Source organism: Lepidochelys olivacea (assembly GCF_965140295.1).
Source record: "Lepidochelys olivacea isolate rLepOli2 genome assembly, chromosome: 1".
NCBI lineage: Eukaryota > Metazoa > Chordata > Testudines > Cheloniidae > Lepidochelys > Lepidochelys olivacea.
In genome coordinates this window covers 262,714,029-262,831,993 of record NC_140411.1, presented here as the reverse complement: position 1 = coordinate 262,831,993, position 117,965 = coordinate 262,714,029, and the positions used below count along the sequence as shown (strand labels likewise).

The following is a 117,965-nucleotide window of genomic DNA, read 5'->3' as shown; positions in this document are numbered from 1 at the left end:
CTGTAACCTAAGGTTTGGGCCAGCTTTCTCATAGTAGCTGTGCAGGTGAGTGCAGATTTTACTTATCCTTTGATGGTTTCTTATCTTGGGTTCAATAATTTGCCAATAAAATCTATTTTTAGTTGTAAGTAGTGTAAGTGGGTCCTGAATACTATTCCGCGGGGATAATCACCTCCGAGAGACTCTGACTTCTGACTAACAGGGAGGTAGGGACACAAACCCTAAAAGCCGGAGTTCAAGGTCTCAGGCACAGTGGCTATTGGGTTCCCCAACTGCCTGAGCAGCTGGCGTGGTCCCACATGGTACAGGGAGAACCAAATCAGCCAAAGGATGGTAAATCTAGTTATAATAGCAAGTTAGATGTAGTCCCCACACTCTAGCAAGATATTACTGTGACCCTTGACGTTGAAAGCTTGGATGCCCTGACCAATCTGTAAGGTGTCTGAAGTGACTCCACTTCTGAATGACAGCAGCCACCCGAAGGCTTAGTACACATTAACGAACACACTTTCACTTCATACCTTTAGTTAATTTATAGACTCATGGATTTTAAAGCCAGAAGAGATCATTGTGATTATCTAGGCTGACCTCCTGCACATCGCAGGCCACAGAACCTCACCCACCCACTCCTGTGATACACCCCTAACCTCTGGCTGAGTTAGTGAAGTCCTCAAATCATGATTTAAAGATTTCAAGTTATATAGAGACTCCATCATTTACTCCAGTTTAAACCTGCAAGTGACCATGCCCCATGCTGCAGAGGAAGGCAGAAAAAACCCAGGGTCCATAGGCGTCGACTCCGTGGGTGCTCCGGGGTTTGAGCAAGCATGGAGGGAAAATGGTGGGTGCTCAGCACCTACCAGCAGCCCCCCTATCAGCTCCTGCCCAGCGCCTCCTGCCCACTGGCAGCCCCGCGGATCAGCGCCTCCCGCCCATCACGAACAGCTGTTTTGCCGCGTGCAGGGAGGCTGGGAGGGAGGGGGAAGGAGCAGGGATGTGGTGTGCTCTGGGGAGGGAGTGGAACTGGGCAGGAACTTAAGAGGCGGGGCGGGAAGAGGCAAGTCAGGAGTGAGGTGGGGTGGGAGCAGGCAGGGGTGGGGCCTTAGGGTAAGGGGTGGAGTGGGGGCAGAGCCAGGGGTTGAGCACCCCCAGGCAGTTTGAAAAGTCGGTGCCTGTGCCAGGGTCTCTGCCAATCTGACCCGGGGGGAAATTCCTTCCTGACTCCAAATATGGTGATCAGACACTGAGAATGTGGGTGAGACCAGCCAGCCAGACATATGGAAAAGAATTCTCTGTAGTAACTCAGAGGCCTCCCCGTCTAGTGGCCCATCTCTGGCTGTAGAGGACATTTGCCGTTGTAGACCATCACATCATACCATCCCCTCCATAAAAAGCTGTTCAGTACAGCCCTCCTGCTAGTTAGGGGCTCTGCAGAGACCTCAGGTCACTCCTTCCAGGCCAATGACACAAGAACTGCTTATAATGGCGTGGGAAAAGGATTCTCCGACTGTCCTAAAATTCAGAAGGCAGTCCTCAATCTATGGCTCTGCCCCAGGCACCTGTGCACCTAGCTTTCATGACAGTTCCAGATTTCCAATTGTATGTAGGCAGAGGTTAAATTCAATCCCCCTCTGTCACCCAGAATTCCAGTTCTGTGAGCAGATCCGATTCATCTCCACCAGTTCCCTGCCTGGGAGGACCCTGGCTTGTGCAGGTTTAGGCCAGACCTTGAATTGAGAAGAAGCTTGGAGGGGATCTTCTAGAAGGGCTGATTCCGTCTAGCCTTCCTACGTCAAGCTCTGGTCTTCATGACATCACCAGATTTCAGAAAAGCGTCCAAACACTGATGGGAGTTGAGAGAAGAGCAACCCCAATCATTAAAGAGGCTGGCATGTTGACTTGTGAAGAAAGAGAAAGAGAAATATTTAGTGTTGCTAAATGACAACTGAGAGACTGTTGGAAGCGTGTAAACACCAAGCAGTGAGAAGAATAGTTCAGGATGTTTTAGGGGAGTATACGTAGGAATAATAGGGGTTACCACTTTAATATATGACACAGCCTCTAGTTGGAAACTCTCCTGCATGAGCAAATTATCTAATAGGTCTTCTCTGTCTCTGAGTGCTATAATTTAAAGGAAGCAAAGGAATATCCCAGCCAAATATCAAGGAACTTTGCCTGGTCTATTAGACAATGAAATGTTCTCCCAAGAGAAGTGGGGGAAGTCTCATCACTGGAGTGATTAAAATCAGATTGGACAAAGTCCAGGATAATATACAAAATATAGGGAATCAGTCAGCACTGGACGGGGGACTGGGAGGCAGCAAGCAAGATGTGATCTAACCACTCTTTTCCAGATCTTATTTTTTATTATTCCGGTTACCTGGACAGGCCCCTGCCTGTAGGTGCAGGATTGAGCTACACAAGGATAGTTCCAGACAGATATTGCATGGGATTGGGGCAACTCTAACTGTAGGGGGGAGGGCAAAAGTGTAAAAAAAAAAAACAAATAAGAAACAAGACAGGCACTTGTTCAAATGGCGACATTTTGTTTAATCATACAACACAGATAGAAAGTTAAGTCTAGCGACATTTACACCACAAGTTTGTGTGATTTCGTTCTTGCTCGATCAGCACTGGACTGATACAAGAAGACTCCATCGTGATACTGTCAGGGGACGGGTGTGCCAGGAACCCGGTTTCATTTGCTTGTTCATGCTTCCATTTCTTGCTCTTCCATCTCTCAAGTAAAATTAACTGTCTGCCACTGCACTTGCTTCCAAAAGAAAGAAGTGGGGTCTAGATTTCTGAAAACCTGTGGGTGCGTCTTGAATGGCTGATGGTGGCACAGTACTTCCAGAACCAAGGCAGGAGTCAGCATTTATTTCTTTTCACTCTCTGCCCTGTAAGCCTTGGTGCCCTGGAGCTGCCATCCAGATTCATAAGTAACGTCAAAGGGGAGAAGGGGAGTAGATGTCCCCTGATTGTTAAGGGACTTTTTTCGTTCTTCTTTGTAGAGTTCTGTAATAAGGTACATCAGATTTTGGGATGCACCAAATGATTTTCAGGTTGGCAGTGGGGAGAAAGGAAAACTCGGGGTGCTTTGTCACCCACTATTAGTTGAAATACGTTGTGCGGGAACTTCCAGCTTTAATAGTGGAGTCACCTGTTTTGTTGCTGGGCATCACCAATCCATCCACTGCATTGCACTGGCATTTGCTCTGAAATCAGTAGCCCTATATCTTTCTTAAGCTCAGGGGTACTGCATGGGAAGGTGCTGCATAAAGGATATGGGGGCTGGAAAGGGGAGAGAGGGTGGGCAAGACAGCCAACATCAGAGGGGCATGCTCAGAGGTTGGCCCATGTTTTGGGGGAAGAAATAACCCGTTCAGAAGTCACCCTGGGTTCCTTATTGTTTGTTCAAACAACAAGTGGTTTGTTCAAGGATGTTCCCCACCCTTGGTTTTTAAAAGCACATGGTGATGGGGGAGGCAGCATAGCTGTGGTTCTCAGGAGGCGTGAATTCTATTCACAGCTGTGCCCCTGATTTGCTGGGTGATTTTAGGCAAGTTGTGTAACCTCTTTGCCTCAGTTTACATCTGTAAAATGGGAGTAATTGTTACCCACTTTTGTAAAGTGCTTTGAGATCTCTGGATAAAAAGCACTACAAACTTACAAAGTGTGGTTATTGTAATTATTAGAAATAATTATTCATTAAATAATGTGTTTTCTCCGGGGAAGAACTTACTGCAACTGATCTGCATCAGCCTCTGATGTTTCCAGTGAGGTTCAAAATTTTCACAGTTGTATTTACTGATAGACAATGTTAAGTGTCGTTGGGGGGAAATTTTTACATTTTACAAAAAAAACCCAACACGCTGTCATTGACACTCTCTCTTACCAAGACATGGCCAGTTCAGTCCTTGAGCACTTCACTTATATGTTTACCTCTTTCCAGGTGCCTTCTTAGGCCTTGTCTATACTGGGAATGAAAGCATCCTGTTAGAGAATGTGTTAACTAACACAGTGTTGCTGCTATTCATTATTATTATTTATTTATTTATTATAGCATGTAGGTGCCATAGGCATAGAATAGGACCTCACTGTGTTACATAGCTTTGTCCTTAGTGTGAACAAGGACAGGTATGTTTAAAAACATGAGCTGGTCAGGGTTAGTTCCCCATAGGATTAACCATGATGAATTAACACATTTTTTAATGCAACTGTCCTGGTCCACACCAAGGATAAAGCCATGTTTAACATCATGTTAGTTAAGACATGTTAGTTAACATGCTAACATGACACTTTTCCCTCAGTACAGTAATAATAAGAATACCTATTTCTGATATAGCACTTTTCATCAGGAGATCTCAAAGTACTTCACAATCTGTAATGTATTTCTCCTCTTGTGAGGCAGGGATGCATTATTATCCCCATTATGCAGATGGGAAACTGAGGCACAGAGAGACTGAATGACTTGCCCAAGGTCACCTAGCATGTCTGGGAAGAGCAGGGGATTGAAAGGAGATCTTCCACATCCTAAGCCAGTGCCCTAATCACTGGACCATCCTTTCCCATATGGGCTAGGTTGTGCAACCCATATTTATCTTGGTGAATACCTGGTAATTGGAGGAGTCAGAGAGACTTTGAAGTCACTAGGGCTGCTTGCGTGAGCAAACATTTGCCTGCTTGAGAAAAGGTTGGACAATCGATCCCTATGTGTTAGGAAAATGCTCAGCACATTGTGTGGGTGCCAGTAAAATAACGTCTGCTAAGGAAGATCATCTTACACAGGGGGTCCTTGAGTGGCACAAGAGAACTGGAATCCCTGCTTGGACGATCAGGCCCAAGTTCCTCCACAGAAGACCATATCTACTACCCTCCTTCCACATACGCAAGCCCCATTGACACAGATCACAGAGCATGGCCCTAGTACTTATAATCCAAGTGACAGACAAAGGAAAAGCGGTCACCTTTGTGCATGTGGCCTGGAGCTGGCCATCCCTCAGTTAGCCAGGGAGGTATCCGCACTCTGCAATGACCATTCTTCAGGCCCCAAAGACGCAGAAATGGCCTTACCACTGCACAAAGAAACTCGGATGTTACTGGAGTTGATAATACCCCGGTATGTTCATCATGAACGGGTGCGGTTAGTGGGGAAGCCAGCTTGAGTGTCTTAGGGTACATCTACACTGATAAAAAACCTGTGACAGCAAGTGTCAGAGCCCTGGGCAGCAAACTCAGGCTCACAGGGCTTGGGCTACAGGGTTGTTTAATTGCACTGTAGACATTTGGGCTTAGGCTGGAGCTTGGCCTCTGAGACCCTCCCCCTCGTGAGGTTTCAGAGCTCGGGCTCCAGCCAAGCACCTACACTGCAATTTTATAGCCCTGCAGCCTGAGCCCAAGTCAGCTGACCCAGACCAGCCACAGCGGTGCGGCAGATATTTTATCTCAGTGTAGACATAGCCTTAGTTTCTCCAGCATGGCAGGGCTTAGGCTCCATCCTTCAGCCTAATGGCTAGGAGAAGCACTGATGGAATCTTTGCCCTGCTGGATGGGCAGGGGCAGCCTTCCCCCAGCAGCTGGCTGAGAACAGCTGAGATGAAGCCTTATGGGCAGCTGCAACACTGAAGAGACCTTCACTCCACAGCAAGGCTGGGGACAGCTGATATGTTTGGCTGCTCAGGAGCAGAGGTCCCGGGTGGGTTGAGGACAGCTGAGACGCATTGATGGACAGAAGCAGCACTGAAGAGGCTTTTGCCCTTCAGTGGGGTTTAAAACAGCTGAGCTCGATGGACAGACAGGAGTAGTTCTGTGGTGGTTTTTGCCCTGGATTAGTCTGTGAATGGCTAGTTAAAGAGAAGCACTACAGAAGATGTTTTCACCTTCCATTAGGGCTGGGAACAGCTGATATGGATGGAGGCAGCACTGAAGAGGCTTTTGCCCTACACTAGATCTGAGAATGCCTGGCCCAAATGGAAGGACAGGAGCAGCAATGAAGGCCCTCTCTGTGCAATGGAGCTGGGAGGAGTTGATACGGATGGATGGACAGAGCAGGGCTGATGGGGCCTTTACACTTAGTAACGTTGAGAACGGCCGATCTGTATGGACAGACGAGAGATGCTGAAGAGCCCTTTGGCCTGCAGTGATAGCACTAGCTAACACCACAGACCCAGCGCAGGCTTCTCTGACGCAGCTCTGCTAATGCATGTCACTTCTAGGGCGCTCCCTGCTCTTCCAGTCCTGGGCTTCATGCGGTTCTGCCAGCATACCTCAATCTCAACCGCAACGCTCCCTGCTGCTACAGCTCTTCCAGAACACCTCAGTCCTGACCTGCAGCCCTTTCTGCTGGTTGCCGTGCTGGATGACTCAGCTCTGCAAACCCATCTCAGATGTGACCTACTGCTCTTCTACTACTAAGGGGTGACCACTAATCACGGGACGTGCATCCTCTTGGGATCAAAGATCACCAAACTCATTGCAATTGTCGTCAGGCTGGACTGATTCCAGCAGCTGTCTGCCATCTTTGTCAGTCTCGCTGCATTCTAAACGGCTGAGCTAGATAGAGAAATGCTTGGGCTTCAGTGTTAAAGACTCCACTCCAAGGCAGGAAGAGTTAGCCAAAGACTCAAAAAGTAATAGCAAATATTTTTTTAAGTACATCTGAAGCAGGAAGCCTGCTAAACAACCAGTGGGGCTACTGGACGATTGAGGTGCTAAAGGAGCACTCAAGGACGATAAGGCCATTGCGGAGAAACGAAATTAATTCTTTGCATCGGTCTTCACAGCTGAGGATGTGAGGGAGATTCCCAAACCTGAGCCATTCTTTTTAGGTGACAGATCTGAGGAACTGTCCCAGATTGAGGTATCATTAGAGGAGGTTTTGGAACAAACTGATAAATTAAACAGCAATAAGTCACCAGGACCAGATGGTATTCACCCAAGAGTTCTGAAGGAACTCAAATGTGAAATTGCAGAACTACTAACTGTAGTCTGTAACCTATATTTAAAACAGCCTCTGTACCAGATGACTGGAGGATAGCTAATGTGATGCCAATTTTTTAAAAGGGCTCCAGAGGTGAGCCCAGCAATTACAGGCCTGTAAGCCTGACTTCAGTACCGGGCAAACTGGTTGAAACTATAATAAAGAACAATATTGTCAGACATATAGAAGAACATAATTTGTTGAGGAAGAGCCAACGTGGTTTTAGTAAAGGGAAATCATGCCTCACCAATCTACTAGAATTCTTTGAGGGGGTCAACAAGCGTGTGGACCAAGGGGATCCAGTGGATATAGTGTACTTAGACTTTCGGAAAGCCTTTGACAAGGTCCCTTACGCAAAGTAAGTTGCCATGGGATAAGAGGGAAGGTCCTCTCATTGATTGGTAACTGGTTAAAAGATAGGAAATAATGGGTAGGTATAAATGGTCAGTTTTCAGAATGGAGAGAGGTAAATAATGGTGTCCCCCAGGGGTCTGTTCTGGGACCAGTCCTATTCGACATATTCATAAATGATCTGGAAAAAGGGGTGAACAATGAGGTGGCAAAATTTGCAGATGATACAAAATTACTCAAGACAGTTAAGACCCAGGCAGACTGCAAAGAGCTACAAAAGGATCTCTCAAAACTGGGTGACTGGGCAACAAAATGGCAGATGAAATTTAATGTTGATAAATGCAATGTAATGCACATTGGAAAGCATAATCCTAACTATACATGTAAAATGATGGGGTCTAAATTAGCTGTTACCACTCAAGAAAGAGATCTTGGAGTCATTGTGGATAGTTCTCTGAAAACATCCATTCAATGTGCAGTGGCAGTTCAAAAAGCAAACAGAATGTTGGGAATAATTAAGAAAGGGATAGATAATAGGACAGAAAATAACATGTTGCCGCTATATAAATCCATAGTATGCCCACATCTTGAATGGCGTGCAGATGTGGTTGCCCTGTTTCAAAAAAGCTATACTAGAATTGGAAAAGGTTCAGAAAAGGGCAACAAAAATTATTAGGGTTATGGAACGGCTTCCATCTGAGGAGAGATTAATAAGACTGGGACTTTTCAGCTTGGAAAACAGACGACTAAGGGGAGATATGATTGAGGTCTATAAAATCATGACTGGTGTAGAGAAAGTAGATAAGGAAGCATTGTTTACTACTTCTCATAAGACAAGAACTAGGGGTCACCAAATGAAATTAATAGGCAGCAGGTTTAAAACAAATAAAATAAAGTATTTCTTCACATAACACACAGTCAACCTGTGGAACTCCTTACCAGAGGATGTTGTGATGTCCAAGACCATAACAGGGTTCAAAAAAGAACTAGATAAATTCATGGAGGATAGGTCCATCAATGGCTATTAGCCAGGATGGGCAGGAATGGTATCCCTCTCTCTTTGCCAGAAGCTGGGAATGAGCGACAGGGGATGGATCACTTGATAATCACCTGTTCTGTTCGTTCCCTCTGGGGCACCTGACAGTGGCCACTGTCGGAAGACAGGATATTGAGCTAGATGGACCTTTGGTCTGACCCAGTAGGGCGATTCTTATTTTCTTATGTAATGCTGTTTCTCCACAGGTAAAATACAAAGTAGAGGCCTTAGTGTTAAGAAAACTGATATAACCATTCAGTGACTACATCTACGCCTAATCTAGGGCTCAGTGCTGAGAGAGAGACAAGTCCCTTAATCAAATACCAGGCTGTCTCTTGGAAGATCAGAGGGGGAAACTGATAAAGCAGTCGCTATTCACGTGGAAGCTGTGCAGAAACTGACCACGTTTGTTTGAGAGATGGAGAATGATATAGCTGTTACTGGGAAGGGGAAAGGGATCCCTAGAGCAAGAAATCCAGGGGATTAAAAAGCATTTCTTCATAAAGCAATTGAATAGGATATTAACTTTACATCTCTATAATGCCCACATTTCATCCCAAAGAATCCAAAAGCACAGCAGAGGCTCTGGGCCCGGAGGTAAGCCTGTGGAAAGGTTCCCAGTGTGGACAATCTGCAAAGAACCTCACAAGGTATCCATAGTTCTCACTTGCTCAAGGACTGGTATCCAGCACTACGTCAAAAGTGGGTGGTCCTGGCTGAGGGGGCGGGGGGCAAGGGTCATGTGTATTTTTCTCTCGTCCTTCCCTAAAAGCAGAATCCTATACAGCAGATAAAGGGACCCCATGATGTTTCCCAACAGAATTAGGAGCTGTTCTTGTGTGGAAACTCACTCCAGTCCTGGAAATGATGATTTCCTCTGCTGCTAATGTCCCTTTTCCCTTCTCATTCACCCTCCCTTAGTGCATATTTCTCCCCCTCTATACATCCTCTGATGTCCTCAATAACTAACTAGTGAGAGTGTGCCGAGGACTGGTGGGTGTAGAGGGGATCACTTGACCCAAGACCAGCAGGCCAGCCAAAATTCTGCCCAGTTTGTCCACGAGTTAGTTCCAGTGAAGCCAGCTCTTTGTGCTAAGGAAAGAAGGGATGGCCTCATGTTCACACTAGTACGTGTGATTCACACTTACTGGTGTTGGCATAGTTTCAAGCATTTAACTCTAGGACACGTTCCAAGGCCCTCATTCATTTTTTTACTTAGGCACATCTTCCATGGCTTCAGGGGCAATTTTGTCCAAGTAAATACTGGGTAAAAACCGTGTGAGGACTCAGCTTGGCCCATTTGCTTCGTTGGGAGTTCTGTCTGAGTAAACTCCTGGGGGCCAGATTTTGGGTGGCCCTTGCATGGGTGACTACGCAGGCAGCCTACCCTGTGTGTCATTTGCAAGGGGCATTCGCAATTGCAGGGGAGTGCAGGGCCTGCCCCTCTGCTGTGTCCCAGCAGGTGTATGTTGCCCCACAGGAAGGGAAGCAATAGAGCTATGCCCAGGCCTGTTCTCCTCACCCTTTGCATTGGCTTGCAAAGTGGGCCGAGCACACTGGGGGCAGCAAGCTGAAGTATCCTAAAAGATGGGGCAGCCTACCCGGACCCCCTGCCTGCTGGGGCAGGGAGACACCCTACCAATTCCAGGGCAGTGGCTAAATGCCACTATTTGGCCCTGAGTGAAGACCTCAGGATTTGTCCCTCAATTAGTGTTCCTGGTTTTTCGTAGTCTCTCTCCTCCCAGACACCTGTGATAGGAAGGTAAAACAACAGCTGCTAGATCTTACAATGAAACCCTAAGGTCCAAGATCTAATTTGTGCTCACTTCCCACCACCACCACGCATCTCCCAGTAAGAACATGGACTGGAAAATATGATAATATGCTCTCCTCCCAGCCACAAATTACCACTAACTCCCCCCCCTTCCCTTTTTTAACAGGCCTCAGTGAGAAAAGAGATATGCCGTAGTCACCTATCACTCCCCCTAATCAACCGCCTACCTTCCCCACCCACACCAGGGAACTCCACTCACATGCAGGAAGAGGTTCTCCAATGCCACCACCATTCGGAAGGCACTGTGCTCATTGATCAATCTGTCTGTCCTTGGAGTCTTTCTATGCTTTTCCAATGTGCAAACACAGAACCAAGACATCCTCCCCAAACCCCCCAAACCCCAGAAATCAAATCTCCCGGCATTCCCTCCGCTACTTCCCACAACCAAGACACGCAACGGAACCACAGAACACGAGAGAGGGGGAAGACAACAAACAGCCTGTGCAAGAAACCGCGAATGACGACATTCTGGGAAGGAGAAAGGAAAGCCCCTGCTCCTTCTCCCATAAACGCACACACAGAGGATGTGCCACATGCTTTGAAGACAGGCCTACAGTAAACTCAAAGGTAGCTGGGACGGGTTGTAATATCCAGACAGTGGGAGGAGTGATTCACAGATTACTTTCGTGGTTCTCCTCTGTCTCGGCGGTCACTGGGGGGAGCCCCCCATTGTCATTCAGCCGCTTGGCCCTGTAGGTCTCATAGTGGATGTTGTGCGTCACTTCTTTTAGGTCTTGCAGGTGGGTCCTGCAGGAGGCAGAGGGAGACAGAAGGAGGGTAAGAAAAAAAATCGGCTGCGTCAATGTTATTCTTTCTGGGTCTATTTTATTTCCAAGATAAATGGGACAGTTTCTCCAGTCTGGCTTGCCAATGAACAGGACATTCATTTTCTATGGAGGCCATAATACATTAGCCAACTGAAACTGCATCAGTCAGCAAAATAAAATAGGCACACAGGATATGTCAAGCTGGCTCAAATCATTGGCCGTGCCAGTGCAATATGCTATCTCCTGCTACACCAGATCAGGCCAATCAATGGTCCATTGAGTCAGCTATTCTGCATCCTGCTATATCAGTTAAGACTTCTGGTTCATCAATCTTCCAGCAGCAGCCAATACATGAGGCTTCAAAGAATGTAAAACTTCCCCATGATGCATCTGGTCAGTTGTGCAGTGGAGCCCACAGTAGCTGTGCTGTTCGCACCAGTCCCACTGGAAGAGTCCCCACAGCCACAGCTCCTTCCAACCAGTCACTAACTGCCAGAAAACTCCTGGGCTTTGACCACCATTGTTTAATGACCACCTTTTATTGAAAGATTTGGGAAAAGCCCAACAGTGACAGCTAGGTGGTACCAGCATTAGGAATTTGTTGTGAGGGACAAACAATGCAATATTGTGATGTCACCATGACATCACTGTGTCACAATCTGAGATTTCATCTCTCCCAGATGCCAAAACACCATGACAACAGAAAGCATACAGGGGAATGGTTTTTAACTTTGACGTATATTTACATTTGGGCTTCTGAAAAAAACCTACCTTATTAGTTTATAGGGCATAGAAATTACCTTCAAACAGGGGTGCTGGAATAATTTTTATAGTGGGGGGGTGCTGAGAACTATTGAACCAAACTGTAAACCCTGGATATGATGGAAACTTCTTCAAACCAGAGGGTGCGGCAGCACCCCCAGCACCCGTAGTTCTAGCACCTATGCCTTCAAACTATGGGACTTCCCACAGAATTTCAGACAGATGTCAGTTCTCCTGAAAGGGCTTCACTCCATGCATGAACTTGAGAGAAGGGGGACTGGAGACTGGGGATATGGAGCTTTTTATCTCTTGGTCAATTCTAGTTCATCCCCAGATCAGAAGGACTACATGGTCTGGGGATTGGGAATGGACTGAAGAGTCTTTCCTTCTTTGTCATTGATTCCAACACAGCCCTAAGTCAGGAGCAACTAAAAAGTGTTCCCATCTATTGTGTGTTTGTATAATGGGGCATGGGGGAGGGTGTCACTCCCGTTCGTTGTCACACAGGCCATCTACATCACCCGAGCACCATCACAACTAGCCCCCTTGTTGGCATAGCAAGCATAGAAATTAAAGATCAGCTAGGTTGCCCTGTCCATTAGTTAATTTAAGATTGTTCCCTCTAGTAGTCAGCCCAGCTTGAATTGTCTGAAGAAATATGACTTTCATCCGGTTGGAGACTGTTCCATTATCATGGCTTTCGTCACTAGGAAATTCTATCTGAAAGTCGGTTAAGTAAGTACTGTAGCCCTTCTCATCAGGAATATACAGTTGCATAACTGCTGGCCTCACCTGATGACAAAGTCTCGAAGTAGGGCAAATTCACAGTGATTGAGGTTTTCCACTGTAAACAGAGAAAATTGGGGAGTGGGGTGTTAAAAAAACCCTTCATTAGTACAGCGCATGGGGTGGTTGTCAAGGCAGTGGGCAGACGGGCACAAATCTTATATTTCAAACAGGGCATATAGTTCTATTTGTGCATCACATGCAGTCTATTGGGCTTGTCAGTTCTTAAAACCATGAGGGAGGGGTCACTTGAAAAGGGAAGTGACCTCATGGGCCCCAGTGTGGCACCTCTTCTACTCTAGAGTGGCCGCAATACCCTGCCAGTTGGTGATAGTTCCAATTGTCCACAGTGGTAGTTCCAATTCCCCTCAGCAGCGGTGTTTGAAAATATCTTTTTTTAATTTTGATTAAAAAATATGTTTAACTATGGGTGCAAGGGGTAGTACCTGGAGCTTTGCGTGCCTGAGCCTACGTAGATACATCCATCTCAAAAGGATGGACCTATTTACCTTCAATGACGCCCCAGGGAGTTTTCCTGCCCAGGATTCTTTTGCCATTTACTTGGTATTCCTTGTCGCTGCCCACCACTGCAAACGGCATGCTTTCCTGCTGGAGATACACAGGTAGACAGGCCTAGTCAAGCTGTTCCTCTGCGCACTAGACAACAATGAGATATACTAATCTCTCTCCACCCTTCCCCCTGTTACCCTTCTCCCTCCAGCATGCGGTCTTCTGCAGGGCAACAGGCACTCACTGCCAATGACCGGCCACTGCTGAATATGATAATAGCCCTAGCATTTCAACAGTTGTTTACAGCTGTTGCCATAGCTGAGCCTGCAGAGTTTCCCAGTGATTCCATGGGTTCTGCAGATGGGTGCAGTATTGTTCTAGGTGAGTCGGCAGATGTGACCAGCATTTTTGAATCAAAGAAGTGATGAATATGGAGCTCTCTGAAATCATTTATTAATACTATATGCTGGCCTGACTTTGGCCTGGTGTTTGCTGCACTCATATTTTGGTGTAACTATTTCTCCCAAGAGGTCTCTCTGGGGTGGTTTCCAGAAGGAAAGAGGAGATGGCTCAAGATGGTCACCTATGAGTCCTAAAGGGACAATGCCAGAACTATTCACTCTGACAACTCTAGCTCACTCTGCTGCCAGGGTATGAAACTTTCTGACCCAGAGGGCAAAAGCCACCAACACTTGACTAAGTCTCCTGCAAGACAAAGAGTGTGTGCGTGTGTGTGCATAGGCCTACCTAGGTATTGGGCCTACCAGTATGGGACAATAGGATCCTAGGTAGGAGAGACGTACTGTTAGTTGTTCTACAATCCTATTTTTTCTCTAGTGCTCCATTCAATGAAGAGGGGAGGGATAGCTCAGTGGTTTGAGCATTGGCCTGCTAAATCAAGGGTTGTGAGCTCAATCCTTGAGGGGGCCATTTAGGGATCTGGGGCAAAAATTGGGGATTGGTCCTGCTTTGAGCTGAGGGTTGGACTATATGACCTCCTGAGGTCCCTTCCAATCCTGATATTTTATGATTCTATGTTGTTTTAAGGAGGCTGCAGGTTACTGTATCACTTAGTGATAAGAGGTTGCTATACATGGAGTATTTTACCCAGGTCCCTGGCTCAGAGTGGAAGAATCACATGATTCCAACCCCAAGATAGGCCTTTTGCCTGTACCTATCACCTGAGGAGATGCACTCAGGGAGTATGTCTTCACTGCAGAGTTAACTTGGCCTTTTACTCAGGTGTTGCCCCTAACTTTCCTCCCTTCCACACATAAAAATCTGTCACCCAAGTTTAGCGGTGCTTTCAACCCCAGCTAGCTGTCCTGTCCTGGGGTATAGGCTAACGGCTGAGTGAGGCTGGTAACCCGCTCATTTTGCAGTGAGGACACAGACTAAATCATTCCAATACTGAGAGTCCTCCAATACCTTCCCACAATTCTTCCCATCTGGCCAAAAGGACAGACAACTTCTCCCACAATTCATTGGGAAAGAATCATAGAGTGGCTCATCTCACTGCAGCACAAAGAACCATGGGAGATTCCTCCGCCAACCCCCACCCCCATAAGTCCTAGCAACACACATGCACAGGGGACTGCAGCATCAATGAGGACACAATAACTTTGGAGGGACCATTCACACCTAGGGTAGGCTAACCCAGGTGCCAATCCTCCAAGTTTACTCTGCCGTGAAGAAATACCAAGAGGGGGGAGAGGTGCAGCTAGTTCTATAAATGTGACAGTCCCCAGAGGTACCCGACACTTCCATATGTTGGGTAGAAATCCCTTGCTTCCATAAGTCAGTCTGCAGATCCCCCAATATTTCCATAGGTTTTCGCAGGTCTCCACAATGTTCCATAAGTTTATGGCTTCTGATTTTCAGTATTAACTGATAAACACCAGTAAAACACCCCAATTAAAAAATGAAATCAGTGTTCATCCAATAAACACGGGGGAAACATTGGAAATGGCTACTTGTATCTAAGGGTTTGTCTACACGGGGTATGATTTCTAGAGCACGCAAATGTGTTGCACATGAATTGGTCTGTGTAGACCCTGCTGGTGCGCACTAAAGGTTCCCAAGTGCACTTTAAAGTAATGCTGCTTGAAACAGTGCTACATTAAAGTGCAGTAGGGAACATTACAAAGAGATTGCTTATTACAGTATATACGACTGTAATGAGTAATGCCTATAATATATACAGTATATATAGGCTTGGAAGAATTAGATTTTTATTGGTAAAAAAAAGTAGGTAAACATCAATTTAAGGGACACCCAAACTGATGAAAAATATTTCCACAGATAATAATTGAAATTTACAGATAGACAAAGTAAGAAAAATGCTGTTTGAGAACTTATTAGGGTTTGATTTTAAGGATATTTACTTTTTATATTTTGACGTGATATTGACAATTTGTGTTTGAATGGTTATAAAGCTTTAACTTTTTGAATCTCAACATCCACGATCATTCAATAATTATTGTCCTATCTTCCCTATCATCTGACCAGCACCCCAATTTTACCCACTGTGAAAATTTTAATTGAAAAAACTGCTTAAAAATAAACTTTGATATTACCCATCAAAATTATGAAAAAAATAAAAATTGAATTCTGCAAAGCCTAGTGTATACATAGAGAAACCCCCAAACCCACCAATTTTGGATATCTACACAAAACTCAAAAATTGCTAAAAGTACCCCCCCAAAATGAAATTCATAAACCCCCAAAAGGAAATGTCTTCTACAGATGTCCCCAGATTCCTAGAGGTTGGTCTGCAGATATCCCCATCATTTCTACAGGAGAATACTGCAATGATGGTTGATGTGAAGGGAAATATGATCAAATTTTTACTTGGGAGACCCCCAAAAATAAGAATTTGAGGGGTCAAGCTGAGAAGAAGTTGGGGCTTAAATAGCAACAGCTCACATGGGAAGCTAAACCCAGCCCAAACCCAGTGACCAGCAAGATGAAGTGAAACAAATAGTCCTCTTAAATTCAGCAGTCACTGCACTCTATGGTGATAATGAACGGAGCCAATGCAAATTAAATTAGAAAGGATAAAAGAACCCATCCTCCCTACCGGATATAAACAATAATAATAATAATACTTTGCGTTATAGCATCTTTCATCCAAGGATCTCAAAGCACTTTGAAAACTAGAGTGATTTGTCTCCATTCTGCACTCAGTGAAATCTAACCACTCCTCAATACTCTCTCATTATATGGTGTGTCCTACCCTGATTTTGTCATTCTCTGTTTTATCCTCCAGGTCCTCATCAAACTCTTTCTGGGGGTAAAACTCGATCCCATTCACCTCCAGTTCTTTGCGCACCTGGGCAGGGAAACATTGGAAAGTAAAAAGCAGTGCAAGCATTGAATTATGGCAGACAGCAGGGTGCAGTGGTATTACATTCCTGCTGCAACATTCTCAAAGGGAAGGCGCCTGCAGGAAATACTCCTGAAGGAGTGTGTGATACAGTTGTGACACACAGCAGTGCTGGCAAGAGATTGGACTTTATTCGCTGGCCCCATGGGTCAGGGTTATGAAGGATTAATAACCCAGTCACAGAACAGGGATCAGCAGAAAGACATCTTGGCAGGTCACAACACAGGTGTGAAACCCTTGCCATCACGGTGACAGATGCCCTTTGAGAGACTTCAGCATAGAAACAGCTGCTCTTCCACGATAGATGCAGCCCACCAGGTAGTTTTTGCCCCAAATGATCTCTAGTAGATTTCAGTTCACCAGAAGATCCACTCATTTTAAATTCTCCATTGTGGTGCCCCTAGCAGACCATTCATCATTATTCTTTGTGGTCTTAGTTGATCATTTCCTTAGGATCATTTGGACGAGCTGTAGCTCAAGAAAGCTTATGCTCAAATAAATTTGTTAGTCTCTAAGGTGCCACAAGTCCTCCTTTTCTTTTTGCGGATACAGACTAACACGGCTGCTACTCTGAAACCATTCTCCTGTTGATTAATCTGAGCTCAGAGGTGGGGTTCACTAGCACAGATACATGTTAATGTCAGCTAGGGTGACCAGACAGCAAGTGTGAAAAATCAGGACGGGGGTGGGAGGTAATAGGAGCCAAGACCCAAAAATTGGGACTGTCCCTATAAAATCGGAAGATCCGGTCACCCTAATGTCAGCTCTGACCCACTGTGGGCACATGTTTTTCAAAGGTTCATTTAAAGGGCAAGCATGTTCTTGGGTAAGGCCTGTTAAGGTACCCCCCCACTCTGAACTCCGGGGTACAGATGTGGGGACCCGCATGAAAGACCCCCTAAGCTTGTATTCTATCAGCTTAGGTTAAAAACTCTCCAAGGCACAAATTCCTTTCCTTGTCCTTGGACAGTATATTGCTGCCACCACCAAGTGATTTACACAAAAATTCAGGGAAGGGTCACTTGGAATCATCCCCCCAACCAATATATCCCCCCAAGCCCCTTCACCCCCTTTCCTAGGAAGGCTTGAGACTAAAATACCAACCAGTTGCCTTAGCAACATGAGCTCAACCAGACCCCTTTTCTTTAGGACACTGAAATCAATCAGGTTCTTAAAAAAGAATTTTTATTATAAAGAAAAAAGTAAAAGAATCACACCTGCAAAATCAGGATGGAAGGTAACTTTACAGGGTAATAAAAAGATTTTAAACACAGAGGATTCCCTTCTGTGCTCAGCTTCACAGTTATAAAAACAGGAATGAAACTACCTCTGTAACATAGGGAAATTCATAAGCTAAAACAAGAGATAACCTAATGCATTTCCTTGCCCTACTCACAGTTTCTGTGGTTTTAGATGGATTATTCCAGGTATATGTTTCAGGAGCTATTGTACCTGCTTGGCTTCTCGGTCCGGAGAGGGAACACCACAGAGAACAACAAACAAATCCTTCCCCCCCAGATTTGAAAGTATCTTCTTTCCTCATTGATCCTTCTGGTCAGGTGCCAACTAGATTATTTGAACTGCTTAACCCTTTACAGATAAGGCAATCCAGTCCAGCTATCAAGGAGGGATTTTATGCTACCCTTCCCCCTATATTAATGACAAGGCCATATTGTCAGGAATGTACAGCGACTTGGGAAAGAGCTGAATTGCTGTGATATCGTAACAGCTGGAAAAGTGGCCTTCCCCATATTAATCTGAATGATTTAGGCAATCTTCTACCATATGAGCACACCCAGATCATCGCACACACCCCACATTGACACAGAACCAGGTCCTGTTTTAAGGTTACACGATAGCTGGACTCTGTCAGTGGAGAAGAGTCCAATATTGTATCCCATGGCAGCAGCTGAATGCTGTTCCGAACCATGGAGGGAAACACCAGGATGTCTGAGTGGTCAAGACAATATAATCCCAGTCTGAAGGATACAACCACCTTTCCCACCTTCCTGCCAGGACGGGTGAGACTGGGAAAGACTCACTCCACACAGGCATGGTGGTACTCACCCTTTGTTTGAACTCAGTCTTTTCTTCCAGAGTCATGGTGTCTGCCTTGGCGATAACAGGGATGATGTTTACTACTTTGCTGAGATGTTTCATGAACTCTAGGTCCAGGGGTCGCAAGCTGCAGCCCAGGAAAAAGGAATAAGTGAGAGTCATTTTACCACATCACCCTTAACGCTGGCTCCGCTCTTCCCCCTCCCAGAGTCCAGACGAGAGGGAGAAGGGAGAGCTCTCCTGCATATCCCCCAAGAGATGCTCCCATTAGATCGCTTCTCCTTCCTCCTCACTCAATGCCTAGAAGAAGAAAAAACTATGGGGAGAGCTGGCCTGGCTATCCCAGTCTAATGCTTTTCTGTACAGCCCTCCCAGTGTTGACCCCAGTAGGGAAAAGTTAAACAACAGTGGGATTCCTACGCATGACCCATGGGGGAGATGAAAGACGCAGAGTGGGATGTATATAGGAGTGATGCATGGGATAGGAGAGACTTGTGGAGGACATTACATAGAGAGGGAGTGGTGAGATACATGTGACTGGTCCATAGGGGGAGCTAAAGTAGAGGCACAGTAAGATACGGATGAGACAGGAGACATATAAGTGAGGAGTGGGAGAGAGGAAGCCGTCAGCAGCAGGATACCTACGAGTGACCCGTGGGGGAGATGAAGTAGAGACAGCAGTGGACTCGTGTGTCTGGGATTCGTTTCTTCCTTGCAATATTCACTTCCTCTTTCAGGAATTTTTCATATTGCTCACTGATGTATTTCTCGATGGGCTCCCAGCTGTGAAAATCAGAGAGAGGGGCGGGGGGCACATTCCTTCCTCATCCTTCATACATACAGTGCTGCTGGCACTTACAGGAACTAAGAGGGTTTCCAGGGTGGGAGGGTATCATCTGTTCGCCTGATCAGATCCTGCCAGGGTTCTTGATCAGCAGAGGTGCTCAAGCTGAAGCCCCAGTGGCATACGTGGAAAGGGGCTGCTGGCAGGGCGTTCGCTGTGCGGGCCCCCCGTGACTTTGGCATTTGCCTTACTCTGATCCAAAATAGGCAGAATCTGCTGAATTTTGGGGGCTGGGGGGGTGGGGGAGCAGAGCAGGGGATTGCAAGCGGGGTGGGGGGAACTGTTGGACTGGGAGGGGGACTTGAGAAGGATGCGCTGCCTGGTTTGCTGGTAGTGGGTTATACTGACTGCACTGCCTCACCAAACTTACACTTGGGGGGTGAATTTTGTAGAGTTTTAAGTTATGCCAAGGGTCCTAGAGCACAGCAATAGTCACTCTTTTATAGCATGTGTACACCTAAGTAAAATAAATGAAATGATCATTATAAGGATTTTACATTTCCTGAGCCTCTGTCATCTAGCGACAGAGTAGCAGCCGTGTTAGCCTGTATTCGCAAAAAGAACAGGAGGACTTGTGGCACCTTAGAGATTAACCGATTTATTTAAGCGTAAGGGTTCGTGAGCTACAGCTCACTTCTTCGGATGCATCGATGAAGTGAGCTGTAGCTCACGAAAGCTCATGCTCAAATAAATTGGTTAATCTCTAAGGAGCCACAAGTACTCCTGTTCTTTTTGTCATCTAGTAGGCTCCCAAACACTTTATAAGCTGTGCTCATTTCCCCGGCCGCTGAAGCACAGCCACCTCTAGAGCGGAACGTGTTGGCAGTTTAACAGTTCACAGCAGCACATAGGCCTGACCCAAAGCCCACTGAAGGCAACAGGACTATTTCCATTGAGGTCAATGGGCTTTGGCTCAGGCCTTAAGCGAGGAAGAGAAGAACAATATCCCATCCATTTGGAACCCCCGGGTGACATTTGGGGAGGCAGAATACCATTATCCAGCTTGGACTTTGGCAGGATGCTGCTACTGACACCTTTATTCTTCTCAGATGTGCTATGGGATCTGTAATGAACACATCTTGTATGAAAGACAACAACCGGCGCCACAGAGTCCCCCCGCTCCCATGCTGGGGACTGCTTCAGAACTGAATCGGAAGGAACACCAACATCCCACCCTGCAGCGCTGACTCCGCCTGGGGCTGAGCTCAGGCTGACCTGTTCGCTGTGTTCCAGGGCGCGGTCCATCTTAGAGCATGGACCACGCTGGGTGCTGACTCTTCTGTATGCCCAGCCCTGTGGGGAAGTCAGCCACCCAAGAGGCACACAGAGAGGGGGAGGATAGATGGGGCGGTCAGAAGCTCACCAGTTCTCATTGTTGATCTGGTCACCAAATCCCGGGGTGTCAATTACCGTCAGTTTCATCTTGACACCACCTTCTTCAATGACTGGGGAAGAAAGCAGAAAAGACCTCATGATCCCCCTCCCTCAAGATCAGCTTCTTTGTGTAGGCGTCTATGACACATGTTGTGGGAATGATGATGGTCTGCCCTTTCCACGACCACAGAAGCAAGGGAGAGACTGTTTGCCTCTTTCAAAGCAGGGACTTTGAACCTGGGTCTCCCACTTCCCAGATGAGTGCCCTAACCACCAGGCTGCTGGCTAGTCTAATGGGTCAGGGTCTCTCTCTCCCTCTCTCAAAAATTTGGAAAGGTCTGTTTCATCTCAATGTGGAACTAAATCTTGAATTCTGGCTTTCCAGCCAGCCCTCGTAAAAGGTTCTTGACAGGACTGTTCTAAGACACCAGCACCCTGTACACTCTTTCAGCCAGTACTGCTGGTCCTCAGGATACTTCTCCTGGTTCTTACCATGCCCAATGGCCTTGATCTCCACTGTCTTAGGGATCTTCTCCTCACGGTTCCAGCCTGAAGACTTGCGGCTAACTTGGGATTTGAAGAGGGTGTTCACCAGTGTTGATTTCCCCAGCCCACTTTGACCTGATAAATGTAAAGGGGAAGAGTGTAGCATTTACCACAGCTGTGCTCTGACAATAGGCTGAAGAACTTAAACCCATGGAAGTTGCCAAGTTGGGTGTGAGGGATCTTCTTGCCCTTCATAAGTACCTTAACAGAAAATCACAAGGACAGGGACTAGGGATCTACTGGAACTAGGCTTGGACTGATCTGTCCTTCACCCATACTCCCAGTGATCCCCTATACCCTTATAACCTCTTGTACCTGTGCCTATGAGAGTGAAGTCAAAGCTCGGCAAAGCTTCTCTCTATGCCCCCCAAAAGCTCCATAGGCCTTGATGACCCCTCCTACCTACAACCATGATGTTGAAGTCAAAGCCCGTCTTCATGGTCTTCTTGCGCATCTGCTCAATGATGGTGTCGATCCCAATATAGCCCAGCAGGTTGGAGTTAATGCCAACAGGTTTCATTGGCACTGCTGGTTTTTGCCGGGGCTCCGGCACCAACTCAGACATAGTTGTCTCAATCTTGTTGTCTGCTGACCCTGCCCGGGAGAAAGAGGGGAGAACTGTTATTCAGGTGGCACCACTAGTAATCTCCCTCTGCCCCTCTCTGCTGCTGGGGAGTGGGTCTCGGATGTGTGTTTCACTGGCTGCTTGCTGGGCATGAATTAGGTTACAGATTTGAGCTTTACGGCCCCTACTGGAAAGTTAACTTTCTGAGGCTCTGGCTCCATGTTATGCATCATTGAATCCTGGGAGCTCCAAGAGACGGGGCCCCTAGAACATGGCATGTGTAGGGGGGACAGGAAGGAAAACATCTGTCTCTTTGCCTATGTGGCCCCAGGGCTGTGGCATGCCCTCCCCTTTGATCTCGAAATGTCCCCAGAATCAGCCCCTTCAACAGCAGGTTGAAAACTGGCTTTCAGCAATGCACATTCACTCTGACTATGTTTCCCACTGCTAGATGGTCTTGTGGGTTTAACCGTATGGTTTTTAATATGTAGGTCTACATTTTCAAGTGGTCCCTAATTGTGGGTACTCGACAATGAAGGCACCGAAAATCCGGGAGCACTTTTGAAAAGGAGGTCCTACCTAAATATAGCACCCTATTTCTGCTATCATAGCCCTCCTTAACTGTCACTTAGCCAATGCAGTTCTCTTTCTTTTAAGGAGAGATTGAGTGTGGGCTAATTATTAGAGCAGGAGCGTGGGAAGCCAGAGATCCAGCTTCTATTTCTTACTCATCCATAGACTCACCACATGTCTCTGGGCAAGTCACTTAACCTCTCTGTGCCTGTTCTTCCATCTATACAGGGTTGCACACTTTGTAGCTAGTGTAGGCAGAGCTCATTGCACCCCAGTGGCTCCTTGTATCCATCCATTCCCCGCACAGACTCCCTGTGCCACTCTCCAATCCCCCTCTATTTCAGGGACTCTCCCTACCAGCCACGTTCAGTTTCTTTGAACGTGGCTGGTAGGGAGAGTCCCTACACTGCACGTGTACAAAGCAGTTGTTATCACCATCACAACATATAGCAGTGAGACATGGCAACTTACCAAGAAAGATATGCAAAAGCTGGATGCATTTCAACACTAATGTCTGAGAAGAATATTGGGAATAACATATAGAGATAGGAAGATGAATGAAGAAGTCAGAAAAATGACTGGACAAGGCACCCTCTCACAAATAATCCTCAAAAGAAGACATCCGTGGCTGGGACACGTGCTGAGAATGGGAAAAGAACGCTGACCAAATGCTGCCCTTGAATGGACGCCAGAAAATGCAAGAAGAAAGAGAGGAAGACCGCAAATGACATGGAAACGAACAGCTCTGAATGACATTTAGCACCTCGACATGAAATGGGAAGATTTGGAGAGAAGGGCAGTTGACAGGCAAGGATGGCAAATGTGGGTAGCCTAATGTGCAGCAAAGCACGGGATGGACTAAGGTCTAAGGTCCCTACCAGCCATGTCTACACTAGAGATCATACAGTGGCGCAGCCGTACCAATGCAGCTGCGCCTCTGTGAGATCTCTCGAGTAGCCGCTCTGTGCCGGTGGGAGAGAGCTCTCCCATTGACATAATGACTCCACCCACAGCAAGCGGCGGTAGCTATGTCAGTGGGAGAAGCTCTCCTGCCGACATAGCACTGTCCACACCTGGGCTTATGTCACTCAGGGGCATGTTTTTTCCACACCCCTAAACGACATAAGTTAGTCCAATATAAGTGGCAGTGTAGACATTATTCTCCTTCTTTCTTTCTTTTTCTTTCAGGGTGTCAGCATTTTTACACAGGATTGGGGTGATGGGCAGAGCTGAGAGGAGGGGTATTGTTGTGCTGGAAGGGGTTAATAGCTGCCATCAGCTAACACAGAAGTTAGTCCCTTGCACTGAGGCAGGACCAAGTAAACCTAGACCATCCCATATCAGGTGTTTGTCTAACCTGTTCTTAACCTCCAGTGATGGGATTTCCACATCTGGAAACTTATTCCAGAGTTTAACTACTCTTATAGTTAGAGTTTTTCCTAATATCTAACCTAAATCTCCCTTGCTCCAGGGATGCTAACCAGATGCCAGGGGCTCTGTGCCTCCTCCATTGCTTTTGGTAACCTGGGATGGATCATGGGGCGGAGAGGGGGAGTGCACAGGGCCTGGGCTGGGGGCGGGGCAGAGTCACATGGGGAGGTCATGTGCCTCCCTCCATTAGCTGGTGCAGCGTACGGGTAAGAAATGAATTCTCCTTGCACCACTGCCTCAGCACCACCTCTTGGAACGTCTGCCCCCTCACATACATCTCTGTGCTTTCTTCCATGCCACCCTCTCCACAAGCCACGGACGCCCACTCTGAGCTGGTCCAGAAGGCCACTATCTTCTCATTGATAGTACTCTTGGAGACCTACTACTTCTGCAGGGCCTACAAAGACAGAAGCTAGCTGGCTCAATCTCTCTCTCCCGCATCTTCCATGTAAAAGAGAGAGACAATAGCGAAGTCCTTACTGGGTTTCATGGAGTCTCTGGCTCTTTTCCTTTATTGGGTTAGAGAAAGCTCTGCTTAGGATAGTAAATCATCTGCTTCTCTAAATCACTGATTTTATCTCATTAACGAACTGCTCACAGACATGGAGGGAAGGGGGCTGAATGGCGGGAAGGATTGCTGGGCGGGAGGAGTGTACGCACACGAACTAGCACTGGGGGGGACGCATAAGGGTTGAATTTGGAAGGGAAGCTAAAGGGGGGGAATGTAGTTTGTTTATTTTAAAAAACAAAAACAGTCGTGATCCTCGTAAGCTGTTGTCCTATCACCACTCCGCTCACTTTGCTCGTATGTTTTTAGATTGCCAGCTTTCCAGGGCCAGGGTAGTGTCTTCTTTTGTCTGGACTTTGCAAAGGGCCCAGCACATTGTAGGCACTACTCCAATCTCAATAATAAATAATAAATGATAGATTATCCCCTTTAGTCAATCCCTCCGAGCTCTTGTTTCCTCTGCTCTCCCCTGCCACAACCACACCTCAGGAAGTTGGCAATCCAAAATGGCAGGTGAGCAGTTTTGTGGCATGGCTACCATTTGGCATGTTGCAGCCACTGCTTTGGAGGAAGAGACATCTGGGGCCCACACACCCTGTCATTGGGCCAGAGGCACCAATGACCAACATCATGGGCTGCAGCAAAAATAAGTGTACAGGGTAAGAAAGAGTCATGGATAGGAAGAATTTCAAGGAGTATTTCAAGACAGAGATGGTTTGGGAGGAAGAGCCGGTCTGAGTGACTGAGGAACTGCTTAACATTTCCTCGTTCAAAGCACTGTACGAACATTAAGGGCTTCTCAACACAGGGAAATTTACCTGCATAACTATACCAGTATACATTTATAATTAAGGCTAAGATTTTGTCATGGTTATTTTTAGTCAAAGGCATGAACAGGTCACAGGCAATAAACAAAAATTCACAGAAGATGTCACCTATCTGTGACTTTTGCTGCTGCGACTCCATGGTTTCCCCCACCACCGTGGTGGCTGGGAGCTGTGGGGTTCCCTTTTCACCTATGGCAGCTGGGAGCTGCAGGGTGACCATATTTCCCAAAGAGAAAATGGGACACCCCAGCTGCTTGCCTGAAGCATCCCCCTTCCCCCGCCGCGCGAGGCTGTCACCCATCACTGGAGCCCTGATGAGGGCCCCTGCAGGAGTCTGTCACCTGTCGCTGGAACTTTGCAGGGGGCCCCTGTCACTTGTCACTGCTGTCCCCGGTACCCTGCCAGAGCCCCACTAGCTGTCAGCTCCAGAGTCCTGCAGCCCCTGGGGCTGAAGCAGAGAATGTCACGGAGGTCTCTGGAAGTCACAGATTCCATGACTTCCGTGACCTTCATGACATAAATGTAGCCTTAGTTATAACTATAGGCACATAATTATACCACCACAGCCACTCTGGTAAATTTCCCTGTGCAGACAAGTCCTAAGGCCAAAAGTGGCAGTGATTTAGGGGGTGTGTCTCAATGTTTGGGTGTCCTACCTTAGACTCTTTAAAGGAGCGTAGTTTCCAGAGGGTGAGCACGCACGGAAGACAATGCTCCCTCTAAGGATAGAAATTGTACCTATGCCATGCATATGCTTATAGCATCATAGAAATGTAGGGCTGGAAGGGACCTCAAGAAGCCATCAATTCCAGCCCCCTGCACTGTGGTAAGACTCACTAAACCTAGACCATCCCTGACAGGTCTTTATCCAATCTGTTTTTAAACACCTCCAATGATGGTGCTATCACAATCTCCCTTGGAAGCCTGTTCCAGATCTTAACTACCTTTATAGTTAGAAAGGTTTTCCTAATATCTAACCTAAATCTCCCTTGCTGCGGATGAAGCCCGTTACTTCTTGTCCTCCCTTCAGTGAACATGGGTCACTGTCCTCTTTATAACAGCCCATAACATATTTGAAGACTGTTAACGCGACCCCCCATAGTCTTCTTTTCTCAAGACTAAACATGCCCAGTTTTTTTAAACTTTCATCATAGGTCAGGTTTTTTAAACCCTTTATCAGTTCTGTTGCTCTCCACTGGACTCTCTCCAATTTGTCCACATCTTTCCAAAAGTACGGTGCCCAGAACTGGACACAGTATTCCAGCTGAGGCCTCACCAGTGCCAAAAAAAGTGGGACAATTACCTCCCAGGTCTTACATATAACAATCCTTTTAATAAACCCCATAATATTAGCCTTTTTCACAGCTGCATCACATTACTGACTCATATTCAATTTGTGATCCACTATAACTCTCAGATCCTTTTCAACAGTGCTACCACCTAGCCAGTTATTCCTCAGTTTGTAGTTGTGCATTTGATTTTTCCTTCCTTAGTGATGTACTTTGCACTCATCTTTATTGAATTTCATCCTGTTGAATTAAGATCAATTCTCCAATTGGTCAAATTCATTTTGAAATCTAATCCTGTCCTCTAAAGTGCTTGAAATCGCTCCTACCTTGAGGTCATCTGCAAATTTTTTAAGCGTACTCTCCGTCCATGATCAAAATCTTTAATAAAAATATTGACCCAAACCTAAGACTGACCCCCATGGGTCCCCACTACCTATGCCCTCCTAGTATGACAGCGAACCAATGATAACTACTCTTTGAATATGGTCTTTCAACCAGTTGTGCACCCACCTTATAATAATTTCATCTAGATCACATTTTCCCAGTTTGCTTATGAGAATGTCATGCAGGACTGTGTAAAAAGCCTTAATAAAATCAAGATATATCACATCTACTGCTTTCGCCCATCCTCTAAGCCAGTAACCCTGTCAAAGAAGGAAATTAGGTTGGTTTGCCATGATTTGTTCTTGACAAATCCATGCTTACTATTCCTTATAACCCTATCATCCTCTAGGTGCTTACAACTTATTGTTTAATAATTTGTTCCAGTATCTTGCCAGGTATCGAAGTTAGGATGACTGGTCTATAATTCCCTGGTACTCTTTGTTTCCCTTTTTAAAGATCAGTACTATGTTTGCCCTTCTCTAGTCTTTTGGGATCTCACCTGTCCTCCAGGAGTTAAAAATAATTCCTACTGATACCAAGATTGCTTCAGTTAGCTCCTTAAGGACCCTAGGATGCATTTCATCAGGCTCTGCTGAGTTGAATACGTCTAACTCATCTTTAACCTGTTCTTTCCCTAATTTGGCTTGGATTCCTTTCCCCTTGTTGTTTATATTAATTGTGTTGAGGATCTGGTCACCAATAACCTTTTTAAACAGCTCAGCTTTCTTGATGCCATTAGTTATTAGCTCTCCTTCCTCACTAAGTAGAGGATCTACACTTTCCTTCGTCCGTCTCTTTATGTATTTGAAGAATCTCTTCTTATTGCTTTTTATGTCCTTTGCTAGGTGTAACTCATTTTGTGTCTTAGCCTTTCTGATTTTGTTCCTGCATGCTTATGCTATTATTTTGTGCTCCTCCTTAGCAATTTGTCCATATTTCCACATTGTGTAGGATTTCTTTTTGATTTTCATGTCATGAAAGAGCTCCTGATGGAGCCATATTGGCTTCTTGCTGTTCTTCCTATCTTTCCTTTGCATCGGGATAGTTTGCAATTTTGCCTTTAATATTGTCTCCTTGAGAAATTGCCAGCTCTCTTGAACTCCTTTTCCCCTTGGATTTTTTTTTCCATGGGACCTTACCTACCAATTCTCTGAGTTTGTTAAAGTCTTCTTTTTTGAAGTCCATTGTCTTTATTCTGCTGCTCTCACTCGTTCCTTTCCTTAGAATCATGAAATCTCTCATTTCATGATCACTGTCACCCAAATTGCCTTCCACGTTCAGATTCACTACCAATTCCTCCTTGTTGGTCAGAATCAAGTCTAACATGTTAGCCCTCTATTTTCTCTATTTTCTAGGACAAAAAGTTGTCCCTGGTACATTCCAAGAACTTACTAGAAATGTGTTTTGTTGTATTACTTTTCCAGCAGATGTCTGGGTAGTTCAAGTCCCTCATTAATACCAGGGCTTATGTTCTGGGTATTTCTGTTATTCATTCTAGAAATGCCTCATCCACCTCCTCTTCCTGATTTGGTGGTTTATAGTAGGTAGCTGTATGTGATGCAAAGAAGGCATTCATAGCCATAGTAGCTAGATACCCAGGACACTGCCACAACCCATGTGTCCTGCCATTGTCCCCTATAGCACTTACCCCATTTATAGCCTGAGCCCACAGAGATGGGGAAAGGGGGTGGCAGAGAGGGCTCAGGGGCATTTTTGCCTACTTCCTCCTGCCCCCCATGTCCCTTTCTCTCTGTCATTTACCTGGTCACCTGCCCCAGATGCTGTGAGTTTTGTCTCTCCGCAACTGCATCTGAAAATAGCCTGCTTTTACACTGCTCACGTCTAGGTGACTCAGCTTCACTAGAATATGTAAACTAGTGATTTCCACATGCCAATATAAATCTAGTGGGTATTTCTGAACTCCCAGGAAATTCACAGTCACCTTTGAAAATCCTGCCAGGCACTCTGTGCCCCAGGTCTTCAAAGGTATTTAGAAGCCCAACTTCCAATGGGAGTTAAGCTCCTAAATACCTTTCAAGGTCTGGTCTTGTATCCTTAGGCATCTTGGGGCAACCAAACACCCCTCTGAAAGCCCCCTGAGCTCCCAATCAAAGCTAGTTGGAAAATTTCCATCAAAACCATTTTCTGACAGGAAAGGCCATTTGTGTCAAAAATCAAAACATATAAAAAAAGTGTCGATTCCAATGAAAATTCTTGCAGAAAAAATATTTTGAAGTGAAAATATTTTCATTGTGGAAAAATTTTGTTTATGAATTTGTAATTTTTGTTTCTTTATTTTGACATTTTGTTTCTTTTTTTCCCCATTTGTATTTTATGTTTATGTCTACATTATTTCATGACAAGCCGGTGGGAACAATGCATAATATAATAATTTGCACTACTGCTGACAAAGTCAGACCTGGCAGCTGTAAGAGTGGTCCTATTGGGTTCCAGGAAGTGGTGGGTGCAAGCCCGCCCATTGCTAAGGGACCCTCCCCCAGATTTAGGGGAGAATCCACAGGATCCAGGAACTCAAATAATTACAAGAGACAACCAAAAATGTAACAGGGACAGGTGTAAAGATCAAAGGGTCAAACAAAGGGAACCTGACGGGACACCAAGCAGAGAACCCTGGACAGCGCCCACTGCTCCTTGAAGATGTCAAGGGAGCCAGTGGATGCCGCCCAGAGGAACTCCGCCAGGATGCCTGAATGGAGGGAGGACTGGAAATAGGCCCCACAGTCGCAAAGAACCTCCTCAGTCAACCTCCTCTCCCTGGTGTTGTAGATGGTCACTTCGGCCATCACCAGGAGGAAGTTGATGAGGACGTCCCGTGACTTTGTGGGGCCACGGATAGGGTGTGTGTATATGAAAAGGTGAGAGGAAAAGTGCTGCCAGAAACGTAAAAGGATGTTCAGGAGGAGCCAGAACAGGGACTGCAACCTGGCACACTACAGGTATACGTGCGCCAGGTATCCCTCACACCACAAAAGGGGCAGGCCTCAGGGACGGGGGTAAACCGCTCCCGTGCTCATGGCTCCATAGAGGAGCCGCCAACTAATATCACTTGCGGGCATTGGGACTCGGGTGGAATATAGGCTGGCCCACTGGGGTTCCTCACTCTCAACAAGTGGCAATAGGTCCTGCCACTTCATATTCGGGCGGGACATGAGCGTGAGGAAATGAAGGATGTGAAGCATGAGCGTGTACAGCTGTTTCCTTGGCACGGTCCGGAAGCGAACCGGCTGCAAATCGTGCAGCTGGCTCGCGGTGTATGGGTGGGATAGCCGGGGAGACTCACTGGGCAGGGGCCTGATGGAAAGGTCCGGAGGGCCCGGGGTGCAGGGTGGGTGAGGAGTGCCCTCCTGCAGGACCTGCTCGAGGTAAACCCGAGCAGCGGGCAGTAAGGCTGCCCTCACCTCCTGAAGTACGTGCTGGGGAGTACGAAGGATGGAGAGCCCTGTGTGCTGAGCAAGTATCACGGGATCCACCCAGTCTCCCCGGTCATAGTCCAGGAGGTCTCCAACTTTGGTAACTTCTGCCAGGACCAACCTCTGGCACACCTAGGGGGACTCCGCCACCTGCACTCGGATCTGGGGCTTGTGTAGCAGGGGCTCCGCGAGGAGATCTGCTCCCATGGTGGCCGCCCTGGACCTGGTGGTTGAAAGCAGTTTCCCGGTCCAGAGGAGGTCCTGGTAGAAGACCTCTCGGATGGAGATAAAGGAGCTGCCGGTCGTATCGGAGCCCTCGGAAGCGGCGCAGGAAGGCGTGCGCCAGTATGCTCCACGCCGGACTACCTGCACCATAAAGGAGCCTCTGCAGGGCCTGGAGGCGGAAGACATGGACCTGGGTGTGTAAACACTTCAGGCCCTGCCCTCCCTCCTCCAAGGGTAGATGGAGAACCCCTGCAGAGACCCAGTGCAGTCCTGGCCAAAAGAACTCCAGAACTAGCTTCTGGATATCAGCCAGGACACCCTGGGGCTGGGGTCAGGGTGTTGAGCCGGTGCCAGAGCATGGACAGGACTATCTGGTTGAGCACCAGTGCCCTCCCTCGCAGGCAGAGGCACCGGAGTGGCCCCATCCACCTCCACACCCACTCAGACACCCTGTCCTCCAGCCCCGCTGTAAGAGTGGTCTTATTGGGATCCAGGACGTGGGCGGGCGGAGCTCGTCCACTACAAAGGAGCCCCCCCCAGCCTAAGGGGGAGATCCACAGGGCCTGGAGAGCCAATTAATTACGGGGGACAACTAATGAAAAACAGGGACGGGAGTGCGGTCAAAGGGTCAAACGAAGAGAACCGGACGGGGACACCGAGCAGAGAACTCTGGCCAGCGCCCACCGCTCCTCAAAGGCGTCAAGGAAGTCGGTGGACGCCGCCCAGAGGAACTCCGCTCGGAGGCGTGAATGGACAGAGGAGCGGAAATAGGCCCCGCAGTCGCAGGAGACTCCATCGGCCAACCTCCTCACCCTGGTTTTATAGATGGCCGCTTTAGCCAGGGCCAGGAGGAGGTTGACCAGGAGGTCCCGCGACTTAGTGGGGCCACGGACAGGGAGTGCGTAGATAAGGAGGTGAGGAGAAAAGTGCAACCAAAACCGTAACAAAAGATTGGTGAGGAGCCGGAATAGGGGCTGCAACCTGGCGCACTCCAGATAGACGTGCGCCAGGGTTTCCCTCTCGCCGCAAAAGGGGCAGGTGTCCGGAACTGAGGTGAACCGCGCCAAATACACGCCCGTGCTCACGGGCCCATGAAGGAGCCGCCAACTGATATCCCCAGCGGGCCTCGGCACTAAGGTGGAATAGAGGCTGGCCCACCGGGGCTCCTCACCCTCTAGAGGTGGCAGGAGGTCGCGCCACTTTGTGTCAGGGCGGGACGCGAGGGTGAGGACATGAAGGGTGTGGAGCACGAGCGTGTAGAGATGTCATTTTGGCGCGGTCTGGAACCGGACCGGCTGCAGCTCACGCAGCCGGCTCACGGTGAAGGGGCGGGGGGGTCGGTCGGGTCCACGGGGCAGGGGCCCGATTAAAAGGTCCGGAGGGCCTGGGGTAGAGGGTGGGCGGGGCGCGCCCTCTCGCAGGACCCGGTCGAGGTAAACCCGAGCAGCGGGCGGCAGGGCGGCCCTCACCTCCTGAAGTACGCGCAGGGCAGTACAAGGTCTGGAGAGCCCCATGCGCTGAGCGAGCGTCAGGGGATCCAGCCAGTCTCCCTGGTCGTAGTCCAGGAGGTCTCCGACTCTGGTGACTTCCGCCAGGACCAACCTCTGGCGCACCGAGGGGGACTCCGCCGCCTGCACACGGAGCTGGGGGTTGTGTAGCAGGGGCTCCGCGAGGAGGTCTTCCCCCAGGGAGGCCGCCACGGACCTGGTCGCTGCGAACAGTTTCCAGGCCCGGAGGAGGTCCCGGTAGAAGACCGGCAGCCCGGAGAGGTCTCGCGGAAGACCCCTTGGGTGGAGATAAAGGAGCTGCCGGTCATATCGGAGCCCTCGGAGGCGGCGCAGGAAGGCGTGCGCCAGTATGCTCCACGCCGGACTACCTGCACCATAAAGGAGCCTCTGCAGGGCCTGGAGGCGGAAGACATGGACCTGGGTGTGTAAACACTTCAGGCCCTGCCCTCCCTCCTCCAAGGGTAGATGGAGAACCCCTGCAGAGACCCAGTGCAGTCCTGGCCAAAAGAACTCCAGAACTAGCTTCTGGATATCAGCCAGGACACCCTGGGGCTGGGGTCAGGGTGTTGAGCCGGTGCCAGAGCATGGACAGGACTATCTGGTTGAGCACCAGTGCCCTCCCTCGCAGGCAGAGGCACCGGAGTGGCCCCATCCACCTCCACACCCACTCAGACACCCCGTCCTCCAGCCCCGCTGTAAGAGTGGTCCTATTGGGAATCCAGGACGTGGGCGGGCAGAGCTCGTCCACTACAAAAGGATCCCCCCCCAGCCTAAGGGGGAGATCCACAGGGCCTGGAGAACCAACTAATTACGGGGGACAACTAATGAAAAACAGGGACGGGAGTGCGGTCAAAGGGTCAAACGAAGGGAACCGGACGGGGACACCGAGCAGAGAACCCCGGACAGCGCCCACCGCTCCGCAAAGGCGTCAAGGGAGTTGGTGGACGCCGCCCAGAGGAACTCCGCTCGGAGGCGTGAACGGACAGAGGAGCGGAAATAGGCCCCGCAGTCGCAGGAGACTCCATCGGCCAACCTCCTCACCCTGGTTTTATAGATGGCCGCTTTAGCCAGGGCCAGGAGGAGGTTGACCAGGAGGTCCCGCGACTTAGTGGGGCCACGGACAGGGAGTGCGTAGATGAGAAGGTGAGGAGAAAAGTGCAACCAAAACCGTAACAAAAGATTGGTGAGGAGCCGGAATAGGGGCTGCAACCTGGCGCACTCCAGATAGACGTGCGCCAGGGTTTCCCTCACGCCGCAAAAGGGGCAGGTGTCCGGGATCGGGGTGAACCGCGCCAAATACACGCCCGTGCTCACGGCCCCGTGAAGGAGCCGCCAACTGATATCCCCGGCGGGCCTCGGCACTAAGGTGGAATAGAGGCTGGCCCACCGGGGCTCCTCACCCTCTAGAGGTGGCAGAAGGTCCCGCCACTTTGTGTCAGGGCGGGACGCGAGGGTGAGGACATGAAGGGTGTGGAGCACGAGCGTGTAGAGATGTCGTTTTGGCGCGGTCTGGAACCGGACCGGCTGCAGCTCGCGGAGCCGGCTCACGGTGAAGGGGCGGGGGGGGCGGTCGGGTCCACGGGGCAGGGGCCCGATGAGAAGGTCCGGAGGGCCTGGGGTGGAGGGTGGGCGGGGCGCGCCCTCTCGCAGGACCCGGTCGAGGTAAACCCGAGCAGCGGGCGGTAAAGCGGCCCTCACCTCCTGAAGTACGCGCAGGGCAGTACGCGGTCTGGAGAGCCCCATGCGCTGAGCGAGCGTCAGGGGATCCAGCCAGTCTCCCTGGTCGTAGTCCAGGAGGTCTCCGACTCTGGTGACTTCCGCCAGGACCAACCTCTGGCGCACCGAGGGGGACTCCGCCGCCTGCACACGGAGCTGGGGGTTGTGTAGCAGGGGCTCCGCGAGGAGGTCTTCCCCCAGGGAGGCCGCCACGGACCTGGTCGCTGCGAACAGTTTCCAGGCCCGGAGGAGGTCCCGGTAGAAGACCGGCAGCCCGGAGAGGTCTCGCGGAAGACCCCTTGGGTGGAGATAAAGGAGCTGCCGGTCATATCGGAGCCCTCGGAGGCGGCGCAGGAAGGCGTGCGCCAGTATGCTCCACGCCGGACTACCTGCACCATAAAGGAGCCTCTGCAGGGCCTGGAGGCGGAAGACATGGACCTGGGTGTGTAAACACTTCAGGCCCTGCCCTCCCTCCTCCAAGGGTAGATGGAGAACCCCTGCAGAGACCCAGTGCAGTCCTGGCCAAAAGAACTCCAGAACTAGCTTCTGGATATCAGCCAGGACACCCTGGGGCTGGGGTCAGGGTGTTGAGCCGGTGCCAGAGCATGGACAGGACTATCTGGTTGAGCACCAGTGCCCTCCCTCGCAGGCAGAGGCACCGGAGTGGCCCCATCCACCTCCACACCCACTCAGACACCCCGTCCTCCAGCCCCGCTGTAAGAGTGGTGGATGGCAGATATATCTGCCCTAGGGTGGTGAAGTTCTTAGGAACTGAAAAAAGGTTATCTCAGGTTAGTTAGAGACACCTGAGTCTAATTAGGAGCCACTGGTGACCTTTAAACATCCCCTGTCCAGTGAAATGGGGAAGAGAGAGAGAAGAAACAAACAGCAGCAGGGAGAAAAGGCGGACAACTGTTCTCCTCCCTGTAGGGGAAACACTGAGTTTACTTTTGTTTTGGGAAGTGCTGGCCACCAGAAGCCAGCATAACAAAGCAGTGCTCAGGTGGAGGCAAGGAGATTTATTTCTTATGTGTTGTGGGGTTTTTTGCTTAAGAGAACTACTAGGGCCAGCCTTCAGGCCCACCTTGTAAATACTGTGAATAAACCAAAGTTAAGAATTAAAAACCTCCAGAGTAGGACTGATCTACTCTAGCTCCCCCCTCCCATCCCTCTGCCAGAGGGAGAAACACTGAGGCGGACATGGTGAAAGAGGTGTCTGGATACGTGTCATGGTATGACATCATAGAATAGTTGAAATATTCTATTTTTATTTTTACACTCATTAAGGGCAGCTGCTACTTGGAACCTCTGCTCTTTGTGTTGCAATAAAACAGTGCGACACTTTGAAAGTTTCAGCTACAAGGTCATATTATAACATGCCTGTAGCACTGCATATTACTACCAATGTGGCATGACTGCATGCATAAATAATAAAGCTATAACAATGAAAAAAACCCTATAAATAAAATAAAATAAAAATAAAAAGGAAATTTGGAAACAAAATTCATATTTCCCAAAACTGACATTTTTCAGATTTTCTGACTGCTGGGAAATTTCAGAAATATTTGGTTTTGATTCCAGATCAGAATGAAAAGACATTTCAAAACGTCAACATTTCCTGCAAACAAGAAATTCCAACTTTTGATCAGCTCTTTGCCTAGTCCCAAACTGGGAGCCTAGTGAGGGCCCTGATTGGCTAGGATTGCTGATGTCATTGTGCTGTCACAGCAGGCCATGGGCGCCTCATGAGAGAATTGCAGAAATGTCTTGAGTGAACCTTTGAGCTGGGGGTGTGGGGGGAAGGAGGCAAGGACATTCCAAGCTAGGAATAACAGCTGTTCCTGGAGACCTGAGCATCATATCATAGTGTGGGTTCGATAACCCCAGCATGGCTGAGCACGAGGCTGAACCTGAGCACCCAATGTAGTTTGGGCACCCAGTACCAAGAGCAGATTTTCAAGGAACTGGCACTGCCCACACTCTGCTTTGAAAACACCCCTTTTGTCTGAGGGCCCAAGTCTTCTCCAGGGCACACATAGGAGCCCTTTGAAAAGTCCCTCACACATGACTTGCCAAGGCCACCCAGGGAGTCAGTGGCAAAGGCGGGATCAGAACTCGTGGATTCCTGATGCTTAGTCCTGTGCTCCAGCCCACACAGCCTCCCACAGCTTTGGTGGGGGAGAGAAACCCAAACATATGGTGGATCCGAGATCCATTTAGCCTTCATCCAGTCCTTGCCTGCAAGGGAAAGGGCTGTCAGGAAGCAGTCACCCTTTCCTGCTTTTCTAAATTGAGGAGGTGCATTAGAAGTTGTTTGTTCCTTCCTCTGGAGCCTGCAACAATAGTCCGGTGTGTGGGTGGACAAGAGACTGGATGGACCATTGGTCTGATGCAGCCTAGCAAGTCTCATCTCCTTAAACGAAAAGAAGGCTGCAGTAGCCCCCAAGTTGAGGCAATAGCCCCTGAGCTGAGCTGCTTTCAGCTGGAAGTCACTCCCATGCACATCACAAACAGTTTGTGATTTTTATGCTGACAAAGCCTCCCTCAAGGCTGCTGTTGTCTTTTTCCAGCTTTCTCAAAGCCACTTTCCTTCTGAATGAGAGAATCCCCACAGGAGCTAAATGCACTTGAACGAATATGCTTTAACTTCACACCTTATGTTAGTTCACCTTAGCTTTCCTGACTGTCCCTGTGTAGACAAGCCCTGAGGCGCAAGCTGGGACCAGCCTGGCTTTCAAGAGTTCCTTGGCTTCCCAACAAAATGGAAGTTGGCTCTGTTCTTTTCTGGAACTCAAGGGGGAAAGCTTCTTTCATTCAAATGGTAGCGAAGTAGAGGTGTAGATGAGACTATGCTGACTCTTTGTTTTACATCCTTTTCTCTAATGCTTTGTTCCATGTGCTAATAAACAGAGAAAGACAAGGTGGGTAAGACTTCTGTTGGTGAGAGAGACCTAATAAACATAGTTGTTATAAGAAGGTTGTTGATCACTATAGCACTGATTCCCCAAGGGAAGAGATGCAGGTGTCCAGTCAGACCTGCACGGTGACGGGGCGTTGTACCCAGATCCCTGTCCAAGAGTGGGAGAATTGCAAGATGCCACTCAAGGATAGGTTTCAGAGTAGCAGCCTTGTTAGTCTGTATCTGCAAAAAGAAAAGGAGGACTTGTGGCACCTAAAAGACTAACCAATTTATTTGAGCATAAGCTTTCGTGAGCTACAGCTCACTTCATCGATGAAGTGAGCTGTAGCTCACGAACGCTTATGCTCAAATAAATTGGTTAGTCTCTAAGGTGCCACAAGTCCTCCTACTCAAGGATAGGTAAGGCAGAAGGCTGAACACTGGGGGGGGTGCACTCAAAGACACCGGAAAGGGGACTGAGGTGCAGCTAGCCCTGTGACCGTGACACTTAAAGCTCATTGAGATCTATGAATGAAAAGCACTATGTAAGTGCTAATAATGAATAATAATAATAGTGACTGCTACTAATTCAGCATCATTAATATTCATTCATCTAGCATGTCCATCACTGTTCTATTTACAACAGCCACTCAACGCTGGATGGAGCCCCACAAACTCATTACACATAGGCTGCTGAACAGAGATCAGATGGTAAGGACTTTCAGTCATCACTGCCCCAGGGGAAGATTAGAACCAGTAACCTAGATATGAAAGGCTCCTTATCCCCTCCCCCGGCCTTCCTGTTCTTTGTCTGAATGGCATCAGGAGTGAGGGGTGGAAACATTCAAACCACAAAGAATCCAGCCTCTAGAAACAAACTGCTATTTACTACTCAGACAATACATCTATAGCCTTATTCTGTGTCTCCTTCTACTCAAGAAGGGCCTGATCCTGACACTGAAGCCAAGGGCAATGCTCTCAATAGTCCAGATTCCCATTTACACTACAGCACCCTTACACTGCCCTGGCCAGGTAATTATACCTACACACACTTTAAGGCCCCTTTTACACTGCCAGGGTGGAATAAAGGGGTCTTAGTGTACAAATCACAATCTGGCCCTCCACACATTAGTGTATGCCCCTGAGAAAGCAAGTGGCTATTGTTTAAGCCAAGTCTCCATGTGGTTTGCAGACATTAACATTCGTTAATTCAGACCTAGAGAAATGTTACAATTAATCATTTTTTCTTGCTTGTCTAAGCTTTAGAAGGGATGCCTTTCATTTTTATCTAGGTCCCAGAGTTACCAAGGGGCCATTTATTCCAGCATGTACATCCGTACAATACAAACAATTTATAGTGCAGGACAATCCGATCTAAATCATTAGCCTAGGAGGCCACAAGGTCAGTTCATCCCCCTCCCCGCCCCCCACTAAGGACAAGGGTATTTCAAGTGGGACAGAGAGACTTATTCCAGCTCTTTGGGGCTGCTACATCCTCCCCAAAGCCAGCCTTCCTTAATATGCCTTTAATAACCACCTGGTGTACCGGGGTAGACCGTAGCCCATCTCTCTCCAATCTGCAGTGAAATCTAGCACACTGAAGCCTCACTGAAAAATACAGAAACTAGAAAGGAGGAATAACTATTAGGCCATCTCCTCCTCTCCACCTCAGCTGCAATAAGGGGGTTCTCGATTCTGTAGGTTGAAACAGCTCAGGCGACAGGGTTCCCTTGGAAAGCTGATCCAGGCTCTGGTAAGTCTGACCTGAAGAAGAGCTTTGTGTAAATGCCAACGTTTGTCTCTCTCACCAACTGAAGTTGGTCCAATACAAGATATTACCTCACCCACCTTGTGTCTCCAAGATCTTACCATTGGGGCATTCCCCCGGAGCATGTCCTACCCCTGAGCCAGTCCTCAGGAGGAAGCTATGCTCTCCCATGCTTGCCCCTCAGCCCCACATCAGCACACACCTCTCTTCGCTATGCTGCCAATCTCCCCAGAGCCCTCAAGCTCTTGGCTGCACTCTGTCTCCCACCCTCATGTCCCAAAGGGTTTGTTGCACAGCTGTGCCACGAGGCAGCCTGGAAGAGTGCTCTGACCTGGGGCCCAGGAGTATGGGTTTCCAATCCCATATCAGCCTAAGGGCCCCTCATCCGTGTCTGGGTTTCCTTGCCTGCCCACTGAGTCCCACTTGGATGCTTGGGGATTAGAACAGGACATTCCTATTGCCCAGAGCGCAACCATCTGCAATCGACAAGGGCCAAGCCAGCTACAAAGCAGCTTGTGGTTTCTCCCACCCCTGGACCAGCTGCTGGGGTTATTTCCCTCCTTCAGATCAGCCTTGGTGACTGCTATTCACCGTCACCAGCACAACTGCTCCGCTCTCTCCTTGGCACCAGAATTTTGCCACTGAGCGAAAAAGGCATGAAGAAAACGTTCTCTCTCATCTCTGCAGCACTGGCAAGTCCCCATTCTGTGCGTGTGCATGTGTAGGGAGCAATATGCCGGCAACATCAGGGGATCCCTCCGACATCCCTGAGCCCTGACAAAACCACACGACTGTGCAAGCATCAGCATGGACCACCTACCTTTGAACATGAATCTTTCTTTGTCTCTGAATATGCTCCTGAGTGGTGGCTTCCCCTGCACACACGCTTTTCTCTCCTGACACCGGTGCAGTGTGGCTGCCTCGGAGGTTCTGCTTTTCTCTCTCTCTTTCTCCTGCTCTCCCTTTTTTTCTCTCCTCCACTAGATGTTTCAGATAAGCAGGGATGCTGCTGCTGCTGCTGCCATGGTCATATCATGTGACCTGAATATTAAACATCCCTGCAAAATCTCCCCCACTCTCTCCCTCCCTCCCCTCCTAAGATCCAAAGCTTCATCCCAGCTGCTGCAAGACCCCGGCTGGATTGGTGGGCACGAGAGGGTGTGTTTGCTGCTGGGGATGGGAGGTGCTGTGATGAATGGATTAGCTGTGCCCTGAATATGTTCCCCCCCACCATACACAAACCCGTTCCTTTCCTCCTCTCCTTCCCTATTCCCAGGTGGTTTTCACATGCTTCTGTCTGTGGAGCATCTCTAGCCACAGCCACTTGTTTATGCAGAGAGATTTAACCCTGCGGCGGGCTGCTGAAGGGGTTTCACAAAGAGAGGACTGAGAACAGGTTGGGAGATTTTAAGCATTTGGGGAGTGTCAGTCCCAAGGCCTGACTCCTATCTCACCTACACCAGGGATGATCAGAAGTCACTCTGTTGAAGCCAATCAGGCCTCCAGCTGGGGGGCTTTCAAAGCCTTTTGCCTGGAAAGTGGATGTCTGGTTGTTGGCCAGAGGCAGAGAGTGGGCCATCCTCTGTGGGGCGGGAGGGGCGAGAGAAGCAGTATCTGTAGGCCAATGCCTGTGTGTCAGTGAGGGCAAGGAGATGCATGTCTTTGTGTCACTGTGCATACACTGTCTCTCTCCAGGTGCCTATAGGCACCTGTGTCTGTCTGGGTCTTTGTGCACATGTCACTGTGAATATATGCATGTGGTTGAAGATGGGTATTTGCGTGGATGTGACTAGCGTGTATCTCTGTGAGGGATGCTGGGTCTGGCTCTCTGCTGTCTTCCTCCTGGTGTAATCCTGTGAAAAACTGGCCTGATTCTCTACTCTGCTGTGGTCGGTATGCTGCTCCAGTGATACACAAGGCCATACAGTGGCCAAAAACTGATACCCACTGCCCCCCGTTGGATGGGGTGTGAGCTGTTTGGCATACAGCTGGCAGAACAATTCTATGCCACCCTTTCTTGCAGCTTCTGATTCAAGGAAATGCCAGGGGCAGAGATGAAGTGGGAGGGAGCCTGAGAATACTGCTTGCCACTTACTCACAGCTGCAGGGCCATTGGCAGTCCAAATATGAGTTAGAATAGCCCCAAGTCCTCTCTAGTTTACACCGGGGGCTACACAGGTGCTTGGACAGAGTCATAGGGTGTGCCTGCACACTAGCACCCCCTCGGGGCCAAGCATAGTGCTGTAGGCACACCCATGCCTCAGTTTCCCCTCATCCAGTTTTTCTGTTTCTCCCCGGGATTCACATGGTTCTGCCCTTGGGCGGTGCCATTCTCAGAGTTCAGTCCCTTTCTGGGGAAACAAAAATCCAAACAAAAGTCCCAAATAAACAAAAGGGTCTTCCATCCTCTTTGGCTCCTCTTCACCCCACCGTCTGGCTCAGCTCCCCGTCCCTTCTGAGCTACCTTTAAGTCTCGCTGGCTCTGGGATACAGCCCTGACTCCCAGCCTCCTTCCCTAGAGTCTTCTTCTCAATCTCAGCCCCTTTGAGCAATTTTTCACTCTTCCCTGCTCTGTACCTGGGCACTGACTCCAAGGCCAGGCTACTACAGACCTTATAGACCCTGCCACAGGAACCCAACTTACTCCCTATGATTCCTCCAGAGGGAATTTTCTCTGCAATTTTTTTAAGCCTAGGTGTTTAAAGCAGTCACCCAACCCCAATTAGTCCAGCCCCCTTAGGCTGGTAGGCAGATAGTTAATGCACAGGTGGGGCTCTTTGAACAGGCCTGGCTGGCCCAGGCTTCTTGTCCCTTAAAGGAGCAGCCCACCTGTCACAAAGAGTATCAGGAAATTCAAAGGTGGCTTTGCTCTGTACTGTGGCCCTGTGACCAGCACAGGGATGGAGGAGCATAGCCCCAGGCCAGGGAGTGCAAAGTGGATTTAAAACACTATCAGATCAGAAGGGCAGCACTGTACACTGACTGTGCCCAGCAGCAAACAGCTGCACAAGAATCAGGCCTCTAGTGTCTGCCAAATAGTGGCCCAAGAGAGGGAATTTAGAGGCCACTGCAAATCCAATCTCTAAATTCCACTTTCGGGATATGATGCCTGTCTGTCTATTTTTGATGCACCTGGCAACACAGTATCTAGGCACCACAGACAAGATTAAGAAAACCAGTGTCCATCTGGCAGGGCCGTACTCTCCGTTCCTCCCATGATCTGTGCCACTTTCTTACGCGGGATTATCCTGCTGTTTATCTGCCAGGGAAACACTGCCAAGCTGCTCTGCCATCACCATGCCTGGGGAGGATAGTCTGCTCAAAGAGAGGTGTTTGAAATCTGGCCATGAAGGCTCATCCTGATCTCCAGTGGCACAGAATTCCACAGCGGAGGGCGTTCCACTGAGAATGCCCCAGACCTCACCTGGGGCTCCATTAGGTACAATGTCTCCATCAGGCGCAGCTGTCTCGATGTGGTGAGACAGGAATCTGAGATAGTAAGGGCCTAAAACCCCGTGAGGACTACAGAGCATTCTCCTGTTTGGCTAAAGGGGGCATTCAGCACTTTGCCACCTAAAAAGAATCAACTGTATCTTCACTCCACGTCCCACCCCCCACACAGTCACAATGGCTGAGATCCTGTGCTGTTGCAACTTCCCAGTCTGTGCGATCTGGGGGGAGGGCAGGGCTGGCCCATGGGGATGCCAGTCAGGGCTGGCAGGGTTAGTTCTTTTGTGAGGTTTTTGAAAACCTCCTTTTTAAAAAATGTAAAAAGAAAAAAGAAAATTAGATGCCACTTTCTATTAAGGGAACATTCAGACGTTGCTTAAAAACAATTGCTTGCAAGATTAGATAACCATCTAGAATAACTTCTTCTGATGTGTTATTAACCATCTAGTACACACAGTACAGATGTGTCTGCACCATGCTCACAACATCTATTAATCGTCTAGTAACCCTTTATATACTTTTATAAATGATGAACTCTTAAGATTATGAAGTGTGACTGAAAATGCGAAGGAGGAAAATTGCCACCCCCACCCCCGGTTGATGGAATGCTCCACCAGGTCTATCTGGTAGCTGGGACTTCACCACATGAAACAGAATGATAGGAGAATGGGACCCCATGCAAGATGAAACCTCAGGGCTAAACCCTGATGCATGCATCAGCGTGTTTCAGGACAAGACCCCAAACTCAACCCAGTCCAGCTGCCCTCTTTGGACTTACATGCTGGCCCAGCTGTGTCCATCACAGGAGACATCATGGTATCTGCTGCAGAGAGTTGGCCCCCCAGAGCTAGCCCCTCAGCACACAGCTCAGGAATGGGACTTGGCATATTCCCACACCCAAGTGGCCCTTGGAGAATTCCCATGCCAAGTGCGTCACTGTATCTCTTGGTAGCCATGTGGTCCTCTTGACCAGTTGCTATCATGGATAAGTTCATGGGATGTTTCCGCTTGACTTGGGGATGTGGCAGAGGAGAAGCATGGGTAGCATGGGCCAAGACGCTGTGGAAATCTGGACCTGAGGGAAGCAATGCGGTGGGCATCTCTGACCCTGGATATGCAGCACTGATTTGCTCATCATGCCAGGTATTTGTTTGCTCTTCCATGCAGCCAAGAGGCACTCTTGTGGGCAAGGCTTGTACTCCAGGTAACGGCTGCAGATTCGACAAGGGCAGTTCCCCTCCTGGTGCTTCCTTCCCCAGTGGACAGTGGAGCTCTCTCCTTGCAGAGGCTGGTGGGAGCAGTTGCCGATCAGGTGGAGGTGCACAGCCGCTCCGGCGGAGGGTAAATGAGATGGAGCTCAGCTTCCGTGGTGCCAAACCATTGGCAGTAGTCCACGGAAGGGACCTGGATGAATGGGGAAGAGGGCACAGGATGGGCAGCCCGGGCCTACGCAGCTCCCTTGGGCCTTCAAGCTTAGAGTTAGGCCTGGCACTCACTCTCCCCTTTGCAAGTGGAATCTGCCTTGCGGAGTCCTGGCTGAAGGAGTCAGGGTGGGTTTCCATTCTCAGCTTGGGGCTGAGAGGCGCCGGCCCCCCATCTCCCACCGGCCGGGCCGATAAACCTGGGATGCGACTAGGGCTGGAGCAGGCTCCCAGGGTTGGAATACATCTGCGGAACCTGTGAGGGGAAGGAGTGAAGTCCTTGTCCATCCTAAACTCTTGGCACCTTTATGCTTCCTAAAGAAACAAATTCAAAGGGAGCATCAGTCTTCATCTACAAGGCTTAGTGCTGGCAGAAGGGCTTGGACTGGCTGGGCAGTGACATTACAGGTTTCCCCATGTGCTGTCCTCTGCCAGTGGTCCTCAGCTCTGGCAGATAGCAAGTATAAGAGCTGTCAAGCAGCCTCAAGCCACATGTTTCTGGGCATACACTAATCCCCAGCTGGGCCCAGGAAGAATTTCCCCCACACCCTCCATAACTGTACCATCGGGAGGAAGTGCTACCTTGCCTTTCTCTGCAGTGTCCTGCATCCTGGATACTGATCAGGTGCAGCAGTTCTTAGGTCAAGTCAAAATCAGCTCAAGGAAGGCTCAGATTTACCCAGCCCTTTGTCCTCCTCATCTGATTCTCAGAGAAGAGTCAGATAATGAGAGGGAAATTTAAGAGCTTACCTGGATCTTGGAGCGCAGCAACTGAGGGTAGACTGTCAGCTGGGACCAAGCAGCTGATGTCCCAGATCCCTCAGCTGGTGAAAGGAATATTCCACATTTCTGAGAGGGGGCAGCTGTGACCAAATCTCCCACAGACTGTGTTGGATCCGGCTGAGAAGTTTTAACCACATCAGTGCTTAGCAGGAGCGTTGATCAAAAGATGTTCAGATCTCCTGGCTTCTGTCCTGGCTGATGAAGCCACAGAAAATGCATCAGAGCCCTTCCTCCTGCCATCCATCCTTTCTGATCTCTCTCTCTCCATTGTAGGAAGTTTTTCCCGGCTTTGTTAAAAGTAAGTGGGAGAGAAAGAGACTTGGAGAGCTCGGGGTGGAACACAGCTGGTCCCAACAGCAAGAGGGAGTGGGCAGAGAGTGAATGAGAGCACTCATAAAAAGCCATGCTAGAAACTGAAAAACAAGGACAAGGGAATCAAAAGAGCCTTGAGGCACATGGGAATATTCATGGCTGACATTTCGACATAGCATCTTTCATCTCTAGGATTGCAAAGCACTGTCCAGCCTAGATACACAGGTTTTGTTCACCTACTCACTTCTACGGTGCAGCCACTTCTGGGGAGCAGCAGTTAGAGTAGATTGAAACAGGAAGGGGAGCTCCAGTCAAGAAGGAGAGGGAGTAGTCAGGGGCTGTTGCTCCACCAAGACAAGGAGAGAAGGGGGAGCTGTGTTTTGCCCTATATCTCTCCCACCCAACATTCTCTCTTACCTTAACCTCTGCTGGGGAGGAATGTTGCAGACATTCTGAGCCAGCAACTCTGCATGACAATTTGAGGATAACCATGTTCACCTGACACCAAAGGAAGATTTTTTTAGACCAGCAGAATGCACTGATCAAAGTTAGAATATACCTGGGAGGTTAGGGTTAACACCTCAATCTTGCAAATTTTGCCATAGGATCTTTAAAGAGAATGACTGCTTCAGTGCCTCGGTTTTATATCTCATCTGAAAAACAGCACCTCCTTCAGCACAGCATCCCCTAGCAACACACTGGGACATTGCAAATATACTACCTAAGATTGAACTATGTCACCTGCTGAGGTCCTGGCATTTCCTGCGGTCCCTGGGTTTTCCTTGGGGATTTTCTCACCAATTTAGCACCGCCCAGCCCCAGCCCTGCTTAATCTATGAACTATTACACAATCTTAAGCCAAGGTGCCATGGTTCTCTTCCCTGATTCAAGCCAAGGTCTAGCAAGGACACTGAGACTCTTAATCTTGGTTCTGGATCTCCCAATGCCCTTTTTGGCTGTGGGTTTCTCAATCTTCATTCTGGTTGTGGAGATTAACATAAAGGTGTGTGAATCTGAGAAAGATGTTTGGAAGGGAACATGCAAGTGTCTGGATTCCCCTCCATTCTCTACCATCCTGCTTTTGTACTGAATGGTGAGACCTTTGCTTCCATCTGGTTTGTCAGCATTCCTGAAAACTCCCACCAATTTCCTCCAAAGTCAGGGCCTGTGCGAGGGACTGGCAAAGCATGAGGCAGGGTAGGTCAGGACAGAGGTGCACTGGCAGAGCTGCGTGAACTGGGGGTCCCCAGGACTGGAGTAACATGAGATGAAGCAGGACCATGAGAAGGGCCAGAACTGGGTGTTTACAAAGAGATGCATCGCCAGGGCTGTGAGTGCCGGGCACTGGATTGATAAGAAGGGGAGCTGTCGGATTTGCATGTATTGTTGGGGGATCCTGAGACTGGAATAGCAGTGAGTGCAGCTGGTTGGGTTACAAGTGCCCTAGCAGCCCTGTACAGAGGGTGCTTTTAAATATATTCCCTATCAATGTGTATAAGCCTCTTCCTGTTATATTTTGCCCTTGTTTGGTTTTCTGGGTCCCTTTGGCTTGGCTTCTCTCTTCAAGCAGTGTGCCTTGCCTGAGTCTAGCTTCAAAGCCTCGGCTGAGCATCCTGGACCACCTCCAGCCTCTGACCTACTTACAGTAACTGGGAGTAACCCCCATCACCATCATCATCCCCTCCCCTACCCACATCCAGCATCGACAGGACACAAGAGCAGCAGGGGGTGGAACAATGAACTGTTTGTGGAGGGCCTGAAAGGCTTGAAATCTTAGCATTACAGCCATTCCTGCCCTGTGACCCTAGCACATTCTTGCATCCCTAACGCTGCATTTCTGGCCAAGGCTGAGTCCATCCACATGGCATAATCAGAGGTTTGGATTCCACAGAGACAGGTGAAATTATCAAAACATGCTGCACTTCTATGTATCGATACAATAACCTCTATACTCCATGTATTACTGAGATGGCACACTATGATCATTTTTATTAAAGGAACAATTTTGTGAACATTTTCAGTTGTTTCTGTTGCACTCAGGTCAAAACAGAACAAAATGCAGTCTTTTTATTTCATCTTTTGTGTTCCATAAAGTCAATCCACAAAGCAAGATACATAGAAAAACAGAATCAAAAAAGGAAAGAAAATAAGGAGGCAAAAGTATGCCATGGCAACCCAGTCGTATAGTCAGACTGACCCTTCTGAATAGATAGACCAACAATCTAAAGCTATGGTGATTCGGAGTTCCTGCAGGCTGTTTTCATGACAAATACTCCAACACAAGAGAAGTTTTAGATTCCTGGACCAGGATTCAGCACATGGAAAATAAGGAGAGAAATGTACTCCTTGTAGTGTAACCAATTACCAACTATAATGGTGATAACTGGATTGTTAGTTATTGAATGCCTGGATTTACATTAAACCAGCACCTGCAGAGGTAGGGGCAGAGAGAAAATATTACCGAGCACTGGTTTTCTAAGTGAATATTATGTTGATTAATTTCTATGGTCCTATGAGAAAAAATTTGAGATGGAAATAGAAGTATTAGATAATCTAGTCCAGTGGTTTTCAAACCGTGGGTCATAACCCAATACTGGGTCCCAGCAGCTCTGGTCAGTACCGCCGACTAGGCGGTTAAAAGTCCTGTTGGTAGTGCTGCCCTGCTAAGGCAGGCTAGGTCCTACCTATTCTGACACTGCGCTGCACCCCAGAAGTGGCAAGCCGCAAGTCTGGCTCCTAGGCTGCCCCCGCCCCAAGCACTGGCTCCACACTCCCATTGGCCCGTTCCCGGCCAATGGGAGCTGGGGGGGGGGCAGTGTCTGCGGGTGAGAGCCGCAGGGAGCTGCTTGCATGCCTCCACCTAGGAGCCGGACCTGCTGCAGGCCGCTTCCAGGGCGCAGCGCAGTCCGCGGTGCCAGGACAGGCAGGAAGACTGCCTTAGCACCCACCCTGCACCGCTGACCGGGAGCTAGTCAAGGTAAGGTCCTGCCCCAATCCCGAGCCTCATTCCCCTGCCCCAGCCCTGAGCCCCCCCCAACCTGGAGCCCCTTCCTGTACCCCAAACCCCTCATCCCCGGCCCAACTCCATAGCTTGCACTCCCAGCCCAGAACCCTGCCCTCCTCCTGCACCCCAACCCCAGCCCTGAGCCCCCCCAAACCTGGAGCCCCCTCCTGCACCCGAAACCCCTCATTCCCGACCCCACCCCAGAGCCTGCACCCCCAGCCCAGAGCCCTGACCCCCTCCCGCACCCCAACCTCCTGCCCCAGCCTAGAGCCCCCTTCCACACCCTAAAATCCTCATTCCTGGCCCCATTCCACAGACCTCACCCCCGCACCCCAATCCTGTGCCCCAGCCCTGAGCCCCTCCCACAACCCAAACCCCTCTGCCCCAGCTCCATTGGGTTGCGGGCATCAACAATTTTATTCAACTGGATCGCCAGAAAAAGTTTGAAAATCACTGATCTAGTCCACTCCTCTCTTGTGGCCAGCGCAGCATTATTTCCAGTCCTATCATTTCTTTCTCTAGTGCTTTTTCCAGTTTAGTTATAAATGTTCCAAGCACTGAGGCTATCCCCCTTCCCTTGAGAGGAACATCCACAGTTGGCTCTCTCTCACTGGGAGGAAATATTTCCTGACAGCCAGCAATTTTCCTTCTGCTTAATTACTCCAAGATATACTCAGACCATCCACCAAGATATACTCAGACCATCCAATACTGAAACGATTGAGATAAAGAATTGGCCTGCATTAACTACAAACATCCTTACCTGACGTCTTGAGCGGGCTGTGACTGCCTGATGTTAGAGGAGAGATTACAGCTTCCTTTTCTTTCTCCCTCAGGAATATTGTTCAAATATTGTTGCCGCCTGTCAATTACTACTGGAGACACCTGTTCTAGGAGCTAGCACATTAAGAATGGCCACAATATTGTGACATCAAGACCACAGGTCAACTCTGAGATGCAATTGCACAGTCGAGAAAATTACCTTTCCAATGACATATGGCACAGCCATCAACTAATCCTACCAGCCTAGAGGATGAAAATGAGATGTTAAGTGACTTGTCCAAGGCCACACAGGAAGTCAGAGGTAGGAATCTCCCAATTCCCTGTCCCATACTTTAGCCTCTTATATCTATGCCTCTCATACCTGCTTAGTTAACTGGGATGCTCAGTTATATGGGTTCTCTGCTCCTGCCTCAGGCAAATATCTTCACCATTAGCATCATTGGGAGATGTGCAAATGGTGACAGCGGCAAAGATGAAGGTCTGAATTCTACCACTTCCCACATCTGAAGTCATGGGAGAATGATAATGAGGGATTCAAAACACCTACTCTGAGTGATCCCTGCTCTGAGCTCGATGGATGAGTCTCCCTTGTGCAAGGGGCCAGTACAAAGCCTATGCACCACTTAAGTCCCTCTTAAGGCCCATAGGGGCTTAAGTGGTGCATAGGCCTTGTACTGAAGGTCAAAAAATATCACGAAGATCCCTGCTAACAGACCTCTAAGGCAGAGGGTAGGGAAACATTCCCCCTGCACTCCAATTCCTTCATATTTGGTAACCTGTTTAATCCCAGAGAGAATAAAAAGCACCCCAAAATATGATGATAAAAATAAACCTCAAGGACAATAAAGCACCAGAAAACTCATGTCTCTATACATATTTTATTACATACCCTTATTATATAGACTTTTGACTCGAATGAGAATAAAGTACAAAGTAACAGTGGAAAACACCTGACTGTTAATGCTAATTTCATCAGGACCAGACAGTGCAAAACACACACTGCAAAACAACATCAAACAGACATTTGGCGCTTCTGTTTATTTTAGCTCTTAGGCTAAAGGTGGGGTGTTCACAGTACTGGTGTATCAGACAGATGAACAGAGAGAGGTATCATACAAGTTAAAGATGCAGATACTTGCTAGATCACACGTAGGCCATCCCCCTGCCCATGAAGGATTGTTCCCTAGAGTCTCCAAGGCCTTGTCCAGTCCAGCTTTAACAAGTCCCAAATGACAGGGCTTCTACCAATTCCCTTGGAAGACTATTCCAAGACCTAATGGATCTCACTGTTGGGAAATGTTTTCTCTTCAATTTCAGACAATTAATTTTCTTTCTGGTCAATTTCATCCAGTTAATCCAGGGCCTGGGAGAGGTGGGATTAAAACACTTGAGACTACACACAGAAAATGGCACAGAACAGGAAAGAGGCCCAGAGGATACAGAGAGAGAAATGACGGGCCAATTGGTCCAGCCCCTACTCCAGCAGGACTGTTTCCTAGAGAGTGGGGTCTACGGGGATTCCTTTGCGAGCCAGAATAGGCACACACAGATAGGGCTTCCCCCGCACACTGAAGGTGGGGGCTGTTCCAGACAGTCATTCTGCCTGCCACATCCCATGGAGCATTGGCACGAGACTCAATCACTCATTTCCCTTTTATTTTTTTTTTCTTTTGACTTAGTTTATGAAGGTGAGTGTTCTGCTGGTGAAATACAAGAGCGATTGTGGAGTTCATGCTGGTAACATTCCTGGAGACCGGAGTCCCTCCCACCTACACACAGACACAGAGTTGGAGCACAGTACAAACTCCCCATCACTTCCTGACAACGTACATCCAACCAGGGCTGGAGGGATCGCCCGTGGTGGAGAGGAGAGGTCAGTCTCTATGGTTCGGTCCTTCCTGACCCTTTCCGTAGGAACAGTTAGACCCATGACTGTAAGTGGGTGGTTGAACTGGCTCCCAGACATCTCTGGAGGGCAGACTCCACCTGTGGGATGACTGCCATACACACAGTAATATGGATTCTTTCATAGAGAGAGAAACTGGGAACACCAGAGAGAGAGAGAGAGAGAGATTGAGATTTCCTTATCTTGAGTCTTTTCAAAACATGGAACCTCGGTCTTACGGGGATATTTTAATCTGTCCCTGACATCTCTGAGCTCCTGACCTCTAGTACAAAGGTTTTTATTGCTACCCCATTGCTCAACCTGGGGTCCATTTGCATTGGTGGCCTAGCCACCACGTTACAACAGTCAAGGCCCAAGAAGCAGGTCTCTAAGTTGAACTCAGAGACTATGGCTTTATTATTTTGAGTGACCTTTGGGCAATAGATATTGTCAATGTAATTGAGGGCTGCCATTTATCTGTAGTCATACTGAGGAACAAAATCATTACCGGATGATACGGTGATGTTGCACTGTGACATTTGCACCTTCACAGCCTTGATTCAGCAAGGTACTGAAGCATGTAGGACAGGGGTTCTCAAACTGGAGGTCGTGACCCCTCAGGGGGTGGTGAGGCTATTACATGGGGGGTCGCGAGCTGTCAGCCTCTACCCCAAATCCCGCTTTGCCTCCAATATTTATAATGGTGTTAAATATATTTAAAAGGTATTAATTTATTAGAGGGGGGTCGCACTCAGAGGTTTGCTATGTGAAAGGGGTCACCAGTACAAAAGTTTGCGAACCACTGATGTAGGATAACTAGTGTGCGTACATTTAGGCACATGCTTCAGTACCTTACTGAATCAGGGCCCATGTTATGATATCTGCATCAAGATCACCATGTTCCAGTCTGAATGTAGGGACTCAACTGTCTCACATTGACAGACCCAAGAAGGTCCCACCAGTTGGGACCTTGGTGTTGGTGATGATGCCTCATCTGACCAGGGCAGATGAAATGGCCAATAAAGGCCAACGACATTTGCCAGGCGCTGAGGAGAGTTTCCATTTGTACTACAGCCATCACTGCTAACATAAACGTTATTCCCCAAGCAACCCGCAATGACAAGTCACCCACTTAAATCGACATAATATGTTCTCCATCCTTCATTCAGTAATGGATGAAAAAGCTCTGTCATCAGTTTCCAGTGAAAATTATCACTGGCTCCAAAACTCTCATCCTAGGGACTATATATGCTGTGAGCTGATCCAAGAGCCATGATGGGGGAGGAGCCTGTCTGCACCCCTGCGTCTAATGGCTCTTGCTGCACACTGGAGCCATCACGGAGCGCGGCACTGAACCAGCACCAAGAGCAGTCTGATGGTATGGAATGTACTGAAGTATGTACAAAACAGCAGCACTTTGTGTATGGTATGGAATGTACAGACATGTGCACAATAGGGCAGCAGGGACTGTGTTACAATGGTACAGAATGTACAGAAGGGTGGCCGATAGGGCAACAACGGCAAATATGCAGCAGGATATATCAAAAGGTGGCCATGGCTGGGCTGCACTGGTATGGAATGCACTGACAGTGGTACTGTATGGAATGCAGATAACTGGGCATGATTGGTCAAGACTGGAGTTTTATAATATATTACGTATAGAAATGAGGACAACGGGGTATTAGGGACATGTTAGCATAGAAAGTGAGAAACAGCCAGGGTCACGATGGATCAGCAGAGATACAAAGCACCGTGGAACAGGAGCCAGTGTCTTACTAGAGTTCTAAGCAGGTGTGGCACAGTAGTACCTGCTGGGGAATGCCTCGTGTCCTAGGCTCGGAGTTGGGCCAGTGTTATCAGCTACGATTTGCACGCTATTCGCAATGAAGAAAAAGGTGCTGGATTCCCACTCTCCCATGGAGTCACATTTTCTTACAGTACTTTGTTAGCAAATCAGCCCTAGGAAAGCATGGAGGAAAGTGCAAAAACAGTGTACATATACACATTATATGCTACACAGGTGGGATCTAGAAAGCACAGTCATTAGTAGTGCCCCATCTCCACCCGGCTCAGCATCCCTTACCGGAGATTCACAGTGAAGGGTTCTCCAAGGAGCATTTCACAGTTTTCAGTGTGGATGACAGTCAAGAGGGTGCAGCACCAGAACTGATGCACTAAGGGATCCATTTCAAAAAATGCTGTAGGACAGAGGACTGTACGAGTGCAAGTCTACTCATAATAAAGGACCCTCGATCCCTGGGTCATGGACAGGTGAAGAAGATCCAACGTCTAGTAATGATAAATCCAGAGCCCTGAGTCAAGGAGAGGTGCAAGACATTTCCTGGCAGGATCCACACAGACCTCCTTAACTGAAAATTGCGTGCAAGAATTTAGTGCTCATGAAATTTGATCCTGCTTTGAGCAGGAGGTTGGACTAGATGACCTCCTGAGGTCTCTTCCAACCCTAATCTTCTATGATTCTGTAAAAGTACCAGATTGACAGCCCTGGAGACTGAAGTCCTCTATCCCCCAAACAGGTACAACATGAGCACCAATAAAGCAATCTTTACTCCCATTGCCCGTCCTGTGTGTCTCACTCCTGAGCTAGGAAAATCACCTCTAGGGGTGAGTAGGGAATTCACTCTCCATGGCTCATTCAATCCATGGCATCTCTAATGAGACTCCCAGCACAGATGGCAATTCAGTGGCATTGGTGATTTCTGTGATGTGCACAGTTGTCCATGAAGAACTGGACTGAGAGCCTCCAAATTCATTTTACGTAAGTCACCAAAGAGGTATTTGATGATAACACCTTTCAGATCCTAGCAAATTGGGCTAGATTTAAACCAGTGACCTAGCAGTAAAAGGATCTATGTCCCATATCAAGTCTATTTGTTATCATCTGGTGCCCATAAGAATTTTTTTTAAAAGGTAATGTATAGGTGCAGGTATCCTCTAATGGATAATGAATGACAGAGACCTTTACCTTTGGTGGATCTAAAAATCCAGGCCATGGAGTGGTGCAGGAGATCCTTTGCTGAGTAATGAGTATCTTGTCTAGGGTAGACCTGAAAGCCTTGAGTTAACAGAGGAGCACAAACCTTGCTTCAGAAATGGAGAAGAAGAAGGAAAAAAAGAGGTAACTCTGGTGATTAACAGAGACCTGTGTCAGCAAAGAGTGAAACTACCCTTCTTCAGTCACCAGACAGTAGATTCTCTCCTGAGTGAGGAGAAACATGCATCCAGACCAAACCTTGTTAGCCAGGGCCCACCCAGAAAAGGCTCTGTTTGGGTGTTTTTCTAGAAACACCCTACACACAGAATACTAGACCTCAGGCACCCCAAAGGCAAGGTTATCCCGTATCATCAGTGTTTTCCGAAGATCTCGTTCCATGATCGGCCTTTGCGTCCGCCACTTGTGGGCCTCCTGTAGGCCCGGCTCAAAGTAGTATATGCAAGCTCCGAAGCCCACCAAGATGAGAATGGAGATCATCAGATACACTGGCACAAACCAATCCAAGAAGTGGGGCATGGCTGCTGGAGAAGGGGGAGGGAAACAGATGTAGATGGATTAAGGTGAGTGACAACATGAAACTGATCAGACATAAGGAGACGTGTAGAGATTACCTAACTAAAAGGACCCAGGCCACTCCATCCTCATTTACAGCCCTCCTGCATCCAGTTTAGAACATAGCTTTGCCCTATTTTAATGCCTAGTCCTGCCCTTTAGTACCCTGCTTTGCCCCAGTTTGGCAATCTACTTTGTAAGGTTCAGCACCAATTATGCCCCACTCTGCCCTGGTCAAGCACCATCTTTGCCCCCAGATTGCACTGGGATGTTCTCTAGTCTCCCAGTGTGTACAAACAAAGGCATTCAGACTGCACTGGTTGGGGGGGACTGGATTTTTTTTTAAAATTCTCATTAACATATTCATGTTTTTAACTTCTGCTTTTCATTTGACTTGGTCTCTGACTTCAGATCATTTGCTGGCTGCAATGCATCTAAACTGATGTGAAGTGTTCATAGAATGGGCCTAAAAAGTGAGCCTAAAAGTGACTTACCTTGAACAGCTGATTTTTCTTATCCGAATTCACTCTTGGGTTGCTTGTGATGTTCCCTTTTCAAACCAATATACCCCTAAGAAAGGCAAAACAAGAAGCACTCAACTTACCCAGACACAAAACCCATCACCACTGGCATTAACTATCTGCCTTGTTAGTCTCAACAGAGAGGCCAAGAGCTGAATGGGTTATAGAGACCAAAATCTCCCAGAGTTGCTACATTCACATCAGAGTTGAGGCACTTGGCAAAAGAGGGTGGGGAAGTTTGCATGGCTGCTGCTTGTACTATGTCTGATCTGTAAGGCTGTGATTTAGTCACGGAGTCCGTGACTTCCAAAGACCTCTGTGACTTCAGCCAGCACCGGCTGGGAACTGCAGGGTCCTCTGCCGCCTGTGGATGCTGGGAATCGTGGGGTAACCCGGCTGCCCCAAGCCGGTTGGCACCGCCCACCACTCCCAGCTGCCGTGGTAGCAGGGGGGACCCCCACCATTCCTGGACACCGTTCCCGGCTGTGGGAGGCGGCAAGGGAGATCCCTGCCGCTCCCAGCCGCCGCGGGCGGCAGGAGACCATCACTGCTCCTGGCCGCCGCTGGTGGCAAGAGGACTCCCGCTTCTCCCGGCTGCCACATGTGGCGGGGTACTCCTGGAACTCTCTGCTTCCGTGGGTGACAGGGGGGGGACACATGGAGTTCCCAGCCACCACAAGCAGCAGAGGGGAACCCCCAGAGCTCCCTGTGGCCACGGGAAGCCAGGTGGACCCCCACAGCTCCCAGCCGGAGTGGGAGGGAGGGAGGAGCCCCGCAGCTTGGAGCCACAAGCGGAGGGGGACCCTGGAGCTCCAAGCCTCCTGGAGTTCCCAGCTCACTCCCCAGGGACAGGTCATGGGCTTCCTTTAATTTTGCATTATTGTCCGTGACTTTTACTAAAAATATCCATGACAAAAATCTTAACCTTACTGACCCATTCTCCAGCACTATAATTCCTGCAACTGTCACCATTCATAGCACAAAGTATTTTACAAACAGTAACAAATCCATTCCCAGGGGCCCCCTGCAAGGCAAGAAAGTATTAGTCTCCCTATTTAAAGCAAATTTATAGAGAGGTGATTTGGTCAAGATCACACAGGACATGTGTCAGAGCCAGGGACAGAACCATCTTTTTGGACTCCCAGTCCCCTCCTCTTACCAAAACACTGTCCTAAGTGTTTTGCAAGCAGGGGTAAAATAAGGAGACCAAATTCAGCCCTTTCCCAAGCAGGACCAACCCCCACCGAAGACAGCAGAGATTGTACCTGCACGTGCCAGCTCTGCATTTTGTGCAGGGGATTTTTGGTTTAATTTTCATTTCTGATCATCATACATTTTGGTGACCAAAACAAAAATCCTCAAGCACAAGAGAAGAGGCTTGGAAAGCAAGACAAGCACAGAAAGCATCTGCAGTTAGGCAGAAGTTACAATGGAGACCTATTTAGGGTTGGATTTTCAAAAGCACTCAGCATTGCCCTAACTCTTCTCCCTCTAAAGTCAATGGTAAAATGACCATTGACTTCAACAGGAGTAGAATTAGGCCAATGTTGAGCACTTGAAAATGACACTGTGACAGATACTGCAGTATCTTTGGGGGCCACTGTATTACATTTATGAATGGTTTATGTAAGACTGTGTTACACTCCATGGGGGAAGGTTACCACAGTTTCTCCTGAAGCTAAAAACAGTGGGAGTGATTAAGGCAAGTCATTGAGTCTAAACAGCTCTGCAGGGGTACCACTCCTTGGAATGGTTTGCATATACTCCTTCAAGCTGTGTTTTCTAGGGACTAGCAGACAAAGGGTTTTTTTTATAAGAAGATGATCTTGAACTGACACGGGGCCTTCTTTCGGATCCAGCAAACAGACAGGACCTTTTGTCCAAGAGTTGGAAACACTTTGGCCAACTAGGGCCCCTTAAAACTGATGGGTGACTCTTGATATGTTTAGTGTGTGTTTAAATCTGTTTATTATTTTCTTATGTTTCCTCTGTACTGCTTTTATTTCAAGAATAATTGTGCTTGCTTAGAAATAACTGTGTGGTAACTTGCTACTGCTGGCTACACACTGGTAGTAATCCTCAGAGACTGCTCAGGTTCCAGCCATCAGGCAGACTGGCTTGCTGGGGATATCACAGCGTAAGGCAGGAAGCTGTGCAGCCTTAAATCCCCCAATCAGATGGGAGTGGACAAGGATTCCTGCCAGAGACAGTTGATGGCTGAAGACCTGACTGGGCACTCCTGGAGTGGACCACACAGCAGAGAATACAGGTGCAGTCGCCTTTAAACTGTGACAGTCACATTGAAGAGAGAGTCTGATTATTTTTTGGGGCTTACCACTACACTATTAGCTGCTTATCTCTGTCCCACTGCTTGGGCCTTTCCAGGGTTGGTCGGGGGAGGGGGGAAGATTTGCCACACTAACTTCTGCTGCTACTACTGCCCATCTATCTCTGTCCCACCCCTACCTCCAAACCAGGTGAGACACATTCTCCTCTCTTCCCAGCCAATAATATTCTTACATCATATATCTGTCCTGTGGGCAAAGCAAATGTATGTCATGCCCCTGTGATACTATGTTGCAGCATGATTGTACGGCAAAGGAACGTAATACTTGGAGACACCAAATGATACTCTTATCTTGTTCTGTGTACCAAATCCAGGAAGTTAGCAGTCAAACCTTCCCGACATCCACCCTAACTGATAAGTGGATGGGAATCACTCCTTCTCTTGTGCTGTTCCACAATTTCCCTTTAAATTTCTCTCTCTAGATGTATTAATACACAAAGGACAGTATACTTAACAGCAGATGGTGTGTCATTGCTACTGGGATCTCAAAGAGTTTCTGAAAATCCCTTAGGGATATCCCAAAATTGCTGGCTCAGCTGGATCTGACTGCCAGTCACCCAGGAATATACCTAATTAAAATATCATATAGCATAAAATTAACTAAGGCAAATGCCTTCTTAAGGATGAGACGACTGTGAGAAAATGAAATGTGAAGGGTGTAAATAGTAAGCAGGGAGAGAACTTATTAAGGATGATCCAGGAATATGGCAAAGAGCAATAGGAAGTATCTCAGCAAAGGGGAAATTTAAGATGGCGATCAATACACCTTTTTGTAACAGGGATATCTGCAGTATTAGACTATAGCACCATTTCCTAAGCAAAGTGATGAAAACCCCTCACTCAGTTATTATTCAAAACTGGACAATGCCCTGGAAAATGTGCTGTAGTGAACAATTCTGCATAAACCACAGTGGAGGAATGGACAGGATGTGACCTGACAGATTGCTTCCATCTCTGATTTCTATGACATGTTGAGGGTTTTAGCTAATTTGGTACCATACCGACTGATTTCATATAGTTCTTGTTGATTTTTTTATACTGGAGCAATCAACCAAATCAAATTTGCATAAGAGTGCATATGTGGGACTGCTTTTCCCCTACTTAACCTTTCAGCTCATTTCCCTCAGCTACCAAGATTTCCCCCACCCCACTAGTGCAGAGCAAGTCAGCAGGAAGTGTAAGAGTGAACATGATATTCATTTCAACCCTATGAATCACATTTTTTATCACCTCAGATTCACAGGACTAGATATCAAACCACCAGTGATTCTCACTCACATGCACAGAGATAAACAACAAACTGTCAGATCGGAGACTGGGAAGGAATCTCCCTTCTCCAGTCTTATTCACATGGATCTTGGAAGGTTTCAGAGTAGCAGCCGTGTTAGTCTGTATCCGCAAAAAGAAAAGGAGGACTTGTGGCACCTTAGAGACTAACAAATTTATTTGAGCATAAGCTTTTGTGAGCTACAGCTCACTTCATCGGATGCATTTGATGAAGTGAGCTTTAGCTCACGAAAGCTTATGCTCAAATAAATTTGTTAGTCTCTAAGGTGCCACGAGTACTCCTTTTTTTAGGGATCTTGGAAGTTCATCCATCTTCTAAAGCCTTGAGGGGGAGGGATCAGGTGGGTTTATCCTACATGCTGAGGGATGCACTCATGGATTTCAGTTCTACCTGTCTTTTTTGGTCATGTTCCTACAACTCAACATTTCTGCAACCTCCCTGGCATCTCCATTTCCTTGTCAAGTCCTTGAGCATTTTTTCCCCTTTCTTTCACTTGATTGCCAGCTCCCATCTCGTCATGTCCACTATCCTCTTCACGGAGCCTCTCAACATCCCCCTTAATCATCTAGAGGGGGGGAACCTTTCAGTGACAGGAGGTATGACTTCCTCCTCATACCCTGGAATTAAACAGGTAGTCTCTTCCTCAGCTTCATTTCTGGACATCTTTTATAAATAACTTTAACCACCCCCACCCCCCACACATTGGGATAACAGTGGTTTTGTGTGGGAAGCGGGGAAATGTACATCTAAGAATGGGATGTCATTCATCCCAGTCTTGTAATGAAGAGTGGCAGAGAGAAAAGTGGTGGAAAAGGAACCAGTCCCCCATGTCAGGAAACACCGATCAGGTTGGGATTTGAAATATGGCAGAAGATCCTTCAATCTAGATGCCTGTTTATCCATTCTCTACCAGTAGCACTTACTTCTTCAAAGGCTGATTATGCCAGTGAAATTTCCATATTACCCATGCACAACAAATGACCCTGCATTCTTCACCTTGGCACTTACTGAGCTATCTGAGTGGGGACCAAAGCTGCCAGGATCAACTTCCAAAGGTGTCACAGGAAATTACATAAAGCCCTGGCTAATGTAATGGATGCCTGAAGTGACACCAATGGGGAGAGGGAGGGAAAATGAACAGGTAACTAACTATTGCTAAGCTACCACAGGTGGTGGGGGAAAGGCTGATTTTATGAGTAATTTCCCTCCCACATTTCATCCACTTTCAAAATATGAAAATGAAGTTATAGTCCAAAAAGTGACAGTAAAAACTATACTGTGAGTTTTCTACTTATACTCCCACTGTGACCTGCAGATTCCCATCTATCCTCAGCTCACCAGCCAAAAGATGATTTTTCTATCTGCTTCCAACTGAAACTCCACCTTGGCTTTGCCAGTCCCTCTACTCCCTCTGCCTTCGACATCCCAAATGAAGGAGTTTGCAATCAAATCTTGGCTGGACATATTGTGGCAGATACATGAGGCATATTAGAACCCACCTCGCTCTCCGACAGTGATACACTAGCTCTGCAGTCAGCTCTTGTTTTGGCCAGTGAAATGAGCAGATTTGACTGGAAGACCCCGAGAGCAGATATTCGGACTAGAGAAGGTGTCGATTTTACACAGTGGGTCCGCTGACCTTAAGCAGCCTTTAACCCCCACTGTGCTAATATTTTCAGTGATTTTTTCCCACTGTTAGGTTCATGCCTTTTTAGAGGTGAAAAAAAGTCATCTACATTTGAGCTGAGGTTTCAGTTAACTAAGTTCAAGGGGACCCCTCTCCTCCTTTAAAAAACCCATGATGCACCCCTCACTCAACACCCCCCTGCAGCAGCGCCTCTTCAGATTGACCATTTGTGCTGGACACCAGGCTGGCTGGAGGTGTTGTGGAAATAGCTATGATGGCATACTGGGCCTTCCAGGAATTTGAGCACCAGTCCCAAGTGACTGAGCAAAAACCACTTGGGCAGGAGAGGGTGAGCAGGAAACCGGAGAGAGCTTGCAAGGGCTGCCCGACACCTGACAGTGGCCAAGTGAAGGAGGGCTACTGAGACACACAGAGGGCTGGATCACCAGGGGCCCTGGCCGGGGCACGGATGTTCAGCAGCGGGATTCTTCCCCTGCTAGGTCTGGGAGGGAAGATGTCGAGCTGTGGCTCCGAGACAGAAACCCGAGTCCATCCCGCCGCAGCGCGCCCGTCGGGTGTTGCGGGGGACGCCCGGACACAGAGGGGCTGCAGCCAAGCCTGGGACGGGACTGGCCCGGAGGCGCAGCTCGCCCGCCCCGCCTAGGGGTCCGGCACGCGCCACCTACCGGGCTGCACGAGCGTGGGTCGCGCGGGGGCTTCGGGCAGCGCGCGGACGATCCTCCGGTCCTCGAGACTCCGGGGGCGCCCCTCGCGCGTGACGCCGCTGCGCGTGACAGGACCAAAGGGAGAGAGGGACGGGGGGGGGGGCGGGATAAGCGGAGCAGAGCGCGTGAGAGAGCCGCGCGCCGGCCCCCTGCGGCTACCCCTTGTCCATCAACCTGCGAGGCACCCCGCCGGCCCTGGCCCTGCGCACGGGCGGGGCGAAACCTTCCCCGACCAATGGAAGCGGCGCGGAGGCCTAGATGTGCTGTTGCCATAGCAACAAGGCGGGGAGCGCTTCAGCGCACGTGGTACAGAGCGAGCCGGGATCCGCGCGGGGCCGGGGGCCGTCCCACGAGGACCCAGCAGGGAGGCTCTGTGCGGGCCGGCGGGCTGCGGCTGGGGCGATCGGCTTGTTTGTGACCTGCCCGACTGTGAGCCAGCGGCGAGCCAGGGGGAGGGGCTGGGCTGGGCTGCACGGGAGGGCGGCAGCGCTTGGGGGAAGCTGGGCATAGGGGTGGTTGGAAGGACTGGCGGCTGGGATGCAAGGCCGGGACTCAGGAGCTCTTTTTCCCGCCCCCCACGGTGGTCTGAGAATGGGGGGCGGGTGGAGCTCCCCCCTTAGTGCAGCTTAGCCCGGGCTCTGCATCTTCTGCACGCCCCAACGGAGCCCTGAGACCCCCCGTCCCTTCCCACAGCAGACTCGCCCCCATCCAAAGGAGTCCCGAACAATGCCCCATCGGCTGGAGAAGACCCGCACTGGCCGAATGCCCGCCCGCATCGATCCGGAGGAGTCCTGGCCTGCTCAAGCCCCGAGCCTTCCCCTCCTACACAGGAAGGTCCCCTTGGCCAGCTGCAGCCAACCCCTGCATCGCCTCCTCAGACACCAAGCCGATGCAGGGTAAAGCCTCTTAGCGCTGTGATGTTTCACTCAGTGATGGGCTGCTCAGCACCTTCTCTCTCTCACAACCTTTTCTTTCTACCCTCCCCTTCCACACTTCACACGCTCCTCAAAGTCACGCTATCACAAACTCACCCAAGGCCCCTTTGGTTTTCAGAGCGCCTCTTGAAGGCCACAGCTTCTCAGGCACGTAGAGCCTTCCTTTCAACACGCAGTGGCCACAGCTATTTCTCAAGTCCCGCCATTACTGTCACAGTTAAAATCATAACAAAAGGAAAAAATACAGGAGCCCAGCCTGCTGCCTGTCTGCTTTTCTCTCTTCCTGGCCCCTTGACCAGCTGCCACCCTGTTTGGCTGGGCAATTGTCCTTATGCCTGTGGCCAGAGTATTTCCCTTTGCGGCTCCAAAATATCTCCCACGTGCAGGTCTTGAAGCTGGGCCCAGTGGCGGAAGGCGATGTAGAAGCAGGCGGGGTGGCTTTGCAGGCTAATTGTCTCTTTGGAGGTGAAAATCCACACTGCAGGGTGCGAACAGAAGTCACCATAAAAGGAGGAGGCAAGGCATGTGCTCGCCAGGCCAGGCATTTCTTTCTCCCCATTCAAAAGGAATGGCCCTTCCTGTTGGGGAATCGAACCCCAGTCTCTCGCGTGCCAGGCGGGGATACTCACTACTATACTAACGAGGAATGGGGCAGGGCTATGTGCTATACAGACCTCCTACAGATCACCTATGTCCAGCTTACATCACACCATGGCCTCCACCAGGCAACAACACCCCTTGCTCTCTTCTTCCTAAAGCCTTTGGCTGCAGGCAGCAACAGCCCTGGCAAAAGCCCTGTCTCTCCTCACATGCGCTTGCCCAGCAGGCCGCCTTTGGGGGGGCTACACAGATCTTCCCACAACACCTGACTTGGACCTTTTCCTCAATGAAGGGCTGCTCAGCACCTTCTTCCTTTCACAACCCTTTCTTTCTACCCTCCCCCTTCCACACTTCACATGCTCCTTAAAGTGACGCTATCACAAACTCACCCAAGGCTCCTTTGGCTTTCAGAGCGCCTCTTGAGGGCCGCAGCTTCTCAGGCCCGTAGAGCCTTCCTTTCAACACAGTGGCTGGACGTTCCAAACTCAGCCCTTTCCAGGATGGAATACGCCGCTTCCAGATGTTGGTGCCCAGGAAGAATTCCTCTTACTCTTCTCCTGATTCACTTTCCTTCTCCAAGTGGAAACTAGGGACCAGCTGCTGCCTCTCTGCAAATGGATGCAATCAGGCTGACCCACTAAGCTTGTGTCAGGAGATTTCCCACCCAAAAGCAATACCGTGACTTGGATTTGAGCTGAGGTTGCTGCGGCCACCGCACAGATTAGTAACCACTATACAATCAGGGCCAGCACTGGTGAGAGCTGCATCTTGTTATGAGAACTACTCTGGATAAGAAAGCACCAGACACTGATGAATTGCATATTCTTCAACAGTATAGAAATGCTTTAACTCGTTATTCTGTGCTAAAGTACTGATAAATAACCATGAAACAAAAGAGGATACCAGGGCTGCAGTTTCTTTGATTTCCAGAAACACCGTGGGCCTGATTCACCACTGTGTTACTCCAGTTTTACACTGATGTAAGTCCATTGATTTCTGTGCAAAACCAGAGTGAGGCAGTAGTGAATTAGGCCCTATATATTAATAAAGCATTCAGTATGGTGCCTTGGAACTCATACAGGATTATAATACCAATTTACAAAGGAGGTCAATATCCTTATCCCCATTTTATGATGGGGAACCCAAGGCACAGAGAGATGAAAGCCCAAGGTTAGATAGTAAATCACAATGTGCATTTTAAACTTATATAAAAGAAAGATTGGAGGTTTGGGGTTGGTTACATCAAGGGAAAGGTAAGCTACTCATCAAGGTAAACGGTACAGGTCAGATTCTCTGCTATGTCCAACCTCTGCTGGGCACAGCAGAAATAGGGCTATCAGGGAACTGGTTAAAGCTCCCTGATTCTCTGCCAAGCCAGGCCGTGGACTGGGGGTTTCTCTAACCTGCACTAGCTGACTGTGGTCCCCAAGGGACCTTCAAGGGACAACTGAGGATTGCTGGAGTTCATTATGCTATGGGTTCTGGGGACAGAGGCATAGGAGCCACTTTTGGGGACTCACACCCAGTTTCCACTCCCTTTGTGCCACCAAGAATCTGTCCCTATTATTTTTACTTCTGGTTTTAACAGTGGAGTCCGTTCCGTCATTACTGGAATGTAGCTGGATATGCCCTTTTGCCTCACTGGTCTAAGGTAAATAAAATACCCAGTGTCCTGAAGAGGGCTATGTGGAAAATATGCTGATGTGTTTGCCCATAGGCTGTGTTTGGTAAAAATGAACTCATGCCATTCTAGAATGGTACCTCAATCTTATGTTAAAAAACATGAAGAGAATGTGGTTAACCAAAGATATCCTACAACCTGTTCAATTTTCAGAATGAGTAGCATCTATTGTGTGTCCTAAGAAACAGGCAGGCACTGTTGGCATTTGCAGAGCTTATAAGGTAACAAGCCATGTGAACTAATATCCAGTTGCCCAAGCCCAGGATCTGTTAGTACAGGTTTGCAAAACTAGATGTGCCTCAAGTTTACAAGTAGGTGGAGCTCCAGCAAGAGGCACAAAAATACTTGTGCTTAAATACCCAGTTTCAGCATAATTGATTTCCTCATGGAGTGACTAGCCCTCTGGATGTATATCAGCATATCACAAATCAAATATTCCAGTGTTTAAGTGGAGTGATCTGCCTTCTAGATGCTCTTATAGTTTTAAACAAGGAAACTAATTAGAGAAATCTGGACTGTTATACACAAATCAATCCTTCTCCTTGACCAGCTTTCCTCTTCTTAGTGAGCCTGTATTCCTAGCAGAACTGATTCTCTTTTGCATTGCCTCTTGTGCCATCATTTACACCTTTGCAGTGAATGTAAAATGCTACCATTCTGATTGGGGTGTGTTTAACATTTTCTTGGCCCCACTGTAAATGATTACACCAAGTGCAAAGCAGTGGAGAATTAGTCCCAACATCTCCTCATACCTATGGAAATGGGCTCACTGTGAAGTGGTTTTTCTGGAGAACCATCCCTGCCCCACTCAGAGTAAAATAAATTTGCTTTTGTCTAAATTCTTTGTGCCATTCATAACTGTTATTCAAGAAAGTTTAATTTACCTCTTTCTCCAGTGCCCCAGATTTTGCATAGCACATGTTTCAGTAAGAGGCTACAAAGCAGCAGCAGGGTTAAGGGAGAATGCCACTTCTGTGATCTATTTAGAGCAGGTTGCACAGCGGAGCCAAGAGGTCAGTGAAGAAGCTTGGCAACATGTGACCTCCAGAAGAAGAAGGGGGAATGTCTGGGTACCAGCAACGCGGACACAGGTAAATAACCGTTTTCATGTTCTCTCCACAGGTACCATTGCGGAGAGTGGACCAGATGATACGTCTGGGGGGAGAAAGCAGAAGGAGACTCCGCTGGTTGGAAGGCATGAGATGCGCTGTCCTGAGATTGGGGGTTCCACGACCACCACTCCCAAGAAAAGGAGGTGGGTGGTGGTGGTCGGGGACGCTCTCCTCAGGGGGACTGAATCATCTATCTGCCGCCCTGACCGGGAAAACAGAGAAGTCTGCTGCTTGCCAGGGGCTAAGATTCGCAATGTGATGGAGAGACTGCCGAGACTCAAGCCCTCGGATCGCTACCCCTTCCTGCTTCTCCACGTGGGCACCAATGATACTGCCAAGAATGACCTTGAGCGGATCACTGCGGACTACGTGGCTCTGGGAAGAAGGATAAAGGAGTTGGAGGCGCAAGCGGTGTTCTCGTCCATCCTCCCCGTGGAAGGAAAAGGCCGGGATAGGGACCGTCGAATCGTGGAAGTCAACGAATGGCTACGCAGGTGGTGTCGGAGAGAAGGCTTTGGATTCTTTGACCATGGGATGGTGTTCCATGAAGGAGGAGTGCTGGGCAGAGACGGGCTCCACCTAACGAAGAGAGGGAAGAGCATCTTTGCGAGCAGGCTGGCTAACCTAGTGAGGAGGGCTTTAAACTAGGTTCACCGGGGGAAGGAGACCAAAGCCCTGAGGTAAGTGGGAAAGCGGGATACCGGGAGGAAGCACAGGCAGGAACGTCTGTGAGGGGAGGGCTCCTACCTCATACTGAGAATGAGGGGCAATCAGCAGATTATCTCAAGTGCCTATATACAAATGTACAAAGCCTTGGAAACAAGCAGGAAGAACTGGAGGTCCTGGTGATGTCAAGGAATTATGACGTGATTGGAATAACAGGGACTTGGTGGGATAACTCACATGACTGGAGTACTGTCATGGATGGTTATAAACTGTTCAGGATGGACAGGCAGGGCAGAAAAGGTGGGGGAGTAGCACTGTATGTAAGGGAGCAGTATGACTGCTCAGAGCTCCGGTATGAAACTGGAGAAAAACCTGAGTGTCTCTGGATTAAGTTTAGAAGTGTGAGCAACAAGAGTGATGTCGTGGTGGGAGTCTGCTATAGACCACCGGACCAGGGGGATGAGGTGGATGAGGCTTTCTTCCAGCAACTCGCAGAAGCTACTAGATCAAACGCCCTGGTTCTCATGGGCGACTTTAATCTTCCTGATATCTGCTGGGAGAGTACTACAGCGGTGCATAGACAATCCAGGAAGTTTTTGGAAAATGTAGGGGACAATTTCCTGGTGCAAGTGCTAGAGGAGCCAACTAGGGGGGGAGCTTTTCTTGACCTGCTGCTCACAAACTGGGAAGAATTAGTGGGGGAAGCAAAAGTGGATGGGAATCTGGGAGGCAGTGACCATGAGTTGGTTGAGTTCAGGATCCTGACACAGGGAAGAAAGGTAAGCAGGAGAATACGGACCCTGGACTTCAGGAAAGCAGACTTTGACTCCCTCAGGGAACTGATGGGTAGGATCCCCTGGGGGAATAACATGAAGGGGAAAAAGAAAAGGAGTACTTGTGGCATCTTAGAGACTAACCAATTTATTTGAGCATGAGCTTTCGTGAGCTACAGCTCACTTCATCGGATGCATACCGTGGAAACTGCAGCAGACTTTATATACACACAGAGAATATGAAACAATACCATGAAGGGGAAAAAGAAAAGGAGTACTTGTGGCACCTTAGAGACTAACCAATTTATTTGAGCATGAGCTTTCGTGAGTTACAGCTCACTTCATCAGATGCATACCGTGGAAACTGCAGCAGACTTTATATACACACAGAGAATATGAAACAATACCTCCTCCCACCCCACTGTCCTGCTGGTAATAGCTTATCTAAAGTGATCATCAAGTTGGGCCATTTCCAGCACAAATCCAGGTTTTCTCACCCTCCACCCCCCCACACACAAATTCACTCTCCTGCTGGTAATAGCCCATCCAAAGTGACAACTCTCTACACAATGTGCATGATAATCAAGTTGGGCCATTTCCAGCACAAATTCAGGTTTTCTCGCCCCCCCACCCCCATACACACACAAACTCACTCTCCTGCTGGTAATAGCTCATCCAAAGTGAACACTCCCTACAATGTGCATGGTAATCAAGGTGGGCCATGTCCAGCACAAATCCAGGCTCTCTCACCCCCCCCCCCTTTTTTCCTCACAGCAGGAGAGTGAGTTTTTGTGTGTGTGTGTGTCCCTGGGAAAAAAAAGGGGGGACGCGTTGCATATGAGAGTGCTAAAGGAATTGGCGGCTGTGATTGCAGAGCCATTGGCCATTATCTTTGAAAACTCGTGGCGAACAGGGGAAGTCCCAGATGACTGGAAAAAGGCTAATGTCATGCCAATCTTTAAAAAAGGGAAGGAGGAGGATCCTGGGAACTACAGGCCAGTCAGCCTCACCTCAGTTCCTGGAAAACTCATGGAGCAGGTCCTCAAGGAATCAATCCTGAAGCACTTACACGAGAGGAAAGTGATCAGGAACAGTCAGCATGGATTCACCAAGGGAAGGTCATGCCTGACTAATGTAATCGCCTTCTATGATGAGATTACTGGTTCTGTGGATGAAGGGAAAGCAGTGGATGTATTGTTTCTTGACTTTAGCAAAGCTTTTGACACGGTCTCCCACAGTATTCTTGTCAGCAAGTTGAAGTATGGGCTGGATGAATGCACTATAAGGTGGGTAGAAAGTTGGCTAGATTGTCGGGCTCAACGGGTAGTCATCAATGGCTCCATGTCTAGTTGGCAGCCAGTATCAAGTGGAGTGCCCCAAGGGTCGGTCCTGGGGCCGGTTTTGTTCAATATCTTCATAAATGATCTGGAGGATGGTGTGGATTGCACTCTCAGCAAATTTGCGGATGATACTAAACTAGGAGAAGTGGTAGATACACTGGAGGGCAGGGATAGGATACAGAGGGACCTAGACAAATTGGAGGATTGGGCCAAAAGAAATCTAATGAGGTTCAACAAGGATAAGTGCAGGGTCCTGCACTTAGGACGGAAGAACCCAATGCACCGCTACAGACTAGGGACCGAATGGCTAGGCAGCAGTTCTGCAGAAAAGGACCTAGGGGTGACAGTGGACGAGAAGCTGGATATGAGTCAACAGTGTGCCCTTGTTGCCAAGAAGGCCAATGGCATTTTGGGATGTATAAGTAGGGGCGTAGCCAGCAGATCGAGGGACGTGATCGTTCCCCTCTATTCGACATTGGTGAGGCCTCATCTGGAGTACTGTGTCCAGTTTTGGGCCCCGCACTACAAAAAGGATGTGGATAAATTGGAGAGAGTCCAGCGAAGGGCAACAAAAATGATTAGGGGTCTGGAACACATGACTTATGAGGAGACGCTGAGGGAACTGGGATTGTTTAGTCTGCAGAAGAGAAGAATGAGGGGGGATTTGATAGCTGCCTTCAACTACCTGAGAGGTGGTTCCAAAGAGGATGGCTCTAGACTATTCTCAGTGGTAGAAGAGGACAGGACAAGGAGTAATGGTCTCAAGTTGCAGTGGGGGAGGTTTAGGTTGGACATTAGGAAAAACTTTTTCACTAGGAGGGTGGTGAAACACTGGAATGCGTTACCTAGGGAGGTGGTAGAATCTCCTTCCTTAGAAGTTTTTAAGGTCATGCTTGACAAAGCCCTGGCTGGGATGATTTAATTGGGGATTGGTCCTGCTTTGAGCAGGGGGTTGGACTAGATGACCTCCTGAGGTCCCTTCCAACCCTGATATTCTATGATTCTATGATTTGGCAGTCATAGCAGACGATCATGGAGCACTTTCCGAAGTGCCCTAATCAATGAGTGCATGGGTAGCTAAGGAGGTTGAGCATCTTCACTTAAAACGTGGGGACAGGGCAGAAATGAGCAAACAAGAAGAAACCCACCTTGATTATACTTCAAAAGGTTTTCTCTCCCCCCACCCCACTCTCTTGCTGGTAATAGCTCATCTTAAGTGATCACTCTCCTTACAATGTGTATGATAAACACCCATTTTTTCATGGTCTGTGCATATATAAATCTCACTGTATTTTCCACTTTATGCATCCGACGAAGTGAGCTGTAGCTCACGAAAGCTTATGCTCAAATAAATTGGTTCGTCTCTACGGTGCCACAAGTCCTCCTTTTTGCGAATACAGACTAACACGGCTGCTGCTCTGAAACCAAACAAGAAGAATGGAGACTGAATTCCTCTTAACTCTATCCTCTCATGGGATGAGATCCAAGTGCAGTGGGAGTGTCTAAAGGGACAGCCCAAGACTGAATAAAAATGGAGATTGGGTGGGGAGCCTAGCAGTTACCAGATCTCTCCTTCTCTCACACAAAGATAGATGGGTCTCTCAGACCTAGAAGGCGGTGTGTTGAAGAAGTGCCCTCCCAGATGGTGCCAAGGTACTCAGATACCATGGCAATGAGCAGAGTAAAAATGCCTACTATGGACAGTTAGATAATTGTGGATTCAAGATAAACTGGCTAATCAGCGCTGGAGCTCTCACATTGAAAACTGATGTTTGAAATGCCTGCAGTGACAAGTGGATGAAGCCAGTAAGTGTGTCCCATACCATGCAATGAACTCATCCCTAGCTACAGCTCTCGCCTTCAGTGTAGAGAGCAGGGGAGGAGAGGAGTGGGCTGGGGTGGGGAGAATAATTTCTCTTATTAACTTGGTGCTGCATCTTTTAGCACATTTTCATTTCTTCAGCAAATAAAAGAACCTTTGTTTTCTCACTCCAACCCAACTAGCAGCCTCTGGTTATTTAATGCTTCTGTCTGCCTCGAACCTTTGGAACATGCCTGTCTTGGATTCGCCCTCCCAACTGAATCTGACAGGAACCATAAATATTCTCTGATCTCTTCTGCTTCAGCTGTAATTCGCCAAGTGCTGGCAATGAGCTGAGCTGTCTGCCTTTGTCAGGATCAAAACAGGCATTCAAGCCATATGATGTCAGACTATATTACCCACCACAACCACCCTGCCTCTCCTATGAGCACTCAGCAGAGGACAGGGAGAGGTATCACTTGCAAGTCTGTCCATGCTGTCTTCATTAGCCCATGACATCATCCTCGAGCCTTCTTAGCCTCTCCCTGCCCCCAAGCATACACACATACTCCGTACTATGAGGTGTTATAGTTAAAGCTCAGGCAGTGACCCAAGCCCAGCATGAAACAAAGCTGCTAACTATATACAAGATTCAGGCTACCTCTGCATAGACCTGCAGGCAGTGCAGTCAAGCAACAATGGCTGCAGCAAGACAGGCTGCAAGTTTTATACCTTAGGATCGAGGAGGGTGACTGACTGCCTCTCCAAGGGCATTACATTGCCAGGTGTCTCTTCAGATTATGATCTCAGTACAAATTCACTGTGATAACACAACATTTATATACTGCTTTACATCTTCAAATTGCTCTGTAAACTAACTGTGATCAGTTATAAATATCAGTAACACTATATAATCAGTGATACTATAAACAAAGGAGCAGGATGCCTGGGTGGTAAGTGAATAGGAGAGCTCCAGGGGAAATCCTGCAGGATGTGGAAGCAAGATTTAGTTAGTCCTTTTCTATCTTCTAAACTCTTCACAAACACAAATGAATGAATCCACTCAGCAGTCTTGGGAGGCAGGAAGGGATCATTAAACCCATTTTACTGATGGAGAACTGAGGCACAGACAGGTTAAGTGACTTGCTGAAAGTCAGAGGGAATCCATGTGAGAGTGAAGATTACACCTAATGAGTTCCTGGCTCTCAATCCTCTCATCAGTCTGTGCCTCTCTGCTGGTTCTGGCAAACAACTAGGATCAGTTGTCTCTGGGTCAGTAGTCAGACAATGACTAAGCACTGTACTGAGGCTCTGTGCTGTAGGTAGTGAGGAAGGGGACTGGAAAACATTCACTTCCCATCTCAACTGTTGATTAGTGTTGCTGTGTGCCATTAAATATCTTTTGTATTTCATCCTGAAGCAGGGATCTCAAACTCAAGTCACCATGAGGGCCACATGAGGACTAGTACATTTGCCTGGGGGCTGCATCATTGACACCTTTGCATATAAAGAAACAAAAGCTTGCCCCCGGCCCCGCCCCCACTCCATCCCTTTCATGAGGCCCCGCCCCACCTCTTCCCCAAAGTCCCCGCCCCAACTCAGCCCCTATTCCAACCCCTTCCCCAAATCCCCACCCCTGCCCAACCTCTCCTCCTCCTCCCCATAGTGCGCCACATCCCCGCTCTTCCCTCTTCCTCCTGAAAAGTGCTAAGCACCGCCAAACAGTTGTTTGGTGGTGGGAAGTGCCTGGAGGTAGGCAGAGGAGCGGGGACGCAGCACGCTGGGGGCAGGTGGGTGAGGGGAGCTTGGCGGCGGCGGGAAATAATTCTGGGGGAAGGGGGAGAAATTGGCGGGCCACAGCAAATAATTCCGCGGGCTGCATGTTTGAGACCTCCATCCTAAAGGTAGCTGCATTTTAATAGTGAGAAAATGACTTATAGTTTGTACGTAGCAGTGGCGTGTTATGACAGTTTTAATAAGGCATGCAACAACTCACATGTTTAGGCCGTCCAAAATGGCATCCTCCATGTGGTATGTGACAGGTTGGATCACAGAAACCCTCTGGGGGGTTGCCAACTGATGTGCCAAGACTACTTCTGCTCCTACTTTCCTGCCCTAGCAGCTTAGGTTTGAGCTAGACCTGCTATCCTGCTGCAAACCCAGACCCAGGTCTGAACCACGTCCCCTAACAGCTGTAGGCTTAACTGAAAGCAGCTTACAGAAGTGTTCCTGTTTTTAACACTCAGATGCCCAACTCCCAATGGGGTCCAAACCCTAAATAAATCCATTTTACCCTGCATATACAGGTTAAACTCATAAACTGTTCACCCTCTATAACACTGACAGAGAGATATGCACAGCTGTCCCCCCCCCAAAGTATTAATACATACTCTGGGTTAATTAATAAGTAAAAAGTGATTTTATTAAATACAGAAAGTAGGATTTAAGTAGTTCCAAGTAGTAACAGACAGAAGTGAATTACCAAGCAAAATAAAACACACAAGTCTATGTCTAATCAAACCAAATACAGAAAAACCTCACCAATTCCAGTAAGCTTCCTTTTACAGACTAATCTCCTTCTAGTCTGGGTCCAGCAATCACTCACACCCCCTGTAGTTACTGTCCTTTGTTTCAGTTTCTTTCAGGTATCTTTAGGGGTGGAGAAACTCTCTCTTTAGCCAGCTGAAGACCCAATGGAGGGGTCTCCCAGGGGTTTAGATAGACTCTGTCTTGTGGATAGAGACTCCCTCCTCTCTCCTATGCAAAGTCCAGCTATAAAATGGAGCTTTGGAGTCACCTGGGCAAGTCACGTGTCCATGCATGACTGAGTTCCTTACCAGCCAAGCCACATTCCTGGGAAAGCTCAGATGTGGATTGGCATCTCCAAGTTCATTGTTGGCTTAAGGGCTTCTTGATTGGGCACTTACTGAGAATAGTCTTTTCTCAGGAAACTGACCAACTGCTTCACTAAAACCTACTTAGAATCAGACAAATATACAGCCAATATTCATAACTTCAAACACAAAAATGATACATGCATACAGATAGGATTAATAGATTCAGGAGATCATAACCTCTACAGAGATATGTTACATGGCATATGTAGCATAAAACATATTCCAGTTATGTCATATATATATATATATATATATATATACACACACACACAAATACACACACATACATACACACTCATAAGCATATTTCCATAAAGCCTTATGGGAGGGCACGTCACAGACCTCACATATACTGTCACACCTGGGTCAAGATCCCGCTGTGCAGAGGATGCCATTCTGTTCTACAAATGCAGTGACATCACATCCTCACAAATGCCATCCTTCATGAGGACTGGACAGTCATCCTGAGTGCTGTCAGTTAGACAACATACAGCTGCTCAGGCATGCAGGCAAGGCAAGCCTTGTACACACAGACAGCACGCCACTGGTGTGTAACTCCTTCCCCTTCTTGCCTAAACCCCTAATCATTTTTTTACATTCTTATTTCCCTCTAGGAGCATAAGTCTGTGTTTGTTTCCCCTTCTATAAAATAGAACTAATACTCATCCTCCCACCCTACCTCATAAGGTTGTTGTGACTAGTTAATATCTGTATAAACACCAGGCATCTCTATTAAAGTGCTTTGTAGCACGTAGCTAGAAAGCACCAATAGAACTGCCAAGTATTATTTATTATTACGAACATACAAACTGAGTCACCATGATGCCAGTGGCGTCCCAATAGCACATTAATTCAAAGATGGCAACTGGTGGCCATGGGGGCTGCATCTGGCCGGCCAGATCATTTTATTTGGCCCATCACAGCCCCACTTGGGGCAGGCGACCCAATGGCACCAGGAAAGGCGCAGGGCACTGCGGGGGAAAGCCTCACCTGCACACAGACGCACGCATCACCTGGTGCTGTGGCGAAAGCCAACAGGCTGGAGTGGGGAGCTGGGCCCAGCCCCATGGCACAGGAGCCACTGCTGTGGGGTGAGCTTGTGGGGGCAGAACCTGACCTCAGCCTGCCCCAGCATCACGTGCCCCGGCTCACCCCGGGTTAACGAGCCAGGCTACTGGCATCAGGGGCGAGGAGAATCCTATTGAGGCGGGGCCAGCAGCTTTTATTGCCCCCCCCCCCGAAAACCCTGGGCCAGGGAACTGACAGGCGCGGCCCAGAAGAGCCCTGCACGCCCCAAAGCGGGTCTGTTGGGCCAACCGCCCAAGCCCCTAACGCGCTGCTGGAACCCAGCCACCTCAGACACTTGCCGCAAGCCGCATGCGTAGTAACACGGTTCCGACTCGCCCTCAGCGAGACTGCGCTGCGCACGCAGCACGGTGGGGGGGGGGAGTGACGCGCGCGCCAGACAGTCACGCGTCTGGAGACCGAAGTAGGGTAACGAAAGCGAACTGCGCACACAAGGAGCGCGCGGGCCCTCACGCCGCACGCAGGAAGTGCGCGCGCATAGCATGCGACGTGATTCTTGAGCGCATGCGCGCGCGCACACACACACACACACACACAGCCGCGCACGCGCGCCGGTCAACCTCACACTATTTTTCCCTCCCGCCCGCATAGGCGCACATGCGCAGTGATCTCGGTCCGCGTACGCTACGTGCGTTGGGCGGTCCGACGGGTGATGACGCAGAACATGGCGGCGGTTTGAAATCCTGGCGCGGCAGAGCCTGCGCGGCACTCTGCGGTGATGTCTCTGGTGAGGCCTTTCGATAAACTCCCGACGCTCAACTCGGCCGTTATCTTGGTAGGTCCATAAAGAATCCGCGCCCCGTCCCCTTCCCGCGGCGCCCAGGACCAGCCGCCGCCGTTACCGCCGCATCCCTCCAGATAACCGCCTGTTTCGGCGGCTTTGGCCATGCCCTACGTCCTGATTGGTGCTCTGATTTTAATATGCAAACAAGTCGCCCCGCCTGCCCAGGGGCTGTGCTGATAGGCGGGGAGCCTTGTTTGTCCCGCCCCTCAGAGCGCCTCTGGGCAGGTCTCGTGCCCTCCCCTCTGGCTCTGCAGGATCGTGTCTGGTCAGTACCTGGACGGGGAACGCGCTTGGAGCAGGGGCTGCTGGGGAGGGTCACTGGATGCCTGGGCCATGTGTGGCCTGTGGATGGTACCCGAGCCCCAGCCTGACCGTGGGGGATGCGGCACTGCTGAGGATACCTCCTCTGCTGGGCTACAACACTGACCCCCTGGTCGCCTCTGTTCTCCTTAACCCGTGCTAGGTGTTCCCCTAGTGCCAGGGGCCTGAGAGTCCTGCACAACTGGATACGTGTGCCTGGGGTCTGATGGGCACAGGCCCAAAGGGTAGGGCCAGGGCCAGGTGGCTGAAACCTCTCTCCCCAGATGTTCTGTGTGCTGTTAACCGGCTGCCCTATCCTGCCTCACGGGTGGCTGCCTGTGTGTGAACTGTCTTCTGCGAGCCTTGTAGTTCATAATGTGCCCTGGGACGTCTCAAGTTGAAGGGCATTAGCCTTAGTCACTTAGTGACTTACCTCCATCTTCTGGTTGCATCTCTTACAAGTAATTTTCCCTTCCTGAGCAGTTGGTGGGCACGGATGAAAGGCGGCAGCAGCAGCTAGCAGAGGCAATTCTTAAGGAGAAAAAAAACTTCAAGATAAATATGTAAGTGACGGGAAAGGGTGGAACAAAAATCTTCCCAATTCAATTCTGAAATTATTCTTTGCCAAGCTTTATTTGTGTCTTCTTTTTTTTCTTCTTGTAGACTCTGCCTCAAGTTCAGATCTGGTCAGATAGGCTTGTGGCAGTAGTATTGGGTATGGCAGATTAAGTTAAAACTGAGGTGCTGCAGGAAATGGATAGTGATTTGGTAGGGCTGCACCTACACTTGTCAAATGGAGACCGGAAACTCACTCACAGGTGCAATCTCCATGGTGGTAGCAATGAATCAAGTGGACTCCAAGGGCATTCACTTCAAGGATAGAATTTGCTTTTCTGAACCCCCAGAGCATAATGTTGCATAGATGTAGTTGTGCAACTGCAAGTTACAATTTCTCAGTACGATTTAGGTGTATGTACAAGAGACAAGTTGCATTTTCTTCAGGAAATAGCAGTCCACACCTGATTAAAGGGGGAGAGTACTTGTTTTCATTTGTTTACTGTGCATTACTTAGCTCTCTGTGGAACTGTCTACCCTGCAGCTGGGAGAATGCCTCCTGGTGTGAGCAGACAGACTTGCACTATCTCTGCTCAAGCTAACACGCTAAAAATAGCAGTGTGGCAACAGTCAGCTGGGTCTGAGCTTGGGTGCCTAGCCCAAGCCACAACCTGTGCCATGACAGCCATACTGCTGTTTTTAGTATGCTAGCACGAGTCTGTCTGCCCTCCCTGATAGCCCATATGTAGCCCAGGTGCTTGGAGATCAGTGCTCGGTGCAGTATAAGCATCTAAATAGAATTTTTGTCTGTGTATGGGTCTTCTATCCAAAAATGGAAACTCTGAAATCAGTAGGGGGAATCAGGCAGGTGTAGTGCCTGACACTATTTTAAACTGATTAGATTTCAGGTTTCCTTGTAAAATGTCCACTAGCTGTGATTCTTGTCCTACACCCACCCTTTTATGCATATGTTATTCCTCCTCCTGTTATTGATTTGCATTTGAAATTTTAACTCCAGCTTATGTGATAACTTCTGTCTGGGAATTCTCTTCGTTGCTAATGTAATGACTTTGGCAATTATATCCACAAGAGGAAATGCATTAACTCGGATCTTTGGGAGGAGGGTATATTTCTCTCGCTGCTGCAGCACTAGTGATTCTAGAGCAGTGTAATTGTCCACCAGAACTCCTGAGAAACTTCCAAAATCCATAACCTTGTTTGGACCATTCAAATCCATTGGCAAGTGTGTTGCCTGATCTATTGATTGTAGGTGAATACATTACTGATTTAGTTTCTGCAGTTAGCACTCTGGAATTTGGTAGGTTCTTGTCCCAAGGTTAGGCCAAGTATTATCAGAATTACTGTTCAGCTGGGAGCTCCAATGTGCACAGCAATGACAGCGCTCACACTTAGGGAAAATGTGTATTTGTATAATTTTATTAACACAGTCGTCAAAATCACAAACAGTCCATCCAAGCAAGGTAGGTAGATATAATACAGAATGAGTGGAGCATCCCTTGCAGACCAACCTGAAGTGTTTAGATATCCTCTTTCCCCTCACTATTACCACCATCATCAATGGTCATCACCCTGGCATCTCCCCAAGCATGCAGGCCAGGATACAACCAGGTTACATGGCATTCTTCTGGTCAGACATCTGCTGATGTCTCTAGCTTAAAATATCTCAAGCTGACATAAACTAGCATCTTGTGGTTACCGGTCAGCTGTTAAGTCATTACCACATTCTGTCTTGTGATATCTTACGATCTAGGGTTGGTCTTTATTAGCTACTTAGGCTTAAAGTTTTTTGGACCTTATGCCCTAAATAATTTAGCTAACTATTGGCCTACAAGCATCAAGACCTGTAAGACCACTGCATTACTTAACTTTATACCTATGCATCACCTAGCAAATACCTATAAGCTGTAAGTGTTAAAAAGATAAAAGATTTGCCAGATATTATCAACTGTTTTGGAGACCTCCAAACCATTCTGATTGTAATTCAGCCATGGAGACCTTCCAAAATGTGCAGCTCCGCTTCTTAAACATCATAAAAGGCAGTATATCTGTTTCTGAACTTTTCCATAAATGTCACCTGAAGTTTATAGGCCAGATCATTTTTGTCAAAAATGGTGTTACAAACAAAAGTATTTTCCAGATATAGTTTTCACCCCTAATTTTTAAACTCTCATATCTCAGAAATGACTTACAATTTTTTTCAAAATCTGGCCAAAAAGATTCTCCCTTAGCAACACACAAAACGCACTTGGTTGGAAGCCGAAAAGATCACTTTTTTTTTTGAGCATTGCAGGGGTGGCTATCATTAGACGTATCCTAGAGAGCTGGTTAGGCGTTTTAACTGGGAAGATGCTACCCTCTCTTCATGATACATAGGTAAAAAAATACTGTATCTCCTAACTTACAGAACCTCAAGGTACTTTACAGCAGGGGTTCTCAAACTGGGGGTCGGGACCTCTCAGGGGTCACAAGGTTTTTTACATCGGGGGTCGTGAGCTGTCAGCCTCCACCCCAAACCCCACTTTGCCTCCAGCATTTATAATGATGTTAAATATATAAAAAGTGCTTTTAATTTATAAAGAGGGGTCACACTCAGAGGCTTTCTATGTAAAAGGGGTCACCAGTACAAAAGTTTGAAAACAACTGCTTTACAGGGTAGTCAAGTGCTACTGAAGTAGACTCTGATGTAGAATGCAAAGCACTATTTACTGACATTATCCTACACATTCAGTGTTGCGAAGGAAGTACAGTGCTGCATTCAGCTGTAGTTACATGAGAAATTTTAGGCCACTAAAATGTAATTATTGTAATAGAAAGACAAACTGTATTATACTGTTCAGCTACTAGGTGTGCTATGTGTAAAATATCTTCTTTAAACTAACGAAAGCCATAGCTGGCAGAGCATTAAAGGATGATGAACACATCTGGTGTGTAGTTGGCTCAGAAGTAAACTCTGTAGCCAGTCCATATCTGGTACAAGACCACGACAGCTCCTAGATTTGAAGCTGATCAAGGAGACCAGGGCTAACACCCTTCTTCTGACAATTAAAAAAAGGAGAAACAAAAAACAACCCTGCTGTCACTAATGACTGCGAGGCGTTGGAACCTCTGTTCTACATCTCATCTGAAAGATGGACCTCTAACAGCACACAGCTTCTGATACCTTGCTAGGGCTTTTATAGGGAAGAGTGAAGTACAAATCCTTGGAGAAAACTATTGTCATACAAGAGGGCCTCATTAAGCAGCTTGAAGGGAACAAGTTTATGCTACCAAATGTCAATTATGGCTGTTACTGACTGTGAATAGGCTTATGGGGGACACCAGGCGTGCCATTTAATCAGAGTCTCATCAACTGCTTATAGCCATTGAAATGCATGGACTAAATCTGCTCCTGCTAACCATTCTAGCGAAGTAGGTGGCTGGTGAAATGGATTCTGCTTTGCCACTCCATTCAGTTTGGGTAAACCTGCAGACTTATTTTGTCTTTCAGCCACGTGGCAACCTCCCTCCCTTTACCTGCTGAGAGAGATCATGTCCGGCCCCGGATTGACCTGATTGCCTTTATGATTAACATGCAAAGCAAACACAGGTAAATGCAGAAGGGGCTGGAACAGCGGAGGGAGAACTTGAGGAAGGAGTTAGTTGTTAGTTTAACCTGGGGTAAACTGATTCAGCACCTGCAACATTGGCTTTCAAACACTGGACTTGCTGTAGTAGAACAGATCAATAATTCCTGCAGCAGTTATCCTGCCTATGGCAATGAATAAATTATGTGAAACCGGCTTTCCTATAACACAGCTAATTGTGCAGTGCTCTGCCATACCAAGAAGGGTGGATTTTCTTCCCAATCGAGCTAATAATCTTCTTATGCAGAGTCAGGTGCATGAAATCTGAAAATGTACTATCTGTAAAATGGAAACAACATACAAGTTGGTGGTGGGTGTTGCGGTGTTCTGATAGCTGGCCTACCCTAAACAATCTTAATTAACAGTCAGACCTGAGTCAATGGTGTGTGCAGGGACCCTTTATGATGGCATTGCTAAACCAGGTCCTTCTGTGGGATTGGAGCTCTGTCAGTCGGCAGCACTAACATGATCTTTGATCTTTGTCTCTTATCCCTTACACTGCTCAGCTGTACCCACTGCACCTCAGTGTTGATACAAAGAGAAATCCAATCATGTTTGTATTTTTTATAATGAGGATAAAACCTCATTGGTGGGAAAGGTAAGAGGTTTTGCCAAAACCACTTCATCTGTGACCTTTGATTCTGGACTCAGACAGATCTTCAAAAGTAACAGGTCACACTGGACAGCCATCCAGATGAGTCACTAGAAAATGCAAGGACTGAGATTTTCAGTGAAGACTAAAGGAGTTAGACATCCAAATCCTACTGGGCACCTGACTTCCTTAGGTTCCTCTAAAGATCTCCACCAAGATATTCATTTGAACAGTATCCTCTTACTCTTGAGTTTTGTTCTCCTTTCTGTCTAGCTCATGGCTTCTCTCGCACCCATCATTACTATCTAAGCACAAAGGGGAGAGACTTTCAAAGACATAAACGGCAGCTACACCCAAGTTCTTTTGACTTTCAGTAGGAGGTGGATGTCCATCTGCCATTTGTGCCTTTGAAAGTCTTTCCTTTTGTGCTGCTCTGGCTTCCTGGTATGCTGCTGTTGGTACTAGCACTAGCCTAACCTCTGGTTTAACTGGATTATATGATGTGCTTTTTCTTTCCCTTTCCATCAGTCTTAGGAATGTTGAAGCTTCACTATCACACATAGATGCCAACTTCTTCCTCGGGAAAGTGTGCTTCCTCATCACAGGAGGTATGTATGGCCAAGTATCCACCTTTTTCTTTCTCCTCCTCCTTCCAGCGTTTCATCACTTCTTATTCCACTCCATAAAACCCCTGGAATGGCTTCACCTTAAACAAAACAAGCCAACAGCTTGTCACAGAAGCTTTTCTTTAAATGTTGGTGAATCTCATCTCTTTTCCCAGCTCAGAACATGTTTCTTTCCTCACTCGGTCCTTCCCTTCAGTTCCTCCAATCAGACATCTCTTTTCTGCCCTTGCCCCCATGGATATCAATTGCAAGATTGATTTGTGTGGAGCTGCAAAGTGTCTTCCCATGGACTTTTCTTAATGGTAGTCTCCATGCCATTCTGTTTGACCTGCTCATTATTGCCTGAATGAGCCTTGCTATTATGAGGACTATGCTGTATGCTAGATTTGGATCATTTGTAGAACTAAACATTCCTCAGTGCTCTTCTCCACTGGGCATGGGCTGTGGAATATTGCAAAACTCTCCCTAATGCCTTCCTGTTTTCTCTGGTGAAGTTGGTAGGATGAATCACTGCAGCGTAGAAATGAATGCTGTCCGGAAACTGGGAAACCTCTACTGCAGCCCTGTCCTGTTCTGTGAGCTGGATGTAAGGATGCTTAATTTTGTGACTGGGGGAGGAGGGGAGTGAGCTGTGTGGGGGTGGGGTGCAGGAGATGGGGGTCAGCAAATCCTCCTACTCACTCACAATATCTGGTATGTCAGCAATAAATCATGATGAGGTGTGTGGTTAAATCTAAAAGCAGTGTATACTGCTTGTATATTTTGATTGCAAAGACCAAATTCTCACAGCCACTCGAAATGTAGACAGTGGAGTCAATGCGCTTCTAGAAACTTATTCTTGCTTTTATTTAAATCTCTATTTAGATCATAATAGCACAGGAAAACACAATCCCAGCCCTATAGAGTTGACCAGCTAAACCAACGAAGGATTGGAGGAAAGTGAATAGGGAAGTGGTGTTTACTCCTTCACATAACACAAGAACCGGTGGTCACCCAATGAAATTAATAGGCAGCAGGTTTAAAGCAAACAAACAAAAGGAAGTACTTATTCACACACCACACAGTCAGCCTGTGGAAATCGTTGCCAGGGGATGATGTGCAGGGCCAAAATTTATAACAGGGCTCAAAAAAACTAGATAGGTTCATGGAGGATAGGTCCATCAATTGTTATTAGCCAAGATGGTCAGGGATGCAGCCCCATGGTCTGAGTTCTCTAGCCTTTTACTTACAGAAGCTGGGAGTGGACGACAGGGGATGGGTCACTGATAATTGCGCTGTTCTGTTCATTCCCTGTGAAGTACCTGGCATTGGCTGCTGTCAGAAGACAGGATACAGGGCTAGATGGACCATTGATCAGACCCAGTATGGCCATTCTTATGTAAAGGGATAAGCAAAGTGATCAGGGTGATCAGAAGCCCACATCTTGATAGCTACAAGGTTGATAGTAACTAGCTGGCTTCTTTGCCACATGGACTTTCCCCTCTGAGACATGCAGCCCCAATACACCAGTTCCCTGAAACATTCTGTCCCCTTGCTGTGAAACATGAGCTACCATCCCCATCTGTTACGCAATTGCCCTCCAGCCTGCATATCCAAAACACTTCCTGTTTCCCAAGCTCTACAGAGGAAGGCACAGCAACTCCTAGAGGGGCACATACTTCATCCCTGCAGTTTGATGTGTATTTTGGGGGGGTTTATTAGCTGTTGCTGTTTGAAGGACTGGGGGAAGACTACTTCTTCAAAGAGGCTTTCAACCTTTGTGACTGCCCCCTCCTTCCCACTGGCCCTAGACAAGTAGGTTTGGGAACCTCCATGTCTGGTTGCTCTGGGTCCCACTTAACTTTGGTTCGTGCCTGCGCATCAGCACCAGCTAGATTTTTCTTTTCCATCCCTTTCGTTTTAAATAACTTTTGGGTTTTTCCCTCTGTCTGCTTCCAGTCTGAAGGAATCAGAGCTGCAACAGCTCAGCGGCTGCTCCGGATGTTGCAGATCTGCGCTGGTCACGTGCCGGGGGTTTCTGCCCTCTTCTTCAGTTCTTTGATGAAAAGCTCCATTGATGAGTAACCTTGATGTAAATCCATTGCCATTCTTCTTGTCCGCACCCTTTGATGCTGTTTCAAGCTGCAGAAATAGACTGAAATGGGAATCTTGTTGGGACGCTTTTTCTGTTGATTTGTAACGAAGCCAGCTCATCTCATGCTGCTGTTTGCTTTTGTTACCTTTACAGGAAAGGCTTGGTTCCTGTTTTGGTGGGTGGTCGCTGGAGCCGTACTAGTGAATCTCCTTTTGCTCCTAGGTCCCAGTTTGAATGAGCCCAGTTTGTTAGTGACCAAGAGCTCTGTAGCCTTCTGAAAGCTGTATGGGAAGTGGGAGAATGCCGCTGTCCTTAGGTCCATGTGTAGCGTGGCACGTAGGTGTACTTCAGAGGCACAGCAGTCATGGAAAGCTGCTGCCTGCTCTCTACCTAGTACCAATGGACTATTTCACCAGGGAGAAAATAGGAAAGCATTAGGAAGAGTTTTGCAATATTCAGATTGAAATAGGACACTTACCCAAAAAGCCCCTTGAAGGAAGGAAGCCAGTTTAGCAGCCACCATACATACAGCAGTTGGGGGATATGCAAAGAAAGATTGGCCCAGCCTTTCTAATCCCCAAATATCTAAGCGGGGGGTGGGAGTGCTTAAAGAAGACGGCCCAGCAATTTGGCTTTTTCTCTTTTTGAAAGAATGGTCATCTTTTGTTATACAGCCCCAGCAAACTGCCTGGCAGGTAAACTCCCCACCTGACTAACATGTCTGACAGTCACATTCAATGGTGTGCCACTGCAAGTCAAAAAGTTTCCGTAGGACAGAGAGAACACTAGAGCATCAGAGGAGGTGGGGGAGTGTTGATAGTCCAGGTGTGTGAATGGGGCATGGATTTGCTCAGTGCAGTGGTGAACGTGTCTATTACACAGAAGAGTGCAGAAGTCGCTTTTCAATGAGTTTTATTATTAGTTCTAAAAGTAAAGATCCATAATATGGTTCCTCTCTAACAGAGTTTGATTTCAAAGGGCCTAACTTTCAGAATTACTGAGTGCTGCTGAAAATCAGGCCCTTAATCTGCCTTCCTCCAGCTTCCTTGGCTCTTGGGCCATCTCTGCTCTTTCTTCACAGGTGGAAAGGTTTAATGTGGCTAACCTGGCTATAAATATGCTGCATAACGTGTTTTTCTTACAGATTGGATATGCCTATAAACTTGCACTGTGCATATAAACCCCTAAGTCAGACTATACTTGTTAAGACACAAATAGCAGTAATTGTACTGGGAATACACCATGAATCTGATACGATGTGCTGGAATATTAAGTTAATAAAATGTGTAATATAAAAACTAGTCCAGACCTTCTCTATTCTCTGGTAACATTCACTGATACACAGTGTGGGTGCGTTGGGAAAACAGTAGGTATTTTTCATCAGTGCTGTAGCTACACTGATGCTACCAACAGTGTAAACTGGGTGCAGGAGTACTTACCAGCATGTTTAGCTTCTGTTGTATTAACTTGAGATGTGTTGCAATTTACCACTTCAATCCACAAGATGGTGCTAAAACCTCTTCACTGGAATAAACCCCCTAATAAACTGGGCCGAACAGCCTTCATGAACATTTGGTTTAGACTCTTCCATACTGAATAGGAAATTATTTTTCTGTAATTAAAAAAAACCTCTTTAAAGAAGTCCCTTCGTTAAACTGGGGTGGGAGGTGATCACTTACACTGAACTAATGACTTCAGAGTCCCAGCCTTAAGTGCTGTGCTCTCCCCTTAGCTTGCAGGAAAAAGTAACAGTGGCAATGAAGGATTAAGCGGCGCTGCGTGTTGGCAGTCATCACAGAAAGGATTTAGGGAAGTGCAGAGCCTGAGTGAACACCCAGAGGGTGCACAAATCCCATCTACATCCACCGTGACAGTGGGGAGGGAGATGGAGTTGTCTATAGCAGTCAGCTCGAACAAAAGAGCTAAAATGTTAAGCTGTGTTGCTATGTCCAAAAGCAATGGCTGCAACTCATAGGAGGAAAGCGTGGTGTGGATTTTCATGCCCATTCAGCAAGAATTCAAAGCCCACAACAGCTCAATCAAAGTGAACTATTTTCAGCTAGCTTTGTGGATCATGATTGCAGTAGCCAAGGCCTTGTCCCTATTGGCATTATTGTGGTGCCAAAAAGGAAATGAGGTTATATTTCCTCCTGTATATTTTGAGTATGCTGTCTCAGCCCTGCTTTCCCTTTAGGTCTCGTGAAATAAACAAGCACACAGTTTGGAGGAGTCAGAAGTTTCAGTGTGATCTTGAAGCACAGGTGCAAACTCCTGTGGGTGGGTAGTTAGGTTCTTTTGTTCCCTTGACTAGCCAATGCAGGGTGGTTCCTTATACTATATTCTCCTGACAGTTGTCCAGTCTACTTTTAAGTGACTCAGACAGTAGAAACCAGATGAGTCGTTTAGGAACATAAGACTGGCTGTACTGAGTCAGACCAGTGGTCAAGCTACCTCAGTATCCTGTCTGACAGCAGCCAGTGCCCAATGCTTCAGAAGGAATGAATAGAACAGGGCAATTTCAAGTGATTCAGCCCCTGTTGTCCAATCTCCACTTTTGGAAGTTGGACTCTTAGGGCAGTGGTCTCCAAACTGTTTGGCTTGTGCACCCCCAGGATGAAAAGCAGAAGATCCGCCGCAGGCGGGCCACCAACGGAACAGGACCAGAAGACCCGCCGCAGGCGGGCCACCGGAGGGGAACACCAGCTGTGGAGGCAGCTCTGCACGTTCAAAGAAAAAAACATGGCGGAGTGCTGTCCGCTGGCACTCCTGCTGCCGCGCACCCCCTGGGATCATCTTGCGCACCCCAGTTTGGAGACCACTGGCTTAGGGACACCTGAAGCACGAGGTTGTGTCCTGACCATCCTGGCTGAGAGCTATTGATGGACATATCTTCCATGAACTTACCTAATTCTTTTCTGAACCCAGTTATACTTTTGGCCTTCATTACATCCCATGACAGGGAGTTCCACAGGTTGACTCTGCATTGTGTGAAGTACTTCCTTTTATTTGTTTTAAAGCTACTGCCTATGAATTTCATTGGGTGACCCCTGGTTCTTGTGTTATGTGAAGGGATAAATAACACTTTTTCCACACCAAACATGATTTTTTAGATTTCTATCCTATTCCCCCTTAGTCATCTATTTTTTTTAAAAGATGAGCAGTCCCAGTCTTTAACCTGTTCCATCCCCTAATAGTTTTTTGTTGCCCCTTTCTGTACCTTTTCCAATTCCAAAATACCCTGTTTTGTGATGAGGTGACCAGAACTGCTATTCAAAGTGTGGGCATACCATGAATTTATATAGTGGCATTATGATATTTTCTGTCTTATCTATCCCTTTCCTAATGGTTCCTAACTTTAACTTTTTTTGAGTGCTGTGTATTGAGTAAATGTTTTCAGAGAACTATCCATGATGACTACAAGATCTTCCTTGATTGCTGGCATCTTATTTAGACCCCATCATGTTGTATGTATAGTTGGGATTATTTTTCCCAACAAGCATGACTTTGCACTTATCACTTATGTAATATCCTTACTTTCCTGGGAATTCTCTTCCTCCCAGTGAGATCTTTTAAACTATTAAAGTGTTTTATGATAGTTAAGGTTAAGATTCTGTCACTGGTATTTTTAGTAAAAGTCAGGGACAGGTCATGGACTTCTGTGAATTTTTGTTTATTCCCCAGGACCTGTTCCTGCCTTTTACTAAAAATACCCAGGGCGGGGACTAAGTGGGAGTGTTGCTGGGTGGGGCCATTGGGGTCACTTCTCTGGCCCCTAGGGGACCCCTGCTGTGGCTGCTGCAGAAGTCATGGAGATCACAGAATCCGTGACCTCTGTGAGAGAATCGTACCCTTAATGATAGTCAAAAATTTTTCTCTGGGATGAAAGTTCTCACTATGCTCTTCGCTATCACCCGCTTGTACGACTGTTACCAATTCTTGCCTTTTTACCCTCAGACTCAAATCTGTGTACCCCAATGTGTTTTTAGTACAGTATGCCCTCCCTCACCACAGCCCTTGGAGACAGAAAATGTTGAAACCCATTTGTCCTCCTCTCCTCTGAGACTTTTTACAGGTTGTTGAATCTCTACTCCTTCAAGAGCAACTGTTCTTTCCCCCCTTCCTGTGGCAAATATTTCTCTGAGGGTTAGAAAGGATGTCCTCCTTTTACCTAGGGCCCTGATCAACTGATCTTTCTGTAAGATAACTGGCAGGATAACTGGAGCATGCCTGAGAGTGTGACACTGTCTCTCAGGTCCATTACATTTTACAAATAGAAGTTCTTGGGTCTCATCTAAAGCAACAACCACAACTATGTAAAGACGTCTGGGAATGGCTGGCTGTTGATTTAGATGGGAGACAGCAAGGCCTGTCATGGAGCAGGGCCAGACAGCCAAAAATATCTTGATCCAGACTCAAAGCACAGGTTTAATGCTTACTAGAGGTGGGTTATGGAGGTGGCATTCACATCTGGATGAGGCTTACGGAAGGGTTGGAGGCTGAACTAGGACTTCATTTAGGCTCCACCATGTTGAACTCTCATGAGAGATTTGGCCAAAATTGTAGAAATCTAGTGAAAATCAATTGTTTGTGCAATGTTCCACCATCTTGCCCTTCACTTCTCTGTGCCTCTGTCCCCTACCTCCCTCAGATGCTGTGAGGATGAATCTACTAACATCTAAGGCTTGATCTACACTCAAAAGTTCTGCAGTATAGCTTTGTTGGTTGGGGTGTGATTTTTTTTTAAACCAACTTAGTTATGCCATCAAACCCCTCCTAGTGTAGACACAGTTATATCAATATACGAGTGCTTATATGGGTGGTTATGCCAGTCAAAACCGTATGAGCGCCACTGGTATAAGCCGTTCTAAACCAGACCCAGAAAACAGGCCTTTCCTGGGTTTGGAATTGACCTGGAACCAGAATCACAGAGATGGGTTCAGATGTGGGGAGTTAAATATGGACCCTTTGCAATTTGGTATGGGGTTGGGGAACAGTGCATGAGTTCAGATTCCTGTTAAAGAATATTGCCAATATTTACCTTTTGAAGCCTACTAAGGGTAGTTACCAAATAATCTAACTCCCCAAGTAGTGTACTAGAGGGTGCTTGCTAGGTAAAATCAGTGCAGGGGCTACATGAGCTGAGGGATGTTGTTGTGATGTTTGTGAGTGAAGCTTTGCTCGCTGCTCTCCTGAGTGTTGCAATCAGTGGTGATGCTAGTGAGATGGTGGGCGGTGCATTTTCTGTTGAGTTGGTGCTGAACCGATGGTACTGTCTGGTGTTAGAGGGCACTGAATGGCTGCACGTCTCCACTGCCAGAAGACACACAAAACAAAGGTCCCAGTGCTGATTAGAAAAAAGGAAAATGCTTGTTTTCCTTTTGTCTGGTTTCTCTATTCAATTTTGATTTTGTACAAAAAGGGGGCTTAGTCCCAGCCAAATTCCAGCTGTGCTGTTTACGGTCTGTTGGCTAATTCCCCCCGCAGTTTCCACTGCGTGCACTATTCACTTCCTAGCCTAAGCTGTTGAACAGCTGCCACTTTACAGCCTGCACCTAGCTGTCCGTTGGTGGGAGGATGAGTCCTATGCAAGAGAAAGCAATGGCTAGTGTAGCACGACACTGGAAGTGGGAGGGCTGGGGTCTTTTTCTGACTTGGCTGTTGACTTCCTGCGTGGCCTAGGGCATGTCTCTTAAACTCTCCATGCCTCATTTTCCCCATCTGTAAAACAGGGGTCACGTGTTTGTGAATTACCAGAGTGTTAAGAGGATGAATGAACATCTGTAGAGGGCTTTGAGCCCCTAACATGAAGAGTGGGCTAGAAGTGCAAAGCAGAATTGGCTGGAAAAATTTGGAGAAAACTCTTTTTGTCGGGATTTACTGATGCAATGAAATTGAAACCTCTTCCTGAGAGTACATCTATGCTTATGGTAGCATGTAGAGTACAGACACTGCAGGCCCAGCTAGTTAGTGCATGCAGCAGATTTTGCTTATTAGCAACCCCTCAGTTACGAACCAATAGTTTCTATTATCCAGCAGTTGCTAACAAGAAGGCAGGTTTGCAAGCAGCAGAGACTGCGCTGCACTGTGAAATATTACCAAAATGTATTTCTACAAAATGTCACCGCACGTCTGCATTGAAACCTCTGGACCCCTTGGCCCCCCGGGCAGACTCCGAGCCCTGGTAGCTGCGAGCGATGCCCCTGCCTGGGCCGTCAGGTTGGCGCTGGGTCCAGGCCACAGAGGCTTCAGGGAAGGGGAGAGTCGGTAAGTTCTTGGACCACATGTCACTGCCTCCTGGGGCACAGTCTCCTGCACCCTCCCTAGCCCCCAACTGGGGAGCTCCCAGCCCAGTGAGTCCCACTGCACTCACAGCTCTGGAAAGAAGCAGCCCCCAGCAGTAGAGGGAGCCCCATCATGGAGCCAGGCAGGCGCAGAAGGTCCCTCTGCTCCAAACTGGTCCCCATGTTCCTCCGGGTGCTCATGTGTTCCTCTTGGGACTCGGCTACCACAGCACCTCCCTGCCCTGCTGGGCAGCCATGTCCTGGCTCCACGCTGTCGAGTGCTGAGTGGGGGCTGGGCAGCCTCCTGTGATCTGCAGGCTCTGTGCATCCCGCTCCTCCCGGGCATGTTTATATGACGTACACACATACTTTTGTTCATCCATTTCTCCAGGGGGGGTGTGGGGGGGGGTTCTGTGATTAACATTGCATTTGAAAAGGGATCTGTCAACAAAAAAATGAGTTTATGTGAGGCTTCACTCCCAGCCCCACATGTGGGGTCAGGGGTAAGGGGGCTGGCTTTCAGCACCCCCACTATTAAAAGTGTTCCCGTACCAGTGGGAATAGAACACAGACTTACTGACTCCTAGTGCAGTACCAGCTACTACGCCCTATTACCTCCCCTATTAGAGTCCCTAAAATCCACTGGAGTCCTTCTGGAGGAAGGAGGAGCTGTAGGTACTGTTCTGTTCTTCAGTTCTGTGTAACTGGAGGGCTTAAAGAAGGGGCTCCTTCCTGTACAGAACATCACTCATTGTAATGGTATGATAGTAATTGACAGCTGTGAAAGCCACTGCCCTCCCCTTGTGTCCTTCACACATCCTTTCACGGCTCAGCGAAGGCAGCAGTGTGTGAAAGAGAGAGAGACCTTATTTTACATACCCACAGGCTGCTGTTCCCCCTGCACACAGGTGCAGCTGTGTTCCCCTGCTGAAAGAGCTCTTGGGGGGGGGCTCCCGACAGCACAGGAAGAGGAGCTGAAGGGAAGGTAGTGAGAGGACAAACACAGAGATGATGACCAAAGCAAACTCTGCTCTTAAAGTCCATCTCCTTTCCTATCACACCATGGCAGCAGGGCTGTCTGTGCTCTGCATATTTTTATCGCCGGGGCAGTGTTACACAGAGATGGGCATCACCCCCCCCACCTCTGAACCCAAACGTCCTGTCTTTGTAGTGAGTGGGCTGCAACAGGCAGGGCTGGAATCCAGTTCTAAAGCCAAACTTCCTTCACAGTTGGGCTGTTTGGGTTTGGTCCATTTATATAGAGAGAGGTGCAAGTGGGAAGTCGTAAACCTGGATCCAGGTACCTGGTGCTCACCCATCTCCGATCTCCTTGATCTATAAAGCACCAGTGTCTCTGCATGCACCTTTCCTGCAAAAACAGCGATGCAAATGGACAATCATGAACATTTAAAATACACAAACTGGAGGCACTGTCCCTATTTTTTTCTGTCAACATTGATCATTTCTCCACTCTGCCCCTCCCTAGAAGCTCCCCTGCTCCGGTGTGTTTCAAGTGAGTTAAAACGTCTGTATTTATTTTTCTCCTCCAATCTCCTTATTTATAGCTGTCAAAAGTTGGCAGGCAAAGCCCAAACCAGAACAGTGTTCAACTCAGCCCATAGCTCTTACAGCAGATAGCACTTCTCATCTTCAAAGCACTGTGCAGACAGCAACTAATTAATTTTCACAACACCCCTGGGAGAGAGGTGACTAATTATCATGCGTTGTTATGCAGTGTGGCATAGAATCAAAAGAATGAGAGAGATAAAAGACTGGTACAGTGCAGTGTGTCCCATCTTGTTCACCGTGCAGGCATACCTCGGGCTGATGCAGTTGTTCTCTACACTCTGCTCTCCAGGGCTTTGTCCAATCTAGTTTTAAACCATTCTAGCAGTTGGCAGAAGCCGGGTTACCTTAGGAGACGGTTCCACGGCCCGTTCTTTCTCATCATGCAGGGTATTTTTATGCCATATTTACCCTTTGCTCATTTTCATCCAGTTGTTCCCTAGTTATACCTGGTGCAGCCATCTTAAACATTCTTCTCTCTAACCAGTCTCTCCACCCACCAGTTCTCAGCAGTACCAGGGCCCCTTTCTCAGCAGTGCCCCTTCATCAACTTGTTGCTGTGCTGAGAGCAAACAAGACTGCGGTGTATGCGTGGGGCTGGGGGAGGGGAGTAGGATGGGGCAGGGCAGTGACGGGGCACAGAGGGAATACTTACATATCCAATAGTTTCTGGAATGTGCTGGTTTTTGCCCTTCCCTGCCCTTTTTAGGCTCCACAAGGCAAATTCATCCTCCCACCCATTTTCCTCCCCACAGGCCCATTCTTTACTCCAGGGAGACTTCAGTGTGGCTTGTGCGGTCACCGCAAGCTACATGGGGTGGATGTTCCAGTGGAGTGGCATGACTTTGAGGGACCTGAAACAAACACTCTGAACTGTTCTGGGTCTGATCACGAAGCCACTTCACATGAGCTGCTCCGAGGAGAGTTAACAGGAGTCGTTTGTGTGCAGCTGCTGCATAATGATCTGGTTCAGCCACAAGTTACAGGGCTTGATAATATTCACCTACATAGCCGGGAAGAATAATTCCCTCCACTGCAGGAATCACAGGATGAAATCCTCTGGCCTGTGTTATGCAGGAGGTCAGACTCCAACAGGGGTTCTCAAACTTCATTGCATCACAACCCCCTTCTAACAACAACAATTACTACCTGCCCCCAGGAGGGGAGACTGAAGCCTGAGCCCGCCTAAGCCCTGCCAAAGCCCAAGCCCCACCACCCTGGGCAGGGGGGCCAAAGTTGAAGCCCAAGGGCTTCAGTCCCAGGTAGAGAGCATGTAACGTGAGCCCTGCCGCCCAGGGCTGAAGCTCTCAGGCTTCAGCTTCGGGTGATGGGGCTTGGGCTTTGGCTTCAGCTCCGGGCCCCAGCAAATCTAAGCCAGCCCTGGCAACCCCATTAAAATGGGATTGAGACTTACAGTTTGGGGTCCTGACCTACAGTTTAAGAACGGCCAGACTAGATGAAGATCATGGTCCCTCCTGGCCTTGAAATCCTTGAATCTGTAATTGGGCCTCCTGTCTGTGTTTTGTATTGAATTGTACTGTACTCAACCTGCGCATGCTTTCATGCTATACATGCATTGGGGCAGGGACCTGGTATTTGCCAGGCTTTATCCATCCACTATGTGGGGCTGATACACAGTGATGGTGCTACGATACAACTGGTACATTTACCATCTGTTCTCTGCTGAATCCCCCTTGCTCGTTAAGACATTCAGTGCATAACTGTTATTCCCTCATCTGAAATCTGTATGGATTTCTTTTGAGTGGCTGCTGATTCAATCAGGTAAGGAGGAAGTCATTTAAGCCAGCTGTAGTGTTCATTGCACCCAATGAGAGAGTTGAAATGTGGCCAGTGTTATATTACCATGAGGATGTGAGTAACAATTAAGGCTGATTTTAATACTAATTAGTCTTAAATTGAGCGAATATTGATTGAAGTGGAATTGCCAAATAATCAAAATAGGAGAAATGCAAAAAAGTGGAGGAAACCCGAGCCTGATTCACAAAGGAAATGATGCAGAGAGAGCAAGGGGGAGGGGCGCTGAATTGCCCTGCTACAAGAGAGCAAGGGGTTAAAACCATCCTAATTAGATGGTGCCGTAAAGCAGTGTTTTCCCAAAAATTGACATTTGTTCGTATTTACAGGGGGGTAAAGGCTGAGGGGTGAGACCGTGAGGGCAAAGATGGGCTGTATGTTTTCGTTGGCAGGGCGATTTGGCGCTAACTCTCTGCTCCACATTTCAAACATCATAAAACACCAATAAACATCAAGCATTTCAATTTCTATGATTTATTGGTGTTTATAAATCATTTGAAATTATTAGGTCAGCCAACATGGCCGAAACGAATGTGTCGACATTGTCATAGCAAGCACAGCTGTGTGAGGAAGTTAGTCTTTGTTCACACTTTTCAAACCTGTTTTGCTTTTTTACAAGTATTTTATCATATATATGCTTTTAAAGAGTGTATTAATGTTTCAATTTCAATTCAGATTTCCAACTGACAACTAAATGACAGTTTTCTCCAACTAGAACATTTTCCAGACAACTAGATCTAGTTGGAAAATGACTAAATTAGCAACACTGCGACTAGCTGGCCATTGGGGAGGGGCGGGAGGGAGGATGGGAGAGCTTCGGGGGGAGGGGGAGGAGTAGGGAAATTTCTGCTTTATAGTATTATTAGACTAAATGAGCAATTAATCAGTCACCCTCAGAAAGGTGCCTCAAATTCTTTCCAGAGGCCTGAGAATCATGCTTATCTGGTCCTGTCTGTGTCCTTGTGACTGTCTGTCCCAAACCAGGGTAGGGGGATGTGCCCCTTACAGAACCCCTGAGAGGAGGTAAGAAGGTGTTAGACAACCATGCAAACCAGCACAGAGTATATGCAGTGGGGAACAATCCCCATCCAAACCATCAGGGGAATGAGAGGAGTGGGGAAGGGGCCAAACCGAAAGATGTGCTGGAAAGTGGCCAGATGTTTGCACCCTCCTCACAGCATCTCTGACCTACCCACCACTCCTGCAGCTAGGCAATGCATTGGGCTAAATGATGACAACCACATATTGCTGTATGTTAAAAATTTCAGGCTAAATTCTACTCTCACACCTGTCAACCTCCTTGACTTTATCTGAAAGCAGAATTTGGGCTTTTGTTTTAATAGCCAACATTCCATATGAAAACTGATATTCTCTTGAGCTGCTGGAAAGAACCAAGGACTTCCTCAGTTCTAGACTTCAAAGAGGGACTGTCCTCCCTGCTCTGTATGGAAAGGAAGGTGGGATTAGGGAGGTAAGACCTTCTTGCGCCTACCTTCCTGACAGAGAGGCACGCCCAGATACAGCATCAAAAGAGTGTACTTTCTCTTGGCATCCCTTCTTTTTCCTTGCTAAATCCTTGTTCTGCCTTGAGCCATTACGATCCCTAAGGCTCAGAAATCGAAGGAGCGATGCCGATTGACGCTTGCTGAGGATCTGGCCCTTGTGTGCTGTAGGAAGGGGGTATCTTTTTGAAAGCATCTTTGGGTAATTAAATGGAGTTCACCCAGTAGGGCAGAAAATTCCTTGTGGGAAGGAGGAATTTGTATGGTTCATGGCCACCTGCAGGACCTCCTGCACATCATCCCCTTTCCATCTCCCTAACTCTCTTCTCTTTCTCCTCATTGTCGCACACTCCTCCATCTCTCTTTTCCCCACCTAATTTCTCTACCTTATTGCTTTCCTGACAACTGAATAAGCTCTCCATGTTAACCACTAAGGCCATGTACCATGATGCTGGACAAAAGAGAACAGACAGACATTTGAAATCATGGCCAAACATAGGGCCAGCTTCAGATCTCAGTTATACCCAGTGTAGATCCTAAGTGACTCTAGTGAAGCCAATGTAATTATTCCAGATTCACACCAGTGTGATTGTAATCAAAATCTGGCCCCCAAATGTTTCAGATAATTCATTTTAATGGAATGTTACAAAGTCTGCTCCTACCGTGTAACCCCACCAAAGTTAATAACAGTTGAGAGTGCTTAGCACTTTACAAGGGCAGACCCTAGCTAAGCTTGGCCCAAGTCTAAGCTTGACCTGGCCTCAGGGGCCAAGATGAGACCATGTGTACACCCAAGAGTTTGCTGGATTTCTGTCTATTCATGATCCAGGGCATCCTATGCCACTAGGAGCCAAAGAAGCCTTTGTCTGTATCATTAAGCAAAGAGATGATACAAACAACTAAATCAAATTGAACCCAGTGTTCCCGGTCTCACTGTACCCCATCAAAAGAAGAGGGAAAGGTTAAACTTTCAGCTGAAGTCTTCCAAAATGCAGCGACTAGTTCCTTGCCCACAGAGAGACAACTGTAGTGACAATTTCAGCCAATACTAGAGGTGATCACTCAGATTTGAGGATGTTCATTTATTTACTTATCAATCAACAAAAACGGGTGTGTAAGTGAACTGATACACAAACACGCACATATGTCCCCTTTGAAATATGACAGTCCCTGCTGAAGCTCCTGGGGCTGACTTGGGCTGTAATCTGATCCCTGGCAGCCTGTAGTCGAATTCAAATTCAAAATATTTTATTGGCATAACAAGCTCGATGGGTGTTGCCAAATGGTAGGAAATAAAAAGGTCAGACCCCTCCGGGTCTGTGTCGGTGGGAGATAAAATACTATGAGCGTTTGCCCAGCTAGGTCTTCCCAGTGTATAGGGAGGGGGATGTTCTTGTGTGTTTGTCATAACTGTCCATTCCTGATTTGCTATCAGATTGCAGCATACCATGATGTGCCACGCTAACGAAGAGAGTGAATCAGTTAACATAACAACTGCAGCGACGCATTGCCAGCTGATTTTGGAAGACATTTAGTATGCCAGCATTCGCAGGGTCATCTTACCGTTATTCCTATTTAGTTGCCACTCTAACTTTACAGCTGTCACGGAAGCACTGATTTGTCATTCTATCACCAACGCAGGCCCCAGGTCAGCAGGGTGGCTAACTTTAAGCCTGTGAGTAGTCCCCAAGTCTCCAATGGGACTGAGAAGCGTGTGCTGAATGGTGGCCAGACTATGCTGGTGCTGCAGATATGCTAATGGACGGGGATGGGGGGGAGATGGACTGCACAGAGCTGAGTGAATAGCTGCAGCCAATAATTTATTTGGCCAATGTAGCCTCTTCTTCTGTTTGGAAATTGTCCGCAAGCACCTTACTGTTCTCTCTGACATACTCATTATTCAACAATATTCACCAAAGCATTCCTGTGAATAATCTTTGGTCTGCAGCTCTTCCGGGAACAGTTTGTTACAAGTGATTAATATGCAAAATTCAAACGGGGTTGGTTAGTTTTGATTTGACTCCTACGTGACGTAGAATTGTTTCTGTTCCCTGATTTGGGGCCTTCTCCAAAGCCCATTGAGTCAATGGAAAGACTCCTATTGATTACCACAGCCTTTGAGTCAGACTATTGATGAGCGTAACTCTAAGGCCTGGCGCTCATTACAAAAGTTGCATAGATGTAACTAAATTGTTTTAAAAGTGATCTCATTCCAATGCACCCAAATGGATTTAAGCCTCACTTAAATCTATGCTTTAAGCGGGGGTTTGAACCCTACTATCAGTGCACTTAAGTGAGGGTAAAGTGGTGAAATAATAGTTTTAAGTGAAGTTTAATCCAGTTTAACTGCATCTACATTAGGAACTTGCCCCACTTAACCTCAGTCACTTTGAAATCAATTTAGTTACACCAGTGCAACTTTTCTAATCTAGACAAGCCCATAGAATCAGGTTTCCTGTGCAAATAGTCATGTAGATAAACTCAGCATTAACTTTTAATGGATATTCTCTGACATATAGAGGCCCAATCCTGTAAAAGTGCAGATAAGTCACTTTACCCACCCATTGGTATAACTGGAACTACTTGTGTGAGTCAAATTATTTGTATGTGTAAATGTTTGCAGGAGCAGGTCCTTAATTCCCTCTTTCTGTGATTATTTCCACCGGTAAAGTCCTTTGCTAAGATATTTGTGGGGACCAGACATAATGGGGTGCAAACTCAGCTGATGCAGATTCAATTTTTGATGCATTCAAGTGAATGTTAGTGGAAGTTATTTTGAGGGATTTTCCCAGCTCCAGAACTAAGCCGTACTTTTAATTGCTGTTTTTATACTTTTCCTGTTTTATTTCTTTAATAAAAACTATTGGGTTAACTAGATTCCTAAGCTCCTGGGGCTTCCATCTCTTCACAAACAAGATGAGAAATGCGAATTTCCTTAGCCAATGAGTCGTCTGCTATTTAATTATTCATGTGAGTTATTATCGATATTTGCCTGTCATGTAGCACTTTTAGTTGCAAACCTTTCACAGCCATTAACCACTTGCTGAGCCGGGTTTAACTCATGCTGATCCAAATGGATTAGTTGTTCGTCGAGAGTAAAGAGACAGAGAAAGATGCATGAGACAAAGGGGAAAGGGCCTGACATACAGGTCTGTACTGTGGACCCCTGGTTCACCTGGGTAAGTCGTTAGTCATATGAGTAAAGATGAGTAAAGTTCCGTGGAAGACAATGGGGCTTTTCGATGAGTGAGTGAACTTCAGTGGGAACCCAGAGCTCACTATCTGCCCCACAGAAGAGATGCAGACAATACGGCTTAAGGCAGGGTGGCAAGAGAAAATCAGATAGAGACTGAAAGTGACAGAACAGGACTTCAAAAGATGAGCGAGAGAGAGAAATTGGGTAAAGTGACAGAAAAAGGTAGAATTATTGATCATTAACAATGTGCATTCAGGCAGCGGCAGCTTTCAACACAGTGTGTGGACAGCTCGCTTTACAAACATGAATGCATCAAGCTTCACATCCTGTGCTGTTGGCTAAAGATTAGCGTCTCCATTTTTTGTTTGTTTGGTTTTTGTTAAGGTGCCCAAATGGGAGCTGTTGGGTGCTTAGCTGTATTGAAAATCCAGCCCTAGCTGTTAAAATATGGACTTAACTGGCTTTATTTAGACCCCCCCATTTGAAAATTTGGCCATGAGTGAGTTGCCCAAGGTCACGTACTTAGTTCATGGGAGAAATAAGAATAGGACCTAAGAATCCTGCCTCCTACCCTAAGTAAAGGGGCAACAAGACAGAAGAGAGAAGAAAGAGCGAGATGTGGAAAGAAGGAAAAGAGGGAGGGGTAAGATGGCCAGAGGGAGATGGAGTGTGGCGGGTTGTGGGGCGGGGAGGAGAGATGGAAACAGGAGACAAGGGTCATTGAGATGACTGGAGTAGAGAGAACACAAAAGAACTGGGTCGGGGAAAGTAAAGAAGGCCAATGGGAAATAGAGTGATTGTCCGTCTTGGAAAAAGACAATAGCAGGTGAAATTAATGCGAGCAAAGAAGCCATTTGCCTGGTGACACATATTTCCAGAGAAAGATTTTCTGAAGAGCATTGTAGCTGATCATTATATGGGTGTAAGCAGCCTACTGCTCTGACTCATCACACCACCCCAAACCAGTGGGTGCCACAGGAGCCCGATGACGAAGGATGTCTGCAGAGGTGGAATCGCACTGGGCATGAGCATTGTCATGATTCCTGCATCCAACACACTCAGCAGAGAGCTGGAAACAGGACTGGAATGAGTGTATGTGTCTATATAGCGACACTGAGACTGTACCAGAGAGAACTCCTATTTAGTGAAAGCTTTTCAGACTCAATGTTTTGCAAACAGCATCTTACAGGGGCTGAATTACTGCTGTTGGCTATAGAGATGTTTATTAAAGAGGCCTAGCAGAGGTTAATCACCTGTCAGTTGAAGCCATCATATCAATGGGATATGTGCCCTGGCTCTTTGAAATGCTGCGCCATACTCTCAGTTGACGTTTCAGGCCTGAACATCTTGTCTCTATGTGTAATGAGGGCATGACACACAGAGTGCCACATGGTCTTTATTTCCTAGTCCCAGTCACCTGCCCTGGGTCAATTACAAAAAAAAAAAAAAAAGGAATACCCTATTCACACAGAGGAGAAGTGCATCTCACTCTTGGGGCTGCTAACATACATTAATGAAGCAGAGAGCATTCGGGGGTCGGGAGGGCAGGGAGAGTCTTTTTCACTCAGGTCTCGGCTGCAATGCTAAATCATGTTCCATAGGAGCTGGACTTGACAGGGGCTTCGGGCTTTGGAAAGGATTTTTACCAACCTAATAGGATCAACTCCTGCAATTTTGTTGCGAGTCACAGGATGTTTGGTGTTTTTGCTAAAGCTGCAATTCCTGAAGTTAAGTGAGTACAAGACAATCCCAGTTTTCACTGAAAGGCAGAAGTACATTTCTAGCCCTCATGATTGTGGCTAAAAGCTTGAAAACATGATCCAAATGAACCTGGAAGACTCAAAAGCCAGAAGGCAAAGAAAAAGAACCCTATATATATTATTTTTGAGACGATTTCACAATTTTGGGGAGTGCCACTCATGATTTTTGAATGCTGAAGCCTGACAATACTTGGGGATGGGTTGAAAAATGCCTGTTGTAGTTTTTTTAACATCTCAACACCGTAAAAATGTGTACAGCATGATTTATTTTCAAACCATCCATATGGATTTTGTAAGAGTCCTCTTTCCATTCGTCCACCCTGTTCCTTCGTGAGTGCTGCCTCATGGCGAGAGCATTCCCACAATGCTTTCTGCTGTTTGAAAGGTACTTGCACTCAGCTTTCTTGTTTGCAGGATGGTCCTGCAGTCCAGCAGGAATACATATGAAGCGGTGAGAAGTGACAGGAGGGGAAAGATAAGAAGATTCTCACACCCAAGCAATTTGCTGTAGGACAGGAGGAATCAGGCAAGAATCGCTGACAGATATCCTGGGTCACTGCAGAGGAGTCTCATCTGCGGAGGAGTCTCAACCAACCCCAAGTGTGTATTTGGAGAAGAAATGTTCTCTTTCCTATTAATTATGGAGCTTTATGTAGAGTGGTGTGAGGGGTAAGGCTGGGAATAAGTGGATGAAACTGATCAAAGGGAAATCTAGAGTAGATGTCATGAAATATTTAAGATCTATTCAACTACAAGAGCCCCTCAAAGAAAGTGGTGAAATCCCATCCTTGGGGTAATTTAAAACAGGACTGGACAAAACAATGAAGAATATGCTGCAGGGAAGAAGCAAGGGAGGGTTGCGGGTAGTAGACAAGCTGGGACATCACTGGTTTCTTTCATCTCCAGGGTCTAGGATTCTCCGAATAACAACTGGAATAACGGCTCTTGCTGTGAAACAACCATCCATCCTGCAGTTGCTTTGGTTGCAGAAAAAGGGAAGAGCTGTTGATGACACAAAAGAGTTAATGTGTTAAGTGCATGAACCAAAGCACACTTAAGTCAGTAGGAGTCTTTTCATTAATTTCACTGGGCTTTGGACCAGACATGGGTTCCTCTATGACATAGGTCACAAGTGACATGAGTTTTGAGGGTCTCAGTCTCATTCTAGCCAGGAATTGTTTACATCACAAATCCAGTTTGGCATGATTGGATATTGCTGCTCAAGAGAAGTCAGGAACTGGAAGAGCAGAGGGCGCTGCAGATTAGGATTCAGGTGCATTGGCAGACCTGTGAAGAGAAGACCAAGATAGGAATAGTAGGGGAAGCTGCAAGTTCAAAATAACAGACATGGAGGTGCTCTGATTCCATGGAGAAAAGGGCTGTAGAAATGCATAGGCAGATTAGCTGCAAAAAGGAAGCAAAATAAATAATTTGTGTAACATGAACAAATACAACACATGTGATGCTGAGTAATAATCCACCATGTTCAGACATATCTGTAGCTCAGAACTACAGAGGCGGGGAGGGTGTTCGTTAAGTACGGGCCCATGTGGAGAGTTCTAGTTTTACTGATACTTGTGCTGAGAAGTGGAGTCATAAACCCAGAAACCACAGCTCTGATCCCCAAATGGGTTCTCTCACACCGTAATGAGGCAAAAACCAGCCCTGGGTTGGAAAGGGAATCCCTTCAAAGTGAGATAAAGAAGGGTGAATGGCAGAAACTGAGAAGGCCGCAAAGCAGGGCGCAGCTGAGGCCTCCAAACCAAAACCAAAGTGGTGGTGAGAGAGATGAGATGTAGTGAGTGAAAAGGGAAGTGAAAAGACAAGAGGGATGGGACTAGTGGGCAGTGACTGAGAAAGAGTTTGAGTTGTGGCTTTCACTTGCTTGGATTCCTTCTACAAGCAATGCTTGTCCCTGGAGGAGAGACTGGATTATCAACTAGTGGTTGGCTGTGGTGTGGCAGGAGGCAGGTTATTGGACTAGAAGGACAACTATTCAGCACTGGTGTGGTGGCTCCTATGGGCTATGGAGCTGTTAGATGGGCAGGTTGGGGGAGGGAGATGGGCTGAGCGGGGGTGTTGCGTGGGCAGGCTTGGCTGACGCCTTCAGCACATTTCCTCTCCTCCTCCCCTGATAAAGGGCCGCCCTGGGGGAAGTGCAGAGAGCTAGAGCCCCCGAGGGACAGACACAGCTTGACAGACTGTATCTCCCTCTGACACAGCCCCCAGGGCTCTGTGAATTCACACTTGGGCGGCATTTGTCTAAATCTCCGGACAATAAAGGAATTTTGAATCTGACTCGGACATGATGCGAGGAAGCTCAGACAGACACCCAGATGCTGCCTGCTCCCCTCCCCAGTGCTTTGACCCCTTGACCAAGGGATGTGTGAGGTGCACAGAACTGCCTGGACACGCCGAGGAGGACACAAGTAAGAGGAGAGCGGCAGTCCCTGGGTTCCCTGGAGGGGGATCAGGCCCCCTCTTGAAGGGAAAGATTCCAGGGACTGAAGGAATGAGAGAGAGAAGGTGGGGATGGGTTCAGGAAGGCAGGGGAGCTTCATCCCCAGCAGTGTGGGGAAAAGAAAAACAAAGGAATGGGACAGTCACCAGCAGCCAGGAAAGGGGAGGAGGGAGAGACAGAAAGGTGAATGAGACCCCAACAGCTAGGGAGAGAGAGATTTCAACCCACCCCAGCGATGGAAAAGACAGGCAATATGAGAGGTGCCCCATCCGCACTCTGGGTGAAATAATGATCGTTTAGAAGAGAGAAGGTGGGGGATGTGGACTATTACTTCCCTGTGTAAGGGGGTCTGAATGGGAAGATGTTGGGAATTTGTGAGGGAATTTGCCCCACATTTGATGAAAATTTTGGGATTATCCACTGTGTTTTAACTCCCCTGAGACCACCCAGGCTTGCCGTCCTGAAGCCTGCACAGTAGCTCCCCTCGGGCTAACCACGGCCTATCTTGCTTTAATTCTCTCCACAGCATGCCACAACAGCGTAGCCCCCACTTCAACCCAAGCACCAGCACCTGGCCCAGGTTTGATCTTTGGGATCCCTGCTTTAGTGGGGCTAGTCCTGGTCCTGGCTGCACTCTGTGGCTTGCTGACCTGTCAAGTGAGGAGGAGGCGGCAGAGGAAGAGGAGGAGCCCCAATGAAAAGCCCAAGGGTAGGTGTCTTTGTTTCATAGATCTGAAGGGCAGAAGGGATCATTGGATCATCTAGTCTGACCTCCAGTGTAACACAGGCCAGAGAATTTCACCCAGTGATTCCTTCATCAAGTCCCACCCATGGGTCTGAACCTGACCCCATCTTTTGGATAGACATTCAGACTAAGTGATGGAGAATCTACCACAGCCCTTGAGAATCTGTTCCAATCACTTAAAGTGTTGTGCCTCATTTCCAGTTTGGACTCTGCTGACTTCAACTTCTAGCCGCTGGCTCTTGTGATGCTTTTGCCTGCTAGATTACTGAGCCCTCTAGCATCAGACCCCTTCTTCCTCTGTAGGCACTTTCGGCCGTGATTAAACCACCTCTTACTCTTCTCTTCCATAACTAAATAGATTGAGTTCCTTTAGTCTTTGTAAGGCAACGAGGCCTCCCAGGGCGCCGAGCGAGATGAAACAGACCAAAATACTTGTCCCAGCTCTTCTCCAGAAGCCCCACTAGCTTCTGCAGAAGCTCTCAAGAAAAAAAAAAGGGAAATTTTCCAAGTGGCCCCATCTCAGCTCCATTTGTGCACTTGAAGCTTTATGGACACAAACACTTCCCCCCTTATTTTGAGCATATCCATCTGTACGCACAGGTGATAGATGCTCACAGAGGTTGGTACAAATGAGTACAATGCCCAGAATGCATTTGCTTTCAGGCTAAAGAGCACACAACCATTTGGGGAAAAGTTCTGCAGTAATGCAGTAGGGCTCCACTGGAATTATTCTAAAATACTGCATCACTGAACAGAGAATGAGATCCTTTCTGTAGGCTTTTTTTACCTGCTTTATAGAATTTTGCTGCAGAGCTGTAATGCTCCATTAGATTTTATAAGTTGATTCATAAAAACTATAGAGAAGTTACCATTTTGTATTCAATTCTGCAGATTTTTTCCCCAAGTTAGAAATATACACCCAATTGTTCATGCTTGCAAAGTTGTGCTTTTAATCCTAAACTAATAATTAAATGGCAAAAAAGTTCATTAACACAGATGGTGGCCTGGCGATAGCTCATGCCATTCCAGAACATAGAGTTCAGCAAAACTCAAACTTCTGGAAACCACAAAATATAGAGTTCAGGTAAATACCCACACCACTTTACTTCTGCCCCCAGGAGCTGGCAATAGCCACTGGAAATTATCTGCGTGTAGAGGCGGATTTACAGTGAAAAACAGATTGCCCTGGCACGGGCCCCACAACGATGGGGGCCCCAGGGCTGGACAGCTGCGGGGACAGAAGCTTGGTCCTGCCGGCTCCTGGGGCTCCTGCTGCAGGCTCCGCACCCACCGGCAGCCAAGATCTCCCCTCCCCGCCTCCTCCCCTGAGTGTGCCACGTTTGCGCCCCTCCCTGCACTTCCCCCGCCGCCAAACAGCTGTTTGCTGGTGCTCAGATTGCTCCAGAAGGGAGCGGGAGGAGCGGGGCCGCAGCGCACTTGGGGAAGGAGGCGGAGAAGAGGCAGGGGTGGGGCCTTGGGGAAGGTGGTGGAATCGGGGCAGGGCGGAGCAAAGGCTCCTACACATACCCACCCCCGCCCAGCTCCCTGCTGTGAGCCACTCAGGGCAGGGGGCTGGGTGCACCCCCATGACCCCAGCCCACACCCCCAGCCTTGACTCCTGCACCCCCTCACATACCCCCAACCCCCTGCCCTCCCTGACTCCTGCAACCCCACACACATCTCCCCCCCACCCTGACCACCAAATGGGCACTTCTGCACCCCCCAACACACATTCCCACCTGCACCCCTCGCACTAAACGGGAGCTGCCCCAGGTAAGCGCTCCACACCCCAAGCCCCTTCCCCAGCCCTGAGCCCCCTCCTGCACCCTAACTCCTGGCCAGACCCTACACCCCAACCCCCAGCCCACTCCTGCACCCTAACTCCCTTCCAGACCCTGCAACCCCAGCCCTGCGCCCCCTCCCGCACCATAAGTCATGGCCAGACCCCGCACCCCAATGTTTTTTTACATTTTTTTAATAAAGAGCTCTTATCCAAAGCACTTTCCAATAGTTAGCTAATGGTACAAAAAATATTTGGAAAGATCATTAAGTGGTCCACTGAGACCCTCAGCGATTTTCAGGTGGTCTTTGTGGAAAAATAAGTTAGACTACCAAAACAATCAAGGTACCTCACTTTATTTTCATTTACCTCCTATTACTTATAGGAGGAGGATGAAGAAAAAAAGAATGAAAAATAGTTGGGGAGGGGGAGATAAGAGAGAATGTTCTTTTTCTTGGCTGGGTCCCAAGGAGGGGCCCCAAAAATGGAGCTGAGCACAGGGCCCCACTAATTCTAAATCTGCTACTGTCTGCGTGCGCTCCAGCTGCATTCACTGCGCTAGTTGGAGCCGTATTGAATGGTAGAGGAATATGTTGGAGCAGCTTGGAGGAGCTGTAATTGTGATATGAGGAGGTCTGGGTCTGAGTCCCCCAGGGCGTGATCAAAGGAAGAGGTGCACACGTGTACTTTGAGGGTCCCGTCAGCATCATTTCAGCACAGAATTGCATTGGTCATGTCAGTAGCAGGACACTGGGGTCTTCTTGCCATGGGTATCATCGGTAGTGAGGTGGAATGTGAGAGCTATTTGTGGATTTAATGATGGGTATGGGAAAGTACAGGTTTGGTGGTCTCCTGTGTGCAGGTGTGAAGGGGTTGTAGAAGGGTATGGAGTGGTTATTCAGTTTTTCAAGTATCGTATTAGGTCAGGGGAGTAAGCTCCGTGTTGGAGCATAGGGCAGGGGCAGGTAGCCCCTGTCTAGTACAGTAAAAAGACAGCGCAAATGTGTGTGTTATGGTCGTATTGGGGCATCACTCAAAGAGGGCGAAGATACGGTTGTCTGGGTGTTTACCTGAACTCTAGTTCCTGGTTTTCTCAAGTCTGAGTTTTGCTGAACTCAACATGCTGGAAGGGCACGAGCTATCACTGGGCAACCTGCACTCTGGGGCAATGTTTTTTCCCTGTTTAATTTCCTAGATTTTTAAACAGAAAGAGAAATGTTTGTTAGTAGGAGTTAGTGGCCATTTAGACAGGTGTAGTTCTCCCCTAGGTTTGCAGTTGATCTGCTACTGTGGCAAGGTAATAACTAAAAGACCTAGATTTTATATTGTGCAATTCATCAGTAGCTCTCAGACAACTTTACATCCTTATCCCCATACTACAGGTGGGAAACTGATTTGCCAGGGTCACCCAGCAGGCCAGTGGCAGAGCTAGGAACAGTCTAAATACAGTGGTGTTTCCACTAAGCCAGTGGTTCTCAACCTTTCTGGGCTCAGAACCCATTTGTAGGTGTTGACGTCCTGCCACGTCCCAGTAAACAGTCTGGGGGTGGAAGCCCTGGGGTGGTCTCGGTTGGGTCCTGGCCCCCTGGTGGGTGGCAGCTCTTCTGCTGTTGGGCTGGCTGGGCTTGGCTCTCCGCTCCCAGCATTGCTACCTCCGGGGTTGCAGCACTGCTCAGGTTTGGCCCCGCCCCCTGACTGGACCAGAGTAGAGTGAGTAGAGTTCTGACCTGGCTCATGGGGTCACAGTGCGACTCACTCAAATTTGGCTTATGGAGGCTCTCGTCCTCATGACAGCTGGACCAAACCCGAGTGGCACTGCGACCCCACAGATTGTAGTTCCTGGAGCAGGGAGGCGAGCCCAACCAGCCCTGTGGGACAGGAGCCACAGGAGCTGCCATGTGACCAACCCTTTGAAACATCTCCCAATTTTGGGAAACCCTGCACTAGGCCACCTGGTTGCTATGCAGTTCCTCAGTGCTTCATCCCCCTCGCACATTGTGTTCCAGTGGAATGGGGATAGCCTTTGCAATGCATAGTTGCTAACAGGCCTGGTGAGAGAAATCTCATCCACGGTCTCTGTCCCAAAACCTTGACAGTTTTACTACCTGTTTGTTACAGTAACTAAGTGTGGGAGAGAAGACTGGTGTGTATCTCCTTCTCCACCCACCAACCTAGGGTTGCCAGGCATCCGGTTTTCGACCGGAACACCAGTTGAAAAGGGACTTGGCGGTTCCGATCAGCACCACTGACCAGGCCATTAAAAGTGCGGTTGGCAGCGCAACGGGGTTAAGGCAGGCTCCCTGCCTGCCCTGGCTCTGCGCGGCTCCCAGAAGTGACCGGCATGTCCCTGTGGCTCCTCAGCACAGGGGCGATCAGGGAAGCTCCACACGCTGCCCCTGCCCCGAACACTGGCTCCGCAGTTCTCATTGGCTGGGGACCACGACCAATGGGAACTGCGGGGGTGGGGCCTGCGGGGGTGGGCAGTGCGCACCATGCAGAGCTGCTTGGCAGCGCCTCCGCCTAGGGGCTGAACATGATGGCTGCTTCAGGGAGCAGTGTGGAGCCATGGTGGGCAGGGAGCCTGCATTACCCACGCTGCACTGCTGACTGGGAGCCATCTGAGGTAAGCGCTGCCTGGACGGAGCCCACAGCCCAAACCTCCTGCCCCAGGTCAGAACCCCCTCCTGCACCCTAACTCCCTCACAGACCCCGCACTCCACCCCACATAGGGGTGATGTATATCTTAGCTAATTGTGTTCTGGATTTCAGATATTTAAATCTGTTACCCTTCCTCCCTCCCACCTCAGCTCATGTGGAGGGACAGGTAGAGGGGCCCAGACACCCCACCAGGATCAGGGTTCCCAGATCCCAGGACCCACAGCAGGCAGGGCGCAGAGCAGGGCTCCCTCAGATCCCAGCACACATACAGAAGAGAAGCCCCCTGCCCCCAACTTCCTCCACTACTCCCTATTGCTCCTGTCTTTTCACCTCCCCCATCACACATTCCCATGTATCCCGCTCCTCTGCCACCTCTCACCACCTACTCTTCCACCCCTCCCCTCCCAGAGAGTATTTGCATTTATAATTGATTTGCTTTTCAAATATAGCTTCATCCTCTCCTGAATATTCTGCTGTACTCGATTACATTTCTCCAGAAACATCACAAAACTTGAGAGGCAGCTTTTCCCCAAATGTTTACAGTTCAGTCTCAGATTTCTGCCCAGGGTAGGTTTCAAACTTCAAAGTTGCAAGCGCAGAGCGTTGTCAAGTAGTCCATTCATCTTGCTGAGATGTTCTGGGATGAAAGAGAATACTCAGTGGGAATGAATACAGCCTGAAACAATAACTTGGAGACACGTGAACTGCTCCATGGCAGGAGGTGTTCCCTTCCCCCCCACCCCACCAGGACTTTCTGATGTGTGTCAAGCAGTGTGGGTTTGGTACATGCTCTGAGTATGCCTGTTCTAAGCTACCCGCATCCTGATTCACATGGGGGAGAGGGTAGGAAGAGGGGCTCAGACGCTCCAGCAGAGCCCCCCCCCCACCCCGATCACCATAGATGGGCAGCCCCTCCCCCCGCAATCCTGGCACACAGAGGCACAGGGCTCAGGTACCACGGTGGTGGGGGGGGACAGGGAGCACCAGATCCCAGCTTACATGGAGGAAGGGAGAGGGGCTGAAACTCCCTCCCCTCCCAGATCATGGCGCACACACAAAGTAAGGAAGAATGTAGGGCTGACAGGAGCCCCTGCCCCTATGCTCCCCCAATCCCTATGCTGCTTACCCCCTTGTCCTCTTCCCAGTGTCCCTCCCGCAAGCCCTCTCTTCCCCTATCACTCATCCCCCATCCCTCAATGCAGCCCTGAAACCCTCTCACCCCATTCACCACGCTCCTCCACCCCCCTAACATGCTCCTCCCCTGCCAGCAAGCATTCACATTCCCCCGAAATAAAAGAAAATCTGGACAGATTTTAGCAATTTGCCTCCCAACCTTTCCCAGATTTCTGCCCAAAGTAGGACTAATCTGACACGAGCTGGATGGAGGGTCTGAAGAGCTCTGTGTTAGCTCGAAAGCTTATCTCCCTCACCAACAGAAGTTGGTCCAGTCAAAGATATTACCTCACTCACCTTGTCTCTCTAATGGGCTGGGAGGGTTACCTTCAAAGGTTTACTGCTTATCCCTTTGACTATCTAGGGAAAGTTTGAAGGCTATCAAACCTGAGAACCCAACTCCTCTGTCTGCACAGGCTCAGTGTAATCTATTAGGCTCAAGAACAAACAAGGGAAGCTTGGGACAAGTCTAATGGGAAAAGCAAAATCTTTTTCAAACAACATTTTAATTTGACTTCCCTCAAAGGGCTAACGGGTGCCACGCGCGCTGTTGGGGTAACCCAAGCACAGGAGACCCTGGTGGGATGATAGGAGGACCCTGGTTGGAGCTCTAGCCAGGAGAAAAAAGTTGCCAGAATCTCTCAACTTTAAGAAAAGCTGGTTTTCTGAGGCTGCATCTTGGGAAGCTCTTGCTCAAGTGGCTGTGAATTTGGATCACTGACAGAGCATTGTGCCCCCAGGAGGCACGCCAGCTTTCAAGGCAAGCTCATAACCATGTAGATTTTCGAGCACTTAGAAAAGTCGAGCTTTAAGTGGAAAGCTGGTCTTAACCTCAAGTATAGAAGAGCTGTGGGGCTTCCCTCCCTTCCCTCCCAGCCACAAAGGGGCCGTACTCCCTAATCAAAAGTCAGGCAAGGCCACTGTTGGGTTGGGTGGGGCCAGGTCTCTTTTCCCATGGGAGCTTGTGCCTCTGTGCTGACTCAACCCCACGCTCTCTTCTCAGAAGCTGTCATGCATAATTTCATGTCTCCCTGAGCATATCAGTGGCTTCTGGGGAGTGGGTAAGATGTGCTGTTTTCCTGTTCTCTTCCCCCTTCTGCTTCGAAGTTTCTGTGCAGCCGAGCTGGGGGGAAGGAGGGGAAAGTTCCCTGTGAATAAGCCGTCCCGGCATACTGATGCTGGCTCCATGACTGTGCTCCTCTCAGTATCAGCAGCAGCTAGGGTGAGAGATCATCCAGGGCCTTTCAGCTCCCAGGCGGAGCACTTGGTTAATGAATTAGAGTGAAGTTTGCTGCAATAAGTCACGAACATTAAAATACTAAGAATGCCACAGGTGAAAGAATCTATCCATGAAAGGGTGTGGAAGTGACAAGGTAAGGTAGCAAGCATGAGGCATGGAGTAGTCTTATAGTTTAAACATTCTCAAATGAGACTCTGGACATCAGAAATTCCCTTAACCCTGATCCCAAGGCCTGACTGCCACAAACACAACGCTTCAGTATGCAATCTGGAAAGAAAGCTTCAAAAGACTTAAAATAGCAACATGGGCATATGTTTAAGTGTGTAAAAGAGGGGGCCAGAGACATGAGAGACTAAAAAGGGTCATTTTTAAATTAATTATAACTTCAGTATCATTTCATGAAATGACTTGAAATGTGAGGGGGTCAGGGGCTCACCCTCACCATCCTAATAGCAATCAGAAAAAGTGCTGGTGAAAATCTTTTTTATCTTCCTAAACTAACGTGGGGTGACGATTGGGCTTGTAATGGAACTGAAACAGTCACCATACCCAGGCTTTCTATGACTGTCGCTCAGCCTTGTGTCAGGATCTTCTTCCTGCCTTAGGAGGCTACTCCCGGCCCTCCTAGCTGGGCCAACTCCCGCAGTGTTCGGGTCTTCCCTACAGCAACCTTGCTTGAATTTCCTCAGTCTCTGCCATGGCTTACTTCCTGCTGCTTGTGGGTGGAATCATCTAATTCAATCCAGTTGTGTCTCTTAAGTAATCAAGGTTGGCTAGCCTCAGGCTTCCCAGCCAAAGGGGCGAGCCACCCTGTTACAGGAACCCTGGCTGCAGTGGTGCAAGTAGAAATCATTTCTTACCAGTACTGCACTCATGGGAGGGACACAGGGGTGAAGAGCATGTGACCTCCCCACGTGACCCTCTATGTGACTCCTCTCTGTCCCACCCCCAGCCCAGGGCCCCCATGCTCTCCCCATCCCCTCCGACACCCACCTTTGTATATACAAACATCAACATGCTTAACTACTCACTTTCCCCCACATATGTAGTATTCAGTCTCTTTATATGGAATATGGGAGTTGGGTGAGGAGCCATTTCAGCATATGTATGATTTATTAAAAGACAAATTTTAAGTAGAACTGTATCCTAAACTGCATTATGGTATTGTACCCAAACATTGCATTTCAATGAGAGATTCAACTTCCTTTATACGAACAGAACAGACTCCTGAAACGCTTACCACAAAAGTGATCCATACTCATGCAAATAGTCCCACTGTCTTCAGTGGGATTGATCAAATGATTAAGGGTTTACAGGGTTAGGTTCCAAGTTTGTAAATCGTTCTGGATGAAATTGACAATGCCTGAGCTGTCAGTTCAGAAGGAGCTTCATTTGAAGAAAGGTGGATAGATGTGTGATAAGTCTTAGCTCCGTTGCTAAGATGAGGAACATATTTTCAGCAAAGTTCTTGGCAGATTCCTGAGGCAGCTGGTTGAAGGCCATCAGTGTCCGGCATTATAATCTTCATTTATAGTTCTCTCACCCAAAAAGCTGGGAAATGAGGCATTTGTTTTCTTTGTTTTGCTGCTCCAGTTCCAGTTAACAAAATGTCTGTTAGACTAGTTTGGCTGCAAAGAAGAATTATATGTACACTGGGGACAACATCTGATTCCCATCAGGCTGCAGAACTGGGCTGACATCAGAATCCAAACATCCTCTGGTCAGTGCAAAAACAGGCATTCCTCTAATGATTTGGACTTGATGTGATGCAGTATGAATGTCATGGATAATTCAGACCAAGGGGAGAAACAGAATCAAAGACTCTATTTAAACACCTTCCATTCTCCCCCGCCACACACACACTCCTCCCCTCTTGAGGACTCCTGACCAATGTAACAGCACAATAGCATATGTATTGTGCTTTTAAAAGCCATATAAAGAATGAATGCCCTCCCTAGCCATGTTCTGCTCCTTTAAGGAGCAGAGCGCAGCCCTACCCCCTCCGGAGGGGGAGGGGCTAGTGCCAAGTCTTTCCCGTAACCCGAACCTACTAAAAATTTCTTGCCGGTACTGTGTACTGGAGGGTACCACCCTACTTGCACTCCTGTGCTGAGACCTTAACTACAGAGGCAGCTGCCTCTCCATCACCTGTAGATGGGAGGGGATTGTGCATGAGAGGGGCTTGCCAGCTCGAGAAGTGGGCACTGAAGGGATGAGGGAGCTGCATGGGAAGCATTGGCAGCTCTCTTATGGTATGTCTACACTGCAATTAAAAACCCTTGGCTGGCCCGTGCCAGCTGACTCAGGCTCAGGCTAAGGGGCTGTTTAATTGTTGCTTAGCAGGAGCTCTGGGACTCTCCCACCTCACTGTGTCCTAGAGCCCAGGCACCTGCCTGAGCCTGAAAGTCTAAACCACAATTGAATAGCCTCAGCCCAAGTCAGCTGGTGCAGGCCAGCCATGAGTTTTTAATTACAGTGTAGACATACCCATGAGGGCTTGTCTGCACTGGAGAGATCAGTCAGTGGTAAAGAAATTGATTGTCCCACCACAATGTTAGTATAAATTGGTGGAAGGTTTGCCCTTGTGTCCACACTCAGGCTACCTTAAACTGGTCCCAGTGAGGCGGTTTGACAGATGACAGCTCCCTCAGTTGGGCAAGTTCCGTAGTGTGCTGGCTGATGGTCTCCTTTTACACACCCCCAGCCATGTCCCCGTCATTCAAAACCCCCATAGTAGGAGGGGGTCACACATAGCTTGCATAGGCCAAGCTCATTTCACCCACCATCCCTCCATTCCCCCCACAAGCTCCCAGTGGGCCACCTTCACATCCCCCTCTATTTCAGGAACTCCCTGCAACTCCCCTTAATCTCCCCCCTGCTAGGGGCTCTGGGTGCCCACATGTTAGCATCCTCCAGTCTCCCCCCAATCCACCAGGGGTTCTGGGTGCCCCCATGACCCTTTTCCCTCCCCCTAAAGAAGGGTCCCCCATTCTCTCTACCATGCATGGGGTTCTGTTACCCCTACTTCCCCCTCCCCTCACACCAAGGTCCCATGCCGGGGACTCTGTGTGTCTTCCCTCTCCTCTCCCTCCACAAAGCACCTGTCTTCCTTCCCCCACCCATCAGAAGGGAGGGTTGGACAGCTGGTGCCCTCTCTCCCTCAGCTGGAGCAGGCTTTGAGGAGGTAGGACTTTAGGAAGAAGGAAGGGATGAAGAAAGCCTCCTTCTCTCTCCTCTTCCCTCTAGCTGCCCCTGCTGGCTGCCTGTCCACCCCACAGGGAGAGCAATTATTTCTCTTCTGTATTCAGGGTGTCAAGATGTTAAACGCTGATGGGAGGGTGAGCAGGGGTATTGTGATGCTGCAAGATGGTAGTGGGTGCTATCCACAGGTGGCAGACACTCCAAGTGTTCCCCATTGTCCCTCTATAGATGTTCTGATCACCCCCAGAATCAACAGAGGTCTGGCATTGAGGCCCAGAACATTCCTGAAATGCTGGCCTGGATCAGAGGTGGTATTCAAAAGTTATCTTGTCACAGATAAACCAAGAAACGATGTTGAGTGTAAGGCCTTGCACTCTCAGCCAACTACCCATCCCCAGAAATGTCCTCCACGCACTTTACCCCATTCTTCTCCCACCCCCAAAATGCACCCTCCCTGCTCTGCAGATCCTCAGCCAGCAACCCAGAGACTGCAATCTCTGTCCCAACATAGTGTCCCACGGTGTCCCCGCCCCTCCAACGCACTCCCCTCTCCCCGCAATGATGTCCCAGAGGTTTGCAGCCAGCAGAAGGAGCAGAGCTAGTAGCTAGAGCCGGGGTTTCTCTACACTAGAGAAGGCAGCATTGCAGTCTATTGTTCCACAGCTCACGGAGCTCCAGCTGTGCCAGGGTGATGCGTGCGTCCAATTCAGGCTAGCCCAGGTCTTACCCCCACAACATCTGGGGTAAATTACCTCAAGTGCTGCCTCGTTAGCAATTGTCTGACTCTCTTTTGAGCATGGATGCGAGTTGTTCTTCCACAGGTTGGGAGGGGAACTGTCGGTGTAACCTGGCTAATGCAGACATGGTCTCTGGGAGGCGGGATGGGGAGGAAAGGCAGAACTCCTCCTTGTCACACCTCTCCCACTTGTCACTGGGAGCACAGGAATAGTTTGGCAGCTGGGGTGAAGGTTGAGGGGCTTGTCCCAAGGGTGGGGAGGGGGTCTGACAGCTGAACGGTTGTTGGAGCTGCTGACAACAGAGGGAGTGCCCATGGCCCTTTAACCTCCTCCTTCACTGCAGCACCCCACCTCCATCTTGCATGTGCTCCTGCAGGAGGATGTCATGGAGGGTAGCTCAGCCCTGAGCTATACAGCCCACCCTGGCTTGTGCATTATTAATCAGGTTTTTTCCCCTTGTAGAAAACCTGGACTGTGTCATTTCCTGTGAAAGCCAGGCCTGTAAGGGACTGAAACTGCCAGAAGAAGATGATCTCGTACTGGCCACATGCCAACACGTGAATGGCACCCTGAAGCATGCTGGGCCAGCAGGAAGAGGAGATTTCTCAAAGAGGAAGCCAGTCTTCCAAGGTGGGGCAGGAAGTGATGTCATTCAGCTCTCTGTTCTCTCCGCCGGCAACGAAGAACGTGACCATGGCTTTCCACTACCAGCAACAGAGCTGGGGGCCACTGTCCTGGTGACCACAAAGACCATTCAGAATAACTGCACCACTGAGGAGAGACCATGACAGCAGGCAGAATAGGGCTGGTGCTAGCTGGTTGCCCACTGAAGGTGACAAAATCGCTTCATTTGGATGGATAAGCTGTTGCACGGAAATGACTTGAATCAGAACGAGACTTTTGCCTTAAGCGAGGTCAGCCTCCTATGCCTTTTGCCTTTTATATTTCCCCTTTCACATGGTGGTTGAAGCCAGGAAGTCCCAGTTACACCCCTAACCAAAGGAGGATACCTGAGTCAATTGTATTGTCCCTGGTCCGTGAGCTCTGTAGCTGGAGAAGGTTGAAGAGAGATGGCACGTGAGAAAAAGTGATTGTTCAGAGCCAACATACCAACTGCATGATTGCTGCGCCTGCTAGCAACCATATTTTAAGGGGGTGGGGTGTGTTGTGTGGGTGTGAAGAGGGAGTCCTAGGGAGAGTGGGAAGGGTAAAAAGGAAGAGCAGAGTGAAAGTTTAAATGGAAGGTGCGTGTTTCTCTAGGCCCTGATCCTGCACAACTGAAATCAATGGGAGTTTTGCCATTGGCTTCAATGAGAGCGGGGTTGGGTCCTTAGTGCTGGTACAATGCTATGTTCTGTGGGGCCCTGAGCAAAGTAACATAGGCCGGGCCCTATCCAGCTTCCATTCAACTTACAGTCAAGTTCTCCAAGCGTCAGAGGGCCCATAACATAAACACACAGACACCTCCTTCCTGTGACCCCTTCACACTGTGGCAACCCCCCGCCAAGGCTCTGCGAATCCCCTTGCAGGGTCTGGGAAGAGAGGAGGTGGAGCTGAAATGCATCTTCCCAAGCAAAGAATGAGGGACGGAAATCTCTGCAGTGACCAACTGGCCCTGGAATCAGCCAGGACCATGGACAGAGAACTGGGGCTATCACTGTGGCAGGCACTTGGGATGTGTGTGCACGTCCCATTGGCCACCACTGCTTTAGTTCATGTTTCTTCAGGAAATACTACGTGTATCATGCCAACAGGAATTATAATAATAGATAATTTTAGCGTGATGGGAGGGTGAGAGGGAATATTTAGCTTATAACTGATATTTCTGTAAAGATTTGTCTACATGGGGAAATTGACCAGCATAGCTATTCCGAATAACTCCTTATGTGAACACTCTGTTCTGAAATAAAAGTGACCTTAATCCAGAATAGTTGCTAGAGAGAATTGAAGAAGCTGCTACAGGGAACAAAAGCCTGAATTCCTTGCTGCAACTGGTGTCTCCGACTTTCTCACAGCAGTTCTGACAGGAAGAGAGCAAAGCGTTTTAACTAAAATACATCTGGCTGGTGGTGTAAAGGTTAGTGCTTAACATGGCTATGCAGGTGGCCTGGATTCAAGTCCCAGTCTCCCATTCCCTCATGACTGGGAGTGCTGCAGAAACAGGGCTAAGTGCTCAGCAGCTTCTTCATGGGAAGCCCACATTCGATTGCCTGTCTGTGGTGGTGCGTAGGGTAGGTGTAGCTACAGGCCGCAGTGCAAGGCAAGCTGCAGCCACAATTGTCACTGTGGTGTGTAGCTACAAACCACAGTGAAACTCTCTGGCAGTGGAGAGCTGCCGGAGCCTTTCCCCACTGCCAGAGCTTTTCACTATGGCAGTGGAAGCCTCTGGCAGTGGGGAGGCAACGGGACACTACACTGCTAAAAATAGCAGCACAGGCCCTGCTTGGGCGTGTGGGGAGCTGTGTAGGGTACAGTCCCTAGTGTTCAGATGTGTGGGGCACTGAACTCTACTCATCTAAGCCGTGCCTCACTGTCAACACCGCTGTTTAAACCCATACTAGCAGGGCATACAGTGTCTCTACATGCCACCCTAAGTGTAGACGCACCTTCAGCATCTCATTGGCTCAGTCTGGAAAGGCTGTAGAAGCATTGGCACCCTGGCAATCACTGTGTCACTTAACCGTGGTTACTGTAGCCCATGCAGGACCAGCAGTGACTGCCTCTGAAGGGATGACCCCCTCATCATGAAACAGGGGTGCTTACTCTTTGTGTCCCAAGACCTCCAGTTGCTGCCATTCACAACAGCTCCTCCTCAGATGCTATCCCAAAATCCTTCACACCACTTTCTATAGTGGTTTCAAGGGAAGCACTGTTGAAATTAACAAAATGGTTTATGGGGCATTCCTGGCATTTGGAGGAGAGCCTGGTCCTGAGTGACAGAGCAAATCTGCTTCACTGGAAAACTGGAGAGAGAAAGGAGGCAGGATTGCAAACATATCTTCTCCCTCCCATTTCCTCTCTGCCTGTGACTGCCTGAGACTTGCTACTGTAGACACGGGACCATCTCTAAAAGGAAAGAAGTTTAAAAAAAAAATCCTAAGAGGTGGAGATGGAAAAGGCCTATTCATAGATTCCAAGCACAGAAGGCGCCTTTGTGATCATCTAGTCTGACCTCCTGCATAACGCAGGCCAGAGAACCTCCCCCAAATAATTCCCAGAGCAGACCTTTTAGAAAAACAGCCACTCTTGATTCAAAACCTGTCAGTGATGGAGAATCCACCACAACCCTTGGTAAATTGTCCCAATGGTTAATTACTGTCACTGTTAAAAAATTATGTCTATTTCCAGCGTGAATTTGTCTAGCTTCAACGTCCAGCCATTGGATTGTGCTATACCTTTCTCTGCCAGACGGAAGAGCCCATTATTAAATATTTGTTCCTCATGTGGGTAATTATAGACTGCAATTAAGTCATCCCTTAACTGTCTCTTTGGTAAGCTAAATAGATTGAGCTCCTTGAGTCTATCACTATATAAGGAATGTTTTCTAATCCTCTAATCATTCTCATGGCTCTTCTCTGAACCCTCTCCAATTTATCAACATCCTTCTTGACTTGTGGAAACCAGAACTGGACACACCCAGTGCCAAATACAGAGGTAAAATAACCTCTCTACACCTACTTGAGATTCCCCTGTTTATGCATTCCAGGATCACATTAGCTCTTTTGGCCACAGCATCACACTGGGAGCTCATGTTCAGCTGTCATCCACTAAATCTTTTTCAGAGTCATTGCTTCGCATAACAAAGTCCTCCATCATATAAGGATGGTCTATATTCTTTGATCCTACATGTATACATTGACATTTCGCTGTATTAAAATGCATATTGTTTGCTTGGACCCAGTTTGCCAAGTGATCCTGATCACCCTGAATCATTAACATGTCCTCTGTACAAGTGGATGAGCCCATCTTGCGCCAAAGCAAGATTGTTCCCCGCAGTACATTTCTCAGTGGCTTGTCTAGTCTAGCTTGAAAAGCCGCAAGTGATAGGGCATCCACCATCTTATCTAAAACCACAGTGAAACATCCCTCTTGTGAGATGCCACTAAGCTATGAATATCAGAGGTTCATGCGGGCACCATTTCAATCTATATTGGATTCTTCTGAGGCAAGTAGTAACCTACCTGTTTTGAATAGGTTCTCCCCCGCCTCCTCCCACCCCGCTACTCTGACCCAGTGATGGGTGAGAACACATCAGTATTAATTCCCCCCTCATGGTTGGGGTTAGGGGAATTTATCTCATTGCTGAAATACTCTTGTAGATGCTTCTTGTTCCTTATTTTCAGTGCATGGGACTGACTGGTTCTGCCCATTGCCCATGCACGGGGAGAACGGTGAGAGGGCACAAAGAAAATAAGTTGTAACGTTAACGAATAAAGTGAAATTGCTGTCAATCCAAGGGGCTGCTCTTCTGTCTTTCTGGGGTGTCCATGGGAAGGTTATTGAGTCCTCACACCCACATTTTTACTATAGTGCCCAACTGACAGCCCTAGTGTGCAAGTTCTCTCGCCACAGAGCAAGTAGAGCCAGGCCAACAGCAGTGGAAGCTTCCTTTACACATTGTCCTCAGTAGAAGCTTTCTGTATATACTGCTCCCTCATGAGAAGACACCACCTCTAAGAGTGGGAGGAGTGCAGTCTCCCTGGCACATTTAGTCCTTGAGATCTCTGCTGAGGCTGCCACCATATATAAGGCCAAATGCATGCCAGTTAGGATGTGGATACCTGCCTATAAGAAGCTAGACCAAGCCTACATAGTGTCAGGGCCCAGGGAGATGGGCGCTCTGACCTAGTCATTAGAGCCAGAGCTGGAGCCTAGCCTAGCATCAGAGCTGGAAGCAGGAGTTAGAAGTCAGGCAAGGCAGCAGGGCTGGAGCAAATGAGTGGGACTGGAGCAAGGCTGGGAACAAGGTGGGTAGGCACAGGAGAGATCACAGCTGCAGGTGTAAGCATTCAGCAGCCAGCAACCTGCCACTGCTGCGGAGCTCAAACACAGACCTGTTGGGGCCTTGCAGCCAATTGAGTGAGCCGGCCAATCAGGTGATTCTGCCACAGCCAGGCTCATTACCTGGCCTGAGGGCTGAGCCAGCTAGCCCAGGCTCAGCTGAGGGAACTCAAGCCCTAGTTCCTGACCCACAGACTGTTGGATGGGGATGACTGTCAGCCACTAGCAGCCTCCTCTTTATTGCCTCCCAGGCTGCTTTTGGTTCCTACTGCAGTGTGAGAGGTTAAAGAGACTCCTCCGGAAACTGATCTTTTAGTCCCTCAACACCAAGACCTTCTGATTTCACCTCTTCATAGATGTATTTGTTCACCAGGGAAGACATGCAACTGTGTTGGACTGCAGGGGAGCCAAAGAGGAAAAGACTTTGCAAAGAACACAAGACACGCCCCTTCCCAATACCCAGTTCCAAGAGGTTCACATGAGCACGGTGTAACCTAGACCTCTGCTGGCCAAAATCTGGTAGAGAACACAACTCACACTGGTGCCGAGGCCAGAAATCTGGTGCTGTATCCAAGAAGCTAGTGAAATCTGTTTAGGACTTGGATAGGCAGTTGCTGGGTAAGTAGCACTCCAGCCGCCCATCTCTGGCAATCTCAGTTAGGTCACTAGAAAAGCGAGTCTGATGGATTTAGCATTGTCAAAGCTTCGTGAATGCTTGTCACAAAACTACCAGCATGAGCAAGGCCCAGGACTAGAACCATAGGACATGCTTCAGGCCAGCACTGAGATGCACTGACTAGAGCTATTTGGGAGCACTGGACAACAATAGCAGGGGTGGGGCCGGGCAAGCGTGAGGGGCATTGGCAGAACTGAGTGGGGGTCCCAGGACAGGAGTATGGGGGGTGCTTCAGGGAAGTACTTGGGGGGAAGGGGAGGGAAAGCTTGCACATGGCTTGTCTATACTCTGGCACATTATACGAGCTGGGTTATTATTTTCTGTGTCCTGGCTAAATTCCAGCTGGGGTAATTATATCTCATCTACTTAAAATTCCCCCAGCAGTTTCAATAAAATGTAGCATTCTTTGCTTCCTATCCTCAACTGCTGCATAGCACTGCTAATGTGTTGTTAGACAAAAAGAAAAGGAGTACTTGTGGCACCTTAGAGACTAACCAATTTATCTGAGCATAAGCTTTCGTGAGCTACAGCTCACTTCATCGGATGCATACTGTGGAAAGTACAGAAGACGTTTTTATACACACAAACCATGAAAAAAAAGGTTTTCTCTCCCCCCACCCCATTCTCCTGCTGG

General features: G+C 48.2%; 4 protein-coding genes across 12 annotated transcripts; 2 read left to right on the top strand and 2 right to left on the bottom strand.

Annotated features, from left to right (window-relative positions):
- Nucleotides 1–2,526: 2,526 nt before the first annotated feature.
- Nucleotides 2,527–39,384, bottom strand: SEPTIN3 (septin 3). 3 transcript variants are annotated; one of them, XM_084621337.1, is made up of 10 exons: nt 39,180–39,384; nt 21,638–21,829; nt 21,182–21,310; nt 20,679–20,760; nt 19,117–19,254; nt 18,481–18,598; nt 16,264–16,359; nt 13,028–13,127; nt 12,525–12,576; nt 2,527–10,950 (listed from the first exon to the last, which is right to left on the bottom strand). In XM_084621337.1, the coding sequence occupies exons 1-10, from the start codon at nt 39,187–39,189 to the stop codon at nt 10,815–10,817; spliced, it is 1,053 nt and encodes a 350-aa protein (XP_084477463.1). In that variant the 5' UTR covers nt 39,190–39,384; the 3' UTR covers nt 2,527–10,814. The 3 variants fall into 3 exon arrangements, with proteins under 3 accessions (XP_084477463.1, XP_084477464.1, XP_084477465.1); XM_084621338.1 differs by having other exon boundaries at nt 13,028–13,124; XM_084621339.1 differs by lacking the exon at nt 12,525–12,576.
- A 9,592-nt stretch (nt 39,385–48,976) lies between these two features.
- SMIM45 (small integral membrane protein 45) lies at nt 48,977–72,850 on the bottom strand. 4 transcript variants are annotated; one of them, XM_084617276.1, is made up of 6 exons: nt 71,523–72,848; nt 61,998–62,216; nt 61,105–61,486; nt 60,035–60,132; nt 54,060–54,135; nt 48,977–53,534 (listed from the first exon to the last, which is right to left on the bottom strand). In XM_084617276.1, the coding sequence occupies exon 6, from the start codon at nt 53,527–53,529 to the stop codon at nt 53,323–53,325; it is 207 nt and encodes a 68-aa protein (XP_084473402.1). In that variant the 5' UTR covers nt 53,530–53,534; nt 54,060–54,135; nt 60,035–60,132; nt 61,105–61,486; nt 61,998–62,216; nt 71,523–72,848; the 3' UTR covers nt 48,977–53,322. The 4 variants fall into 4 exon arrangements, with proteins under 4 accessions (XP_084473402.1, XP_084473403.1, XP_084473405.1 ...); XM_084617277.1 differs by lacking the exons at nt 60,035–60,132; nt 61,105–61,486 and having other exon boundaries at nt 71,523–72,849; XM_084617279.1 differs by lacking the exons at nt 60,035–60,132; nt 61,105–61,486; nt 61,998–62,216 and having other exon boundaries at nt 48,977–53,531; nt 71,523–72,850.
- Nucleotides 72,851–73,509: 659 nt separating this feature from the next.
- Nucleotides 73,510–95,535, top strand: CENPM (centromere protein M). Of its 3 annotated transcripts, none has more exons than XM_084617275.1 (6): nt 73,510–73,739; nt 74,532–74,611; nt 78,112–78,210; nt 79,368–79,447; nt 79,960–80,051; nt 94,139–95,535. In XM_084617275.1, exons 1-6 carry the CDS (start codon nt 73,683–73,685, stop codon nt 94,166–94,168), a joined length of 438 nt encoding a protein of 145 aa, XP_084473401.1. In that variant the 5' UTR covers nt 73,510–73,682; the 3' UTR covers nt 94,169–95,535. The 3 variants fall into 3 exon arrangements, with proteins under 3 accessions (XP_084473401.1, XP_084473400.1, XP_084473399.1); XM_084617274.1 differs by lacking the exon at nt 94,139–95,535 and adding an exon at nt 81,404–83,053 and having other exon boundaries at nt 73,515–73,691; XM_084617273.1 differs by lacking the exon at nt 94,139–95,535 and adding an exon at nt 81,404–83,052 and having other exon boundaries at nt 73,521–73,739.
- A 1,069-nt stretch (nt 95,536–96,604) lies between these two features.
- TNFRSF13C (TNF receptor superfamily member 13C) lies at nt 96,605–116,076 on the top strand. Of its 2 annotated transcripts, XM_084629971.1 has the most exons (5): nt 96,605–97,631; nt 98,074–98,259; nt 98,566–100,088; nt 100,647–100,829; nt 112,117–116,076. In XM_084629971.1, exons 3-5 carry the CDS (start codon nt 99,965–99,967, stop codon nt 112,440–112,442), a joined length of 633 nt encoding a protein of 210 aa, XP_084486097.1. In that variant the 5' UTR covers nt 96,605–97,631; nt 98,074–98,259; nt 98,566–99,964; the 3' UTR covers nt 112,443–116,076. The 2 variants fall into 2 exon arrangements, with proteins under 2 accessions (XP_084486097.1, XP_084486096.1); XM_084629970.1 differs by having other exon boundaries at nt 96,605–98,259.
- Nucleotides 116,077–117,965: the final 1,889 nt, after the last annotated feature.

Bases quoted from the DNA above. Each gene is read 5' to 3' on its own strand.
- SEPTIN3 (XM_084621337.1), bottom strand. The intron at 13,128-16,263 runs GTAGGACACACC...GTGTATCTCCAG, and splicing joins CAGAGAATGACAAAATCAGG to CAGGAAAGCATGCCGTTTGC. The intron at 10,951-12,524 runs GTGAGGCCAGCA...TGCCTCCTGCAG, and splicing joins CTTCGAGACTTTGTCATCAG to GACCCACCTGCAAGACCTAA.
- SMIM45 (XM_084617279.1), bottom strand. From the start codon at position 53,529: ATGCCCCACTTCTTGGATTGGTTTGTGCCAGTGTATCTGATGATCTCC.
- CENPM (XM_084617273.1), top strand. From the start codon at position 73,683: ATGTCTCTGGTGAGGCCTTTCGATAAACTCCCGACGCTCAACTCGGCC. The intron at 73,740-74,531 runs GTAGGTCCATAA...CTTCCTGAGCAG, and splicing joins TCAACTCGGCCGTTATCTTG to TTGGTGGGCACGGATGAAAG. The intron at 74,612-78,111 runs GTAAGTGACGGG...TTTGTCTTTCAG, and splicing joins AAAAACTTCAAGATAAATAT to CCACGTGGCAACCTCCCTCC.
- TNFRSF13C (XM_084629971.1), top strand. From the start codon at position 99,965: ATGATGCGAGGAAGCTCAGACAGACACCCAGATGCTGCCTGCTCCCCT. The intron at 100,089-100,646 runs GTAAGAGGAGAG...TTCTCTCCACAG, and splicing joins ACACGCCGAGGAGGACACAA to CATGCCACAACAGCGTAGCC. The intron at 100,830-112,116 runs GTAGGTGTCTTT...TTCCCCTTGTAG, and splicing joins CCCCAATGAAAAGCCCAAGG to AAAACCTGGACTGTGTCATT.